Source organism: Denticeps clupeoides, chromosome 5, assembly GCF_900700375.1.
Source record: "Denticeps clupeoides chromosome 5, fDenClu1.1, whole genome shotgun sequence".
Taxonomy (NCBI): Eukaryota; Metazoa; Chordata; class Actinopteri; order Clupeiformes; family Denticipitidae; genus Denticeps; species Denticeps clupeoides.
In genome coordinates this window covers 33230244-33371797 of record NC_041711.1, presented here as the reverse complement: position 1 = coordinate 33371797, position 141554 = coordinate 33230244, and the positions used below count along the sequence as shown (strand labels likewise).

General features: G+C 45.6%; 10 protein-coding genes across 17 annotated transcripts in view; 5 read left to right on the top strand and 5 right to left on the bottom strand.

Moving 5' to 3' along the window:
- The window catches only part of lars2 (leucyl-tRNA synthetase 2, mitochondrial), a 40112-nt gene extending 23698 nt beyond the window's left edge, over window positions 1-16414 (bottom strand). For 2 of the 3 annotated variants that reach the window (XM_028979996.1, XM_028979998.1), the window contains exons 1-7: window positions 16251-16414; window positions 14732-14976; window positions 11377-11508; window positions 4657-4748; window positions 4068-4128; window positions 3528-3617; window positions 2642-2785 (exon numbers count right to left, since the gene is read on the bottom strand). In XM_028979996.1, coding sequence (XP_028835829.1) covers window positions 2642-2785; window positions 3528-3617; window positions 4068-4128; window positions 4657-4748; window positions 11377-11508; window positions 14732-14956 — 744 coding nt within the window. In that variant the 5' untranslated portion in view covers window positions 14957-14976; window positions 16251-16414. Of the gene's footprint in view, window positions 1-2641; window positions 2786-3527; window positions 3618-4067; window positions 4129-4656; window positions 4749-11376; window positions 11509-14731; window positions 14977-15198; window positions 15316-16250 lie in introns of all 3 variants that reach the window. The other variant, XM_028979997.1, reaches the window with a different exon arrangement.
- A 12973-nt stretch (window positions 16415-29387) lies between these two features.
- On the top strand, window positions 29388-30574 carry tmem158 (transmembrane protein 158). The gene has a single exon (XM_028981515.1). It carries the CDS (start codon window positions 29574-29576, stop codon window positions 30264-30266), a length of 693 nt encoding a protein of 230 aa, XP_028837348.1. The 5' UTR covers window positions 29388-29573; the 3' UTR covers window positions 30267-30574.
- A 681-nt stretch (window positions 30575-31255) lies between these two features.
- On the top strand, window positions 31256-37135 carry cdcp1a (CUB domain containing protein 1a). The gene is made up of 9 exons (XM_028981365.1): window positions 31256-31360; window positions 32779-32988; window positions 33056-33412; window positions 33530-33895; window positions 34508-34705; window positions 34809-35168; window positions 35266-35616; window positions 35708-35789; window positions 35874-37135. Exons 1-9 carry the CDS (start codon window positions 31354-31356, stop codon window positions 36199-36201), a joined length of 2259 nt encoding a protein of 752 aa, XP_028837198.1. The 5' UTR covers window positions 31256-31353; the 3' UTR covers window positions 36202-37135.
- A 312-nt stretch (window positions 37136-37447) lies between these two features.
- On the bottom strand, window positions 37448-39010 carry clec3ba (C-type lectin domain family 3, member Ba). Its single transcript, XM_028981453.1, has 3 exons — window positions 38798-39010; window positions 38460-38558; window positions 37448-37980 (listed from the first exon to the last, which is right to left on the bottom strand). The coding sequence occupies exons 1-3, from the start codon at window positions 38892-38894 to the stop codon at window positions 37580-37582; spliced, it is 597 nt and encodes a 198-aa protein (XP_028837286.1). The 5' UTR covers window positions 38895-39010; the 3' UTR covers window positions 37448-37579.
- Window positions 39011-39857: 847 nt separating this feature from the next.
- fez2a (fasciculation and elongation protein zeta 2a) lies at window positions 39858-46982 on the bottom strand. 3 transcript variants are annotated; one of them, XM_028980014.1, is made up of 10 exons: window positions 46661-46982; window positions 45756-45864; window positions 45363-45479; window positions 43828-43960; window positions 42817-43091; window positions 42414-42494; window positions 42225-42300; window positions 42081-42146; window positions 41916-41942; window positions 39858-40837 (listed from the first exon to the last, which is right to left on the bottom strand). In XM_028980014.1, the coding sequence occupies exons 1-9, from the start codon at window positions 46951-46953 to the stop codon at window positions 41932-41934; spliced, it is 1161 nt and encodes a 386-aa protein (XP_028835847.1). In that variant the 5' UTR covers window positions 46954-46982; the 3' UTR covers window positions 39858-40837; window positions 41916-41931. The 3 variants fall into 3 exon arrangements, with proteins under 3 accessions (XP_028835847.1, XP_028835846.1, XP_028835848.1); XM_028980013.1 differs by lacking the exon at window positions 41916-41942; XM_028980015.1 differs by lacking the exons at window positions 41916-41942; window positions 42414-42494.
- Window positions 46983-48572: 1590 nt separating this feature from the next.
- Window positions 48573-50577, top strand: cnih4 (cornichon family member 4). The gene is made up of 5 exons (XM_028981177.1): window positions 48573-48665; window positions 49035-49103; window positions 49186-49298; window positions 49397-49537; window positions 50171-50577. Exons 1-5 carry the CDS (start codon window positions 48597-48599, stop codon window positions 50196-50198), a joined length of 420 nt encoding a protein of 139 aa, XP_028837010.1. The 5' UTR covers window positions 48573-48596; the 3' UTR covers window positions 50199-50577.
- A 6000-nt stretch (window positions 50578-56577) lies between these two features.
- wdr26a (WD repeat domain 26a) lies at window positions 56578-66437 on the top strand. Of its 2 annotated transcripts, XM_028981589.1 has the most exons (14): window positions 56579-57111; window positions 57580-57679; window positions 57796-57852; window positions 57950-58086; window positions 58310-58407; window positions 59062-59224; window positions 59369-59507; window positions 59793-59933; window positions 61397-61516; window positions 62043-62188; window positions 62270-62348; window positions 63570-63699; window positions 64185-64379; window positions 64655-66437. In XM_028981589.1, the coding sequence occupies exons 1-14, from the start codon at window positions 56909-56911 to the stop codon at window positions 64675-64677; spliced, it is 1731 nt and encodes a 576-aa protein (XP_028837422.1). In that variant the 5' UTR covers window positions 56579-56908; the 3' UTR covers window positions 64678-66437. The 2 variants fall into 2 exon arrangements, with proteins under 2 accessions (XP_028837423.1, XP_028837422.1); XM_028981590.1 differs by lacking the exons at window positions 63570-63699; window positions 64655-66437 and having other exon boundaries at window positions 56578-57111; window positions 64185-64373.
- Window positions 66438-68229: 1792 nt separating this feature from the next.
- Window positions 68230-82729, bottom strand: adcy3a (adenylate cyclase 3a). Of its 3 annotated transcripts, none has more exons than XM_028980693.1 (22): window positions 82494-82729; window positions 82204-82280; window positions 81141-82085; window positions 78793-78942; window positions 77322-77452; window positions 75996-76107; window positions 75638-75765; window positions 75391-75549; window positions 74496-74661; window positions 74265-74384; window positions 73883-74025; window positions 72588-72749; window positions 72357-72444; window positions 71772-71888; window positions 71420-71682; window positions 71233-71314; window positions 70898-71056; window positions 70588-70734; window positions 70341-70457; window positions 70130-70256; window positions 69926-70050; window positions 68230-69747 (listed from the first exon to the last, which is right to left on the bottom strand). In XM_028980693.1, exons 3-22 carry the CDS (start codon window positions 81813-81815, stop codon window positions 69565-69567), a joined length of 3354 nt encoding a protein of 1117 aa, XP_028836526.1. In that variant the 5' UTR covers window positions 81816-82085; window positions 82204-82280; window positions 82494-82729; the 3' UTR covers window positions 68230-69564. The 3 variants fall into 3 exon arrangements, with proteins under 3 accessions (XP_028836526.1, XP_028836527.1, XP_028836528.1); XM_028980694.1 differs by having other exon boundaries at window positions 74265-74381; XM_028980695.1 differs by lacking the exon at window positions 74265-74384.
- Window positions 82730-87282: 4553 nt separating this feature from the next.
- Window positions 87283-90977, top strand: preb (prolactin regulatory element binding). Its single transcript, XM_028980800.1, has 10 exons — window positions 87283-87442; window positions 88183-88332; window positions 88423-88609; window positions 88752-88984; window positions 89065-89145; window positions 89278-89405; window positions 89483-89656; window positions 89882-89954; window positions 90042-90201; window positions 90367-90977. Exons 2-10 carry the CDS (start codon window positions 88198-88200, stop codon window positions 90459-90461), a joined length of 1266 nt encoding a protein of 421 aa, XP_028836633.1. The 5' UTR covers window positions 87283-87442; window positions 88183-88197; the 3' UTR covers window positions 90462-90977.
- Window positions 90978-108917: 17940 nt separating this feature from the next.
- On the bottom strand, window positions 108918-112609 carry lyplal1 (lysophospholipase like 1). Its single transcript, XM_028980838.1, has 5 exons — window positions 112514-112609; window positions 111557-111650; window positions 111235-111404; window positions 109459-109574; window positions 108918-109344 (listed from the first exon to the last, which is right to left on the bottom strand). Exons 1-5 carry the CDS (start codon window positions 112596-112598, stop codon window positions 109126-109128), a joined length of 684 nt encoding a protein of 227 aa, XP_028836671.1. The 5' UTR covers window positions 112599-112609; the 3' UTR covers window positions 108918-109125.
- Window positions 112610-141554: the final 28945 nt, after the last annotated feature.

Sequence of the window (141554 nt, the reverse complement as noted above, 5' to 3'; positions counted from 1 at the left end):
TTGAATTTCAACACATTCGTAAATATATGTAAAAATAATACAGCTGGCTGCTTTTATTTATAGCAACACCTCCCACTCAGACAAGGACAAAATGCAGTGATGACATACAGTCACCTCATCAGTCAGACTCTCATTATCCAGAAGAAACATGGGCTCTCCTCTGAGGTGCTGCAGATGCTACAGAGACATTTTCAGAAGGCAACATTTAACTTGGCTGTCTACAGAAATCCATTTCAACAATAAAAAGACACACAAACTTTTGAATTGCCACCTTCCTGTCCAAGAATAGCTCTTCGGATGAATCTTAGTTCTCACGAATCCCTCAGATTAAAATTCTGCGAATCCTAGTCCTCGAGTCTAATCTGAGATGACATAGTGGGTCTGGGATCTGAGTGCCACTCAGCACCCCATTCAAAAGGCAAGGGGCTAAAACGGACAGGCCTCAGTTAGAGGAACCGGCCAAAGAATTAATCTCCATAAGTGCAGATAAGGTAATTTCACATTGGTCCTCGGCGCTAGAGAGAGCAACCCTTTCATCAATCACCCCAGACATCCTCAGACTCCCTGTCTGTTCTGCCAGCGAGGGCAGCCGAATGAAGCCGGCTCAAGGTGTTGATTGCACAGTCTGAGCTGCTGGAGCTTTGCACCAGGACTGATTGATGTCCGCTTGGGTCTCACTGCCGTCATGACTAAACTAAACTGGGGCGAAAACCTCTGGCTCCAGGCTAACTGCTCAAACTTAGACTTTAAAGTAAGGCGTAAGTAAGGTTAAGCTGTAAATGCAGCAATTTTTACATGTTGGCAATAAGTAGTGAATGTCTGGACCTGGTTATCATGTGATCTTGTTAAAGGCCCTTGTTCATCTCAAAACCTTTTAACTGTCATTATTTCTCACTTTAGGAAACTAGGTTGGCACCATCAACTGCAACTCTTTTTAGCAACAAAGCTTTGCATGTTTGTCTTTTTTTTATTGCTTTTCAATGTTTTTTAAATGCATTGTTTTTGTACAGCACATTGTTAAGAAACACTGCATTGTCCTTTAATTGTGCCCTATGAATAAATTAGATTTTGATTTGTCTGGATGAAGAATGGGAAGATACAGACATATGACTAACAGAATGTACTTTATGACAATACAATGTAAAAAATAAGGGCAACCAGACAGAGACATGAATTATGAAACAAGGTGACAAACAAGGATGTGGCATTAATCAGTAGCTTAACATTATATTTACTTTCTAATAAATATTTATCTGGCTTTTGCTATGGCCATATAAAAGCCAGAAGTTTGGGTCCACATTTAGATGATGATACACACACACACACACACACACACACACACACACACACACACACACAGACAGACAAGGTACAACAATTTTTCAAAATGTCTTACAACAAAACAGAAATTTATTGAGGATTTTTAAAGTCTGTAATAACCTTATTTAACCTCAGAATTGTAGCAAGTGTGACTGCATTAACTGCATTACTGCTTGAAGTTCGGGTTTAGGTTCAAGTTCAAGTGAGTGTTATTGTCATTTCAGAAACATTCAGGTTAGACGATATGTAGCGAAACAAAACCATGTTCCTCCGGAACCAGGAGCTACATTTACATTTACAGCATTTATCAGATGCCCTTATTCAGAGCGACTTACAATCAGTAGTTACAGGGACAGTCCCCCCCTGGAGACACTCAGGGTTAAGTGTCCTGCTCAGGGACACAATGGTAGTAAGTGGGATTTGAACCTGGATCTTCTGGTTCATAGGCGAGTGTGTTACCCACTAGGCTACTACCACCCTACATGTAACATCTCAACAAAGTTACATAGTGACAAAGTACAAACAAAACATGTATACAACACAGAAGATAGACAGAACTAAAACCAGTGAAATGAATACTGAATTGCTGTTGCAACAGCTAATAGTGTTTTAGACATAAAAGGTAGGTGGTAGTAGCCTAGTGGGTAACATACTCGCCCATGAACCAGGAGACCCAGGTTCAAATCCCACTTACTACCATTGTGTCCCTGAGCAAGACACTTAACCCTAAGTTGCTCCAGGGGGACTGTCCCTGTAACTACTGATTGTAAGTCGCTCTGGATAAGGGCGTCTGATAAATGCCATAAATGTAAATGTAAAAGGAGTAGTGTGTGTGTGTGTGTGTGTGTGTGTGTGTGTGTGTGTGTGTGTGTGTGTGTGTGTCAGGCCAAAAAGGGCAGACCATGAGTGTTCAGTTGTCTGATGGCCTGTGGAAGAAAGCTATTGCACAGTCTGGCACAGTCTTTAAAGGGTGCTGGGAGGTTTTATAGCCAAGTTCTGTGCTGCTATGATAAAGGCAGGCAGATAAAGAAGTGGCTATTCATCCAGTTACCATCCAATGTTTTTTTGTAATAATATTTATTGCCTGTTGTCTGTGTCACTATTCATGACCCTGCTTTACCATAATGGTGCTGGGGAATTCTGGGACACACAGCTCACCATTGTGAGATGTGGGTCAGACTGGGATTGTGCGATGATTTACCCCTGGTTTACCTGAGAGATACCAAACCATAGAAACCGTCTACAGTGTTGAAATCCTGCAGAGCCAGACTGCATACAAAGAATAGACAGTATTCTTGAAAAAAGGTGATTCAGGCCTCACCTTTGCATAGTTGGTGGTCTTGATGAACCACTGCTTCAGAAGCTTCTGCTCCACTGGAGCTCCGGACCTCCAGGAGCAGCCATTCTCATCTACCTGCTCATCGGCCAGAACAGTTTGGTCCACAGGATCCCAGTTCACCAGGGCCTAGAGCAGGGAAACACAACCCAAATTTAAGCCAATACATCTCTTGAAGATAAACACTGGTGAATGTTAGCATTTAGATATTGGCATTGGCGATGGGGCACAGATTAATTTCTTCTTAGTTCATTCAATCAAGAGGCCATGTTTGAACAGAAGCACATTCAGTATGGCAGCTCGCCCAAGCAAACCCCCTCTGGCATTGGCTAAATATCTCCTAGGAGACTTGAAGTTGGAGGAAGAGGCTGTCAGGTTGACCAGTCCACCCCCACACCAACGCCCAATGGGAGGGCAGAGAGACAGACGTGGAGGGATTTATGAAATCATCTCCAGGCCCTGCTTGTTTTAGATGACGATTAGATGCTTCGCCTCACGCCTCCTCCTCACACACTCAGGGCTTATGTAAATACACAACCAGACACAGAGCAGACTTTCAGCTGAGAACGAGTGCTTAAAAGACCTGGTCACAGCAGCCAATCGGCACTACCCTCCAACTATCCACTCAGTATGAAGGTCATTCTCAGGAGATGGATAATATCCAGATAGTTTCCAATAATATAAATACAAGCAGAGAAACTTGCTCTGAGGCCAAAATAATACTGAAGCAAGTCACTAAGTAAGTAATGTGGAAAAAAAGATCAAATGATAGTCAAAATCTCAACCTCACAGGACATTCATGGAGATCCAAGCAGCTTTTACATACAAGTTTGCTTTATTAGCAGTGAGTGTCTAATAGCTCCTTCCCTACCTCTTTCTGATAGGCCAGACCTGCCTCAAACATCTTGACGAACAGATATTGTGTCCATTTGTAGTAGTCAGGCAGGCAAGTGGTGATTTCCTGTAGGATAACAATCTAGTAAGTAAAACTGACTTAACAAAAAACATTTTAATACATAATACAACAAAACCAAGTATTTAACCAAATATTCAGCAAAAAAAGGTAAGGAACCAGAAGGTTAAAAAAAAAAAACATTGAATGCCAAAGGCAGAATTAAAAATTCCAGATTAATGGAAATGGAAATCTATGTCTGAAGATTTAAAATTATTCTAACCTCTCGCACAGAATGTTAGAGCTGTTAACACGAAAGGGGCTGTCTGTGCATTAGATCCAGCAGCAGTAGCGGCAACACTATCAGCTGTCTGTTCAGATGACAACTACTCTGCTGTTAAAGAAAAAGCCACTGCCAACTTTGGTCAGGGCAAAAAAAGGGCAGACGCAGACACACACACACACACACACACACACACAACGGGTTAAAGGTGCTGAACACTTTCTCTCCTCACTCACCCTGTCCCAATTAAAGCAGAGCCCCAGGCTGTCTAGCTGCTCCCGCATGGACTGGATATTACTGATGAAGAGGGGGGAGAGAAGGAGAGAGAGAGAGAGAAGACAGATAAGTGAACTCTTTGGTCACACATAAATTGTTTTGGCCATCTGTGGACAGGAGGAAAGTCAGAGTGAGAGAGAGAACAGGGAGGGAGGGCAGGCTGCTGATAGATTTATGTCATCCAGTTAGTTGGGCCTGACAGATGGCCTCAGATGTCCATGTCTTTACCAGTGTGCATCATCTCTCTCTCTCTCACACTCACACACACACACACACACACACACACTTGATCAGATATATGAGCAAATGCATTCAATAGCGAGCAAGTCAGCAGCAACGCAGACCTTGGCTAGTAAAGTTTCCTATGATGCTCCCACGAGTCAGTTCAATTATCTATGCAACTCTTCCATTGTTCCAGCAATTAATAAAATGTCCATAATTCTCCAACCGGTCATCTTAAAGTGCATTACGAGAGACAGAGAACGGAAGGTCTAGCTGATGAGCCCAAGGCCAGTGAAAAGGGAGAAACCATTGGGTTGTTATTGGTACCTTTTAGTCCACTCCTCAGGGTCAAGGCCTCGCTCAATGGCAGCATTCTCAGCAGGTAGTCCAAAAGCGTCCCATCCCATTGGGTTGAGCACCTGCACAAACCCGGCAACTCCATCAGCAAACTCAGCACAGAATTCCCACACACAGGTTGCATCTTTCTGAAACATTAAAGACTCAATTTATGCAGAGAAGTGAGGTATTTCAAAGCCACGGCACCACATAATATCACCATCACCGCTCCAGAAACATCGGGCGACACAAGCGACCCCATAACAAAGCAATCACTCCAGTAAAGAGGTATGAATATCCGTCACCGGGGGGTTCACTAATCAAATACATGAGCACTGCTGAAGCACCACAATGCCCAAGAGACGCTCGAGAGACGCCAGAGTCCCAACGCCTATTAGTGCATCTCCAGAGTCGATCAGGCCGGCTCTGGTTGAGCTATGAGTTACAGTGATAGTCCGGTATCTCTGCAAATGGGGTGTGTAGGGTAATGCATACAGAATAGCGTCGCGGGGCGTCATAAAAAGACGGGGCATGATGACAGTTAAAAGGAGGACACTAATGGGGATCAGGGCCTCTTTTAGCACACGTCAACCATATTTCATGCTAATGCCGGCCCACAAAAATGATGCATTTCACAGAGGCGATGCCATGACCCTTTCCTCATCAAAATTCCCTCGTCCCAGCACCGGTGTCTCTGCTTCTCTCCCACCGGAGAGCCGAGCGCAGGCGCGTTCATGTGCGGGTTAATGTTCGCGCGCAGAGGTCCACTTTCTGCCACGCGGGAGTTCAAACCGGAACGTGATGCGAAAGAGAGGAATAAAAGAGCTGGAGAAGAGGGTGGCGAAGTGAGTGCAGAGACGCGAACAGGTTCTGCAGTTTGTGTGGAAGCGGAGGAGAGTTCAGTATCCTTGGTAACAGACTGGAGCTCATTTGTTAAGCCGAGTGCTGGACGTTATTAGGCTACAGGAGGGCTGGAGTAGTGCTGCTGGTCTGTGTGCTACAGTCATCACTGAACTGCCACACCGAGTGCACTTCTGGCACACTATACAGTCTGGAACTATCATATAAGTACATTCTTTAAGAAACAAAAGTCTGGAATCAATGAAAATGCACAAAAATATAATAGCATTTCAGTCCTTGTGCAAAAATGGATTTTGAGTTGACAATTCAGTTAGCCTTGGACCTTTTTTCTTATCGGTCAGTCTGACTTTCTCCAAAGCTCATCACAACAGTAAGCCCTGTTTCAGTCTTTACACATCTATCCAGTTGTAATGTGATAATGTTAACTGACAAACAGGAATTGGTTGATATTTAATGAAGCTGAATTAACAAAGGGGCCTAAATTCAAGGCCCTCCTAAACATTACGGAGGTTAAATGTAAACCTGTTTTTGGCAGTGTGTAAGGCGCTGTATATTACACATACGGCTTCCACAGTGCACCTAAGAAGGTCAAAAGCAAACTGATCAGAGTTGTACAGCGGCCTGTCAAAATGGGCACCCATAGACGGAAACATCTGTTCAATAGTACACAACGAACATACATTGTTCAAATGACTTTACTACTGTTAAATGTGGCAGAAGGCGGCTCTGCAAATATTCAGTTACAGTGAAAAGTGTGTACGAACAGTCGGTATAATTTTCTGTAAATTAAAATTCAGAACTATGCAATAACACATTAGGCTACGAAGCCAACCAAACGTTTCATGTTTTAGGATCATGGCTGCATTTGGTTTTCCAACAGTTCTGAAAAAGTTCCAGCGTTAAACACTGACTGGCTGCTTTTCCTTCACTCATGAAGCTGCTTGTGATGATGCCAATAGTGTGCAAAGTAGTCATGAAGGTAAAGAGAGGCAAATCTGAACAAGCTGATCTGTTTAGTCCTAATTAAAAAATATATTTCACCATAATGTATGTATGTATTTATGATGATCAAATTAATTTCAAAGTCATTGCAGCATAGTTTATGTCACTGTTTTAAATTATCACATGGCTTATTAGCAATTTTTTCTCTGCCTACATTCCCACACTGTTAACTTGGTGTGTACATATAAAGACGTACATAAGACCCACAGCGGGCAATTCGCCATCTGTCAGGCGTCGTGCAGCCCACCATGAAGGAGGAACATGGAAAAAAGATCATTAGAAACAGGAGCTTTCTTGTCTCAACAGGAAATGTCTTTAATTAAATACCACTGGGAAGTGTTGTTCCTTTTCTGCAAGGTTTGTGTATAAGGGACAGAAACAGAGGGACAACGATGCTGAGAAGGGGAGCAATGACGAGCAGATAAATGCAATCGATGGATTCTGAATGACTATTTTTTTTTACATTTGTGAAAATGCAATAAATGGAACATTTCCTGCATGGCAGCTGCAGCCTGGGCTGCTTCAGAGTGATAGAAGCTCTGCAGCCAGTGAGGACCAGTTAGGACCAGAGAGCCACATGACAACATAATATAATCTTCAGCGATGAGATCCCAATTTCTCCACTCCATCTTTTAGCCCTCTGCTCACTTTCCACCTCATATACGCACCATGCCTTCCAGTTAAGGGGTTGCCACGGGGACAAGACTCCACACATTCAATTCCAGTCCAGTCAGATGTGCACCACTGTCCTATCCTTAATCAAGGCCCATTAAATCATCACATACACTCAGAGCTCTGCAAACAACACACAGCAGACTCTGCCGGGCTGTTTGATGAGACAGATTTGTCATGCAACAGGCAGGGATGAACTGAGAGCTGGTCTAAAGGGCATGTGGTGGGTGGGACAGGGGGACAGGCCAGCTGAGACAAACAAAGTACACAAAGCAGGTACTTCTGTTTGAACACATAAGGACGGTTGTGCATCATCCGCTCATCTGAGTGACAATGGTCCAAACTGTGATGCTGGAAAGGATCTCCATCTGGACACTATCTTCACATTGTGATACACAGCACAGCACACGGTGGTCACAACAAAATGTGTCCTCTGCATTTAACCCATCACCCATGCCTTCCTCAAGGACCTGAGTGGCACTTTGTTGGTTCATGATTTGAATCCACAACCCTTCAGTTACTTCTTTACCCCAGACTAATTGTGGCATTACATATGCCCTGTTCATCTTAATGCCATTTTCAGATAAACGAATTCACGATGTTGGCCTCCAAATTCTCCAGATCTTAGAGTCACCAAATCAGAATCAGAAAATCCGAAAATGCTTGTAAGCTTTTGGTGGCATGAAAGCAAGCTTACACATTATTAAGCAGGTGGTTGACGGGAGTAAGTGTGTGCCAAGTTGTATTTCGTTGTCGTCGTCTTCCTCCTCTTACATTTACATTTACAGCATTTATCAGACGACCTTATCCAGAGCGACTTACAATCAATAGTTACAGGGACAGTCCCCCCCTGGAGACACTCAGGGTAAAGTGTCTTGCTCAGGGACACGATGGTAGTAAGTGGGATTTGAACCTGGGTCTTCAGGTTCATAGGCGAGTGTGTTACCCGCTAGGCTACTACCACCTTATCCAGGTCCGGGTTGAGGGGGCAGCATCCCAAGTAGGGATTCCCAGACAGACCTCACCTCCACCAGCTCCTCTGGCAGGACCCCAAGGCATTCCCAGACCAGACTGGAGATAAAATTTCTCCAGTGTGTCCTGGGTCGAGCCGGGGGCCTCCTGCTGGCAGGACATGCCCAAAACACCTCCCCAGGGAGGCATCCATGAGGCATCCTGACCAGATGCTCGAACCACCTCAACTGGCGGAGCAGCGGTTCTACTCTGAGTTCTGCCTGAATGTTCGAGCTCACCTCTAAGGCTGCGCCCAGCACCCTGCCTTTCTTTCTCTCCTCAGGCATCGGATGGTTTGTCAGAACCTCTTTGGAGCCGACCGAACTCCTCCGATGCCCAAGATTTTTTCTCGGCCACTGCCACTGCTGCACCCCGCTTGGCCGTCCGGTACCTGTCTGCTGCTTCTGGAGACCCACAGTCCAGCCATGCCCTGTAGGCCTCCTTATTCCGCTTGATGGCACCTCTAACCTCTGGTGTCCACCAGCAGGTACGGGGGTTACTGCCACGACTGTCACCGGCCACCTTGCAACCACAGCTACCAACAGCCGCTTCAACAATTGCAGAGCGGAACAAGGTCCATTCAGACTCAATGTCCCCCACTGCTCCAGACAAAGCTCTGCCGGAGGTGGAAATTGAAGACCCTCTTGACAGGGTCATCTGCCAGGCATTCCCAGCAGACCCTCATGTAACATTTGGGTCTGCCAGGTCTATGTGGCATCTTCCCCTGCCATCTGATCCAACTCACCACCAGGTGGTGATCAGTTGACAGCTCCGCTCCTCTCTTCACCCGAGTGTCCAAAACATATTGTCACAGGTCAGATGATACGACTACAAAGTCAATCATCCACCTGTGACTCAGGCTGCCCTGGTACCAAGTGTAACGATGGGCAACCTTATGTTCGAACATGGTGTTCGTTATGGCCAAACTGCAGCTTGCACAGAAGTCCAATAACCAAACACCACTCGAGTTCAGATCTTCCAGATCATGCTGTCATTGTTCACGTGAGCGTTGAAGTCCCTCAGCAGGACATTGGAGTCCCCAGTTGGAGGACTATCTAGCACTCGTCCCAGGGACTCCAAAAAGGGTGGGTAGTCTGAGCTGTTATTTGGCGCATAAGTGCAAACAACAGTCAGGACCCGTTCCCCAATCCAAAGGCGCAGGGAAGTTACCCTCTTGTCCCCCGGGGTAAACCCCAACAAACAGGCTGAGAGTCAGCCAACCCCAGCCCTCCGTCTCTCACCTGGAGCAACTCCAGCAAAGGAGAGTGTCCAACCTCTGTCAAGGACTTGGGTTCCAGAGCCAATGCTATGTGTTGAGGTGAGTCCGACTATATCTAGCCAGTACTGCTCAACCTCTTCCACAAGCTCCAGCTGACAGAGCCCTGACAGAGAGGTGACGTTCCATGTCCCAATAGCCAGTTTCCTTGTCCGGGGATCGGACCGCCAAATCTCCCGCCTCAGTCTGCCACCCGATCCACATTGCACCGGACCCTTCATGTTTCCTCCTGTGGGGGGTGGGTCCACAGTTTGATGAGCCCATGTATCCGGTTAGGGCTGGGCCAGCCAGGCCCCATGGGGGAAAGCCTGGGCACCAGGTGCTCGCTCACGGGCCCCAACCCCAGGCCTGGCTCCAGGGTGGGACCCTGGTAACCCTCTGGGCCGGGTATACTGGCTCTTTGTTGTTCCTTCCATGAAAGGTCTTCTGAACCGTTCTTTATCTCACCCTTTACCTAAGACTAATTTGTCATGGGAGACCCTACCAGGGGCAACATAGCTCCTAGGATCATTAGGGCTCTCAAACTCCTCCACCATGATAAGGTGACGGTTCAAGGAGGACAAGTTGTATTTAATTTCTTGTAAATATTTTTAAATTATTAATTGTTCTTTTAATTGTGAACTAGGATCTCTGAATTGTCTGTAGGTGTCAGTGTGTGAAACCTGTGGTGGGCTGGTGCCACGCCCTGGGTGAGTCCCAGCTCTGCGCCCAGTGTATTGGAATGGGCTCTGGTGGATATGGTATGTGAGTAATAGTGTAACAAATAGTGTAAGAGTCAGTCTTTCAGTAAAAATCCTTTACACCCCCAGACTGTAATGGTAAAAAAAAACGATTAAAACTCCCTTTCTCAGAAAAGAGATCCTTCACATTAGATGACCCTTTTCAAAATCTTCCATTTATGCCAGGGAAAAAATAAGATGAAGGGAAGGGTTATGAAACATAAACTTCTATGGATTAGAAAAGAAAAATATAAACGTAAGAAGATATTTTACTTGGCAACATTAAAAGGGAATGTGAATATGCTGGCATTCTTTATACACATTCATATTTTTTTCAGATTATTAATTCACTTACAATTTTTTTTTAGGGGCAGTGGTGGCTAGTGGTTAAGGAAGATACCCCGTAATCAGAAGATTGCTGAACCGCCAAGGTGCCACTGAGCAAAGCACCGTCCCCGGGTGCCTGTCATGGCTGCCCACTGCTCACTCAGGGTGATGGTTAAAAGCAGAGGACACATTTCACTGTGTCACCATGTACTGTGCTGTGCATCACAATGACAATCACTTCACTTTCACTTCACTACATATACTCTTCATAACAGTACATTTTACAGCAAACACATGTAATGGGCAGCGGCCGTGGCCTAGAAGGTAAGGAAACGGCCCAGGAATCAGAAGGTTGGCAGTTCGAATCCTCACCCGCCAAGATGCCACTGAGCAAAGCACCGTCCCCACACACTGCTCCCCGGGCGCCTGTCATGGCTGCCCACTGCTCACTCAGGGTCATGGGTTAATTAAATGCAGAGGACACATTTTGTTGTGTCACCGTGTGCTGTCTATCACAATGACAAAAACAATAACTTTTTTTACTTTCACTTAATGGTACCAGCTAACCTTATGCAACTGAAATTCACAGCTCTTGATAACCATACAAAGCTTTATTGCCGATTAAAAAAGAAACCATGTTTTGCACTCTGTACAGTAAACGTTAAGGTAAAGAAATGTACTTATATTATTGGGTTCTATTAGTTAAGTCAGACTTTGATTGTATTAAGAAAGTGTCTTATATGTCTTTGCATAAAAGTGAAACAGGAATGGATTGTCCTTCAGATGATATCTGAAGACCTGGCAAGACTACAATCAAATTAATTTATTGATTCAATCTCCTACCTGGTGGCCCCTCATCTTCTGAAAGTGTGCGATGGTATCACTAATAGTGTAAACTCGCACATGGCCCATGTGAAGACGACCGGAGGGGTATGGAAACATAGACAGGACATAAAACTTTTTCTGATGGGAACCCTGAGGAGATAAGAAAGAAATATGAAAGATCAGACATGATATCTAGGACATATAGGATGAGCAAAATGTAATCTGCTATTTATTTGGTTCCTTCATCACAGAGTGAATTCTCTGGATCATGGGATATCTCCACAAAAGTGCATCTTAAAATGTGGATGAAAGTCATGAGTGTGCAGGAAACCCAAATAAAATGCACAACCACTTTGATAGTTATTACGTTATATAATCTCATAACATTCAAAAGGGAACTCATTCTGAATTTAATGGAGGCATAAACACTTCAACCCCTCCACCCCATCCCACCTCTGGAGCAGATGGTCAGTGTGAGGCCGTCCTTGGGAAAGGTGTCATTTTCGTACAGGACTTCAGAGATGCACTTGCTCAGTGACGAGCAATTTTAATGATTCATAACCATCTTTATAGAGAGGGCCGGCCGACTAAGGTGCATTAATCAGCTCAGGTGAATAGGTGCGTGAATAATTCAGCAGCAGACACTGATGCAGGACTTTTTCTTTTTTCTTTAAGGGAGAATACGGCGCCTCACCTTCTGCACCAGGAAGGCATCCCACATTGTCTGCTGTGATAATTGACTTTCTGAGTTGGCAGCCGGCTCAGCTGCGGCCTCCCAGTGAACACAAATAAAGTTCATAGTACAGCCGGGGTCAGACTTCCACGGCCTGACACCAGTGACGACGCTCAGTGGCAGTCAGAAAGTAATTAGCCCCAAATGTGCACTTGCACAAAGGGAGAGAGGCTGTTTGGACAGCGTCAGAAACGCATTTACAAACCAAATAGGAGCAGAGAAAATCAAACAAGGCTGGCGTTGGCATATCCCATCACTCTCCTCCTCACACTCCAGCTCAATGGCCCAGAATCCTCATGTGAGGATGTGCAGAGAGCCGCAAGGTGGCCAATGAAGACACACCGTGGTTTATATTCAGGCCACTTTAAGGACAGGGCCGGCGGCTTTTTTAAAACATTAATGACAGGAAAAAACTGCAATAATTCACTTTAGGACAATGACAGACACATGAATGAATCATCAGAATCATCATCTACTCTCCCATGAATGCGAGAGTAGACTAAACTTAGGTGGTGAAGTATTACAGTGTCAACAAATAGAGTATAAAACATATGTTGGAAGTTGGAACATATGCATCCACCACCTGTTGCTGGTTCCCGTCGTCCTGTTTGTAGTGATGTAAAAGACAGACACCAAAATGAGATATTTTATGCTATGCCTCTCATCACACACAAAAGGCAAATGGAGACATGCTGATTCAGAAAATAGAAGTATTCTTTAAATAAAAGTATTCAACGTTGTACTTCGTATTATATAGAGGTCCAAATTAAATAGAGTGCAATGACCCAGGACATCTAAAACCAAAGGCACAGGATAATCAGGTTAATGTGTCACTATTGGCACTAAAGCACTACAAACCACTTATAATGATTGAAAACATTTTAATCGGCTTTAAAACTACACCGATTGATCGGGAAACTCCAGTACCACCGACAGGTAAAGTGAACAACGCTGATATCTTACTACATTGTAAACATTCTGCAAGAACCGGGAGAGTTGAGAGTTCCTGCTTCTGAAGTTTAATTACCTCAGAAGGGGGTGAAGCCGCTTCCATCATGATGTTATGATGTGCTTCAACCAAGTGAAGTGATTGTCATTGCGATACACTGCAGCACAGCACACGGTGACACCACGAAATGTGTCCTCTGCTTTTAACATATCACCCTTGGTGGGCAGTGGGAGGCCATGACAGGCGCCCGGGGGCCAGTATGTGGGGACGGTGCTTTGCTCAGTGGCACCTCGGCGGCTCAGGATTCGAACCGGCAACCTTCTGACTGACCCCTATCGAAACACCTCACAGCTTGAGCGATTTATTGTAGCATTCAACTATCATTTACAAATGTCCTTGTCTGTGATAGAAAACAATTATTTTGCACATTAAAATAATAATGTCCAGATATTGCTGTGCAGACTAATACAAGTCTGTCATTTTAAAGGGGGTGTAAAAAAAAAAAAAACACGTTGGCATCTAAAATGACCAGGGCTCAAATGCTCCAAATGGAAGATGATTGTTTTATACAATACATAAAGAAACAACAACAATAATAATTACTCTCATTATTTCAAATAAAAATCAAAACATGTTGTTATTCGTTTAATGTCAAACTTCTTTCAAACGTATGGAGAACATGGACAGTAATAATTCCACGGAACGGAAGTGTAAAGGCTTGTAAGAGCAGAGCCTGTTTATCTGCTGTCAGGACAACCCTGCGGCTCGCAGGCGTGGGCCACGTCGCACATTTTCACCTGACTGTCTCTCTCTCTCTCACACACATCCACACACCGCCTGAATCATTCCAAATTCTCAAGGGGCAGGAGAAAGAAGTCAGGCTTCCAGAACAATCTAAGTAGCATTAGGAGGAAGACCAGCTGCACATCTCCCACTCTTTTATTTACAGCACGGATTTCAGAAAAGGGAGAATTCTCTCTGATCTCAAGGGATTAACACATAAAGGCAGAACCCTTCCACCTTCTTAAACTCGCCTGTCATCCTGAAGGCCTGTCCATGATTGAAGGCAACGGAGAGTCACATTTTCTGCTTTAATACACAGCAGGTGTACTGGCAAACGGATCTTTGTGGTTATTTTATCTTAAGCAGGGTGGTAATTGAATTTGACTGTAGGCCATGGGTGAAGCAAGAGCTGAACAGAACAAAGCAGCTATTTTTTAAAAACCAAAGCCAGGTTTAGTTAAAAGAAGAACTAAATGCTTTATTAAGCGGTGGCCCTAATCCCGAACCGCCAAGGTGCCACTGAGCAAAGCATCGTCCCCACACACTGCTCCCCGGGCGCCTCTCATGGCTGCCCACTGACACATTTTGTTGTGTGCATCATGTGCTGTTCTTGCTGTGCCTCACAATGACAATCACTTTCACTTTAAAAAAATATTGATCTCCATATTAAAGCTAGGGTGTGTTTTTTTTTATATATAATTCAGTCAGCTTCTACGCATAGCTGTCAGTATGTGGTTCTATACAGCCTCTGCCCCACACACTCTCTCTCAAGGACTCATCCTGCAGCTATAATCAGGTAGCGAATGTCGATTTTTTTTTTAGTTTGTTAGGAAACTTTCGAAATTTGCTGGTTTCTCAAGAAGGGCCTAACTTCATAAAGGTATCATGCACAACAGGCAAGATCTCACCTCTTGGACACCATCTTTCTGCCACTGCTCCCTGATCCGTGGGTGCCACCATTGCTCCACCTTACGCCTGGTCTCTGCCCTGTAGTCTCGTTCCCAGACACCATTTTCACTGTACAGGTTCCGACTGCCAGCCCACCTGAGGGAGGGCACAGCGGGGAGGACAGAGCCCATGCATTTTGTCCAGCTGCCCTGTCGCAGTGGACCAAAAATGTTCTTACACACCATAGTTTGCTTGACTTTTTCACCTGAAACACAAAGTATACAGAATTAGGCAAAATGACCTCTATTTTGGCCAAAAATAGTTGTTGCAGGTGCACAGATGAGGTACATTTACATCATGTGACTTGCATACGTGCTTTAAATATTCATCAGTGAAATCCTCAGAATAACAACTCAGAATTTTCTAAATATAGAATATAGAAAGTGTACTGAAGAGCTCTTTTAGTCCAAATAAGATCTTTACTGACCCAGCTGTTCATACAACTAGTGGAAGTTCATTCCACCACGTAGGAGCCAAGGCAGAGAAGAGTCTAGATGAAAGCTTTCCTAGACCCTTCAGAGAGGGTGGTACCAGTCAAGCCGTGCTGGAGAATCAGAGGAGTGATGAGAGATCTGAGGTAGGAGGGCGCTGACCTCCTCCACCAAGCATCAGTATTTTGAACTGCCCAGTACAAAGCATTTGATCCTGTAGACGCTGTTTGGCACAATATGCATGTGTATGGACTAATATACCACGTTCAATCTGGGTACAATCTTATACTGAGCATGATGTGATAGGATGTTATATAGATTTACAGATTTTGTAAGGTGATCCTATAATAGTCATCCCGGTGCAATGCAAATATACTGAACAGTACATTTTATTTCAAAGATATACTTTACTATATTCTGCTGACTTATAATAATACTTGTAAATAAGTAGTGCTGTAAATAAACCACAATCTAGCACGGATGTTGCTCTGATCATAGAAATCTCCTAAAAAAGATATTGTTGCTTTGTCACTAAAAGTAAACCAAACTGTAACATACCTACAAAGAACAAAATATTCATTTGTATATTTTTCACTTAAACAGAATTGGTGGGCATTATCTATTATTTGAGAAATAATGCACTGTTCCATTTTGCACAGCAGTATTTGCACTATTTGTACTTAGCACATTTATTATTCATTTCAGTAGTTTAGCGCTGTCTGTCTGTTAAAAGTGACACTTTGTGTCAGTATATATCTTTGCTTAATTGTCTAGACGTTACATGCAGTACCTGATTTGTTTCACAATGTATTGTCTAACTTGCATGTAGCTGAAATGACAATAAAGCTCAACTTGAATTTGAACATTGAGGTCTAAGAGCGTCCTTTTATCACAAACAATACCTTTACCACTTTCATCACAAGATAAACACAACAACTTAATACATTTCGAAATGTCTTCTCAAGAGAACATGACAACGACTTTTGCAAATATCTTCAGCATGCCACCGGGCGCAGCACATGCATGATGTTAGCAAGCAGGTACTTACGTTGTTGAAAGGAAGTATATCGCTTCTGACATTGAAGATTCGTTTAATCCATATCGACGCGTAACGTCAGCGTGACAGGCGCCATATCTAGAAGAAAAGACACCTGGGATGTAGGTTAAAAGTCCATTGAACGATTCAGCTGTCAAACTCATACCGCTCCACGGGCGGCGCCATATTGTTTGAATAAAACTTTATTGTTCTTAACGTTCTGAACATAAAAAAGTAGATAGATGATGATAGATGTTTCATGTCAGTTATCTCGTTAGTAATGCATTCAAAACCTTTAATACATGTAACTACCACATTATATTTATATAATTTAAACAGCAAATAATGAAATATACAGGAAAAGTACAGTAATATGTGGCTATGCTATCAAACTGTAGGCCAATTCAATGGATAAATAATTAACATAAACAACATTTACAACCTTTAGCAGACACTCATGACAGTGATGTACACTCAGTCAACTGCTAATTAACAATAATAATCAAAAGATGACACCACTTTTAATACAATTTGTTTTATTTATGTTGTGACCTTTTTTATTTTACTGAATATATCCTTCAGCATTATTTCAAACTATACATCACAAATATAAATTTCATGGTAGTATTTGTTTTCATGAGTTTCTGAATCAGACACAACATGGTTCTAGCTGAAAATACCACATTTACCATCTGTCCAGCTTGCCAAATGTTCTATCTTTAAAATACATTGTTATATTTCACTCTCTCACTCACTTTCCATAACTGCTTATGAAAAATGGAGCCCGTCATAGGACATGGTACTCACTCAGGATGAACACACACACACACACACACACACACACCAATTCAAAGTCACCAGTTCACCCAGTCTCCATGCTGGTGCTTTGCTCAGTGGCACCTCAGTGCCCTCTACCCTCTAGGCCTGGACTGCTCCCTTGTTATGTCCCACCATGCCCTTTCTGTTGGTGTATTTTCTGACACAGACACTATGAACATTTTTTCATAGAGAATTTTTTTTATATAAACAATATATGAGGGTGGCTCATAACGGGAAGAGCCCATGGGGAATATTGGCAGCTGTTATGCACACCGCCTTCTAACTCCAGATGATTTAAACCTGCTTCTATCAACACGTCACAAATGCAAGTGTAGTGCATGCTCTCATCTCCTCCCTTCCACTTCCATTTCTCTGCTATACTCATCCCAACCCCACCAAATATGCAAGTAGCACTTCAATTCAAGCATTCTGATTGGTGCCATTCAGAAACACTCCTAGTGCAATACATGTTCTACAGCACCTTGAGCATATCCCCCATTTTGTGCTTATGTAAGTAGGTTCATTGTGCAAATGGTCTTAAATTTTACTTGGATGCATTCATGTGTCTGTTGTGTTGCAAAGAAATTTTCAAGAAGCTCTTTAAAATATTTCGACCTTCACAGCAAAAAATAAACAGCTCATCTAAGACCTCACATTATGTTGGAGTTGTTTTATGATAAGATGTGGATGTGGCTCATATTACAATCTGGAGCCTAAACTTAAGAGCACATTTTCTTTTTTTATGCAGTGTGATTGCTGGCAGGCATGCTATTCAGTGTTGGACGTTCCTGCCCGTTACCTTAGCAACCCTTTATCTCTCCAACAGCAGATTGTTTTCAGTTGAAGGATTTAGATTCATGGCGCTCGGAGTTGAGGCAAATGCACAACCTTCAGCTCTAAGCACATACAACTGTACAGACCTTCATCATCGATAATACATCTTTGTAACAAAACAGACACAGGAATGCATCCAAGTAAAATTTAAGTCGCTCTGGATAAGGGCATCTGATAAATGCTGTAAATGTAATACGAATGGATCGTTATTAAGTTGGCAATAGGGGTTTAAAAAGCTGTCCTGTTGCAGATGCTCTGACTAAACAAATATAATGGATCTGACATTTGACATTTTATATAACTCTATTGTACATTTACATTTGATATATTTAGATTTCTTATTCTGGATATTTTTTACAGAGCAGGACGAGTTTTGGTACTCTACATCCGTGAAAAGCAGTTCAGACAGTGCAGAGAGAAAGTGTTGATCTGGAAAGATCTGAACAGTGAGGTGAAAAGAGGGATGTAGGGTGAATACTGATGTCACAAATTAAATATTCCCAAATAAATATGTGTGCTCACATTGCCTTTTCCTTTTTAGGATTTCCGTTTAAGTGGTAAAACCACAAACCTTTGTGCAGAAAAAAGGTCACCTCCTGACCAGAAGATGCTCCAGTGAGCAGTAAAGTGAAATTGTGAAGTGAATAGGTTCACGTGGAAAAAGCCAGTAATCCCTGCATCAGTCTCTCATGTTTTCCGTGGCAACCTCAGAGCGGAACGAAGGACATGGTCATGTTCATTGAGGACTGTGCCGACTGTGAAAAGGGATGGAGGTCAGTTCTGAATGTCAGTGATTGAACTGGCATTGCATAATGTTTATTGCTGAGCCATTTTTTCCCCCATAGCTTTAAAAAGTTAAAATCTCCTTATCAAGAGCAACACGACTTCAGGTAAGAACAGGATAACTCAAAGTGGCGTTGAGATTTTGTGATAAAAACACACATAAAACAATACATTAGTTTTATTTGAAAAGAGCTGCTGCTGAGAGGTACTTTGCCATCAGAGGGATTTTAAAGGCTTTGGACAGCTTGGACTAGTCTTGCCGGCTGCACTTGAGTTAGGGTTAGTCTGCATGATCTTGTTAGAAATACAAAAAAAAATACTTTTTTAAGGCAGATGATTGATATTCTCCTACTGGTGTGTCTCTTTCTTTTCTATGTGGGATATGCTTGGTCCATAAACTGCAGAGATTCTGCTTCCTAATTAGCGAGGAGCTGACATTTTTTATCACATATCTCATTGTCAGTTCAAACAGTATATGCCTGATGACAATACAAGATCCTCCTGTCACATGTACACACACACAATTCAACAATCTCCATCTGAGGCTTGATAACCAACAGCAAAAACTCTTCTCCAAACTGTCTCCCTGGGTGATTGATATTCACCGGAACAGACATGATGACAAATGCATCAGAGGATTCATGGGTGTTGCACACTGAGACCAGGAGTTTGGGACCAATGGGTTGTCTCAACCTGCCTAAAGTGACCTTTAACAACAGCTGTGTGATTCACTGTCTCATGGGTTGTAGCTGGAAATTGTACAACAATAGCAATCCATCTCCTGAACACAAGTTTGTGAATCCAGAGCCAAGCTTCTGCATAGGATTACTATCTAACAGTTTGTTGTCTGGAGACCAATTTGACAAATTTTGACAAATCAATTGTGCAGACGACTTTTGGCTTTGTTTATGTCCACAATCTGTATATTGTGTGTGTTCAGAATTATTATATTGGATAGTTGTAATGAGAATACTGAATCAAGGAGCTGGTGACAGATTCTCCGGACATGGGTGAACATGGGCGATGAGACACACAAATAATACTAGCCAGAAATTCCAGATGTTACATGACTGCTGCTGCAGGTCTCTTGGCAGCTTGCCTGATGAGGGATGTCCATTTCATGGCAACATCACTGTTGTCCCAAATTGCCTCCACTTCTTGATTCTTTTTTTTTGTTATCCCTTATTTTATATATCCTTGCATGCATCTCTACGTACTTTATATATCTCTGCCCGGGGAGCAGTGTGTTGGGACGGCGCTTTGCTCAGTGGCCCCTTGGCAGACTGGGATTCGAACCTGCAGCCTTCTGATTACGGGGCCGCTCCCTTAACCACTAACCACTAAACAGACAATCAGGCCAAGATTATGGTCAAGTTCAAGCCCTTAATACATTTGCACTTTTAAATTACATTTTATTTAATTTATCTTAATTTCAGCTCAGTGAAGCACTTTTAAGCACCAGCACATCAGTAAGTTACCTTAATAGTAGAATCAAATTTTATTTAAAGAAATAAAAGAGCTGTAAGATTGTTAGTTAATAATTAACAAGTCAATATTGCCTTTAAGGTGGTAGTAGCCTTGTAATACACTCGCCTATGAACCAGAAGACCCAGTTTCAAATCCCGCTCAGTACCCTGAGCAAGACACTTAACCCTAAGTGTCTCCAGGGGGGGACTGTCCCCTGTAACTACTGATTGTAAGTCGCTCTGGATAAGGGCATCTGATAAAATGCTGTAAATGTAAATTTAGGTTAGTATAAAGCACTGCAGAGTATATCTTCAAAAATGCTGTCTAAACAATTGGTCAAAAATAAAATGCCTTATTTATTAAAAACACATATTCTGCAGAAAGCAACCCTGTGGTTTTTATTAATTTCAGTGTGCTTTAGGACATTTCATGTGCACATGATGATGATGATTTAGGTTTTTTGGAGCCCCAGAAGAACATCTCTTGTCTTTTGTTTATATTCAGTGCTCCTGTGTTTCTTCTCTGACTCACTGAAGTGACAACTAACCCGTCTCCTCTGAGACATTAACACTTTCAAAGAAATGCTACGTTCCGCCATATTCTCACCCTCCCTGCCAGCCTCAATGGAGCCCATTATGCCGCATCGTTAATTAACGCTACTAATTAGCGCTCTGAACTTTTTGATACCTGAGAGCATCCTGCAGCTGTCCACTGTCCGCTATATTTACACCAGCCTCAGCAACAACCACACACGAACTTATAATGAGCATAATGCCTCAGCACTGGAGGCTGTGCTGCTGGCCGATCTGTGTTCAACATTAAACAAAGAGGGACACATTTAGCGGTAAATCTGCATACGCTGCAAACTGAAACATTTTTTCAATTAGAAATATTGAGGATTACAGTCTTATAGTCAAAAGTTTTGAGAATGACCCAAATTGTCACGACTACGGACTTACGGGGGAAGGAAGCGCAGAGGTCTGACATACTGGGAAGGGGTTTTTATTAACAAACAAAGAAATACAAATAAAGACTGGCGCGGTGGCCGAAAACGATTTAAACTTAAATAAAGAACATAAACAAACCCGTAGGCGTGTGGCGATTGCCAGAACTCAAAACACATAACACTAAACAAGGTCAAGTTCGTGCATAGAGTTCACGAAAATGCCAGCGACCCCGAACGGGCGGAAACTTCCGGCATTTATGGGGCGTCAGGATTAAAGTCAGGTGTGGAGGCCAGCTGCAGGCAATCCTGACAGAGCCCCCCCTCCAAGGGCTACGTCCTCGGAGCCCCAACAGTACCATCAGTGGAGGCGGCGGGGTGGACGGCGGCAACCACAGGGCTCCTGCCCTGCTGTATCCTCCCCTTGGAGGACCCGGTCCCTCGGGCTGGCTCCCCGGCGTGGTCAGGCGTGGCGGCCCCGGTCCCTCGGGCTGGCTCCCCGGCGTGGTCAGGCGTGGCGGCCCCGGTCCCTCGGCCTGGCTCCCCGGCGTGGTCAGGCGTGGCGGCCCCGGACCCTCGGCCTGGCTCCCCGGCGTGGTCCCGCTTGGCGGCCCCGGACCCTCGGCCTGGCTCCCCGGCGTGGTCCCGCTTGGCGGCCCCGGACCCTCGGCCTGGCTCCCCGGCGTGGTCCCGCTTGGCGGCCCCGGACCCTCGGCCTGGCTCCCCGGCGTGGTCCCGCTTGGCGGCCCCGGACCCTCGGCCTGGCTCCCCGGCGTGGTCCCGCTTGGCGGCCCCGGACCCTCGGCCTGGCTCCCCGGCGTGGTCCCGCATGGCGGCCCCGGACCCTCGGCCTGGCTCCCCGGCGTGGTCCCGCATGACGGCCCCGGACTCCCGTACCTGCACACAATAATCAGGGCCGATCCATCTGGGTACGTGTGGGCCCTGTCTCCACATGTCCCCTCTGACACATCTTGTGTCACCCCCTGCACCGCGCAGGGAGATTGTCCCAGAGCCTCCGGCGACTGTTCCAGGCACCCCAGGCTGGTGCCTTCTGGGACTATGCAGCCCCTCTCGCTGCCCGGCCCTGGTGCCAAGGGGGGGGCATTGCCAGACCATCCGGCTAGCCCCTTCTGCGTCCGTTGGGACAAGCAGGCCCTCTTCCTGCCTGTCCCAGCTGGGTCCTCATGCCTACCCGGGGGCTCTATGGCGCTCCACCCCTCTGGAGGCAGACGCAGGCCCATGCCTGCCCCGCCCTCCTCACTGGCTACCGGAGGACCCAGCTCCATCGCTTCCCCACCTCCCCTCCCCTCAGGAGGAGTCCCCAACCCGAACTGCACCCCCCCAAAAAATTCTTTGGGGGAGCACCCCCCCCGGCTGGACTTAGGGGTACCTTGGGGCTTGTCCACCTCGCCTTGGACCAGCACATTCGGGTCAGGAACCTCCTCCCTGGGGTTTGGCTCCGCGGCTGGGTCGCCATCTGGTGGACACAAAGAGGGGAAGTGGGGGCGACATACGGACACATATGCCACACAGACACACACAGACAGAGACAGACAGAAGAGAGGGTCGTCTGGCTCCCTCTCTAGGCTCTCCGGGACCTCCTCAGGGGGCACAGCCAGGATCTCGGGAGGAGCGACCTTCTCGTCGCCCACCAGTGCTGGGTCTTCTTGCCCCGGATCCTGACTGGCACTGGATGTGGTGGAGGGGCAGAGTTCGATCCCTGGCTCAGGCCGATCAAACTCCGCCCTCAGTCTCTGTTGGAAGTCCCGAAAACTCCTGTCTGTCTCTCCCTGCTGCCAGAGGGTTGTGCTCCAGCCCCATGCTGATCCAGTCAGACACGTGAGGATGGTAGTGATCTCGTCTGTGTCTGCTGCCCCACTGAAGGGTCCCGGGACAATTGGGCGGTCCCACACGGGGCTGGGCACGTCGCTGGAGATGGTGGTAGGTGTGTGGTGTGGAGGGGGGTGGACGTCTTCTCCAGCAGGTGTGGACGCTGGTGCTGCGCTGCCATTTTGCTGGGGAACGTCCGGGCAGAGGGAAGGCGGGTCGGCGACTGGAGCAGGAATGGAGGATTCCCTGCGAGGCAGTCCCGGCAGCGCAGTTGCTGGCTGGCGACCTCCCGTCGCCCTCTTCCACCAGCTTTCCTCACACTGCTGGGAGGGACGTGGGTCTCCACGGACCTCGTGACGCTCCTGGATGGGCGCGATGGGCGGAGCCATCCCGGCACTGACTGCCCAAATGGAGTCATCCTGGTCGTCGTCCGTGTCAACCTCGTACCCCCGGAAGTCACATGGGTCATCACGGACGCCGCGATGATCTCGGACGCGCACGCTGGGCGGAGCCATCCCGGCACCGACCGCCCACCGAAAATCCACGTCATCATCGCTTTCGTCATCCGTGTCCTCCCACCGGTGACTCCAAGGGTCGTCCACCCTGCGGACATCCTGGACCCATGGCGCGATAAGCTCCCATGGGCAGTACTCTGGCCATTCGGGCTGGAGGCTGCCCACCTCCTCGCTGGAGGAACGCCGCCGTTGTTGTTGCCGCTTCTCACCCCCCTGGAAGTGACGTGGGTCCCCACGGACCTTGCGACGATCGCAGACTGGCGCGATGGGCGGAGCCCAACTCTCGTCTCCCGTGCTCTCGTCGTCGTCCGTGTCGTCCACGGGGAGCCTTGCCAGCAGAGCGCAGAGTTCTTGGCTCGACATGGCGAAGATCGTGGGGGTCGCATCTTCTGCGCTCGCTGCCCACGTCACTTCCTCGCTGCTGCCGACGCCAACGTCCTCGCTCCGCCCACTCACCCGCCGACGTTGTCGCTTCCGGGTTTCGCGGAGTTTCCCGGGGGTGACGTCATCACGCGGCGCCGCGTACCACGGCTTCTCGGGGAGAAAACGCTCCACCAGAACGGGCGGCGCGTCTCTCCCCTGGTGTCCGCGTTCGCCGCGCCGGGCTGCGTCCTTCGCGGCGTTTCTTCTCCTCTGCTTTCCACCTCTGCGCTTTTGGGTGGGTCGCTGGCATTCTGTCACGTCTACGGACTTACGGGGGAAGGAAGCGCAGAGGTCTGACATACTGGGAAGGGGTTTTTATTAACAAACAAAGAAATACAAATAAAGACTGGCGCGGTGGCCGAAAACGATTTAAACTTAAATAAAGAACATAAACAAACCCGTAGGCGTGTGGCGATTGCCAGAACTCAAAACACATAACACTAAACAAGGTCAAGTTTGTGCATAGAGTTCACGAAAATGCCAGCGACCCCGAACGGGCGGAAACTTCCGGCATTTATGGGGCGTCAGGATTAAAGTCAGGTGTGGAGGCCAGCTGCAGGCAATCCTGACACAAATACTGCTTTTCACAATTTTTCTGCTTTCGTTTTTATTATGGCAATGTGCATATACTCCAGAAGGTTATGAAGAGTGATCAGATGAATTGCAAAGTCCCTCTTTGCCATGAAAATGAACTTAATCCCAAAAAATCATTTCCACTGCATTTCATCACTGCCACAAAAGGACCTGCGGAGATCATTTCAGTGATTCTCTTGTTAATACAGGTCAGAGTGTTGATGAGCACAAGAATGAAGATCATTCTGTCATGCTGATTGAGTTCGAACAGTAAAGCATCCTGAGACCATTCATCACAGCCATGAATAAAGAATGGTACCAAAACAACTTCTTCCAACCATCCAAGAACAGTTTGGTGAAGAACGATGCCTTTTCTGTGGATGCAGAATGAAACGTGTCTACATTAAAGAAAGAAAGTCCAGTTGCCCCGACTCAACCTTCAGACAAATTCTCCTGGATGACTGAGAATCTTCACAGACAATGCCTTTTCCAGCATGATGGAGCACCGTGCCATAAACCCAAAGTGAGAACTAAGTGGCTTGTGGAAGAAAACATTGAAATTTTGTGTCCATAGCCAGGAAACTCCACAAACCTTAATCCAACTGAGAAGTTGTGTTCAATCCTCAAAAGACGGGTGGAGAAACAAAAACCCTCAAATTCTGACAAACCCCAAGCACTGATCATGATGGAATGGGTTGCCATGACACTGGGGTACATAAGGTGCAAACAGGGGACACAGGCAGTGCAAGATTAACAATGAACAAAAAACAAGTAGACAACGATGAGGCAGACAGCGCTAAACTAGTGAAATGAAAAATAAAATAGTGCGAATAGTGCAAAAAGAAGCTATTACAGAGTCTGGCAGTGAGGGCTCGAATGCTTTGGTACTTTTTCCGGATGGTAGGAGGGTGAAGAGTGCATGTGAAGGAGGTGTAGACTCCTTCAGAATGCTGGTGGCTTTCTGGGCGCAGTGTGTGTGGTAGATGTACGTTATGGAGGGAAGAGAGACTCTGATGATCTTCTCAGCTGTCCTCACTATCCAATTTGGTGCAGTTCCCAAACCAGACAGTGATGCAGCTGGTCAGAATGCTCTCAGTGGTCCCTCTATAGAAGGTGGTGTGGATTCCAGGACCGGGATACAACCCCCATGTACTGGCAGGGTCTGTGGGTGAGTGGGCGGAGCGAGGACGAGGGCGTCGACAGCAGCGAGGAAGTGACATGGGCAGCGAGGGCAGAGGATGCGACCCCCACGATCATCCCCATGTTGGACCAGGAAATCTTCACTCTGCTGGCCAGCCTCCCCATGGAGTGGGATAGCACGGACGACGACGAGAGCGAGGATGCTGAACCCCAGGGAAGAAGTTACTGACCCGACTGCGCCGATCCAGGATGAGGTGGATGAGCCCAGAAATACCCCTTTGTCCAACCAGGGGGGTGTTCCCCCAAATTGTTATGGGGGGCGTGTGGCATGGGTTAGGGGCTCCTCCTGAGGGGAGGGTGGGTCCTCCGGTAGCTGGTAAGCAGGGTGGGCCAGGCGTGGGAATGGCTCCGCCTCCAGAGGGGCGGAGCACCACAGAGCTGCCTGGGTGGCATGAGGATCCAGCTAAGACAGGCAGGAAGAGGGCCTGCTTGTCGGATGCAGAAGGGGCTGAGCGGATGGTAGTGCAAGGTCGTGCAGTGGGAGGGGCTGCATGTGCCCAGAAAGCACCACCCTGGGGTGCAGTAAACGGTCACCGGAGGGTCCGGCACCACCCCCCTGTGCGGTGCAAGGAGGGGAGCTGGTCACACTGCCAGCAGAAGGCACCACCCAAGGGTGCAGTAAACGGTCACCGGAGGGTACGGTACCGCCTCCCTGTGAGGGGGAGGGAGCAACGCAGGAAGCATCAGAGGGGACGTGCAGCGGCAGGGGTTGCACGTCACCAGAAGGCACCAACCGGGGGTGCGGTAAGGTTCGGCCCTGACTTTTGGCACCAATCTGCAGGGCGGTTATAAGAAAAATCTGTCCATCAGACCCTGGGGACCTCCCGAACACCATCTGAATTCTCTTTATATAGGTGGAGGTGACCAATAGGCAGATGGTAGGTGGAGCTTGTAGGCTTCAACTCCTCCCACAAAGTCAACCTAAAAGAGACAGGGCACAAACAGACACACAGAACACGTGGGCACATAATTATGTGCCTGAAAATATGTCGTAAGTTAAATGATAAGATCTTTGAATATTACCACATTTATTCTGTCATTTACTTTTGTATAATTGAACAGACAAATCACATTATTCAACCGGGCCAGCAACATGTATGGGCACAGGTTCATAGAAAGGTTAAAATTCCACCATATAACCTTATCCTAATAAATGAATTGCAATAAGTGCACGTCTTTAGAATAATTCTCAGCCTTATGGGAGAAGTGAGCTGTTACCGTGGAGACTAGAAAGGAGAACAGACGTCTGAGATGCTAGAGTCAGAATCAATGTATTTACAAAAGTCCATGAAGCAAGTTCAGACTGAAGAATGTGAGAAAAGGAGCAAATGAAGCCAGCCGCCTGATGTGGTCCTGCATGGGAGGACTTGAGAGGGGCTCTCTGCAGAGTCGATGGACGCCGGCTCGAAGACACTCACAGCTGAGTGCCCCATTTTTAAAACCTCAAATAAAAGAACCATATTGGAGAAAATGAATCTTTTATACATGCTCCTTTGGCATAGGAGACTTTTATCTCTGCCCCATTAGCATTTTTGGCGCCGGAGCAATTTACATTTTTATAGCATAATTAATGAACAAGAACAGTCATTTACATTTTCCTTCTGTCCATTGGACCTATTGTCTGGTGTATATCGGATATTAGTAAAGTCTATATTTGAGAAATTGGAAAGTGCACATAAAGGTGAAGGGTCAAACCTCCAGGGAAGGAGTGCGACGTCAAAGGACGGCTCCAGATTCAACAAGTTTTTATCCTGGGCAATGAGCAGCGACACACACCTTCAGGTGCAAATGGGAGCGGAGGGCAGCGCGTGCTTCACTTCAAACGCCCCGAAGCAGCCCAACTGGCAGAATTAAATCATTTACGCAGCTCCAACGATAATAATTCATTCAGGTGTCATGCATATTCGCCAAGAGACATTAAAAAGGCAGTGAGGAAGCATTACTTTTCATTTCAGGAAAAAAAAAACGATAACTACATGCAAGTAAGCATTTAATTACCTGACTATACACACATTCATATATTACAGCATTCAAGAAATTAATCAATAAATAAATCCTCATCATTTACAGCATTTACCAGACGCCCTTATCCAGAGCGACTTACAATCAGTAGTTACAGGGACAGTCCCCCCATGGACACACTCAGGGTTAAGTGTTAAGGGTTAAGTGGTAGTGGTAGTAGCCTAGTGGGTAACACACTCGCCTATGAACTCGCCCAGGTTCAAATCCCGCTTACTACCATCGTGTCCCTGAGCAAGACACTTAACCCTAAAATTGCTCCGGGGGGGACTGTCCCCTGTAACTACTGATTTACATTTACATTTACAGCATTTATCAGACGCCCTTATCCAGAGTGACTTACAATCAGTAGTTACAGGGGACAGTCCCCCTGGAGCAACTTAGGGTTAAGTGTCTTGCTCAGGGACACATTGGTAGTAAGTGGGATTTGAACCCGGGTCTTCTGGTTCACAGGCGAGTGTGTTACCCACTAGGCTACTAGCACCCTAGATAATGACTTTTAGTGAATAAGTGACAGCAGTGTAGTATCAGATCTTGCTGAATGGTTTGTTTGCTTCCACTGAGTTGGCCGTGGACTCATGCGCCATAATTCCAGCGAGTAATGTCTTCCACACAAAAGCTGACATTTCACCTTGTGCTCAAACCAAACATTTTCACTTTAGGAACATGTGTGGTGGTAGTAGCCTAGTGGGTAACACACTCACCTATGAACCAGAAGACCCAGGTTCGAATCCCCCTTACTACCATTGTGTCCCTGAGCAAGACACTTAACCCTAAGTTGCTCCAGGGAGACTGTCCCTGTAACTACTGGTTGTAAGTCGCTCTGGATAAGGGCGTCTGATAAATGCTGTAAATGTAAATGTAAATGATAATGTTCCTCTCCTAATAATGTTCAAATGACATAATCAGCAACTCGCATGTATATCATTAGAATGATCTGACGCAGAAATCTGGCTTGTTTACACCCCTGCAGGGCAGTTCTTCTGCCCTAATAAGATATCAGGCTGTGAGCTTCTTAAGAGGTCATATCATAACCCTCGTGTGGGCGTGCAATTATTGGAAATTGGTCTTCGAACGCACTTAGTGCTAAAAAGCCTTTTAACAAGAGTCAATCGATCTACGCACTCGAGACCGGAGCTCTAATTCGAGCCTCTGGCTGCCCTCGCCTCTGTGTACTGTAATTTGCAGGTCGGAAAGGAGTAATTCTCCTGAAATTGCTGCATTTGATGCTGGGTTCGTTTCGCAGGTAATGTTGAAAATACAGCTTCCGATCAGAGTCCAGAATGGTGTGATTCCTTTACGCTCCATTCAGCACAGGTATTTTGCACCTCTGCAACCCTGTTGGAACGTGTGAAATGGTTGTGATTTTCGGTTCTTTACTTTACTTTACTTTATTTAGCAGACGCTTTTATCCAAAGTGACTTACAATAGGAAGACACCAGCAATTCTCGTTCGATTTCTATAGAATATCGAGTTTACAAACTAAGAGCCCTGATAAGGCTTAGACTTGTCATTGAAGAGCATGCTCAGAGATTGTTGGGTGCTAGACTAAGAAAAATTATAATGTATTTATACATTTTGTATTTGTTTGTTCAATGTGTATGCATGTGTATGTGTAAGTGTTAGATTTGTCTGTAATATTGACTTGCATCAAAGTCAATTAAAAACCCTTTAAATCTGAGTCAATTCAGACCGTGCTCTGATATGATTGCACAATGCAAATGTATTGTGAATGTGAACTGGGCATCACCGGGCGCCCCATGAAAACGAGCGCAAGTGACGTCAGAGGCCGGAGTGCCGGAGGGAGCAGGAGGGAGGAGCGGCCGGCGTGACGTGCCCGTCTTAAGCGCCTCGCCGCGGGTAGGTCCCGGAGCCGCCGGTCGCTCCGCCGCGCAGCACCATGCGAGCAGGAGCACGGCGCCCTGTGCCATGCCGAACGCCCGTCCCGCCGCCCTGCTGCTCCTGGGCTCCGTCGCCGGCCTCCTCCGGCTCTCCCGCGGCTGGAGCGACGAGGACCTCCTGCTGCCGCCCGGCAACTCCAGCGGCCGCTTCCTGGCCAGCCTGGAGGTGGACGTGCGCTACGCCAAGAGGTCGGTGCACAGGAGCGAAGCCCCGTCGGACGCGGCGCCCCAGCCGCCGTGCAACGTCAGCGTGCAGCGGCTCTTCCCCACGTCCCTGGTGGCGCGCTGGGACGCCACCGTCGGCTTCCAGTGCGACGTGCACGTCTACACCACCAACAACCACGGCCGGGCGTTCTTCTCCGCCGCCTTCAACCGCGCCGTCTCGCCCGTGGTCGTGGACCACCTGGGGGTCGCCGGCGGCCAGCAGGAGTTCCGGCTGTGCGTGGGCTGCGGCCTCGCCCGCCACCGGAGGCTCGGAGCCGGCCGCGCCAGGGGCCAGCAGCCGGGGGAGCCGGCCAGCTTCTGCTGCGTGGACTTCGGGCTGGACGAGCTGGCCGGGGACAGGAGCTGGCGGCTGAACCGCAAGCCCATCGAGTCCACGCTGGTCGCCTGCTTCATGACGCTGGTCATCATCGTGTGGAGCGTTGCTGCCCTCATTTGGCCGGTGCCCATCATCGCGGGATTTTTACCCAACGGGATGGAGCAGAGGCGGCCGAGATGAGGTCTTCATGCGAGGAAAACGGGACGCAACGGGCGCCTTTTGGAATCCCGACGTTTTGGTGTCATTCCGTTGCTTTTTGTAGAATCGGTTGTGTTTATATGTGAGCGCAGGTCGGTTTTTTTTTTTTATAAAAGGTGTCGTACTGGGAAATATATCTAACAGATATTTTGTATTCTTTAGATACAACCAAGACAGTCAGCGTAGCGCATTCAATTCTGCTTTGTGTATTGCCTTCGGAGAAGATTTTGTATAAAACTAAAACTGTAGGCTATTTGTACCAATTATCTAATAAACATTTACTATGTATATGCCTTTGTGTAATTGATTGCTCACTAACTCACTAATAGTAATTTATTCACTTTTTTTTTTTGCTTTAAGAGAGCAAATAGATTTTTTTTTTTTCAGGATAAAAAGTATTCCACTCCTGTTTGGATTTTATTTTCTGCTTTTATTGTAGTGTAGGTTGCAGGCGGACTTAAAACTCCTTATCATAAAACGTCTAAAACCTGATTGGCCGAGCCGCCCTCGACGTCACTGTCTCGCACCTGTGACCACATAGTCCCAGTTGTGGATTAATGCGCCAGGAGGGTCTTTCTGGGAACTACTTTACTCGGCGGAACATTTTTTTATATTGATTATTACTAGTGAGAATGAAGGTATATGAAGGTTTTTTTTAAGTGTCGACATTAACCAATAAACCGTTTCACCAAAGAATAATTAAACATTTCAGACAGAAACACACACATTTAAACAACTGAAAGAGTCACAAAATTATTAATTAATTAAACTGAAAAACAGGGCGACAAAAAATCAATCCGGATATAAACTCGTAAATGTCATAAAACCACACGAGGAGCCACAGGCGACACTTTCCACGTCGCGCCACCAAGCTTCATTCGTTCAAGCATGAGGACGCATTGCCGTCCAGGTCGGACTGGGAGGAGTCGCACTGTGGCCACCAGGAAGGAAGTGACACACACGCACCTGTTATAACGCGACATTGGCGTTTCAGGGGTATCATGCCCGAGAGAAGGTACATTCCACACGTCCTCGGACTGTTCGTGCTGTCGCTGCCTTGTTGTGCGCCATGCCAGGTGAGTGACAAGCTTTCAAACGACCCAATACATCGTAGCGTTGTACGTTACAGTTCCTGTAATCCGAATCCTTTTCCAGAGTGATGGTTACAGAGCTTCTCAACAAAGGTGCGGTTTATGGATGAATATATGCCTAATATTAAGATACAAGTTTGGACACCTTCTCATTCAACGTGTCTTCTTTATCTTCATGACCATTTACGTTGGTAGATTCTCACTGAAGGCATCAAAACTATGAATGAACACATGTGGAGTTCTGCACTTAACAAAAAAAGGTGAAATAAGTGAAAACATGTTTTATATTCTAGTTTCTTTGCTCTGGTTACTGCTTTGCACACTCTTGGCATTCTCTCGATGAGCTTCAAGAGGTCGTCACCTGAAATGCTTCTCCAACAGTCTTGAAGGAGTTCCCAGAGGTGTTTAGCTCTTGTTGGTCCAGCTCACCCCAAACCATCTGGATTGGGTTCAGGTCCGGTGACTGTGGAGGTCAGGTCTCCACTTTTTGTTAAGTACAGAACTCCACATGTGTTCATTCATAGTTTTGATGCTTTCAGTGAGAATCTACCAACGTAAATGGCCATGAAACTAAAGAAAACACGTCGAATGAGAAGGTGCGTCCGAACTTTTGCCCTGTACTGTATAAGATACGTGCAGGTTTGCCACCTTTTTTTAACAATACGCTTTATTGTTCTCATCCAAGATGGACCCGTAGCTGTTCAGTGGTCAGTTCAGGTCTGGGACACATGGCAGTTGTATGCGTCCCCTGTTTAGTATCACACAGTGTTTTGTTCACAGTAGACGAGAGTTGCATTCGAGTTTTAGTGACCACTGAATGTGAACCGCCAGTCTGTCCTCAGCCCATCAGTGAAGTTGCTGGAAATATTGTGTAAATGTGTAGACTCGACATGAGCATCAGATGCTGTACCCAGGATTGTCCTGACTTGCCTGCTGCGGGCTGCTGACGGCTCCTTCTGATTTCAGTGTGAGGCATTCGAATGTGAATATTATTACAATCACTCTAGTGTCTTACAAACAGAAGATGGTCCTGAAACGTAGCAGAGTTTCTCATCAGAAGTGCTCTTCAGTTTCTTTAATTCAATTTAATTCAAATCCCACTTACTACCATCGTGTCCCTGAGCAGGACACTTAACCCTAAGTTGCTCCAGGGGGGACTGTCCCTGTAACTACTGACTGTAAGTCGCTCTGGATAAATGCCATAAATGTAAAAAGGTGTGATGTTCACTCTATAGTTTTCCCTATTTTGCAGGGCCAGCGTGAATAAGTCATTCATCAGTCAGCTCTGAATCACTGTAAACGTCATCGCAGGGGTCTGTAGGAGTGTTTGGGTGATAGGGGTCATGCCCATGATTTCTACATGCTACCCTTAAGGCTTAAAATGTGCCCTGGTTTGTGTTCAGACAGCAGGACAGCGGCCCTAACGGTCGACAAGGGCACGGAGGTTCACCTCAACCGGAGCGAGGCCACCGGCTCGAAATGCACCGCGTGCGCGGGTTCCGGCACCAGGACTCGCTGTGCCTCGTCCCTGCTCCTGACCAGTAGTTGTGCCCTGCGGTTCACCTGCTCCAACCCCGAGGAGGTGTTCACTGCAGAGATCATCAGACACATTGGTGAGTTTCAATAATTCAATAATTTCCATCTTTTCTTTTTTTTTACATCTCCTCCTTTTAACCGCAGAGTGTCCAAGTAAGATCTGCAGGCATGCCGTCGTGCCAACAGATTTTCAGCCTCTGTTTGTGTTCAACCGGACCTTCTCCTGGTCTATGAGGGCTCATGTGAGGACACCGTTCCATGTGAACTTTGGCAGGACAGGCCTCAGTCAGATACTGCCCACAAAGAGCTGCCCTAACGCAAACACCTACAGTCTCGTTGCTGCCGAAAGAACATCAACATTTCACTTGGGCTCCTTCTGCCAAAATGGACCCATCAGTGGCATCATAATTCTGAATGGAGGCAGAGTTTCCATCAGGGTTCCTGGTGGGAATAGACTGGAGGGAAAGCCATTTGAGGTTCTTTGGGCCAAGGACATAAAATGTGAGCTCACTACCCTATATGGACTAGCATTATAGCTTCTAAATATGTTGTCGTGCTTGTCTGCTGATTTTCATGTAAAGATTGCTAACAACATTTTGCTCTAATCTTCTTTGGTAGCACCGGCTGTAATCCATGTACAGCTGCCAGAGGAGGTGGCATCATCAGAGTTTTTCTCTCCGAACTATCCAAACAGCTTCTACCACAGCGATCCGATGATGTGGCACTTCCAGGTCCCGCGTCACTACAACGCCACCGTCAAGCTCCTGAGCTACACAGAGCCTCGCTGCCTCACCGGTCAGCCCGAAGTGGCGTACGGACAGAACGGCACTTTGACTGTGAAGAAGCTGGGTGACCGGCAGCCTGATAAGGTGCATGGCGCTTTCAGCCTTGGCCTGAGGAGCTGCCAGGTGGATATGAAGCAGCCCAACACATCAGGCCTCTCCTTGCATTTCAAAGTCTCGACCGTCAAGATGAACCAATCAGGTGGGTTTTACAGTAAGTCACGTGGCCAGTCCTGATATATGGTTGTAGCTGGAAACTTCGGTCTACATTTCAGTTCAGGCTGAATGAAAGCATTTTGCAAAGACGAATTCAAACAAAGCAAATGCAAATAAGACGTGCACAGACATGGCAAGACTAAGCAAAGTCTGAAGCACTCCCATAAAAGGGGAGAAATAAGGAACATGGGAGACAAGTACTCAGTCAATCCTTCAGGATTTTGTGATGTGAGCACAATGATTAACACAATTTCAACTAAACTGGGAGTTCACTCTGAACCTTCCACAACTGTTAAAGATGTGGATTCTGCAACGATGGAGTTCGTTGTTCACTCCAGTTACTCATTTAAAACGCCATGTGATTGCGTATGTATGCGTCCAACTGTTATAACTGTTTACCAAGAGATTTGCTGCAAAATTGTGACTGAAACAGGCAGCAAAATCCTGGAGATTTTACAGAGATATATCATTTCAGCACCCAATAATGTATTATGTATTTACAAATCTGTTGAAGAACTGAAGCTGTCCATGTCACAGGTCTTTCAATGTCTAATCTAAAAACAAAGCATTTTCATATTTGTTGGTATGTTCTTTCTAGTGTTATGCAATGTAGACCTCAGAGATGAAGACAGAGTGACTCTTCTGATTGAAAAAAAGGACCCCAGATCATCTTGTGTCCTAAAATTAGATGACAAAACACAGAATGCAATCATCGCCCACCCACAAAAGATGTCCTACCTGTTTTTTGGTGATTGTCTGGATGGAGACCTGCTGATGACTGTCAACAAGACCATAGGCAATACAATTTTATGCAGCGTTCCCAATGATTTCAGTTAGCCATTTTCGGTAGCTTTGGGTAGAACACATTTTAATATATAAATGTTTCTTTCCATTGAAAGGGTGTCAGCAGTGGAAAGACTGTCCAAAATCACTCCAGCTGTCTGTCCCCACCTTGGAGAGGTGTCTTCCTAAAGCCCTGCACAGGGTGTTTTGGAACGTTTACGGCCCTGTTCACTCCACAGTAGCACTGAGTGGCGGATTCAGGCAGTCACTGCCAAATAAGCCGTGCAACGGCAGCGTGCTCTTCGAACTTACCGACCGCAGTGGAATGGCTCTCGGACATTTCTGTCGGTATGGGGTCATTAACAACGTCCAGTTTGGTGGAAATGCCATCATCACGGCTTCTGAGACAACTGGCAAATTTCTCAGTCAGACCTTTCAGACGTTCTTCAAGGTCTCTTTTGTTAAGGAAGTACGAGGTATGAATACTAATATCCTAAAACACCAAATTCATCGTTTCTTAAACAGACGTACGTATTACAGTGTGCTGTCTCTGTCCTCTTTGTACCTGTGCAGAGGACTATGTATTTACAGCCAAACTGAAAAATATGACCACAGTCTTCCTCGCAAGCCCCGGCTGGCCAGAGGGCATGAAGGCCTTGTCCAATGTGTCCTGGGTCGTCACGATTCCACCAAAAATGGATGCACACCTGACCTTCCGCAACATCAGCCAGCCCAAGTGCCGCAGCGGCCAGACAAGCGTCACAGTCGGAATGCTGGACGCCAAGAATCTGAGGTACACGGAGGGGAAGGAGGCCACCAACAGCCTCGTTCTCTCAGAGAGCTTCTACATCAACATGTCCAACTGCTTGCCTGAGAAAGGGGTCTTCAGTGTGATGAGTGAGGTGACACTGCAGAAGACCCAAAGTGAGTAAACGCACCCTTTCGTCTGGTTTTGGAATTCATCCGCCACTCGTTTTGTGTGAAGTGAAATTCGAAATACTGGGTCTTTTTGCAGATAAACTCCTCATCATCATCTTAGCTGTGGTGGGTGTGCTACTTGCCGTGGCTGTGTTAGCTGTGGTCTGTGTTGTCATGAAGTGAGCATCTCTCTCGCTCTCAAATACTCTTCTATTGAGTTGAATTGACCGATTCTAATTACGTTCACAATTCTTTTTGAGCAGAAAGAGGAAGAAGGCGGCCACCTGCAATCCCAAAGGGCGAGCCTTTCTTCCTGGCATCGAGAAGTACCCCAAATCATCAGATCAGCAAGAGGAAGATCTACACATATACACAGACATTGATGAAACACTGGTGTACGGGCACCTTCTGAAGACCCTGGAAGTGCAGGAAAAACATGGGACCACAGCTGTGGATGTGTATCGACCGTTTGTCGGGCCCACGGAACCTCTCAGAGACCCTCCTGAAATGGAGGGCCTGCAGGTGGGGGTGTACCGGCCTTTCACAGGGTCAGCTGAAAGTTCACTACCTACTCCTCAAACGTCTACTTAACCTGTGTACTTGATTCAATTCAAATGTCCTGCATGTGGGTACTTCCAGTTTTAAAGGCAAACCACCACCCAAAATCATCAGAAACTCTATCACTAAAGTTTTGTTCATTTATGGACAATTTTGCAGACATGCATGTAATTTGCGTGTAATTAAGAAATCCTCATGAACGACGTTAGGTAATTCCTGAAACTGCAGTGTAATGTCATTTCAGCACATGAAAATGAGCTTTTGGGGTCCACCATGTGTCATTTGGTTATTTATTTGTTTTGTGAGACGTTGGCCATATACCCGACTCTTTAAAGTTTACTTTGTAATTGCTTTGTTCTGGAAAAGAGAGAAATTTCATTGGAAGCGCGACATAATACTACGTTTCTCAATTCTGCAGAGAGCAGTAGTTCATTGAACATTGAGGTTCATCTTATGATGAACCAGTGATTTGTTCTTGCCCCCTTTGCAGCACCTGATTGCAAAACTACCCAGGTGTCAGTTTAGGTAGGAGGCTTACGAAACCAGAGCAAGACACGTACCTCATGGGTGGGGCGTTTTCAAAGGATCCTGTCAGATTCTGGTCTTCTGACTCAGACTTCGGTTACGATTTCTTGCAACTCCATCTGCCTCTTCACTAAATATGAGTTCCTGGAAAGTCCCCCCCAAAGATCTGGGTCTTTGCCAAATGTAGCAAATGTACAGTAGTCAGACAATTCAAAGCATTGTGCTCATATGGGAATGTGCCGTATGGAGCAATCACTCCATGCTCTTGGAGAGCATAATAAGTGTGAGAGCACGTATTAAAAAAGGCAGCTGGGAACTGTGTAGCTTTAATGTTCCAAGATGAAACTGAATCGACGTGTCCGTGCCAGAAATAATAATATTCTTCCATTGGTTGGAAAGTGAAATTGTTAAATATAATTCATGTGAGTTTAGATCTATAAAGCAGGTTGAAGAAATTGTTGTTTACAAATGTCGTAATTTTAATAATTTTTTTTAATCTTGAAATTGAATTGACAGTGCCTTCGTATTAATGCAAACAAATTTATTATTTTTATACAATAAATGAGAGCTGAGGATACAAGAAACTGCAGCACCTTTTATTCTTTGGACATAAATCTCTTTGGATTAGGTGTTATTCTCTCAGAAACAGGGTTAACATGCACTCATGCAGCCAGAATCCTGAAAGATGAAATCATGTGCCAATCATCTTTCAGTTCACCATCAGCTTAGTCACATAATTCCATCAGTCCTGTCCAAGATCTTTCTATCTGAGGAATGACTTGACCGTCAGATAAAGGTGAATTTAACATGTGAGCTTGATTACACGTTTCCCATGCACATACCATGTCTACATCACTGGCCGACAGCGATGCTGTGGTCCTTCTCTTTAGACGATAACAAACTCACAGACAGAGAACTTTTCAGCCCGGCAGCTCTCATCGAACCACTTCCCATTGGCTGTCGTGGAGAGGATGGCACAGTTTTTCCTGTGGCCACCGTCCGGTTGCTGGGTCACCTCTGTTTCCCAGTTTTTGAAGCGAACTTTGGAGCCGGTGTGGTCCAGCCAGTCCCCCTCCATCACCATGTCGTTGATGCCCAGCCAGATCTGGTCCTCGGACCCAATGCTCTGGCGGACGTAATCGTAGAGTTTGTCATTTTCATCTCCTGTTATCGGGGTGCTGAGGGTTCCGCCCATAGCAATGCAGTCATCACTGGCCGCATGGAAACTCTTCCTCTCTGCATTTGCTAAGAAGCACTTGCCAATGACCTTGACACCCCTCAGACAAACTAATGAAGATGGAGAAGTGTCAGTTTAGCACAGTTCAAGCACATTTCAGGTCACATGACCCACAAAGGTGCTCACATGTGAACTGAACCAGCTGCAATCCAACCCCCATGAATAACCAACTCTGTACATTTACCATGTCAGTTCAGTGTGCCTTGATTTGCTCACCAGGTGTCTGAATCTTGAGTCACAGGTTCCCTTTAAGCAAAGTACCCCCCCCCCGCCCAAAATGGGTGGTGGGTTAAACGCAGAGGAGACATTTTATTGTGCTGTGTAGTGCTGTTTATATCGCACATGCCAAATAGTTACTTTCAGTTTCAATTTCTCAATAATTATTCATATTAAATATTAGTAGTGAGTGTATAACGGCAGTAAAAAAAGTCATTTAGATTTATGATAAACATGTTGTTGCTCTGCTTCATTAAAAATATGTTGTTAATAAAACTCTAGATGCGACAGAGATGCTGCAGAGATACAGTACCTGACTGTAAAGCTTGCTGCTCCTTCAGCAGGTTCACATCATGTGCAATTGTCTCAATCTGCTTCTTCAGGTCCTCTATTATAGCCGTGTTGGAGGCATCTGGGGAAATTGTGGTGAATCTGTGATCACGCCGGCTCTGATCGTTTCCATTTCAACATTGGACAATCGAACGTTTCAATCTCAGGAGGCTGAACGTATCTAAATATATTCTTCATGATGCTAGATCCATTTAACACAAAATCCTTCCAAGAGTAGGAATCTCAGTTAAATTCTGTTATTTTAAGCGTTTAAAATGCATGAGTGCATGATGATCAAATATTATGTTATCTGTGCCCTACCTTTCTTCCCATTCTTCTTCTTGGGTGCAGTCTGCTGGACAGAGGCGTGCAAAATGCACAGAAGGCAGAAAAGCAATGCCACACTCCTGAGAGACATGATTGCAAAGAAGGACGTTGTCCCTCTGTCTTTTTAGACCTCGTCTGCTGGTGGCCAGTGCGTTGCACCGTGCGTCTCTGAAGACGTGCAACGCCTGAAAGCACAGCCCCGGTGGAGAAGTGAAGGTGCTTGAAGTGACCAGACCAATGGCAGACGCTCTCTGGCCAGAGAGCCATGGGAAAACAGCAAGCTCACAGAGCAAGAGGCTCTTTCTGTTTTAGCCATTTTGGCTTGTACTGTTGGATGACTTTTATTTCCATTAGTAATAGCTGTATTATTGCATGGGTGAAATTATGTATTTGTCATAGACAAACGCCACAAACTAGTTTTAGTTCATATAACTTTATCCGAGTGCACAAAATCTCACAATGAAAATATATGGATTTAGGATGGATTTATGGACTATAATGCATTTTAAGAAATCTTCACAAATCAGTGACAGCATAAACCGGTCTTTCCTTGTGCTTCTGCCATGGACAGTTTTGATCATTTTCTCCAGGGCAGAGGCTCTGGGACTCCATACAGAACATCTGTTTCTCCTCAGCAGCTTGACGGCCCTCCACTGCCACGTGGCAAGTCTTGCTGAATACACCCCACAGAGGTGGAGCACATCAAGGTAGAGCACAGATGATGTGGGGTGGTAGTAGCCTAGTGGGTAACACACTCGCCTATGAACCAGAAGACCCGGGTTCAAATCCCACTTACTAACATTGTGTCCCTGAGCAAGACACTTAACCCTAAGTTGCTCCAGGGAGACTGTCCCTGTAACTACTGATTGTAAGTCGCTCTGGATAAGGGCGTCTGATAAATGCTGTAAATGTAAATGTAAATGTAAATGTGTCGGTCCCTTTGGGTCAGCTGCCTTGCTGCCCGTATGTGCTGCACAGCGGCATGATCACTATACTAAACCGCTTATTACAAAGAACGGTCCAAGTCTGGTTAATACCCACACAACAAACAGGATGGTAAGACCAAAGCGTTTTAATATTACAGGATGTACAGTTTGTGTCATACACAGCAAAATACAAAAACAAGAGTACAGCTCAATTGCTTATAAGACCAACAGACCTTATGGGATATCAAGTAATACTGCAAGTTAGCTGTGACAACGTTTTAAAAAGACAGGCACATTAGCTGCATATCACATTATGTGTATTATGTATGCCTGAGATACTCATTAAGGGGGATCCCCATGCTGCTTCTCCATTAATGGAATTACAGTAAATGTAATCCACACGCCTAGGCGTGTTAATTAATGGACTTTAATGCTTTTATCCCATTTACTGAGTTATATAAACATATTACATTTGCTACAATTATTTCTGTTAAACTATAGTGTAAAATGACCATGTAGAGCAAATCAAGACATTTTGAAAAAACATTTAGGGATTTGCATATAATTCTGCAACATTTCAGCTGCCTTTTGTGGAGACACGTGCACTATACATTGCATCTTATTGTTCCTATAATAAGAACTGCATTCAATCCTTAGGATTGGAACCGCAAAAAATATCTCTTTCCCCGTAAACAGGTTTTCTCTTATAAGGCCAAATAGAACAACAGTCTCAGACTGACCGATTCTACTGTACATATAGAGCAATACTTGAAAATCCCTCATTTTGATGAAGGTAAAGTAAATAACCCCTCCCTATGCAGGTGCAAAAGTACTAAATTAGTTCTGGTGCCCAGTACTATCAAATGACTGCTAAAAGGTCGGCAAAAAAACATTTAAAAACTCTTTGAAAGTCCTATATATAATAAAATACATTAATGGCAAACACAGATAAATTGTAAAAGTACACTTTTGTGTTCCACAAACAGAAAGAGCAGGAGGTAAGTCATGCATTTTAAAGAGGAAACTGCACGTTTCAATATTCACAGTGAAATGAGTCCTTGGTCAACATTGTCCAATCTTCCTCATGCTGCCTACGTAGGGCAAAGCACTGCAAAAAAAAAGCAAAAAAAAATGCTTAGAAGCTCCTGAGTCTAATGCCATGACCACATCAACATTTTACTTCAGAATTAGTTCTGAATTAAACTTTTTGACATTATGTGTCAGTTAAATTTCTGGCTGTGATGTCATGACTCTAAAACCAACATCTTCTCTGTGAAGCATCCAAAAATACTCAAACTTGTCTCTGTTTCATGAAAGTTCATGCAAGGGGACTGCTGGGCTTACTGGTCAGTCAATCCCTAACAGAATATTGATCCAAAGGGACATGGCCTATATAAGGCATATTATTTGTTAGTAGCCTTGTGGGTAAAACACTCGCCGATGAACCAGAAGACCACAAAGTCACATGTTCACCTACTACTACCACTGTGTCCCTGAGCAAGACACTTAATCCTGAGTGTCTCTGGGGGGATTGTCCCTGTAACCACTGATCGTAAATCGCTTTGGACAAGGCCGTCTGATGAATGCCATAAATATAAATGTATTTTGAGAAGTTAATCTGTACAAACCTCACAGTTTTACACTAATTAAATTGGTTGACGTGCACCCTCCAAACTGAGGCTTGCACAGCAGGAGATACCTGCTTGGCGTTGAAACAAAACCAGGATGTGGACTGCTTGCTGATCTAGTTTTCTTTGTCCTTGTGAATATATTTAATTGCATAATTGCCTGAATGCTTTTTTGTGCACAGCTGACCCTGTAGAGCGAATGCTTTCTATGCATTTCTGTGGGCCCGACAACAGTTAAAAAAAAAAAAAAAAAATGAAGCAAATACATTTTCAGAATCTAAAAGCCCAAACGGTGACAACAGGTCAGGAATATGATGTCTTTGACATATTTGGTCACAAAAGCAAGGGGGCGCACTGAAAACAACACCACTTTGCCTATAGAGGGTGTTGCCAGGTATGGTCAAGGTGAAAGTCCTAGTTAAGACATTTAGTGGACAAGCGTGGTGACGGTGGCAGCACACAACGGAGCACACTGGGTGCACTACAGCAACGTGGCAACAGGGGGTGCTCTACTGCGGTGAACTCATCTCACGCACAACACAAATACGTCCCACAAACCTCTCTGGGCGTGAGCTCACACCAGAGCTATCAAGGCAACAGGAAAACAAAGAGAATGGAGAGAGAAGTAAAAGCGTGAAATGTCGACAGCTAGTTACAGTTTACGGTGTTCGTGCCTCATACTGTTTCAGTATTATTTGTAAGAACAGAGTTAGAGGAAATTACCCTTAAGGATGTAGTCGGTCAAGAGGCTGGGGACTTTGTCGCTGTCATCCCTCATGGCTTGTAAAACTAAAAAACAATGTGCACAGGAGACGAATTTACATGCTATCTTTGCAACTGGCCAACGTCCTTCAAACCTCTGCTCACTTTTTGTGAGGATCTGAAGATCTTCGTTAGATGGAGGACCTCCTTTCTTCTCGTAGGGAATGACCGTCGTCAGATACTAGGTGAAAGGGAGGCGGAGGTGAGCGTTACGAGCGGGTAAACTGGGTGGATCTATCTAACAGTAGCGCCGGTGAAGGGCAGAGTTGAAGCATGAGAAAGGGACACAGCCACCTGCTTTTCCCCAAGCCCACTGCCAAAGGTGTGCCGGAAGCCATTCTGAATGGCGGCAGAGATGCCCTCCATGCTGAAGCGCTGAAAGTCGGGAGCGTGGAGGGACGGAGGACAGAGAGAGAGAGAGAGAGAGAGAGAGCGAGGTCACGGACATGCGAGAGAGTGAGAGCCACTGTAACTTTGGGGACCGGATGGCCCCGTTTTCAGAAGGTAGCACAAGAACGAACGCCAGTACAACACATCAAATAAATAAAAATAAGACGTACGTTCCTACAGACGTATGCTCTGTTACTGGACGGTTACGTGATAGCATCAGCATGAGGATAACGTGGCAGAAAGGAGAAGAGAGAGCGGGGGCATGTTGCGTGAGTATTTTTGCATGGTCACGCCCGGCGCAACTCACGGTTCCTGGTACTACCGGCCTCTCCGATCGGTCGTGCGGTTCGGCCACGCCGCCTTTCAGCTTCTTCTTCTTCTTCTTCAGCAACTCCCGATGCTCCTTCTGTCTGTTCTGCACGTCGATCAGGACCGAAATGAAGCTGTTCTTCACCTCCTTTTCGAACTCCAGCTCGTCCCTCAGAGCCAGGTGCTGGATCAGCTCCTCCGAGTGGCGCCCGATGGCGATCTCCACCTCCTCCAGCAGCTCATTCAGCTCCGCCATGCAGAGCGCCTTCAACCCTGCAGGTGTTTAGTAATAAACTGGTGGTTAACAAGCTCAATCAGTATTGTGGACCCTACTTTTACAAATCCTCCATTTGTCCCATTTTATTCATTTTTTTGCCCCATTTTAGTGGGGCAGTGGTGGCCTAGCAGGTAAGGAATCAAATCCCGAATAGTCAAGGTGCCACTAAGGTCCCTTTGAGCAACATACCGTCCCCACACGCTGCTGCCCGGGCGCCTTTCATGGCGGCCCACTGCTCGCCAAGGGTGACGGGTTAAAAGCAGAGGACACGTCTCACTGTGTCACCGTGTGCTGTGCTGTGCTCTGGGTCACAATGATAAAAAAGGAGCTCTGCTCAGATGCTCAGGTAAATAAATCTAAAGCAAGTGAGGTCCATGAGAGTGTTCTGTCACCTTTTTTTATTATTAGGGGCAAAACCTATTATTTCAGTCCTCAGGTATCCCCAGTCTGGTGATGCTGCCCCCCACAATGCTACAGAGTCACCATAGAAAGCCACGCGATTACATCACTAGACACAACAGTGTCACAATAATCACACATTAGACATGTTTGTGACCACTTATTGATCATTTTCCGGTCTAACTGACTGATATATTGACAGACAGTAATAATCCAGTTTACTTAAAATACATTAACATTTGCAATTCTGTTCATTAAGTGAATATTGATTATTGGAATTTTTCTACTTATTACTTTGGCTGATTAATAGTAATGCATCCATCTGTAACGTACGTTCCTCGCAGCTGTGTCTGGTGCTAGACCCCTTCAAACCGACAGACAGAAGAGACAGATCTGACTGACGTGCTTTCTGGTCTGCCTCCATGTCTGGGCACTCCTGCATCATTTCCTCGATCTCCTCAATCACCTGAGACACAAATATTTCACACATTTGAGAATCCTTCCAATGCACCGTAGCAAAGTCCAAATGTTCAAATGCATCGCCGAGCAACCAAAATGCAACCTCTCTATACTAGCTGTTTACTGGCCCAGGTGTGTGAGTGTCATGTACAGGGTGGGCCATTTATATAGAGACACCTTAATAAAATGGGAATGGTTGGTGATATTAACGTCCTGTTTGTGGCACATTAGTATATGTGGGGGGGGGGGGACTTTTCAAGATGGGGGGTGACCATAGTGGCCATTTTGAAGTCGGTCATCTTGGATCCAACTTTTGTTTTTTCAATAGTAAAAGTAAGTAAAGTAAAGTGAAATGATTGTCACATATGATACACAGCAGCACAGCACACGGTGCACACAGTGATATTTGTCCTCTGCATTTAACCCATCACCCTTGGTGAGCAGTGGACACTATGACAGGCGCCCGGGGAGCAGTGTGTGGGGACGGTGCTTTGCTCAGTGGCACCTCAGTGGTACCTTGGCAGATCGGGATTCGAACCGGCAACCTTCTGATTACGGGACCGCTTCCTTAACCGCTAGGCCACCACCGCCCCAATAGGAAGAGGGTCATGTGATACATCAAATTTATTGGTAATTTCACAAGAAAAACAATGGTGTGCTTGGTTTTAACGTAACTTTATTCTTTCATGAGTTATTTACAAGTTTCTGACCACTGTGTTCAACGTCACCAACCCTTCCAATTTTATTAAGGTGTCTCCATATAAACGGCCCACCCTGTAGTGTTCACCATCAGTGTACCACCTACTCTGTGATGGTTATGTAGACTGATATTGAGCCATTTTGAAGAATCCAACCAAAGAGTCGCCTCTTTTTACCCTCATGGCTGCTTTGTTCACTATTGTCATCATCAAAAGGCGCTTCATTCAATGCTCATTAACATGAGTGAATGATAAGAAAGTGTTGAGCGTAAACCTTCAGGACTGTTGGAAACCGTCCCTGTTGTCCAACTTAAGGTGGTGGAGAGAAATCAAAAGTGTGAAAAGCTGCCACCTAAAGCTCCCTGGTTTGGACAGACTCAAATGTTCAACTTTTTTTATAGCTTTGTTTATTACATCCTCTCACATGTACTACTTCATAGTCCTGGGTCTTCCGTTTGTTCTATAATGCAGTGTACAGGCTGTCTACTTTTCACCTGTATTTTATATTTTACATCCACACATTGAGGCTGGAGCGAGACCGTTTCATTCAGGCATGCGTCCCCGTGGTCTCCCACAGCAGGTCAATATGCAGAAATTGCCCCAGCCCTCCCCATCCACCCCGGATTGGGTCCACAGTTACGTGCATCTCCAGTGGTATGGCCTGAAAAACAATAAAGTTGACTTTGACTTTGAAGGAGAAGGACTTGTTACCTGCTCCGCAGTGAGGAGCGGTTCTTCATTGATGCAGGACACAATGATGGAATGCATGTCCATCTGCTCCCTCAGCTCCTCGTCATCGGAGAGGTCAAGGTTCACGCCGTCTTGCCTCTGATGAAGAAAAGGCGTTTGGATCAACGAAGCGCTCAGCTCTCAGCCGTAAACCTAGTCATTTACATTTACAGCATTTACCAGACGCCCTTATCTAGAGCGACTTACAGGGACAGTCCCCCCCTGGAGCAATTTTGGGTTAAGTGTCCTGCTCAGGGACATGATGGTAGTAAGTGGGATTTGAACCTGGGTCTTCTGGTTCACAGGCGAGTGTGTTACACACTAGGCTACTACCACCCACAGTGGGCGAGGGCCGAGCGGTTACCCATGACGTACGGGCCTGTCCTCGATGTTCAGAGTGGGGAGGTGGAGGGAGCGGGTTCGAGACCGCTTCCAGTCCACTGGCATGATGTTCCCATACTTATCCGCGAGAGCGTTCCAAATCCTGTTAGAGAGACGACAAAAAAAAGACAGAATTTGTTTTTTTGCTTCTTCCCGCAGGCTATTCCAGCTCTCAACAATCACAACACTTCATAGAACTCCAATACCTCCCATAACGTTTGTGTGCAGAAACATGGATTTCTGTGGAACTAGTAGATTGAGATTTTAACATGATGTTTTCAAGCTTAATGCTTGAAAATGGTTGTGTGTTCACACCATCTTGAAACAAATATCAATATTTTCCCGTGTCCGTATAGTCAGGGTATCGCGTTTCTAGCTATTCTTGCATTTTTTAAATGATTTTGTAGTTCTATTTATCACTTTCACTTTCAATCACTCTGGACTCAAATCCCTCCCAGAATATTTGCACAAACCCTATACTCTCTTTTTTTGACCCTTGCAGAATTTTTTTTTCACTTTTTCATTTTATACCTTGCTGTTACACATGTTAAAGACATAACAGTGTAACATTTTGTTTATGTTTGTAATATTTGCATATTGGTTCATTGTATACTTGCAATATTTGCAATATTGAGGTCTGTAGCAGTCGCATATCATACCGCGTATGGGACAAATAGAATCAGAATTTGATTCATTTTGACACGGGGCGCTAGAAAATCTCCATGACAACGGAGCACGGAGCCACGTGACCCGGATGTCGCTCCAGAGAGCCGATGGCCACATTCCGTCCTTCCAACAGCGCTCAACGCGGTGCAACAGCGTAAAATGAAATAAAAAAACACACACACACAACCCCCATCGCCGTACCTGGCCCGGTTTAAACAGGACGTTCTACTCACTCGTCGTTCTTCAGGACCGAGTCCTCCGTGATGGCCTTGACCGGGGCTACGTGCTCGGCCGCGGTGTTGACGCTTCGGAAGCACGCCGTCAACTTGTCGTCGAAGCCGCTCACCAAGTGTTCCATAGACCGGGCGCTAATGTCGCCGCCGCCGCCGCCGCCGATCCGGCCCGACAAGCCGTGGCCCAGCTCCGGGAAGTCCTGGAGAAACCCCGACACGTCCGCGCAGGACGGCGACTTGAATTCGCTGAAATCGTGCCACCCGTCGTCGAGCTGCGCGACAGGCGCCGCCATGGCTGCGCCGCGACGCGACCGCGGCTCCGACTGCGCAGGCGCAGGGGGGGCAACACACACACACACACACACACACACACACACACACACACACACACACACACACACACACGCAAGCCAAACAGTCAAGATTATTTCTACATGATTTTCTTTTATTGCACGTCCTTTGTGACGTCATTTGTTGGTGAGAAACGTGTCGCCATGTGATGACTAGCTGCTCACACCTGCTTCCAGAACACAAACCTCTCTCCACTCCGGAGCTTCATTTGTAGCAGTCGCCATAGTTTTGTGAAATACTTTTGTTTTTTGGCCCCTGACAGCGCTGTTATTGCACGTCATGCATACGAAGTATCCCTTTTGCTGGAATCATATTTGGCAAAGTCAGTCGGGCACCAAGTCGGGCAGTGGTGGCCTAGCGGATAAGGAAGCGGCCCCGTAATCAGAAGGTTGCGGGTCCGAATCCTGATCTGCCAAGGTGCCACTGAGCAAAGCACCGTCCCCACACACTGCTCCCCGGGCACCTGTCATGGCTGCCCACTGCTCACCAAGGGTGATGGTTAAATGCAGAGGACAAATGTCACTGTGTGCACCGTGTGCTGTGTATCACGTGTGACAATCACTTCACTTTATTTATTTTCAATGAAAATAAATAAATCAATGTTAAAATCAATGAAGTGATCAGTTCTGGTTCTAGGACTCAAAACCTTGAATGCAATCATTTTATTCACTCTGCTGTAGTTTTTCCCTGCATAAATCAGACTTTTTGAAAGATTCCCTGAAGATGAAGGTGTTAAGATGCCGTTTGAAGGTGCTCAGTGACTGTGCTGTTCTGACCTTGAGGGGAAGTTCATTCCACCACCGAGGGGCCAAGACGGAGAAGATAGAGAGGAGTCTCGATGGGGGTCGTCCTCGTACCTTCAGCGGTGGAGGGACCAGGCGAGCAGTTCCGGAGGTGCAGTGCGAGGTATAATAACCCCCAAAGTGGTGGGGGGTGTCAACTGTAGGGCCTGTCAAAGCCCATTGAGACATATTGTATGTGATTTTGGGCTATATAAGAAATAAAAGTTGTTGTTGATGTTGTAATAAGGGCTCTGATGTAGGAGGGGAAAGCCCCATGTTGATGTGAGGGGAGGGTTGCTACTGGGGGCCAGTGGAGGGAGCGTAGCAGCTCACAAACACGGACTGAAACAGATACGGCAATTTTGCATAGTAGTACAATTTGCTGGTAGTTTAATACGACTACATTATTACAAATGGTCCAAAAAAAGGCAAACGTTAACAGTATGGCGCTCGAACCTCTGGCTGTTGGGTCAGCCTGGATTTGGAGAAGCTGGTGGGGAAATGGTGGTAGTAGCCTAGTGGGTAACACACTCGCCTATGAACCAGAAGACCCAGGTTCAAACCCCACTTACTACCATCGTGTCCCTGAGCAAGACACTTAGCAAAACCCTGAGTGTCTCCAGGGGGGGACTGTCCCTGTCACTACTGACTATAAGGCGCTCTGGATAAGGGCGTCTGGTAAATGCCGTAAATGGAAATGTCGTGAGATGCCGTGCGGCGCCTGGCCGGTAGGTGGCGCCCGCGTTACGCGGCGCCGCGGGCTTTAAGCGGCCGGAAGCTGTCACGAACGCGGAAGTTTAAAGATGGAGGCGGCGGTGTTCATCCTGTCGCTCGTCGACTGTTGCGCTTTGATTTTCCTCTCCGTGTACTTCGTATCCTTTCCCGGCGTGTTCGGGCGGGCCTGGTCGGTGCTGTAGGTGCATTCGTGGTTCACCGTCGTAGTTGGTTCTTTATTTATTTTATTTTTGACTGTAGACGCCGAGCTCGACGTGTCTATTGGTCTCGGAATATATTCGCTTTTGCGGCTTGTTCGAGGGAAGCACCGCGAGTTCGTTTAAGTGCTGGGTTGCATGCTGAGCAGAAGTGCGTCTCCGCTACTTGTTGAATTAATATATAGTATAAAACAAGATGATCCTTTATTAGTCACAGAAGTGGGAAATTTACACTGTCACAGCAGAAAGTGGACTGTGCGAGAGAAGAGCAATATGCAAGTAAACAAAAGTTCTTAACTCGCTGTGTAGATTATCACTCTTTCCGACTTGGAGTGTGACTACATAAATGCTCGGGCCTGCTGCTCCAAGTTGAACAAAGTGAGTGTTGCCCCGCGGTTGCACGGCCATCGCGGTGCGCCGTCAAGTCGATGCTGAGTCTGATGTTTCTGTGTCGCCGCAGTGGATCGTGCCGGAGCTGATCGGTCAGGCTTTAGCCACTGTGCTCATGCTGGTGTCCATGCACTGGTTCGTCTTCCTCCTCAACCTGCCCGTTGCTTCCTGGAACGTCTACAGGTGCGCACGCACTTACCTGGCACCAGACCGGAGTCGTTCTGCAGCAGAATCAATGTTGTCCTGCCACCGATGTCCCTCTGCGTTTATTTACCTTGTAGGTTTCTGAAGGTGCCCATGGGTAACATGGGTGTATTTGATCCCACTGAGATTCATAACCGGGGCCAGTTGAAGACCCACATGAAGGAGGCCATGATTAAACTGGGCTTTCACCTCCTCTGCTTCTTCATTTATCTCTACAGGTGAGTTCTGTTCATAACTCTCAAAACAATGGCCGCTTTCAGTATAACCATTTCAAATACAGTGACCTGAATAAAAACACTAGTATTGGTTACCACCTACCAACTAAAAATATTGTTAAAGGAGTGTGACTATCATGAAAATTTCACTTTGAGAGATTATCTAACATTAATATGATTTCCCCTTGCCTGTCTGTGGCGCTGCAGTGGCTAGAAATGGTGATAGGTAGAAAGTACCTGCCAACTACCTCACTTGTCACTTCGTCACTTTAAACTTACCTCTGTTGCACTATTGGTTTTGCATTCTCCTGGTTTTGCACTCTCCACCATGTGCCCTTATTTGTATATGGTGTTTTTAAAATTGTATATTGTGTTTTGTTTTTTTTTTTTTTAAATTGAATACAAAGTATAAATACAATGTTACTGTTTTTGTATTTAATGTTACTTGTATGGGTCAGAGAGTAACGTAATTTCAATTCTCGGCATGTCCTGTACATGTGGCAGAATTGACAATAAAGCTGACTTGACTTGAAGTGAGCTTTGACCATTTTGCCTTACTGTTCAGAGAGCAGCAGCTCAGACACTCTGATCTAGAATTTGTACCCTTATGTCATCCTTTTTTTCCCCCTATTGCAGCATGATCCTGGCGCTGATTAACGACTGACTTTCCTGATGGGACCCTAACTGCCAATTCACAAACTGTCTTTGCGCTGTGATAAATATGAATGCATAACTTCTCACCTACCTACCCACCCACCTCCATCAGCATTCCTTCTGCACTCCACCATCAGGATTCATGTTAATGACACGCCTTGGTCTCCATGGATTCGCTTGAGGGTCTGTTCTTTGATGTGTGTAAGACTGTCATATTTTAAGTTTGTTTTATCATAATTTTATTCAACATCTGCCACAAGACTCCAATGCGGTGCTTCTCGGGGCTGAAGCAGAGCGCCAATCACGCCACTCCATATCAGATTTTCATTGGCTGACCCTTCACTGTACAGCCAATCGCAACATGCCAATACATCTAACTGTTGCAGGGATTGTTTACTCGTGTGCACTGTTCATGTTCCTCCTCTCTCAGCAAATTCCCTCCACGGTTAGTAAAGCGTCTGGAATCCGTCGCCTTTTACAAAAGATCATATAAATCAATAAAAACGATATGTGGTGACAGTCGCGAGTCAACAGAACCATAAATAGGAAAACAGCATACACACCAGGCAGTGACATGTCGAATAAGGCTGGCAAACATTCACATTCATGTCACATTTACATTCAAATGCACGTACTAGTACCATGACCTCATTTCCTTGGCTGTGTATGTTGAGTTTGTCTTACTGCCGACATTTCAGACATACTTTACTGTTTACTGTTTGATGTAACGGTGTAAATTAATAGTGTTCAGAGAGCCTGTGCTTCTCTTTAAACACACTAGGCTATATAAGAACAGAAAGCACTATGCTCAGGGGTGAATCAGGACGTGGTAAACAATGTTCTCCCATGATGACCGCTTTTTTTTTTTTTTGAACATCAGTATTAAGCTGTTTTGGTTTTAGGGGTTCAAGCTACATTTGTAGCACCACAGCAGTATGTTAACTGGGGAGAGGTTTGTGATCTTGTCATCAGTTCAAGTGTGTTTTTTTTTTTCTCTTTCAATATGTGGAGTTTCTTAAATAAATGTGACATTGAGGGTAAAACGATCTGTTTCCTCATATTTTCAGAATTCATGTCACATACATAGTCACATACATACATAGTCATACACGCTATGATATGCAGTGAAATGCTTTAGCGACTGCTACAGACCACAGTATTGCAAATATTGCAAGTTTACAATGAAGACCAATATGCAAATATTGCAAACATAACCAAATATTACACTTTTACATCTTAAACATAAAATATGTGTAACAGGTAGGGTGAAGGTGTGCAAATGAGTGAAAGACAATGTATAAAAAAAAGAGTAAAGTGATTTTGTGCAGAGCCCAGAGTGAATGAAAGTGAAAGTGCTGGAGTGTATTAGAGTTCTGTCTTATGAAGTGTCGATGTGGTTGAGAGCTTGTATAGCCTGCAGGATGAAGCTCCTCCTCATTCTCTCTGTGTTGGACTTCAGGGGGGACTGAGGTCCTTCACTATCTTCCTGGCCCTGGAACAGCACCGTTTGCTGTAGATGGATTGAAGGTCAGGGAGGGAGATGATGCGTTCAGCTGATTGAACCACCCTCTGTAGGGCTCGCCTGTCCTTCATGGTGCTGTTCCCGAACCAGGTTGAGATATTTCCCGTCAGGATGCTCTCTATGGTGCAGGAGTAGAAGTTCCTGAGCACCTTGGAGGGCAGTCTGAAGTCTCTCAGGCGTCTGAGGTGGTAGAGACGCTGCCGGGCCTTTTTCACCACGGTGTTGATGTGACAGGACCATGACAGGTCCTGCGTGATGTTAACACCGAGGTAACGGAAGCTGTCCACTCTCTCCACTGGGCTCCTGTTGATGACAGGGGTCTGGTAGGTCCTCTCCTGCTTTGTACTGAAGTCCACTATTAACTCCTTTGTCTTGCTGACGTTCAGGTGGAGATTGTTCCTCTGGCACCAGTTCCTCCTCCAGGTAGGCCGTCTCATCGTTGTCAGAGATCAGGCCCACCACGACAGTGTCATCAGCAAACTTGATGATGGTGGTGGAGTTAGTAGTGGCTGCACAGTCGTATGTGTACAGGGAGTACAGCAGGGGGCTCAAAACACAGCCCTGGGGGGTTCCAGTGCTGAGGGTGATGGAGGCTGAGACATGTCCACTCATCCTTACTGCCTGTGGTCTCCTGGTTAGGAAGCTGGAGATCCACTGACAGAGAGAGATGAGCTGAACACTTCTTATAGAAATTATGGGTAAAACATACAACCAACCTGACAAGAAAATAAGTCAAAGAAGGAAGCAGCTGGTTGAACTTTAAGACAGGAGCTAGTTACTCATTACAATCCGTGTAAATAAAAAATATGCGAAATATGCGTACATAAGACTTCTTCTACTCAGTGTGTGAACTGCAGTGAGTTGTGAGTTGGACCCGCCTCTTGTGAACAGAACAGGTTTGGCTGGTGGAAGGAAGGGAGGAGCTCACCTGATGCAGGTGTTCTTGTCGCTGAAGCTGCTTCTCTGTCTGGATGATGTTGTGCAGGGGATGCAGTGGATTGTCCACGCTTGACAGGAGCTTGCTCAGCATACATCGAATTTTCCAGTTCTGTGTCGACAACCGAGCCCACCGAGCCCACCTTCCTCACCATTACGTCCAGAAGCCCACTGCATCTAATAGGGTGCTCGCCACTGTGGTAAAACATCTCCAGGTGGGTTTTTTTGCAGATGTTGAAGGAAGTCAGCCTAACAACAAATGGATCACTAAAAAACTCAAGGGTGTCCTAAACAAAAAGAAACGGGATCTTCTTTACTGGCTCGGAATCTGCATGTTGTGAGAGCCCTCAGGGGCACTAGAGAGAGAAGCTCACCCAGCCCAGACCACATCTGCTCAGCTCAGCAACTAGGCGGCGTCTTTCAGACCTTGTTCCAGAGCTCCATGGACTGGACAGAGTTCCCCAACTCTGGAAGCAGTCCACAATCATCCCCATTCCCACAAAAAAGCTAAATCAAAGCCCTGAATTACCTTCGGCCTGTGGCTCTTACCTCTATTCTGATGAAAGCCACGGAGAAGGTCATAAAAAAACCCATAATCAGAACCACCAACTCACAGATGGACCCATTTCAATTTGTATATCGCTCAGACAGAGGTTCTGATGATGCAAAATCTTTCATCATAGACACCAGGAGCAGCCCAACTCCTCCTCAGCTATCAACACTCTGCAACCCCACATCCTGGCTAACAAACGTTCCTCCAACTTCCATCTGGACATGCAGACAATCCTGTGGATGTTGGACTAGCTGCATTTTTTCTGCAGCAGTTACCCCCTCCATCCACAGGAAACCAACAGAGCTGGTCAAGGAGTATAAATACCTGGGCACCTACGTCATCAGCGGCAATACCTCCTCACGAAGCTCAGAGAAGACATTTTCTACTCCTTCATAGAGAGCGTCATATCATTCTCCATCATCTGCTGGTTCCATTCCACCAGTATGCAGAACAGAAATCGGTTACAGAGCACCGTCAGCGTTGCTGCAGGATTATTGGACTGCCTGCGAGATGCTTATCACACATCTGTGACCAGCAGACCTGCAGGCTGCCACTCGAGGTCATCCGAGACCCCTCACACCCCCTGAACTCAGCCACAGAGGACACAGAGGAGGAACGTCAAGCTGTCCTTCTATTAAACTCTGGACGTCCCCCCAAAACAACCATTATCACCTCACACACTTTTTTAAATGATGCACCTCACTGCTCCTGTTATGTACAGTTATTTATCGTTGGTCATAGTGCAATACGAAGACATTTTTACTGTGTGGCGTGTGGCGTGTGTTGTGTCTATTGTAACAAGACGCAACGTATCTGCACAATCTCTACACTTCAATCTCTACACGTGCCCCTTTTATTATTACTGGCCTCATGGTGAGGCCTGGACCGCCTGAAATCCACCATCACCTCCTTTTTTTAATTCATATGAAGGCGCAGTGACACCATGACACAAAATCCTGGATTAGCGTCCTGTATTCCCCGTCCTGTCCAATTCTTCATACGCTTGACAATAACAGTGTCGTCCCTGCGTTCCAGCGTTCCTGTAACGTCATCACCCCGGGCGCACTAAGCGCAGGCCGCGCCCCGCCTAGTTCCCCGCGCCCGTCTCCCTCCCTGTAAAGGAACGTTCCGGATCTGGTCTTGTTCTACGGTCTCTGTCACTGGTCTCTGGTCTGGGTGTTTTTGGGTTTGACCATGGCTGAGGCTGGGCCTGCTGTGGGCTTCCCCGTGTGCACCACCATGTGGTGGGTAGTGGTTTGAGTCCGCGTGACTGTCCTGCCGTGGACCGGTGCGGTGGACGCCAGTGGGTTCGGCGAGTCTGTGGGACTCAGGGTCACAGCTACGTGTTAACAGTCGTGTTTTGCATTTACAGTTGTGGTCGTGTGGGGAGTGTTTCACGAGTGTGTGAATCTTTCCCGTCTCCACGTCCCCTTCCCCAAAGTTGATTCCTAATTGTTGGTTTGTCCTGTAATAGCATTAAACCTGCGCCTGGGTCCTCCACTTTCCTTGGATTTGTGACAGTTCCGAGTTTCATCGTGTGTAGTCGTTCGAGTCTCCGGGATGAGTTCTGGGATAATGCGGGATGTTTTACGAAACTGAGGGACCTACCCGCACTCCAAGCTCTGGTTGAAGATGTGCTGCAGAGGATTTTGCAGCTCTGCAAAGCGGGCCTTCAGCGGCCGTGGGGACACTCCGTCTGTGGAAGAGCCTAAACGTTCCACTTAAAAGAATAATATTGATTACAGAACACACCGGTACGACAACCCAAACCTGATTCCCCGACTGGTCGACATCAATAAATAACAGCAGTAATAAATAATGAACTCGGGCGGCCTGGTTCAAGCGGCCTGGGGTAGGGAAAAGGTGCAAGGGTCACGATCCCGAAAAGGGACCTTGTGTCTTCACACAGGGCACGGGGCCAGATGGAGACATCAGACATTTGCAGTATTCTTTAGCATGTATAAGTCTCCATGGATCTGCATGAAGGTCTTTGATCTCTTTTTGTGTGTTTGACAGACACTGACTCATTATGGTACGGATATAAATCTGTACAGCTTAACATAATTTCATTCAACATCTGTAAAAAAAAGACTCCCGTGCGGTGCTTCTCAGCGCTGAAGCTTAGCGACAATCATGCCACTCCATCACAGATTTTCATTATCTGACATAATTCAGAGCTAAACCAATCGCAAGATGCAGATACATCTTGTTCATGCTTTTCACATTCAGAAAGTCTTGCTTGAGTGCTTCTCTCCAGATAGTGAAGCTTGAGGAACTTTCAAATTAGCCTGGCAGCCTGTTGGACTGTCAGAGTAAACAACCTCACATTTGTGTCACATTTACGTTCGAACGGCCATATTTGTACCATAACGTCCCCTCCTAGGGTGAATGTAGTCACATCAAGTGTAAACAATTTCCCCGGGCGCCTGTCGTGGCTGCCCACTGCTCACCAAGGGCGACGGGTTAAAAGCAGAGGACACATTTCGTTGTGTCACCGCGTGCTGTGCTGCAGTGTTTCACAATGACCATCACTTCACTTTCACTTGTTCCTTTATCTTTGCCCTGCAAGTAAGGCTGAAAGTGGGGCACAGGCTCTCGGCAACATGTTGCCAACAATGCTGGCTTTGAGGCAGAACCACAAACTACTGAGACCCTTATTCCACAGGCCACGTCGTGAGAATGTACTAGACAACAGATTCAATTGAAATGATGAGATGAATTACATTTTGGACAAGATGCCAAAAAAGGAGAAATCAGATCAGGTTTTAGCTGATTTTAGTTGATGTACTTGACAAAAAGTGGAGACCTGGCCTCCACAGTCATCGGACCTGAACCCAATCCAGATGGTTTGGGGCGAGCTGGACCAACAAGTGCTAAACACCTCTGGGAACTCCTTCAAGACTGTTGGAGAAGCATTTCAGGTGACGACCTCTTGAAGCTCATCGAGAGAATGCCAAGAGTGTGTAAAGCAGTAACCAGAGCAAAGAAACTAGAATATAAAACATGTTTTCACTTATTTCACCTTTTTTTTGTTAAGTACATAACTCCACATGTGTTCATTCATAGTTCTGATGCCTTCAGTGAGAATCTACCAACGTAAATAGTCATGAAAATAAAGAAAACACGTTGAATGAGAAGGTGTCTCCAGACTTTTGGCCTGGACTGTATATATATTTATTTTATTATGGGGGGAGGGGTCTGTGTGAAACATCATTTCAATACACGGTGTACTGTGTATACTGTTGTCCTGACAACAAACCAGTCTTGAATCTGGAATCTTCCGACCAATCAAGAAGGAGTGGGCGGGGCTAGTCGTGGACGGGGCTGGTCGTGGGCGGGGCTTTCCGACCTGCAACGAGGCAGAGTTGGACGTGTCGGGCTGTTCGTGACCCGGACGCCAGGTGGTGCAGGAATTTCCGGTGACGTCACTGCGCCGTCTCCTATAATGGGGCTGCAGCTGTTCTGGGAGCAACAATAACAAGAGCGGACAGCGAGCAGCGAGCTGTCTGGCTCCCGTGTCCCCCGTCCCGTCCTCAGACGTCCCGGCGAGACAACTCTGGCCGCCGCGTCCTCCTCTTCCGACTCGGAGACCGGCGGAGCTTCGCCGCCCCCGCGGAAGAAGCCCCGAGCGTCGGCGGCGGAGGGAGCGGGAGGGAGCGGGTACTCGGCCAGGACTCCTGCGCTCGCCTGTCGCCCACACGGGCGCGACATGCAGGCCAACGGGGCAGGACAGGGGTCCGACGCGGAGGCGCGGAACGGGGACGCGTCCTGCGCGGAAGGGACGCACTCGAACGGGCTGACGGCCGCGTCCGGCGACGGCGGCTCCGCGCTGAAGAAGCAGAAGCGGCTCTCGCTGCCGGAGGAGGACGTCGTCCGGCTGATCGGGCAGCATCTCCACGATCTGGGGCTGGGGTGAGTCCGGCTGCCATGTTGGTGTTCGTAAGACGCGACATTTAAAACCCACCCGAGCCATCGGGTCACATCCAGGGATCACTTAAGCCTCCGTCGTGATAGTTGACCCAGTCAAGTGAAATCGATCTGCTGTGTCTCCTGAACATCTAATTTGCATGTTTTTCCTCCCCTCCCCCTTCTCAAAAAGTGAATCTGTATGTAAAGTGAAGTGATTGCAGCACAGCACACGGTGCACACGGTGAAATTTGGCCTCTGCATTTAACCCATCAGCCTGAGTGAGCAATGGGCACCGTGACAGGCGCCCGGCGAGCAGTGTGTGGGGCAGATCGGGATTCGAACCGGCAACCTTCTGATTACGGGGCCGCTTCCTTAACCGCTACGCCAGCACTGCCCCTTAAAAAGTGGTCCGCGTGTAGCGCGATCCCGGTTCTGTAGCTAAACCTGAGCGTCTCTGTCCGTTCTCTGCAGCCAGACGGTGGACCTCTTGATGCAGGAGTCGGGTTGCAGGCTGGAGCACCCCGCTGCCACCAAGTTCCGTAGCCACGTCATGGAAGGGGAGTGGGAGAAGGTGAAGATCTGCGATATCCTGTGACACCCCCTCGGTGATCGTTCGACTTGTCGTGAACTCTGCTTTACTCGCCGTTTCTGTATAGATAATGCATTTTTTCACCCCACCCAAAACAGGCTGAGAGTGACCTCAATGAACTCAAAGCACTGATGCATTCTCCTGGTGCTGTCGTGGTAAGTCCATGCGAGTTTAACCTGTTTCGGATGGGGGTTGTTTCCAGTTGTCCTCTGTGTGCAGACCTCATGATTTCACCCCATCTTCTCGTCGCAGTGCATGAAGTTTCTTCTCCTGCAGCAGAAGTACCTCGAGTACTTGGAGGACGGGAGGGCGCTGGAGGCTCTGCAGGTTCTGCGGGCTGAACTCACACCGCTCAAGTACAACACGGAGCGGATCCACCTTCTCAGCGGGTACCATTGCTGTGTGCATTCAATGCTCCTGAAACATTTTTTCTTCAGCACTGAAACGCAAGTGAAGAGTAATGTATTGGGTAGCTGACTGTGTAACCGCTGCTTTATTGGAACCATGTAAGTGACCAGGATGTACAGCGCGGACCTGTCTATGGTTGTGCTTGGATGTAGCATGGTTGGAAAGGGCTTCTGGTCGACTGCTTGCCACTTCCTGTGTTTTCAGGTATCTGATGTGTAGCCACCCAGAGGACCTGCGAGCTAAGGCCGAGTGGGAGGGCAAAGGCACGGCTTCTCGCTCTGAACTGCTCGACAAGCTGCAGAGTGAGTGCCTTCAACACGAGCGCACTCTCACTGGCCCTCGTTTATCATTTCAAGAGTAGATTTGGGTGTTGATAATGCATGGCGGCTGAGGAATGGGAAAGGAATTACTCAACCTCATTATAAGCGAGGTTCATTTCCATTTACAGCATTCACCAGACGCCCTTATCCAGCGCGACTTACAATCAGTAGTGACAGGGACAGTCCCCCCCGGAGACACTCATGGGTTAAGTGTCTTGCTCAGGGACACGATGGTAGTAAGTGGGGTTTGAACCTGGGACTTCTGGTTCATAGGCGAGTGTGCTACCAGCTAGGCTACTGCCACCCTGTACTTGTTAGTGAAATACAATGACATGAATTATGGATAATTGTTCACCAATCATTTATAGCCCATAACAAACATCACCTGGCGTTAACCTTAACATAATTTAAGATTAACATTGCAACTTGTAGATTTTTACTACAATTTGTGTGTCTGGAATGTTACATGGGCTTAAGAACATCTTGTAGTCTCTGTTTTGCATGGAATGGATATTTTGAAATGTGCCTATTTTCACTTGTCATGTTTATCTCTTTAGGTTAATATGATTAGAAAATCCAGTTATTTAAATATGCCCACTGCTTGACTACTTGCCTTTGTGTCTCTCTCTGCTGTAGCATACCTGCCCCCGACTGTGATGCTCCCCCCACATAGGCTACAGACCCTGCTTCGGCAGGCGGTGGAGCTGCAGAGGGACCGCTGCCTCTACCACAACACCAAGCTGGACAGCAGCCTGGACGCTGCTCCTGTGTCGCTGCTCCTGGACCACGTCTGCAGTCGGTAGGGTGGCTCCATCTGTTTGCACACAGAAATTCACAGGTCACCCACTTCCAGTTGTATGTTTGGGAGCGCCTGGCTTGTTATGGCTGCAGAACCTCTCCAGATGGCCATCCTAATGTGCCTATTTGCCCTGGTTATCTCCAGGAATCAGTTCCCATGCTACACCCAGCAGGTCTTGACGGAGCATTGCAACGAGGTCTGGTTCTGCAAATTCTCCAATGATGGCACCAAACTGGCGACCGGATCCAAAGACACAACTGTTATTGTTTGGCATGTTGACAAAGTGAGTAAATAAAAAATAGCTTTGCATTTGTTTTGTGTATATTGATATTTTTTGTATATTTTTCTCTATATTGTTTCTTTATTTTATGTCCTGAATTATTATGCTACCAAACAGTTTTCATTGTTCCTGTAAAAGTAACAGTAAAGACTTCTAGTCAGCCTATTACCTGACTGGATGTGTATTTGCAGTGTGATGGTGTTTACATTTTTAATGAATAATTAAAAATGGAGCCGCCTGTAAGAATTTTGCATTGACCTTAGGCTTGACGAGACCTGTCTTTTACAGGAGACCCATCAGCTGAAGCAGCTAAAGACACTGGAGGGGCATGCCTATGGCGTATCGTACTTGGCCTGGAGCCCTGAGGACACCTACCTGATTGCCTGTGGCCCAGACGACTGCTCAGAGCTCTGGCTCTGGAATGTGCAGGTACGAGTTGAAGTGCAGCGATGGTCATTGACACTGCAGCACAGCACACGGTGCACACAATGAAATGCATCTTCTGCTTTTAACCCATCACCCGTAGTGAGCAGTGGGCAGCCATGACAGGCGTCCAGGGAATACGCACACATATAAATCTTGTGTGGCAGGAGGGGTGGTATGTTGAACAGTACTGGCTTGGCATGGACGCTATTACGTGTCTCACATGATCCAGAACAGAAGACAAATGGCAAACAGAAAACTCCGGCGCTGTGCACGGATACAGCGGCTTGGAGCTCTTCGTTTCGATGTTTAGTTGAAATCCTCTATTTGCAGGGAAAATTTGCAGGGAACTAGAAGGTTTTTTTTTCAGCTGCTTAAACATGTCATGGGCATCCATGACTTGGGTGGGAACTTCTTGTTTTTTCTATTTTTCTATCTTGTCATATAGGGCTGACCGATTTATCAAAGTTTAACCGAAACCACGATTTGAAAAAATGTGACTATAAAGTCACAACGGCTGCAATTATTTTTGCAACCGCTGACTCTGCTCCATTGGTTAATGTCGGGGTTGCTGCTGGAAGATGCACGCTGGGTTGGCTGGAGACAGTGAGCGAGAGACTGGAGCGTTGGTGACCCGTTGGGGAGGCAGCTGCAGCGACGCTGGCGTGAAGAGAACGGGGTGAAGAGACGTTCACAGTGTGCAAAAAGACATGATGTGCAAATGGAGCAACACACAACACAAAACATGACAAAGGACATTGTGCACCGACCCATAATATAGTGCAGGTCGGGACAAACTAGCCAAACCAGGCAGACAAGTACTTTACTTTATTTTGCAGACGCTTTTATCCAAAGCGACTTACAGGAGGAAGACACCAGCAATTCTCGTTCGATTTTTATAGATTTTGAGTTTTTGAGCTCGGAGATTAAGTGCTAAACGAAGGAAAAATTATTTTATATATAAAATAATGTATTATTTTGTGCAGTGTGTACGCACTGTGTACGCAAGTAGCAGCAATATGACTATAGCAGTGTGTATATATCTTTAGTATATGGTGTATATGACATACTATCATAATAATGGTAGTAGTAGTGGTAATAGTCCTGGTTCCAAAAGCGGTGCAGATTTTTTTGACCAAATATAAATCTCTGTGAGGACACTCATCTATAAGTATACTACACATAGCGCAGTTCATATTTCAATGTACGGTTATGCTATTGTTTTTAACAATAGCATAGTTTTAACAACTATGTGACTAATTGCACATACGCATATGATTAATCATGATTGAAATATATTTAATCATTGGCTAGCACTAACTAGAATGCAAAAGTATTGTTTTATAGTTTTAGGACAACAAATTGGTTTAATAATTTTGTGCTCTCTGATTACTCAAACCCCACAATTTTGATGCTGAGCATTGTTTGCTGGCAGACTTTCCACTACATGATTGAAATTGTGTTTTCAGACGGGAGAACTGAGGACAAAAATGAGTCAGTCACATGAGGACAGCTTGACAAGTGTTGCCTGGAACCCAGATGGCAAGCGATTTGTCACCGGAGGCCAGAGAGGCCAGTTCTATCAGTGTGTGAGTCAATTATTTCCAACCATCATTCATGTTACTTGGTATGTAGCTTTTATGGTACACTACCAGTGAAATGTTTATTTTATTTTCGTTGGTCTTGCATTTTTTTTTATTATAGAACAAAGCTGAAAACACAGGACTATGAAATAATACACGTAAGGTCATGTAGTATAGCAAACAAGACAAAAGGTTTCTCCAAAGTTGGGAGCTTTGCTGTGATTGCTGCACTTCACACTCAGTGATGGTTTTCCAACAATCTGAAGGTTCATGCCGAACACCTTCTTATCATTCACTGATGTAATTGAGCATCTCATGAAGCAACTTTTGATGATGACATAGTGAACAAAGCAGTCATGAACGTAAAAATAGATTCATTAAACATACTTCACTTTCTCCTGATGCAACAAATACTAAATTCTTCAAAAAGCCCAACCACCACAGCGTAGGTGTGTCCAAACCTTTGACTGTTGTATAATTTGTGTATAATTTTTAAAGCTTTTTACTAGTTTGTTGATCAATTGCTTACCAGGACTTGGATGGAAACCTTCTTGATTCTTGGGAGGGTGTGCGGGTGCAGTGTCTGTGGTGCTCCAACGATGGTAGAACTGTGTTGGCATCGGACACTCACCAGCGTGTCCGTGGCTACAACTTTGAAGATCTCACCGACAGAAACATGTAGGTGTGTCGTACGGCTATTGTGTCTCGGCTCACTTCGGGTGACCCGGAAAGTAACTCGAAGTTTGTTTGACCTTTCAGAGTTCAGGAGGATCATCCTATAATGTCCTTCACCGTATCAAAGAGTGGCCGATTAGCTTTGTTAAATGTAGCAACTCAGGTAGGTACCTGCATTTCAAGGCTGCTATCAGAAGAGATAGACAGTAAGCATGCAAGCCCATGCAACCTCCTTTCCAAAGAACGCTATTATTCATTAGCTCTAGAAACACGATTTCCACTTAAATATTACTCATATTTTCAGGCATACAGTACAGTACATCCAGTAGACAGTGATATAGTGGTGACCATTTAAATTGCTTTGTGTTTCCATAGTTTTTTTTCCACTAACTTGGCCTGGCACTAAATACTCTTCGTTATGAAGAGAAAGCATCAGGGTCCCATCTGGTTTATTTAATGTAGTTTTGTTTCCCACATTAACTGAACAAAATGTAGTGGAAAGTAAAATAAAATGAACATTAAAAAAAATAGCATCATCTCATGTTAATGCATCCTCTACTGTTTCAAAACACATACAGTGCTTTGCAAAAGACTTGGGCATGTGTGGAAAATTTAGTCTGAGGACTCTAGAACACCTTGTAGTACCCAACAAAAAGTCAATGCTATAGATATGGTAGAAAATTGTAGATGCATGGGCCAGCGTGAATGAAAGCACTAAAACCCAGAGTAGATATTTGGCCTGGAGGTGCCTGAAATTATAGGATGAGTATGAACTAAATGTATGAAGCAGGAGATTAAAACAGACACCTGAAGAAACTTTGCTAATAACAGGGCAAAGAATTTTAATAATTCATTTTAAAACAATGCAATATGATTAAAACCAGGTATTGAGGGAGTTGGTGATGCCATTTGATATATTTGAAAGGTTTTAGTTATAATAACACAAACTATAATTATTTGGTAAAATTTTAGTTCTTGTTTTCTAAAATTGTCAATCTGTAGTGATTCTAGATGCTATGAACAGAAGTTTTGTTCAGATTATTGGATGAACTGAGAAAAAATATTTTCTCTTTACATAAAATGTTATGTTAAAAAGTGAGAGAAAACGTTTGGACTCATTTCATTTACAAAATGTCACTGTCAGCGGTTTCTGAGACCTTAGTCCAGTACTTTTCAGTTGTCACAGAACAAATGATTATATGGTTTATTCTCTTCACAACTTCGCTGGAACGAATGTATTTTGTAGGGTCTGAAGTGTGGATGATTGTTATATAAGCCTATATATTTTCCAAAATAAAGGTGAAGAGGTAAGTAGAAAGATGGCACAGAATTCCTATTTTCCAGTGTTCTGTCTGATGGTCTCACCTCATCCTGACCTGTGTAGGGAGTACATCTATGGGACCTGCAGGACCGTGTGCTGGTCAGGAAGTATCAGGGTGTGACCCAGGGCTTCTACACCATCCACTCCTGTTTCGGAGGCCATAATGAAGATTTCATTGCCAGTGGCAGTGAAGGCAAGGCTGCTCCTTCTTAGACTGTTCAGTAGGGTCCTCAGTTACTCGACTGTGTTCTCTGCTTGGTTGTGATCTAGTGAAGGTAATTAACAAAGCATTCATGGTGTCGAGGTGTAAAAACTGTACACTGTGCAGTGTGGTGGCTTTCAAGGCACTACAAGAATCCTGGTTCCCAGCCACCTGGTCCAGGGCCTCCGTTTGGTTCTAACGCCTAACGTTTGGGCCAGGCGTTGAAAGGCTGCGCAGCACTGATCTGTGGAGATCAGGAACAGATGGCCCTGTGTGGCCTTACTATAGATAATGATTCTCCATATCTGACACGGTTTGATTTCCCTGCCAATGATTGCCTTGTTAACTAGCCAAATGCTTTGAGACACAGTGACCAGGGGGAGCAGTGAACTATGAAGGGTTAGAGGTCATGAGCTGCAGTCGTCCACACAGCGCTGCAGTCTAGCCCGGTGTCTCATCCTAATTTCTGCTTCCAGACCACAAAGTGTACATCTGGCACAAGCGCAGCGAGCTGCCCATCGCAGAGCTGACAGGCCACACGCGCACGGTCAACTGTGTGAGCTGGAACCCAGCGTGGCCCGGCCTCATGGCCAGCGCGTCAGATGACGGTACTGTGAGGATCTGGGGTCCCGCCCCTGTCCTGGATGCACATGACCCCGAGGGCCTCAGTGGTATGAGTCTTTCTTTAATTATCGCTTATTATTATTAACTATTGTGCTATACTTGGCCTAAAGAGTCAACAGTGTCTTCAGAATTATGTTTATAGTCATCAAGTTTGGAACAAATAAAACACTGTTTAGTAGCAATACCCAAGTTGTCATTTAGAGAACAATACTAGTAATCATTAGGTAGTGATTAATTCATTTATGATTATTTGAGAAATGTTGAATGATTAAGTAAAAGAATGATGAACATTTGATGAATTTCTATCTCTCCCTCTCTCCAGAATGCAGTAGCATGGACAGTTGATGGTAACTTGGGGGCAAGGACTGAAATAATCAAAGTGATGCACACCACCAACAAAGGAGGAGACCGTGACCGCCATGTTTTGAGACATCTCTGTGGAGGTTCGCCATGTGGCTGCTTGGGATTAAAAAAATAAATAATAATAAATCACTTTGGGGGGAGGGACCCGTATGGCTCATGCAATGTCTGATGTCTCCATCTGGCTCCGTGCCCTGTGTGAAGACACAAGGTCCCTTTTCGGGATCGTGACCCTTGCACCTTTTCCCTACCCCAGGCCGCTTGAACCAGGCCGCCCGAGTTTATTATTTATTACCGCTGTTATTTATTGATGTCGACCAGTCGGGGAATCAGGTTTGGGTTGTCGTACCGGTGTGTTCTGTAATCAATATTATTCTTTTAAGTGGAACGTTTAGGCTCTTCTTCGCGCTTGCTGGCTTCTTTCTCTGCAGGAGAACAGGGTCGTTGAGTAAGAGATGATGCATCATGGGTAGGTTGAGAGGATGAGTGGAGACTTTCTGGAGTGCGTGTGAGTGTATGCGAGGGAGAGCATATTTTCAGGGGTGGGACTGTATTCACCAGCAGAAAATGATGCCTGTTTTTGTCCAGATTTTAACCCCCCACGGGCATTTTAACAGCGATCAGGACCCCTCCAGTCACCACGAGGGAGCCAGTTACTAATTGTTCTTTTGCATTTCCTGAAAAAATGAGATGTTATCTTTAGTCATGTTTGGTTGTGCTCTTAATGAATGTACCAGATGAAGGTGGAGCTCCTGTTTGCTAAGATGAGGCACAGTGGTTAGACAAGGGATTGAATTTGGGATTTTAACCCTTTGAACTTCCTGGCTGTTTGTAAATCGGAAGCTGCAGTGAATTCAGCCATTCACATAGAAGACCCCACCCTGATCGACTCCCTTTTCCTGTCCTCAATCCTGTCTCCCACACTCACACCTGTCAGTAAGTGTCTTCAGTCTGTCTGTGTTTCCTCATCTTGGGTGAGTCTTCTGAATCTCTTATCATTTTTATCAGCTTTGTAATGGCTCTTCTCTACAGATCAATTACATACATTTTTTTTATTTTTACTAATTTAATTGTTTTATATTCTTATTTCTGTTCTGTGTTATGCTTCTTCTGTTTTTTTTATCCTGTTCCCTGTATTGCATTAAAAATGAAACTTGGCAACTTGCTACTGTAATTTTCTGTCTGCATTTTATTTCCTTCTAAGTTTTCTGTCTAAGCTGTTTGGATACACAGTTGTGATTTTACTTATTTCAGCAGTGAAAACTCTTTGCCTGATATGGTGGTGTGATTTTTTTTGTTAGTATGTGCTATATATCCATGTCATAGCATGTATTATCAGACTGGCTGAAATGAGCAAATAGGAATTTTCTTTTGGGGCTCCCCTGCATCAGGCGAGCTCCTCCCACCCCCCTTCCACCAGCCAAACCTGTTGTGTTTACAGAGGTGGATCAAACTCTCAATGCACTGCAGTTCAAACACTGATTTCAATGACCACAATGTAATAATCTGACCGTGGCTTATGCAACTTTTTTAATTGCTAATTTATTGGTTTTGTTTCTTTTGTGAATTTCTTGCTTTTGTTTGCTGGATTAAAGGCCAGCTGTTCAAAGCGCAGGAGCACGTTTCCAGATAGTGAGTGAACTTCTGATGGATGTGTTCTTAAGTGATTGTACTGTTACGTAACATCGTGTAGGAGAAGTCTTATGTACGCATATTTTCAATAAAGCATTCAGGGTTTTATCGAATCAAAGTGAATGTTGTCTGTTCCGTATTTGCACAGATTGTAATGAGTAACTAGCTCCTGTCGTAAAGTTCAACCAGCTGATTACCTCTTTTTAAAACGAAGCACGGGTTGTATGTTTACCCTAAAATTTTATTTAAAGTATTTGTTTCAAAAACACAATACATTTTAATCAAATACATTAATTGGTAATACTTGGTCTATTCATAATTATTGCAGCCAAATACATTTCTGTAAAGATGAGGAATAAATTGTCCCTCAGTGCCTTATTGTGCCACAATGGGCCACTACGCACCGGGTGATGTTTGGGACCTGTTGGCATATTAGCATGCTAATATTAGTATACCATCATGCTATCGCTAACATAAACAACCGTCATGGGGCGGGGCCATGATGTGTCAGCTGAAATGTTGGAATGATGCTGCTAATGTCAACAGTGGTCGTGGGCGGGGCCACAACGTGTTTACATTTACAGCATTTAGCAGACGCCCTTTTCCAAAGCGACTTACAGTCAGTAGTTACAGGGACAGTCCCCCCCTGGAGACACTCAGGGTTAAGTGTCTTGCTCAGGGACACAATGGTAGTAAGTGGGATTTGGACCTGGGTCTTCTGGTTCATAGGCGAGTGTTTTACCCACTAGGCTACTACCACCCTGTTAGGATATATATAAAACTTCATTAGACTGTCAGTAGTATTTGTCGTGTCCGGAAAATATAACCTCAGTCGCTCTGTAAAATGAATGGGAGGATGGATGGATGGATGGATGAAAAAGGAGTGGGAGATGAGATAATTGGTGAACCACTGTTGCTCTGAAAAAATAATGGGCATGAATTGGAAGATGGAAGGCTGCGAAAAGAGTGATAAGAGGTGAAAGTGTTAAAGAGAAAATTATGTAGACCTAAGATGAAGAGTTGTACCAAGTTTCATGTCAATATGTGGAATTTATGTATTATGTATGTATTTGTGGTGTATTTATAAAATTGTAAGGAAAATACAAAAAAAGCACCTGGACAAATGAAACCACATCCTCTCACCTTAAATAAAATTGAGTAAAGTATTCATCCAACACCTAATGTCAAATCAGTTGACACTCCCACAACCAAACTTTGATATTAGAGATTAAAAGTCCCCCTATAAAGCATAGTGCCCCACAGATTATGTTACTATTGTGAATTGTATATTTCATACATGAAAACTTTGTAAATAGCTAGATATGTACAGATATAATTGTTTTATGCTCTTCATAATGGACTACCATTACCATTACTATTTGCTTTTTTTTTTTTTGTAGTTTTAAAGAATGCTGATTAAACTCATCACTGTAATGCGCTTTCCACAAAGTTTCTACACACTACTAGAATACAGTATTTCAATCTTGTCAATATGTCAATGATTATTTATTACCTTTCAGTATTTTTTTGTTCTCATTGAAAAACAGGAACATTTCTGAATAAACAATATGTATACATAATTTATTTTATGTGTATGTATATAAATGCATGTGAATCTATTTATATACCCTTTAAAATAAAGCCTTCACACAGTTAGATATTTACAAGGTGAACACAATGTTGTTATATGTATCCTTCCATGACAAAAGGGAAATTAATCAACTGTTTAATAAATTAATAATTTTTTTTTTTTTTTTACTCCACTTGTTAATTTTTCATATAAGATGGCCAATATTTATATGTCCCTTCTATACACTTTATACATATTTTAGAATTATTTGGTATAACCAGTGTCCCTGCTACGTCACATTTAAAGAATGGCCAATTAGACTAAAAAAGGAATCATTTTCAAATGAAAACACATTTATTGAACAGATCAATCAAAGTGCCGTTTTATTCCCATGTCAAATGATCTTTAAAAATACAAAATAAAGCAATGTTCTGCACTGGTCAGTACAAATCTAAGCCAGTACCATTCCTTCTTTTGTCATTTTAACATATGGAAACTCAACATCTGCTATAACAATACTATCCAAGTGTTAACAGACTTTATATCCCTGACATTTGCAATAAATTAACTGGACCCTTAAACTGTATTCTCAGCTTTGTAGACATACTGTACCATTTTCAGCTTGAATGAAACTTACACACTTATATAAAAATATGACTTACAGGGAAGGGAATGTACTTTGCAAGGGAATTAAGAGATGGGAACATCTTGTAAAAGAATAAACTATTGCACATTCATCCAATATATTTGGGAAGGAAAACAAGCGGTTTTAGACTTTTAGTTGAGTGCCACCCTCACTTGTACAACTGCACAAATGTACAAGGTATACACACCTGGCATATGTGTACTTTTAACATTCTGCCCACAGTGATGCTTTCACACTCACACACATACCTGCTACAGTCTGACCAGCATCAAGGAGAGGCACACATTCTGTACATGTAAACACATGCAATGTTGCTCCCATTTGGCACTCATGAACACCACCATTTACGCCCAAATGCATGGGCCAGAAGAGATCGCTGGGTGCAAGGTGCCAGAGAGGGGACACACCATCAACCCTGCACATTTTTCAAGTCATGAGAAGAGGAGGGATTGAGGTCAGAAAGCATGCAAGCACGCACACCCACATGTAAGAACGTGACCCCCCCCTCACACACACGCACAGGCGAGTATCAGGAACGACATAGGACCCAAGCAGTCAGTGGAAAATTCTCTCCTTTTCCCCCCAAAAAACACAATCTTAAATATGTTAATGGTGGAGAAACAAAAAGAAATAAGGACATAAAAATTCCCAAAAACCATCAAATAGTTCATTGATTTGTAGCAATTTATGAAGTTTTAAGTGTAAACTATTAAAATGTAGTGTGGACTCTACTTGTAAGAAGGGAGGAAACAGAAGGTGCACGTAAAATACTGAAAAGTATTTGCGGAGCTGAAAGACAGAATCACACGGCTGACTGCTATAGTTCCTGGTCTCTGGCAGTGCAAAAAAAAAAAAAAAAAAATCCTCATTCATTTCAAAATGAATTCCTGCACTTGAAGGGACAACTCATGAGGCGAACAGATTCAGATGAACGTATACAGTACGCACGTGTGTGTCTGTGTTTCTATGTGACAAAATGACAGTGTGCATTGTACAGGACTGCGAGCATCCAAAGGCGGATTGGTCAGGAGCTCTCCACTACTTGATGGGGCAGAGTGACAGAGGAACTGTTGATGAAAGAACCTTGCTTTTCTCGTCCTTTAAGGAAATAAGTGAGAAGTTCTCCTTTCCCCTTCACGAAGATGGGGCCCCTTCTTACGAAGCGGAAGCCGTACTCCTTCAGGATCAAGTAGCAATCTTCCACCACCTGGGGGCAGCAGATGCACATTATTAGGTGCAATAGACTTGCACAAGCAAGGCTCTATTTTTGCTCATCCAATTTATTAACTTTGCAAATGAGAAACGACCTTATCCAGATTCAGCAGATGGGACCACAAGGTTGACTCTTCATTACAGTTTCCTGAGTCTTACTTTATACAAATTACCTGGATGTTGCCCATGACGCCTGTAGACTCCATGCGACTGGCGACATTCACAGTGTTTCCCCAAATATCAAAGTGAGGCTTCCTGGCCCCAATTACTCCGGCCAGCACACCCCCCTTATTCAGACCTGTAATAGAGAAATTAAAATAAACCGCTAATACATTTCACTTTGTGTACATTCTGAACGGAGGAAGCGTAATACTAACCAATTCGGAGCATGAAGTTGTTGAAGGACTGGTAGTTGATGTTCATGAGTGTCACTTTCATGGCCAAGGCAAAGTCAGCCAGGTCCGCCAAATGCTGCCAGCGCTCTCTGTCTGAAAGCTCCTCCTTCTACAACACAAAGACCACAGTTACCTTCATCATTTCCATTATCATCATCATCATGGTCAGAATGTCGTTTAGAAACTGGCTCACCTTCATGCAGGCATATCCATTTGTACTGATGTCTGGCGTGACCCCTGATGCGGCCATGTAGGTGCTGCCTATCGTTTTAATCTTGGTAATGCAGCGGAACTGGGCCTCATCTAGAAGCTGCCAACGCCAACATGCATGGACCAAGAAAAATATTACTTATTGATCACAGCGTGCATAAAGTGGGGTAAAGGTTCGTTTCAACAATGATTTTCTCAGTTTTGTATTTTCTGTTTAGTTATTTGCTTACACTGTCAAAGTCTGAGATTATTTCGTTGAGGAACCTCAGGCACTCAATACCCCCATTATTAATGCTTTCTTCTGTGTAAAAGTCCGAAAAGTTGGGGATGGATGCAAACATGACGCCAATTTCATCATATGACTGACTGTACAGCTCCTGGAAGACAGAAAACAAAATTTTCTTACATTTCCACACATTGGGACTGTATCTGGGTTCAAAATATCTTCCAAGCACCTCTCTTGCCTGAACTTGTTTGACGCAAAGTCACAGTCCCAAATTGGAAAAATGCCATAAGCATTATGGCTAAAGCAGCACACACCTCATCCCTTTTCTTGGAGCCCAAGAAGTGGCGAGCCACATGTTCTGGCAGCATGTTCGTGACGAGGGCTTCATTCCAGCGCCTCATCTCATACACCTTCTCCTTCTGCTCGTGAACCTCAATCTTCCACAGGAACAGTGTGCGGGCCAGCTTTTCCACCTGGTAGAGACAGAGGAACAGTGAGATCCATCAGAGATGCCACAATGGAGGACAACAGGATTTTTCCATGTAAAATCATCACATTTTCACAAAGTGTGATGATTCGACATGGAATGACCCAGCCGACAATGATTGGTGCAAGACGAGTTGTGAGGACTAATGGAGAAGTAACGTACGTGTCGAGCGAAGTAATAAAAGCTAATCATCATGATGAAGATCATCAAAGTCATCATGTATTTGGATGGCACCAACTCAGACCTGAGCAGAGAGAAGAGTCATGGTCTCAGGTAATAAAACCAAACTAATTCATCTTTATCAGCAGTGTTGCCAAACATGGTCTCAGCCACGACAGCAGGGACCCACCTGTACTCCTGAAAGTGTGTCTCATCGTACTTGTCGAAGATCTCACTCCAACTGTAGGTATTGACAATACCCGTTGCCACGCCGATGAGGAGCATGAGCGTCAGCTTGACCATGTGGCTGACCTGCACCAGCATGGTCGTTGCTATGAGGGCCAACACAGCGATGAAGCTGTAGTATTTAGGGTTCTCCAAACAACCCCCATCACCAAGAGCCGCTTGGGAGCTGGCTGAAGTGCCATTGAGGGACAATGGCACACAACTCAGCTACACACAAGGAAGCATTAACACCATAGATTAGCATACAGATACATGCACTACACTGGTAAGGTGGGTGGATAATTAGTGCTACTCACCATGTCAACAATGTCTGCCATTGTTAGAATAATGATGGCTGCCATTGCCCATGTATTTCGGGCCCAGCGTGTGTGATCGATCCACGTAGAGAAAGACACCAGCCTTTTGGGAAATACCTGTGACAGAGAATTATTTCTACACAGTACCACTAACATATACTTAATAAGCCCTAAATAGGTCATTACTTCCTAGGCAAAAATTTCACCCTGAATTCAAATCTGCTTTTGAGTGTGTATGACTGTGTGATATATGCATTAGGGTATGATCTACCCTGAGGGCAACTGGTGACAGCACCAGTCAATAGTGGTGTATTACTGTATCAGTCAATTGAAAATGCACTGACCCCAAATTAATATGGCTTTATGATGTGTTTTGTAAAAAACATTTTTTGAGCTCTGCACTGTGACTTTACCATCTGTTTTCAGGCTAATAGCTATTGACAAGGATTGATCACAATGCCCAGCCTGTGCATGCTGTTTATTCAGCATATCATGAAATAGCCACCCATTGCAATGTCATGCATGAATTCAAACAGATATCCATTAATTAAAAAGTCTTTATGCCTGCCTTATACTGTCACATACCCGTGGGAAAATGGCTGCCAGCGAACAGACGGTGAGAACGAGCAGCAGAACCTCGCCTACTGCCAGTGTCACATAGTTCACTATCAATCTGAAACCAAACGTAAAACAACAACAGAATTGAATAGACAAGTTCATTTTCAGCAATTCAGCCTTTATTCATACAGTTGAGTGTTTTCCCAATCCCAAGCCCAGTTGGTAAGATGGGAATATCGTGGATGCTAGTGAACTCACAGAGGATCGATGAGGGCCTCCATGACAGCAGTGAACAGCAGGACCACACATGAGCAGCTGAAGGCAGCCCCACTCTGCTTCTCCTTCTCCACCGAGAACCGGGTCTCCAGCTCAGGGTCCACAAAGCGCAGGGACAGTCGATTAGTGTGCTTCCCTTTCAGCCTGACCAGAACAAACAAGTACGAAAAACAAAAAGCATGTGATTAGAACAAAGCCCCATGTGTGTACAGAGGATTCCCTTCATTATGTATATTATAGTCGGCCTGTTATGAGCTTTTGATTGCTGGCATGTTGTTATCAATTACTTGACTTGAGTCGCTTTGGATCATACCTGATAGTCTTCATCGATGCAACTTCGGCGTTACACAAAGCCATAACGTACCCAGCAACTGCTACCTAACTGTTTGAGACTATTTAGCAATAATGTCAACATTATTTAACATAGATGGTGCTATTTCCTCACAAATATAAAGTGAAGTGATTGTCACATGTGATACACAGCAGCACAGCACACGGTGCACACAGTGAAATTTGTCCTCTGCATTTAACCCATCACCCTTGGTGAGCAGTGGGCAGGATTCGAACCGGCAACCTTGTGATTATGGGGCCACTTCCTTAACCGCTAGGCCACCACTGCCCCGAAAGTTCCTCAGTAATGATTTAGTGTTTACTTTACTTTACTTGGCAGAAGCTTTTATCCAAAGCGACTTACATGAGGACGACACCAGCGATTCTCGTTCGGCTTCCATAGATTGTGAGTTAAAAACTAAGAGCCCTGATAAGGCCGAACTTGTCAAGAATAGAACATGCTCGGAAGTTGTTAAGTGCTAGTCAATTTTTTTTGTGAGTGTGTGTGTGTGTGTGTTAGTGTTGGACTCGTATGAAATACTTTTTGAACAAGTGGGTTTTCAACTGCTTCTTAAAGGTGGTGGTAGTTTCCCATTAAAACTCAGAACATGCAATTAAGTTGTGCCCTCCCCATGCACTACTGTCACTGTCAGCAGTGGTACTGTAATTTTTATATTTTTTATATTCATTTTTTTTTAAGATTACACAAGCATTCCTGAAACCTGTCATGAACCTAGAACAAATCCATCATTACAGGAGGATCTGTTCTCTTCTTATTCTCTTTACCACACTATATAACTGAAGACAGCAACTCACAATGCAACTTTCTGATGAACCTTCCTGTTTTCATGTGAAGTGCGGTGTGTTTAAACAGTTAAGAGATAAGAATTCATTTCAGAGAAGCATGTCACACAGTTTCATTTATGCACAGCGTGGCCTCTGCTTACGCTTGAACGGTCTCTCGCTCCAGCAGAGCCTCGTTGAGAAGCTTATTCAGTTCCTGCTCATTCTCCTGAGCATCTATCACTCTCTCCGCCAGGTCGCGCAGCCGTAGCCGACGCCGTGGGTTTGGGAAGGAGGGGTTTACTACCTGCAAACAGAGATAAGCTACCCTAAATAATCCATCTTTCTACTATTACAAAATGAATAGTGAATTAGACACATTCAGTAAAGATATAGGTTACTAGATGTTTCTTATTGTACATCAGTACATTGTCTGCTGAAGATGTTAGAGAAGTTTTATTTTGGCGTTTGCGGAAGGATTAGTTTTGTAAAAGTGGTAAGTGAAACGTTTAGGTGAGGTGTTAAGTATGACAGAAGGTTAAGGACCCGCATGTCCAGGTCCTCCGGTTCCTCAGGCGTAGTGCAGGCCGTGTGAACACTCCCATTGCATTCAGTGGTGTTAATCAGCAGTGGAGAGTTCCCATTGGAGGATGTGACTGACAGCTTCTAAAAAGAAACAAGAGAGGGTGATAGAGGGAGTGCAGCTAGAAGGAAGCGGAACAGGCTTGTGTGAGGTGATAGGTGAGGTGATATTGCGGCGAGTGTGAAGACACTCACCACACCATTGATGCCATTTTTCCCCACAGGTCCTTTAGAGACCACCACCAGGTATGTCTCAATGCCCCTCTCCTTCAGGTATTCACAGCGATCTCCCCCATTACCCGGCTCCACGTCAAATTCTCCATGCAGGCACTCCATGGTACTCTGGGAGATATGCACACGCCTGAAATAAATATAACAATATAATACAACCACAATTATTGTAAAATATAAACACATTTAAATTCTAAATAATATTCTAAATTATATTCAAATGTATTAATTCATTAAAAAAATGCACAAAACCTTAATTAACCGCCTTAATATAACGGCTTTTAAGATCAGTATATTTGTCATGCTCCTGATCGGATCATGGATCTGTTTAAATTTAAAATTATAATCCACAATACTTACTAGTGATGCACTGATCCAGCTTTCTCAGTTCTGATACGATACCAAAGCCTGATACTGAGTACTGAATAGTGAACTCTTACCTTAAAGGAAACATCAGACTTCACTGTCTTTACTTGAAAGACAATATAACTATTACACAAATATATGCAAATGTTGGTTTGATCCGATGCTTTATAAAAACACTGGTGCTGCAGATATTAGTTGTGGAACATGTTGGTGTAGCAATCACAAAATACCTCCAGACTGATGCCATTTTATTGTTAGTGCCCCCATTTTATGCTCACGCTGTGTTAGCTAGAGCTTGGCAAAGCATGCCATTACACCTGCACACCGTGTACATATAATGAAGAGCACACTTGCAGGATGTAGTGCATGTGTGTATAAAAACGTCGAAACATCGGTTAAATAGATCGGCACACTGTCGCCCCCAGAACCCAATCAGGCAATATTTGACAGGTTCCCGATACAAGCACTGGAGTGGTGCATCCCCATTTCTTACCCTGGAATTCCCCCTGCCTCCATCTTGTTGGCCACTGTTACATCTGTAGACCAAACGTCATACTGCCAACGCTTCTGTCCCAGCACGCCACCCAACACAGTGCCTGAATGCACCCCAACGCGCATGTCTACATCCGTCTGCGTCTTCTCTCGCACATACCTGGAGCGAATGAAAGTAAAGAAGTGAGGAAGCCTGTGGTAGTTCGAACCAGAGTGATGAGAGTGCTTTCTTCTCCAGTGAAACTCACGAGATGGCCTCCACCATGGCCAGGCCCATCATTATGGAGCAAGCAGCATGGTCGTCACGGTAATCTGGGAGCCCACAGATACAGTAATAACAGTCGCCAAGAATCTTGATCCTCAGCTGATGGTATTTCTGCAGAGATCAGAAGTAAATGTATTAATACACATTCCCCTCTCTGTTTTTCATTTTTTATATTGTTTAAATATTACGTTGTCTTGAAAAGCATTTATTATTACATACATTCTTAAAAAGCTATTAATATATGTATATATACAATTAGTGAATGAATTGTGCAAACAGAAAGGAATTGACTGGCATATTTGACAGCTAAAGCTGTGTATAAAAAAATGGTGTCGACTCACAGCAGCCAACTTGTCGAAGCGGGCAAACAGCTCATTAAGAAGTTTGACCAGCTCTTGTGCACTGCAGGATGATGAGAGCTGTGTGAAGCCCACAATGTCTGCAAACAGAATACTGTAGAGAACAAGGCATTTTTAATGCCAGTATTTCATTCATAACTAATACTGTGCTGATGTTTTGCAGGTTGTCTCTAGACTAATGCTGGGTGATTATATGGCACAATTAGTAATGAAGGTCGCTAACGGTGGTGGCCTGGCGGTTCAGAAGGTTGCTGGTTCGACTCCTGATCCGCCAAGGTGCCACTGAGGTGCCACTGAGCAAAGCTCCATCCCCACACACTGCTCCCACGTTTGATAAAACGTTAGTTGGTTGATGGCTAATGGATTGGTTATGGCCACTATGGAATTATGCTGAATAATGTAAAGTCATTGTCACAGGGGGAATTCGATGACGTACTTGCAGACATACTTTGGGCGTGGGGATAAGCCGCCGTACCGGTAGAGGACACTGGGCGAGCGGGGCAGGAGGACCGGAGGCGCCTGGCCGGCGAGGAATGAGGAAGCAATGGACGCGCTGCAATGCAGCGGGGAGTCGGTTCGGGATCTTTGGGAAGGACCGGGCCAGAGGAGAACCGGAAGACGGCGGGTTTCAGGATGGTCCGGGTTCTTGGACGGGCGTGTCTCCTTGGGGTTACCTCACTTTTATACTTGCCACGCCCGCTTCCATTTCCTCTTCCGGGTCGTCGTCTCCCAGGCTGGTGAGGCGCACTCTAGCGGGCTGGAGGCGTGTTGGCCATGACAGTCATGTTATTTTGTTTTCTTCTTATATTTTTATAAATGTGTTCTTTAATGTTTCTGTATTTATCTTCTTAATGCATGTTAAGAACGTAGAGCTGAAATGTTCTCTAGGTTCTTCAGGTTTCAGTGTGGATGCTCTCAAACTGACAGTATCAGGAAATGAAATGCTATCTGTCAATATGGGAAAATACATTGGAAATTATTTTTGCCACATCACCCAGCCCTACTCTAGAGTAACCCAGAGTTTCTTTCTTTGTTTGGCTGCTATGTTTTGGGAACGTTCTTGTTTCCATTTTGAGCAGTAATGCATCATGTGAAAAAACCACCAAACCAACTTTCGTTGGTCTTCAATAAGAACCATTTAAAAGCTAGACCATGTTCCCATGCCCACAGCAGGCCTATTTAAGACCACATGCTCAACTCTATTACTGCCTTCATCCCATGATATTACCACAATATCAATACAGCTGTGTAGACATGCCTGTTATTGCACCCATAATGATTTGATAAATTATTGATGAGATACTACACCTGACATTTTCATGGCGATACATGTACATGGTGTTGAACTGCTGCATTTCTTTCTGGCTGGCTTCCTTCTTCATGTCCTGCAGCATTTCGTCTGCAATGTGTTTGGGGAGAATGGACAGCAGCAGTCTCTCCTGGACATGGAACACACGCACATCACGGGCTGATCAGAAATTAATCACTTTAATACGGATTTACATCTCCACCGTGAACAGGTATAATCCTCTGTGATTATCTCCGTGTAGACAGCACTATATGGGCACTGAGTAAAGTGGAAACATCCAACATGTCCTTTGCCAAACACATTAAGAACACATATGAAACCAGAGGGCTGACCTGGTTTCTCTGATTTCTCTATTTACAAAGGCCACAATCATCCAATAGGAGATGACAGCAGAGAACATTATTGCTGCACTCTTCTGATATCACTGATTCAGAGTCATCATTAAACACAAATCCGATTGGCCAACAGCATAAGGTCATCACCCACTCGTCTGAGCTGGTTGCACTTGGCATGCTCACGAGATATGACTCCCGTCAGTCGGGCAAGCCGCGGGGCTGCAGCACGGACCCCCTGACATGTGGATGGATGGAGGCGACAGAGTAGAAGAGCTGATCTGAATTCTGTCATCTGATGAAAATGAACAGCCATGAAAAAAAAAAAAAAAAAGAAAGGACGCGGCTTGGTGGCGGGGTCTGGAGCAAGGGGAGCGAGTCGGTAGTGTGATTACAGCCGACACCGTCTCAGGAGGCCGGTCGCCATGGTAACCTGCAGCGGCCGGATGCTGCTTGATTGGCTGGCGGCTCTCGTCTCCCAGCAGCCCGTGCTTCGCCATTAGTATTCAGGGAGTTTCTCCTCTTATGGTCTTATCAGTCCGCTCTGCTCTTTCTCTCTACTTGCCTTCCCAAACACACACACACACACACACACACACAGACATCTCTGCGCCTCCCCTCCCAGCCTCCCCCGCCACATACTTCCCTCTGTGCTCGCTCGCCCGCTCGCTCTCTTTACAGCAGTAACCGTTTGTTCCATAAATAGTAGCAATCCAGAATGCCCGATGGCCACAGCTGTGAGACGGCATAAGGGAAGCCAAACAGTACATAACACACACACACACACACACACACACACACACCCGTATCAGTCAGAACACGACCGCATCGGCACAAAACTATGGACCTGAATTACGGAGCCGAGCATCGTCCGCGGCGGCGAGACGGAGCGCCACGCGATGTACAGTAGGCCTCAGCCATCGGCGGCCACTCATCTGGCCGGGCCGCGCGGTAACGCCCAGCCGGGAGCACTCAGCCCACACCAACGGCCCAGCCGGCGACTGAGTAGCTCGTTCCTTCCCGTTCCACCACACGAACCCCGGATCCCCCGCATATGGTTTCTTCCCCTCCGGCCACAGGATTGTGCCACAAAATGGCTGCAAACAAGAATGGCGTCATTCTTATTTCTCTGTCTCACCTGCTGCTGACTCTGCTCCTCCAGGTTCAGCTTGACCTCCAGGGACTGCCGAGCCTCCAGGAAGGCCTTGCGGTGTTTGCGGTCAGCCATGTAATACGACATGACACCCACCGTGATGGCACACAGGTATATCACAACGTTGGCCAGGAGCTAGAGAGCACACAGACACACACTCATTTGCTTAAACATGTCATATATTATTGTACAGGGTGGGCCATTTATATGATTACACCTTAATAAAATGGGAATGGTTGGTGATATTAACGTCTTGTTTGTGGCACATTAGTATATGTGAGGGGGGCAAACTTTTCAAGATGGGTGGTGACCATAGTGGCCATTTTGAAGTCAGCCATCTTGGATCCAACTTTTGTTTTTCAATAGGAAGAGGGTCATGTGACACATCAAATTTATTGTAAATTTCAAAAGAAAAACGTAACTTTATTCTTTCATGAGTTATTTACAAGTTTCTGACCACTTATAAAATGTGTTCAATGTCACCAACCATTCCCATTTTATTAAGGTGTATCCATATAAATGGCCCACCCTGTACATGAAGTGATACACAGCAGCACAGCACATGGTGCACACAGTGAAATGTGTCCTCTGTATTTAACCCATCACCCTGAGTGAGCAGTGGGCAGCCATGACAGGTGCCCGGGGAGCAGTGTGTGGGGACGGTGCTTTGCTCAGTGGCACCTCAGTGACACCTTGGCGGATCGGGATTTGAACCGGCAACCTTCTGATTAAAGTGAAGTGATTGTCACATGTGACACACAGCACACGGTGCACACAGTGAAATTTGTCTTCTGCATTTAACCCATCACCCTGAGTGAGCAGTGGGCAGCCATGACAGGCGCCCGGGGAGCAGTGTGTGGGGACGGTGCTTTTGCTCAGTGGTACCTTGGCGGATCGGGATTCGAACCGGCAACCTTCTGATTACGGGGTCGCTTCCTTAACCGCTAGGCCACCACTGCCCCATGATCATACACGTTTAACCATCAGTTCATGAAGTCGGTGTTCTAGATGCAGGCAAAATTGTCACGAACCCGGGATAATTTGACAGGGAACTAAAGTCTGTAGTGATTGTCACATGTGATACACAGCAGCACAGCACACGGTGCACACAGTGAAATTTGTCCTCTGCATTTAACCCATCACCCTGAGTGAGCAGTGGGCAGCCATGACCAGCGCCCGGGGAGCAGTGTGTGGGGACCTCAGTGGTACCTTGGCGGATCGGGATTCGAACCAGCAACCTTCTGATTACGGGGGCGCTTCCTTAACCGCTAGGCCACCACTGCCTCAGACCCAAACCATTTCCCGGCGTGAAATGGTTTGTACAGCAACCAGGTCGACCTGCGCTGGTACACGCGGCGAGAAAATGCTAGATACGGACGGAATACCCGCTCTACAGCGAACCACCAAATTCCGTAATGCATCTACACGTGCTGTTCGTGGTGGCAGAGACCATAAACATGAGCGTCAGAAGAAGCTGGGCAGCATAGTGGCGTCTCTCAACGGGACCACGTGCCCTGCAAAATGCACGTTCAGGAACGTGAGCAAGATTTGAGGAACCTGGTCAGGAACGTCGCAAGTTCTAAGACCGGTGCTAGCAGGAAATCTTCAGAGGGGCCAGAGTGGCTCTGCCGCTGCACATGGTCTTAATGGTTCAGGGCCCCGCTCTGGTTAATCAATAGGAGCCGGAGCCTCGCTGGGCCCGGAGCACTTTCAGTTAAGACACCTGGACGCACCTGAGAGACGCACGCTCATTCCTTTTTCACATCACGGTGAGGGTCTTGGCTAATGAATATGTAATTATGAATATTGTGAATATGTGAATTATAAACGTGTTACTACCCCCGTGTAACAAAACAATGCTAATCTGAAAATCTATTACATTTGTAAATATGGATGGACATTTACAATATATTAATATCAGTATTGTCATTGATATTTGCTCATATTGTACTATTTTTTGTAAATATAGTTTATTCCTCTTGTTCCTCCTACCGCATTGAGCCTGTTGTCGACAAAAGAATTTCCCTCGAGATAAATAAAGTTCTTCTCATCTCGTCTTAGATCTAAATCGCTGCAGATGAAAGGACAGCATTTTATTTCTAGTTACGTTTGAGCCGTTCATAATACTAAAATAAAAAATGCATTTCTTGTAGCGAACAATGGAGCGGCGTGGGAGTTCTGAAATACGTAGGACTCCTGAATTCATCCACATGGCACTTTTCAATCGTGTCACCACATCCACCCCTGACCCACGTGCACAGCTTCTCACTTCTCACTTCAGCCCCGACCTCATCTCTCGCCTCCGGTCCCTTACTGACACCAATTTGTCTCACCTGTCTCCCCAGGGCGGCCCCCTGGATGTCCTCCTGCTGCTGCTGGGCGATGGTGACCCCCAGCACCAGGGTGTGCACCCCGCAGGACACGGCGGTGATGAGCACGATGGGCGAGAGGCGCATGGGCAGGGTGAGGAAGTTGGAGAAGCTGAAGAAGGCCTGCCAGCCCACGGTGTCGCTGGCCTGGTGGTACCGGGCAAAGTTCAGGCCAAGGTAGCAGAAGATCTGGGCGGCGATGAGCACCCACAGGGCGTAGGGCACCACCCTCCGGGAGATGCGGTCGGGCAGCAGGCCGAAGCGGCAGAACAGGTAGAGCAGGACGTCGGCCGCCAGTCCCACCGACGCCACCACCACGGAGGCCATTTTGTCACTCGTGTAGACCACCGCGCACATGACGATGACGTAGCAGTCAAACAGCGCCGCGAACACCACCAGCACCAGCAGGGTCTCGTTCCGCTGCCGCCTGAAGTAGGTCTGGTAGAGGTTCTCCAGCGACTCGGGCGCAAAGGTGAGGCGCATGAAGCGCGGCAGGCACAGGCAGCAGCCCGAGCTGCGCACCGTCACCTCGTGCGTGCGCCCCACCGCCTGGCCCGGGTCCGACGGGAGGGTCACCGAGCAGTCGGCGGAGTACTCCGCCGAGTACTCCGGCTCCGAGAAGGCCCGGTTCCGGGGCATGGCTACGGCTCCTCGGGGCTCACGCAGCGGAAATGGCAACTTGACCCCCCCCCCCACGACCTCTGACCCGAGAGGCCGCTGTTAGATTCCGAGGAACCTCTTGATTGTCGCGCCTTGCATGCCGAAAGGGGGCTTGCGGTCACATACTGGCTCCTCGAGTCAGGACGTGGGACTGTGACGCCGATCAAGCCCTGTTTACGCAGCCGCCTCCGGTCCGCCGATGTCGCCGGGTTTCCATGGTGAGGATGCGACGGTCGCTTCAAAACGCTCCTGCGACACAAACAACCACGACAACAACAACACAACGTGTTCAAGGACGTAGAACAAACCGACAATAAAAGAGATTTTTTAAAAATATATATATTATTATTATAATTATTATCCGTACCGCTCCGGTATCTCCGTCGGGTTCTAACGCGGGCGCTGTGACTGCAGCCGAGGCAGGAAATACATGTTGCTCTCCCCCTAGAATAAAAAAAGAGAGAGATAGAGGGATATAAACCGTCGCTTTTTATCGTTTCGCTCTCTCTCTCTCTCTCTTTTTCTGTATTTATCCGCGGTTAAGCGCCGTCGGCTCCGGCCACTTTTAAAGAGAAGCCCTACGTCATTTCGGCAGGGCGCATGACACACGGGGAGGGACAAGCAGCCCCCCGGAGCGGTTCGTTCCACGTTCCTCACCGCGCAGGGTTCGTCCGAGGCTCCCCGGTCCCTCCGGCAGATCCATCCGCGCGTACGACGGCCACACGGCGTCCGCCGGCGGGGCCTGGAGGGTCCCCCCTGCCGCCGAGCGGATGCGAGAAGTCGGCGGCGCCGCCAGACGTCTGCGGGTCGTCCGGGGAGAGAGAGAGAGAGAGAGAGAGAGCGTGGCCGTCGATGTCTCTCTCCCCTTTTCTCCCTCTCACACACTCACCGACTCCCCCCTTCCGCAGGAGCGCACAAGCCCCGCCCCCTCGACCCACCCGCGGCCAGGGAGGCGTGTCAAGGGAAGTCTTTCCATTCTTCTTTTTTACTTTATTTAAGACAGAATGTTACTGTGGGGGGAAAATGCAATAGGCAACAGGTTTTGAACGAATGTGTCTCCAGGAAGAGACATTTATCCTTCTGAACAGCGACCAACAGCTGGAAATGGAACTGTTACCGTCCTCAAGCTGTGATTTATATCCACCGGCTTCCAGTAGCTGCACGCATCAGGTTCAAAATACTGATGCTGGCCTACAAAGCCAAACATGGAGTAGCACCATCCTACCTCACAGCCCTTATTACACCTCGCACTGCACCTCGTTTACTCCGAGCCTCCAGTACTGCTCGCCTGGTCCCCCCATCTCTGAAGGTAAAAGGAAGACGCTCATCTAGACTCTTCTCCATCTTGGCCCCTCGGTGGTGGAATGAACTTCCAGCTCAGTCACTGAGCACCTTCACACGGCACCTTCCTCTTTAGAGAATATTTAGATGAACTTGTAACCTTCTGACTTGTGTACAGAATCTACAACAGAGTGAATAAAAGATTGTGTTCATAGTTGAGGGTCCTAGTGAACCAGAATTGATCACTTCATCCATGGTAACATGGAAGCACGTTGTAAGTCACTCTGGATAAGGGTGTCTGCCAAATAGCTTAAATGCAAATGCAATATCTCAGAAAAGTGAGTACAGATTGCATAAAAGCGTAAATTGGCATAAACACACATCCATTAATGTCTAAATGGCTGGCAACAAAAGTGACTACACCCCCAAATAAAGATGTCCACATTGTGCCAATATTTTGTGTGGCCACTGCCTTAATTCTCTTGTGCATGGTGTTCACTAGAGCCACTGGAGTCCTCTTCCTGGTGGAGCTGGTGGATGTTAGCGACCTTCCATTTGGGGATGACCCACAGATGCTCGATAGGGTTTAGGTCTGGACAAATGCTTGTCCAGCCCAGCAACTTCACCCTCAGCTTCTTCAGCAAGGCAGTGGTCGTCTTGGAGGTGTGTTTGGGGCCGTTGTCATGCTGGCCTGGTTTCTGAAGGGAGGGGATCGTGCTCTGGGCGCGGCAGTCGTCTTATTACCTCGGCCATCTTTATGTAGAGCATCGGTTCTTTTTTTCAGATACTGAGAGTGTCCAGTATGATGGAGTGTGAGAGCAACAACCCCCTGCTTAACACACCACTGAGGGCCAGTGGTGTCCTAGCGGTTAAGGAAGCGGCCCCGTAATCTGAAGGTTCGAATCCCGATCCAAGGTGCCACTGAGCAAAGCACCGTCCCCACACACTGCTCCCCGGGCGCCTGTCATGGTGCCCACTGCTCACCAAGGGTGATGGTTAAATGCAGAGGACAAATTTCACTGTGTGCACCATGTGCTGTGCTGCTGTGTATCACAAGTGACAATCACTTCACTTTATCACTTTACATTTACATTTACAGCATTTATCAGACACCCTTATCCAGAGCGACTTACAGTCAGTACTTACAGGGACAGTCCCCCCCTGGAGACACTCAGGGTTAAGTGTCCTGCTCAGGGACACGATGGTAGTAAGTGGGATTTGAACCTGGGTCTTCTGGTTCACAGGTGAGTGTGTTACCCACTAGGCCACTACCACCTTTATCATGTAACAATGATGAGTCACATGACACCGGGAGGGGAAGGGGTTCATTCTCACTCAGGGCGTACTAACTTTTGTTGTCAGCAGTGTAGACGTTGACATTGATGGCCGAGTCATAATAAGAATATTATTTACAAAAATATGAGGGGTGTACTCACTTTTTTGAGAGACTGTAAATGTGTTTCACTGGGATACTGTGGGCGTATCTTGTTTGGTTGCTGCAGAAACAGCGGGACTCTCGCAGACCGGCCGCCTCCATTGACACCGCCAACGGGTTGTATTGATTATTCCACTGAAACCCAGTATTGAACGAGAAAACAATGATCAGGCAGATGACCTTCATAAAGTAAAGAACACATGAACGTCGCATCACATGTTCATCTATGACTGACTAATGATATCGGTCATCTCTGCTGAAGCGGAGGCGTGGCGCCACGACGAAACCAAACAACGCGGCCTGGAGCCGCGGCAGAGCACGCTGGGTATGGATTTCTTGCTTTCGATGTGTGGTGGAAACAAGAGTTCGCACAGGAGACCACAGGACGAGGTGCGTTCTGAGTCAATTAACGGGGCATTTCATAAGCAGACCAGGGCCCACGGTGCGATGCTCCTGGGATTTCTTCATGCACCATCTTGCTCACATTCTGAGGGCCTAATTAATAACTATTCCCAACCTGGAGCTGCCGAGGACTCAGAGATTACCCCAGAGAGCACAGCCAATTGAGTAATTAATAAATGGCTCCCCTGCGCACTGCTGTTGTGGTGACGAGCATTTCTGTACTCATTTTCAGACTTTTTTCATAAGCGTATTTATATAATAGACTTTATGTCGGATTTCAAAGACACACGACAACAAAGAATGAAAAGAACCTTTCCATTCCACAGTCCATTCTAGAACAGGTCTGCTAGAATGATGTTGCATAAAATGAAGTTTTTTAAATAATATTTTGGTCAGAAATGTATACTTTAAAAGTTCCCAAGTTTTTGAGATGTCGTACGGTTCATGAAGCCACCGTTCGTCCTTTTTTCAAAACAAGCATGTAAGTGTTTGCGCTGCTTTATCCACAAGGTAGGAATTGATGCTGTGCATTCTAATATTCTAAAAACTTGAAATGCTACTGTTGTAAAAAGTGGCTGAATATATGATTGTGGTCATGATCGCAAGGCATGGCGGGGGGAAATGGACGCAAGCGCGTAACTAACAGAGCAGGGACTTAATACTAAACCAAGGCTCGTACAGATACAGGGGAAGACGACCAATGTTCGGACAAAGACGTGAAACGATAGGCTGCACATAATCAGGAAATTCCGGGAGACAACGTAAAACTCCGTACCGGAACACGGAGCCGGAGAGTCGGGACCTTACAGACTGTGTATTTTGTGTGAGTTTTTGATGTCTCTTGTTTCCATCATGAGGTATATCACATAGCACTGTATTATTTCAGAAGCTTTACGATGTAAATTCTGTTTTACTGATTTATTACAGTAGAGTATCAGTAAAATCTGCCCAAGGGCCAATGAAACACTACAGGGTGGGTCATTTTATAAGTGGTCAGAAACTTGTAAATAACTCATGAAAGAATAAAGTTATGTTTTTCTTTTGAAATTTACAATAAATTTGATGTGTCACATGACCCTCTTCCTATTGAAAAAACAAAAGTTGGATCCAAGATGACCGACTTCAAAATGGCCACTATGGTCACCACCCATCTTGAAAAGTTCCCCCCCTCACATATACTAATGTGCCACAAACAGGACGTTAATATCACCAACCATTCCCATTTTATTAAGGTGTATCCATATAAATGGCCCACCCTGTATATTCTCTGTATGACAGATATTTTATGGACGTAATTACACCCGAAGAGAATGTAATATAACCGCTAATACTGTAGTATGATGCTTAGTATCCTGTCTAAGGAAGTTTCACCTCTCCATTCTCTTTGTCAGATGCTCCCGTTAGGAGACCCCACAGCGGATCAATCTTGTTTCTCCCTATTCTTCATCCTCCTCTTCTCCTCCTGCATCTTCTCTCTCACCACATTCATTTACATTCTTCCTCTTTCCCCCTCACAAAGTGAAAGTGATTGTCATTGTGAAGCACAGCACACGGTGACACAACGAAATGTGTCCTCTGCATTTAACCCATCACCCTTGGTGAGCAGTGGGCAGCCATGACAGGCGCCCGGGGAGTGTGGGGACGGTGCTTTTCTTTTGATTTTCTTATCCGCTAGGCCACCACAGCTCCACTTGCCTGGCAGCTCCATCCTCAACATCCTTCTCCCAACATAATCAGCATACTCTCCTCTCTGACTTCGTCTCTGTAATGTCCAACCGCAACTGTTCCTTTAACATAACCATTTCTAATCCTTTCCATCCCTATTGTAAATCTCAGCATCTGTAACTCTGCCAGCTCTGCCTCTGGCCACCAACCCATTTCACATCGCTGGCCTCTCTACTGTCACGTAACCGTTCCCTTTCATTCTTGCTGGTAAACCTCTTTATGCATAATTGATAGGGCAAGAAGTTGTACACCGGCATCCCTTCCAGACCTAGTCCTCCCCATCGGCAATGTGCATCCCGAGCGACTCTGTTTTTGCCCTTTAATATGTGGTGGCCTAGCGGTTAAGGAAGCGGCCCCGCAATCAGAAGGTTGCCGGTTCGAATCCCGATCCCCACACACTGCTCCCTGGGTGCCTGTCATGGCTGCCCACTGCTCACTCAGGAGACAAATGCAGGGGACAAATTTCACTGGGTGCGCCGTGTGCTGCTGTGTATCACATGTGACAATCACTGTGTGTGACAATCACTTTCAACCTTCCAGGCCTGAACAGGGCCACTGGAGCGCCGAGCGACCGAGCACGTACGGCGCATGCGTACGTCCCGGTGACGTAAACGCGCACAGCTTACGCCGCCGACGTGTGCGTCCGGAAGTGACTGGCTGCATTTTCACTCCACGTCGGTAACCGGTGACAGGTTACCGTGGCGCGATTTGACGCTGAAGGATGATTCGCGCGTAAAGTTCGCGGCGGCCGAGCGCGTTGCAGGTGAGGAGTTGGTCTGGTGAAGATTTGCTCTCCTGGGTGGCGGAAGCTCTCCGGCAGCTAACGTTAGCCAGCTAGCCTCCTCCTCGATGACGATGAATCGCATACAAACAACAGCGCCGGACTGTACACATGTACGCGGTGTTTTATTTCCTCAAGGAATCGAGGACAAAGGCCTCCTTACACCTCGCTCGTTACTTTTCTCTTTAGCCTGTTAACTGTTATTATTATTAATATAGTATATCGCATACCATATGCGCTATATACGAAATTAGGGCTGTTGGAAAATGTCAATACAGCAATATATCGTGATATATATTACGTGGTGATGTTGTATCGATACAGGGACATCATATAACGATATTTTTGTATACACGTTTAGTCCAACCTTCAGTTCCGAGTTATGTTGTTTTGGCTGAAATATGTACGTGTATGAGATGACAGTAGACTTGGACTCCAGCAACGACAACGAAGCTGAGCAGCTATTTGCATTTGTTAGTTTGCCTGAAATGCGAACTGGTTATTTTGAACCATTAACGGAGCGCAGTGGTTTAGTTGTTTTTTCACTGTCACATTCAGCCACTGTTGTTAATATACGATGATGGACAGAGGTTCCATCTAATAAGCCAGTTTCTAGCATTCTATTTCATACTGCTGTCAACGCAATCTTTCAATTCCAGTTCTTTTGTTGATATCGTTTTTTGTTACCACCCGTAAATAAATCACCCCTTTTCTGGTTCTAGAACACCGTGGTAGCCATGGGCAAACGAAAAGTGCCAGACTTGTACCGTGCTCCCTTTCCCCTTTATACAATTAAAGTGGACCCCAAAACTGGACTGGTCATCACGGCGGGAGGTGGCGGCGCCTCGAAAACTGGAATAAAAAATGGGGTGGTGAGTCATTAATGCGGCAAACTTCACCTTTTGCTGAGATGCGTGTCTCTCATTCACATCTGAGGTGCAACTTCCTGTGCTTCCCTTCAGCACTTCCTGAGCCTGGAGCTGGTGGGTGGCAGGCACAGTGCCACCCTGCTTCACTCCCATGACACAGAGACACGTGCCACCATGAACATGGCTCTGGGAGGCGATGTCATTGCTGCTGGCCAGGATGACACCTGTGCCCTGATGCGCTTTCGTCAGCATGACGGGCGTAAGGCTGCTGCCAAAGATGGTGAGAACAGATCAAAAGTCTTCTGCATTTTGAATGTTCTATGAATTGTTCATTTTTAAGGTTGCTTTAGGTCAACCTGGTTAATTTTTCTTAAAACACTGAACCAAAATGGCTTTTTTCCCCCTCTTATGTTGTGGGACAGGGACTGCTGCAGAGCAGGGAACCGCTAGGAAGCGTGGTGGCCGTGGGGACAAGAGTGGGTCTGGTAATTCTCCGGAAATGAAGGACGAGACGGCGCAGATCACCGTAGAAGATGTGAGTTCGGTCAAGTCAGACCTGAGCCCCCTGGACCCGCTGCAGAAATGTGTGCGCTTCAGTTCAGACCTGAAGTTACTGCTGGCTGGTGGCACTGATGGCCATATCAGAGTGTGGGAGGTTGGTATACTCAGCTCACCTTGGATGATCATCCTCCCCGTTTCCTGTGTTCACCACTAAAGGCCTTTTGCTCTCCTCAGTATCCGTCCATGAAGGCAAAGTTTGACTTCAAAGCTCATGAAAGTGAACTTGAGGATGTGGATATTAGTCCAGATAATAAGGTATAATCGTTGTGGACAGGCCATGCTTGAATGCACATCATGGATTTTTGCCAATTCTGAGAAATGTGGCAGTACATGGCTTCATTTAAATGTGTGTGTGTGTGTGTGTGTGTGTGTGTTTTTGTTGTTCAGCACATTGTGACGGTGGGACGGGACTTTGCATGTAGTGTATGGAGTGGGGATCAACTGGCTATGGGCCTCTGTTGGCATGACAACATGCCCCAAATCACTGAAAAGATGTACCGCTATCAGTCCTGCAGGTGATAAATCACATTTTAAACATAAAACCTTCATTTAGTGGTATGAAGAAATATTTTGTACCACCTGTCTCACCCAGATTTGGTAAAGTTGAGGACCAGAAGGATGTCGTGAGGCTTTATACCGTCCAGATACCACATAAACGGGAGCGAAAGCCACCACCGTGCTACCTCACCAAGTGGGATGGACATACGTTCCTGCCATTGCTCACCAAGACCTGTGGCAATGAAGTCATTTCTTGTTTGGCTGTCAGGTGAGGAAGAGGCATATCCTTTCTGAAAAGATATATTTGGCTTCTTTGTGAAATGTTAGTGACGTGGTTTCTATTAAGGATTTAATGATCAGCTAAAAAAATCTATGAGGATTAAAACCAGTTGAGATGAAAGTTAATTGAGGTAGAAACAAGAAGTTGTGTACTTACTTTCTCTCGTAGTTTTACGTGCGTTGTGCTCCTTATGCTTTTGCTTTTCCATCTCAGTGACTCGGGGACTTTTCTGGGACTTGGAACAGTCACTGGATCGCTAGCTATCCACATCACCTTCTCCCTACAGGTGGCCAGTTACACAAAATACACAAGCATTTTTTCCCGTTTCTATGTCTCCTCTCCTCTATTCAATTTCCTTTCATGTCTCCTGCAGAGGCTGTATTACATGCAAGAGTCGCATGGAATTGTGGTGACTGATCTGGCTTTCTTACCAAACTCCACCAAGGGCCTGGCAGTAAAGGGGGACAATGAGGTGGCCATGCTCAGTGTGGCTGTGGACAGCCGGTGCCAGATGCATGCCGTGCCCAACCGAAGTAAGTGTTTATTCCTGTGAGCCGTGAACATTATTGCCTTTTTGCTTTTTTTAAACTTACTGTTAGACCTTCTTTTGCTGTTATACATGTCTCACTCACCAGAGTGCATGCAGAAAGATGTACTGCTGTAGTTTGGCACCTAACTCTCCCTCTTTGCACCGACAGGGACCTTCCCCCTATGGCTGGTTTTGATCTTGTGTGCGTTCATGGTGGTCGGAATCATCCTCCTGCTTCAGAACCTATTCCCAGGATTCCTTTAGAAATTTTGACTTCTATCAACTGACAGCGAAGACTCAACTTTTAAACGTCCACTCACAAAACATCCCCTCTGGGGTGGATGCGCTTCACTTTGGTGCTTTTGAGGTCTTGCCTACATGGAGCTAGTAATTTTTTACCAAAATTAGCCTAAATAATACTTTGGAAATTATTATTATGACTTATTGAAATTCATAATTGTACAGCACGGTTAAATGCACCAAACTCTTGACCTTCTAAGAAAATGGAGTTTACAGTGGACCTGTGGAGATGTGGACGTTCCAGGCTGGCTTCCCTCTATTCTAGACCAGCAGCTCCTTGACTGCAAAGAAATCAGAAGATTTGGTTTTATGATTGAAATTAATTCAGTAAAACACGTGACCTGATCTTGCCCATTCAGCTGATAACGCCTACAATGTAGTGCTTGCAAAATGCAAGCGCAGACAACATGCATAAGGGTGAGCCCTTACTGCCTGTTCAGTATTTAAGACAAATATAACATTATAATTATACTTTTGAAATCAGTTTTTCTCCTTTTTTTGGATTTTACATTGTATAATCATATAAAGACTTAACTCAGAGTGCTGAGGTCTGATCACTAGGCTTTTAAAGTCTTCAATGTTATATGTCAGTAAATGACGAATGAATGTCACATGTAGAACAACTCATTATGTAGAGGTCTTCAATTATCAATAATAATTTCATACATATTTTTAAAAATCTAAAAAATATTAAATACATACTATATAGCTATACTATACACTAATAACATTGGTCTGCAGAGGACTTGCGGTTGGAACTGGCCAGAGGTGGTCACTGTTCCTATTGCTGTATGCTGTAGATATGACTTGGTGGAGTGTGTTTCTCCAGTAGGAGGCAGCAGAGACCAAACTTCCAAAAAAACGATGTGAGATAAAGAGAACTGAATTTTACAGTTCCTCCTTGAACAAAAGATATGAAATATTCTAATCAGTAAATATGAGTAATGTTTGCCAGATACACTGCAGTAAAACAGATGCAATATCTGTTCAAGTTGACTGTGTCTTCAAGAGAAGGCAAAATATTGTAGAAAATGACCAAAACGGCTAAAGATTTTTGGGCCAACTTGATAAAACAGGTTGTTTGACACCAAGGCCACAGACCTGAATGCCTGAAAAAGCAAAAACTCCGCTGATCCTAAACACCCAACAGGAAGGATGAAATCAATTTGATGGCCATCTGAATATTTTCACCAAATCTAAACAGGCTAACCTGGCAACATGTCGTGCCATGTGTGTGACTGCAACTGTTTTCACCCCTCTCTGAAGGAGAATAGCCATTAGAGGATGTGTGGCTCCACCTACCCCAAATGAAATTGTCCCATTGAGTTGTCCCATTGAGCTGAATGGGAACATCCATGGGAATGGGGTCTGGCAGTGATGAAGGCAATGGCTGTGGGGTAAATCAGTGTTTGTTTCACTTAATTGGGCATCTTTTATTGGGGCTCAGGGGTCTTTAAAGTAAGACGTTCCAATCACGTTTCCCTTCATGTTCACGTGCTTAATGGAAATATACGACCAGTTCTGCTGACTGGCGTTGCTCTGGTCACCTGCGTAACCATCTTCACACAGGCTCCAGACTCTGCTGTTGCTCTCGCTGGTTGCTGTGACACGACAGCGGAAGGTCAGATCTCTGGATTTGGTGGTAGTATTCGCTGTGCGTGGCACAGGAAACACTGGCATCGGATATTAAGTGTCAGCTATGAATGCTGAGGATCACTGGTGTTCTTAATTCATCTTTCACCTATTGATGGACGGTGGAGGCTGTGGAACACTGGCCACGTTTGAAGGTCAGGTTTATGGGACTGGATGAGGAACATGCGTGGGACGGCAGAGGCTGGGAGAAACTCGCCGCTGGATTTTCATAATAACATGCTGGCCAAATATTTCCCCTGTAAACCCCCACTGAGGCCTTTGATCTTGCGAGGGAGAGTAGTCACTCCTTCATTTGAGAGATACAAAAAAAAAAAGCAGGTTTAATGGAAACAGCTTGAGGAGGGGGAGGGTTCTGCTGCAGATCAAAACAAAAGGCCGCTGGAGACAACCAGGAGACAACCAGGAGACGTGCGTGCTCATAAAATGGGTCCCGCGCCCGGTCGGCAGGTGGCGGTGTGGGCCTGGCGTAGGACCGTGTTTCGGGGAAAGAGGCCGTGCTGTTGATCTAACCAGCACTGACTCGGTGAAGTGCACGCTTCCCACACGCTGGGGGGAAAGAACCATTCCGACATCACGGTCTACGCTTTCTGGAATGACCTTCACAAAAGCCACGTTTCGCGATGGGGCCTGGGCATTGTTGCCCATCCAGACCCGAGTCTGACTGCCAGCGTGCATGAGAAGGGGGGAGTATGTGGACAGAACGTGCTGAGGTCCATCAGGAAGACAGAATGAGACGTTGTAAAAGGGCAGCAGCGTATGTTTGCTCGGAGCCCCCATTTAAAAAAATGTTTTTTTGAAACGTCAGGGCTTCTCACCAAAGTGCGAAGCCGATTCAGACGTTTTCCAAACGCGCCCCCGCCTCAACAGAGGGCAGGAAACGCAACCCCACCTCTCACCTACATCCCAGCCTGACAGGAAATGAACACACCAGACGGGCCAGTGTCTCAGACTCCGTGAGGGACAAATACCATTTCTCTTCAAATAACGCTTTCTCCGCCGTTTGTCTCTCTTGGCCCTCCTCCGGTGCCCGTAGGCTCTCAGGCTAAACCCGCCCGTTTCAGAATATGACTATTCCAGCCACGATTTTTCTTCTGTTGGGACATGGTAGACTCTGTATGGACAAACTATGCAACTATGTCCAGCCACGTTGCTATAGTTATTTGTGCAGCACCATAAAAACCTCACAAACAGACGTCCTGGTAACAACCTGGAAGGAGATGCACAAATGCCTTGATATTCAAGATGTTATTATCTCTTGTGCATCTGGTGAGTGAGTGCCACACGTCGGATTGTACCGTACTTCCCGTCTGTGGTATGTAAAAGATCCAAATGATTCGCTGACCATGAGTTAAATACATGCCTGCGGTATTTATTACGTATTTTTGGTTTTCATGTTTCAGAGATGCTCTTTACAGGTAAGACTGAAGCAGCCACAAACCACAAATCCATCCTGCCTGGTTGAAACAGGCTAGAGAGGGAGCGGGAATTCTGTCATTCGGTTCTGGTGGCCTCTTGAGGTGCCTCGCTGCGTCATGCAGCTGTCACTGACCGTCAGTGTGATTTATCCCTCATTAACCTGCATATGACGATTTCCTGAATGCAGTTAAAGAAAGCAGTTTAAGGGCTTGACAGATAAGAAAATAAGACTGAGATGTGGCCAGAAAGTACAATTGAGGGTCGATGTGATTTAATTGGGAAAAAGGGAAAGCTGATTCAGCGTCTCTTTTTTTCAACGTTAAGAGCATTCACAATGTTGGATTTTTTATCTACTGGCCTAGAAGGTAAGGCAGCGGTTCAAGTCCTGAACCTCCAAGGTGCCACTGCTCACCAAGGGTGATGGGTTAAAAACAGAGGACACATTTTTTTTGTGTGCTCCATGTGCTATGCCATGCACCAGAATGACAAAAACTTTATATAGCACCTTTTTAACCATAATAATGAATCGCCCACTTTTGCTTTCCGGCTTTGACTCTGTTTCCCTCTAAATCTACTTTTAATTTAGATTTACAGAACTGCACCAGTAGGTTGAGATTAGGCTTCCAAGTGGAGTTTTCCATCTTGAACGGTGAAATGCTTTCCACAGCTCCTTTTATGGCTCAGGTTTTGCCAAGGTTGAATGAACAAGATTATTTGACGTCGCGAAGGTGTGAGGGAAGAATGAATGCAACATGGGCGTTTACACCATAAACCTGAGCCTCTCATGGCAGCTTCACGTGAGCCGAAGATCAGGCCTTTCAAATTAGGGAGAGAATGCATTCTGCCAGATGAAAAGGTTTCCTGGGGTCAATTTCACATAAAACATCCTGTTAAATGCACAACCGCTAAGCAGCCGTAAAAACGGTAATGCAGAACAGACAAGCAGGACAAACACGAGCTGCTTCTGCTTCTGTCAGCACTCGCGGCACGAACAACCGAGATGTCCCCGAAAACGTCCGGAATATTCACCGTTCCGGACCCTTTCACAACACTGGCCTGTGGGCTGTAACTGATGATGGGAGGACCATTTTGCCATGAAAACCGAATTAAAGAAGTAATACGACCGGCCAATGACTTCGTCAATGACAGTAATTATGTCATATTTCACTGCGGAAGAGAGAAGCTCTTCGCTCCACAGTCGGAGTAAAAGCCCCGGAAGGATCTGAAGGATGCGCAGCTGCTCTGGACGCCGAGTGAAAAAACGGGAAAAATCTCTTTTGTTCAGTGGCGATCCATCAGGCCGATGTTCTGGCGTGTCGTGTACGTTTTCGTAGGCTCTCCCCCGCGGGTGATGTAGTGAGTGTGTCTACATGCGTGTTTGTCGAGAATGAAAGTGTTAATGTGTGTGTGTGTGTGTGTGTGTGTGTGTGGGGGGGGGTTCCATGTAAACTCTACATAGTTTGGGTTCAGACTTATCTGGGTGCCCCGCCCACGTTCGGCACGTTTGAGCTGGGCTGTCACGGTGTGTATGCTGGTGTGTGAGTTGTGGGGTGTGTGTTTGAGTGGGTGGGCTCGGGGGAGTTTAGGTGGAGCGGTGGTGTGGGTGGCGCCAGGTACAGCGCATTATGAGAGACAGGGTCCATTAGAGTGTTATAGGTTCAGCATGTTTTAGGACACACATCATTTTTACTCCCACCAAATCCTATCCGCACCCGCTTAAATTAGACGGGTTGGGGGTTAGCTTTAAATTCCACAGATAAAACGTTCATTTGTGCTCAAACCCATCGTAGCTTTGTGTGTGTGTGTGTGTGTGTGTGTGTGTGTGTGAGCCCGTCCATGTGTGTGGCTCTGCTGTGCACATGGAAACACAAGCTAAACAGAAAAATACTGCTAACGAGATTGTTGGTGGTCGTATATACAGTAAAACGTGATCCGTGTGGTTTAATTTTGCGGTGGGCAAACCCTGCAGAGGTCCCGAAAAAAAAAAAAGTTTGTTTTTGACAAGAAGCTGCAGGCACAGCGAGGAAAAAAACCCAAAATGTGTGTCAGGGACTTTAATTTCCAGGCCCCTCATCAGCAGTGATTCAAGCCCGTGTCTGGCTGCTAGACGGTGACTCAGTTCTCAAATCTGGACTAGAACCTCATCTCTACCTGCTGCCTTGTTACACGATCTGGTTATTCTCATCAATGTGTTTTTAACTGCGACCGGCAAAACCTGGTCATTTGGTGATTGTTCTGCTGGCATGGGTTACACACACACACACACACACACACACACACACACACACACACACACACACACCTGCCCGTTTTTATAAAGAAGCAAAAGTCTTATAGGGGTTCAGGGGTTATTTTTTTTAATCGCAGCATCCAAATGTTAACAAGCAGGGGTGCACGAATCAGACAATTTCATAATATACTATTTGAGGGGGTGCTAGTAGTCTAGCGGGTAACACACTCGCCTATGAACCAGAAGGCCCAGGTTCAAACCCCACTTACTACCATTGTGTCCCTGAGCAAGACACTAAACCCTGAGTGTCTCCAGGGGGGGACTGTCCCTGTAACTACTGATTGTAAGTTGCTCTGGATAAGGGCGTCTGATAAATGCTGTAAATGTACATTTTGATTTGATCACACATTAAGACTATGTCGTTTGTAGAGAATAGGTTTAGAGGAACCAGTGTTTCATTTTATTTTGCTACAGCAACTAGTGGGGACAGTTCAAATCCAAGGTGGTTTCAACAGTTTTTGTGTAGTTTTTCAGTTGTGTCTGGCAACCACTATCATCTATACGCTTCACAAGATGAATTCTAAATGAGTGCAATCATAAAAGTTCAGAGTTGATTTTTTTTTTGAATGCATGAATCTGTTCTTGTATTCTCATGGGAATATTTTTTTTTGCACACACCTACTATTTATAGAAATAAACAGCTTATGGGTCTCCAAGTTTAAGTGTTGTTCTGGTTCTCTTGTATTTGGGTGACTTTGCACCCCTTCTTGTTAACACGGCCAGTTGTCTGTAGCCAGTAGTGCATACAGCCCGTCCCGTATGAGTCTCTGTCTGTGCTGGGTGTGGGTTGTGCCCTTCTGTGGCTGGTTACCCAGCAGCAGTGGTGGTGGCAGCGGTAGCTGGCAGTTAGGGCTGAGTGCCTGGTGAATGTGCTGTGAACCCTGCGGTGATTCAGCCTCAGTCGCCCAGGCACAGTGAGTAAGGTGGCTGTTCCAGGGAGAAAACCCCCTCGTCCCACTCACACCACAAGCGTCTGTCGGGCTCCTCGAGTGCTGACGTCAGTGCCTGTTAGGCTGCTTCGCCGCGGCCACAGTGAAAATCTGTCGCACGCTGCAAACACCAGCTATGCTACGGCTTGGAAAAATAACAAACAGCCCATCATCCATTTACACACAAGAGTGTAACTCTAATAAAATTTTTCATTTGAATTTTTTAATAAAAATACGTGAAATTTAACTTGAAATCAGTCCTCACTCTAGGGAGTTTTGGGATATGAACTTCAATCACAGCACACTTTTTGAAGAAGTTGGGCAAATCCGCATTTAAAAACCATAGATTAATTTTCAGATGATTACAATAATATATGGTAAAGGACTGGAAAGTTTCAGGAAATATCTGGTTGAATGGGACATCAGAATATCTGCATACTTGTAGAGAGGCCATTTTATCAGCAACAATTACTTTTTAGTTCAATGTGAAATGCTGTGTTCAATAATGTGTGTGTTTCACTTTAAAATCTTCATCAAACCCTTTTAAAAAAAAATTGTCTTAGGTGTAAATATTTGCACTGATTACAGATGCAATAAAACTTTGCCAAATTCAGGTTAGAATAGAATCGGTTGATTCAGCAGATGTTGACTACTCATTATTTCTCAATTCAAGTCAAATGTGTAAAAGCAGCCACAATTAAAAAAAATTAATTTTCCACTTTGGTTTAAAAATGTCCAAAGATGTCAAAGTGCTGCAACTGCAAACACCTGAACACCAGCGCATTTTAAACTGACTTAATAACAGTGAGTAGCCATTGTTCTTAGGCAGATCTTAGTGATCTAGAGAGGGCATGATGGATCACTCAGGTATTGAGGGGATAATCCATTTTCATATTTAAACACAAACAGTAAAATCAGTACAGGGAGACAGAGCAAAGAAGCAAGTATGAGTGATATGTGGTCCGGTTTACAGGTGGCAGTTAAAAGTTGGTCTGTTGCATGGCTGTGGAAACTGAGGTCTGTCAATCAAAGATTCACCCACTCCTATGTATAGACTCTCGAGAAGAGATGGCATGAATGAAGCTGAAGTTAGTGTCAAATTTCTCACCTAGATTCCTTGCAAAGGGCCGCATCTGTTCCCTTAAGGTGACCAGATTTAGCATAAAAAGTGAAAAGAGCACAGGGCTGAGGATAGACCCCTGAGGGACCCCACATGAAAGTGGTACATTTAAAGAGAACATATTAACCTCAACTTAACTATAAATCCGCTTTCTCTCAAATATTTTTTGAACCAATGTAATGCAGATCCTCTAATTCCAATTGTGTGTTCTAAACAAGATTGTCGTATCAAAAGCTTCACTAAGGTCTAGGAGAAATGAAATAGCAGAATATCCGGAGTCAGTGACTCTCCTGGATACACCCTCCATTTTTATAGCTGTTATCTATATTTAATTAATAATGTCACCTTCATGATGTGCAAACTACAGAATATCTAGTGATTTGCTGAATGTAATTCGGATCTTTTAATGTTCTGTAAACCCCAGGTTATAGAGTACAGATTTGCGAGTGCCATTCCAGCTCTTACTACATTTTTCTGTTGATGACCATGAATGTATGAAGAAATGTATGTTTAGTGTCAACTTTTTCTCATTCATTTTGCCATTCGCAGCCATCACCCTCTTTGAGAAGAAGCAATTAAGGATATTAAATGAGTGAATGAGTGAGTGAGTAATTTTGAAAATAATTTGAAAATAATTTTTAAAGCTGCCTGAATAAGGCCTTGACAGAGAAACTCCTTCTTAAGCATTACATAAAACCGACAGGATTCAATGATCTTAATTTCTGTTTCTTGGAAAAAAAATCTAAAACTGTTGATAGCTGGAAAGTTCATTGTGGCTCAAAACAAGAGATGACTAATTTGTTTTTTAGGGACAGGACCCATGGTCGCTGACAGATGTGGTGCCATTTAATGGCCGTGACTGCAAATTGCACACATGTAATTTTCTTTGTTTGACATGATCTTGTTTCCGATCTTGTCCATTGCAGTATGAGTGGTCAGGCCACAAGAAAGCCTGGGAGCACAGCTCGGCTGCCCTGAATCGAGGCTTCCGTCTGCTTCCGCGCTCCCTTCTGTCTGGCCCCTGAACCACGGCCGCCCCTGTGTCTCCCAATGGGCGCTGGCTGCAGGCAGTGGGGTGGGCGCTCTGCGGACTCGAGCCCCTCAAAGCAACTATTTCTGGTCGCCAGGCCGAATTATCCCTCCTCCTCCTTTCTTTTCTTTGTTTTGAGACGTCACCGTGGTAAGTCTGGTGCGTGAGTGCCGGGGGACTAAATTACACAGATGATGAGTTTCAGGGCGCACACACACACACACACACACCCAGATGGCCTGCGGGCTAATAAAAGTAACTATGAGTGTAAACATGGAAAAGAAAACACGCTCGTATTGAGCGAGGGCTCCGGTTTCTGACAAAAGGGTAATGAGACAAAGAAAATGACAGGGTGGGTGGAACAACTCTGTCCCTCTGTCTGACTTTCCTTCCCTCCGCCTCCCTTCTCCTGAGGTCTCTGGGCCGGTGCAGTTGGGCGCGTGTCTGTGGAGGCCAGACAGTCGGAAAACTGATTTTGTGGAGTAAAAAGATCTCCATGCCTGTCTCATAGACTCATATGAGTCAAAGGATGAACGTTCTCGGTGCTGTTTTTCAGGAGATCCCAGGATGTCCTTCTGATAAACTTGATCATAATAATGAGTGATGATTTTTACATGATTTATCCAGTGATAACTAACTAGATTTGCAGTGACCCTGGAAACAGTCACTGTGGAGGAACTCATGATTAAATCTCAGGATTAGACCTGTCGCTTTGTGGATCATCATGTTACTGCCATCTATGTTACTGTCCATCATGTTACTGCCATCTATGTAATAAGTTATGGTATGTGAAGGAAAGGTCGTTTGGTGAATTGACCTATTACATTAGACTTAAACAAGTTTCCCAACCAATCAAAGAACAGATAACTCTCACTGTCACCCACTCTCTATTAATAACCACTTCATCCACATCGGGGACTCCGGGGCCAGAGCCCATTTTGAGACATTGGACGCCGAGCAGGGACTCACCCAGGGTGGGAGGTTAGCACTAGACCCCGCCAAAGGTCGCATGATTACATTTCGACTTTCTTCCTGAGCCGAGTATATGTATTTACAAAAGAAATAAACCAGTTGCTAACAAATTATCGGTCAGCAGTTTTTATTCTCCAATTGTTTCGCTTTATGTTATTTATTTTAAGTGCAGATTCTTCTCTACACAACTGGAAGGGGAGTTTGGATAGGTAAACTATCCAAACTCTTCATTGATGGTAACTTGAAAGCACGTTGTAAGTCACTCTGGATAAGGGCGTCTGCCAAATGCTGTAAATGTAAATGTAAATGTAAATGTAAAGGTAAGCACAGTAAATTACTGCGATAAAAAGCCTGGCTCCTTTCCTCATTCTCTTAATGGGATTTGTAGTCTGTACTCATCATCTCGATGTTTTTGGGGTGACGTGGCTGACATCAGATGCCGAAGCCAAGCGTGGCATCTCATGCCTCCTGTGGGTCACTGTGGGGGCTCCAGGCTACTGCTGACGACATTGCTCTCCCCCAAAGTCTGGTGTTGAGAACAGAAATATCACAATAAAATTATACGTCTGGTCTTCCGAGCGCACACTGCGTGATTCAAAGTTGTGCACTTTTAGCCAAACCAGAGCTGGATGATGTGTATATGCCATGTTTATGTATTTGTGAACGATGGGGGCAAAGTGTGCGTTCGGGGGGGTGGAGACCGAGCCAGAGAGACTAGGCGTGCCTTCATGTGGGGGTGGTTGAGAAAATACAGTCGAGGCGGGACGAAGCAGGGCCCCCGTCCAGCTGTTCCCTGGCCGCGGCCTGCATCTCAGGGCCAGCTGGTGGCTGCTCGTCCCTCACATGTGGGCAGCCTCATTATCATGAGGTGAGTTACAGTAAAACATTAGCAGTCCCTCAGCCCGTGATGAGGTCTGCAGATGTGGCTTCCTCTCAAGCATAGGAGAGCTACCTGGACACCACAGAGCACCACAAGCTGCCAACCAGGGTCACATTACGAAGAATCGAGGTCAACCGTTGCTATTGACCAAATAATTATTTTATTATTACAAATAAATTCTTTCAAAAAAATAATACAATAATGTGTGATTTTCTACATTCCGTCCCTCTCTCAGTTGAAGTGTACCCATGATGACAAATACAGGCCTCTTTCTAACAGTTGATGGCTGCCAAATAGTTTTGCCCCACTGTGTGTGTGCTCAAATGATTGTATTTGCAAATGACAACTGTGATTATGAATTCAAAAATGAATGAGCAGTGTTAATTTTAAGATTTTTTCCCCCAATGTGAACTGATAAGACACATTTGGTTAAATTCGACAGGTGTTCTATGCTCCTCTGCGCCCTTTTCCAGATTACAAGTTTCCATTTACTTTGGAACATTTGTTTAACCTTTCCCTTCTCACCTGTATGTATTAACCTCTGTCAGATTTATGTTGGAGAGAGCTCTCCATGTTCATGCATACTTTAACCCCGTTAAACCTCCACATGTGCTGCCAGTGAGTCTTTAGTACTGCATTTAATTTTACATGCTTTCAAGCTGTAAAGTGCTTTTAAATGCATTTTACACCAGGAAAAAAAAGCCCTCCTCCAGAATCTGGAAAAATGACACAGAGGATCTCACTAAGAACAAACACATGAACCCACAAGGAATGGCAGTCATTAAACTGAAAAAAGAGAAGCAATCTTGAATAAAAAAGCACCATAAGAGTATGCATTGTCCTGGTCACTTTTTAAGCTGAAGGACGGTGCTGGACATTCATCAATTGTCGTGACAGCACCCATGGATCAAAGCTATAGGAATGCACTTTTGGTTGCCACCATTCATAGTCATGCCAGGAGCGAGCGCAGTCACACCCATTCTATATTACATTAGAAAAATGTTCAGTAATCATCTTTTAACATATGAAGTGCATTAAAGGGCTTTTCACTTCTTTTGAATGAAATGGCTAAAACAACTGCTCCCTGTTAAGAATGTATTACATAAGAGGTCAGGTTTTACAGCACTTCTATAAATAAAGTCAAATAGAAAAAGGGGTTTCTGGTAAAACACTCAGTGGCCTTATAAACAACACACCCCTGAACACCCCACAAATCTGGCAGCCGGTGACACAGACCTGAGAGAAATGATGGCTATCACAAATCCATGACAAATACATGAACAGTCTGTCTGCAGCGCAGCACAGCACAGCACAGCACAGCCACTGGACTGATTGTGACTGCTGGAGCAGGATCTAGAATGTCTACTACTATTGGCCAGGGTCCCCTGCACTGTTAGTCAGATCTTATGCGATTGGCTTGAGACGGAGTACTAACGTCACTCCAGATGGACCATGACTTCCTTTTAACTGAATCCCACAGAATGCATCATGGTGTTTATGAATGTGTTCATAAAAGGGGGTCTGCACTTTCAAATGCAATTTTTATTGCTGCATAACTACAGCATAACTACTTGGTGATGTGAGTGTTCTGACTGGTTTACGGCATGAGCAAGGGAATGTATGAATGTATGAAACGTAAAACAACTCTTTCTAAACCGCCATGATACATATTTTTCCAATGTAGTTTTATTAGTGTAATAGTTTAATAACCAGTAGTTATGGAGTCAAGAGGAACTGTCTATGGTACTGATTCCATAGGGTAGAATCAATTGGATGAATGAACAGGGGATCTGAAAAGTTTGAAAAGGAGAATTCTCTGGCCTGCGTGGCTGAACATTTAAACCACATCAAAGTGCCGCAGGACTGGACTGCAGCTGCAAAACCAGCGCTGGATCCTCTGCTGTAATGCAACTGCAAAAGCTTGGTAGCTCAACACAGGCCTTAAATGGGGAGGCCCATCTACGGCATCTCAACACAAAGCAGGCACTGTCTCTGGGCAGCACCAATGCAAGAATAATATATGTGTTGGACAACGTCCCACTATGGAAGATGGAACCTACCAGGGATCACTGTGTAAACTATTGGGGACTTTTGTGACTTACACTGATGCAGAAGAGGTTCTAAAGTTTTAATAGAATCAAAGAAGCATACGAATCCGAGTTTATTCATGAACATTCTGGATTTTCTTCTCCCATCAGGTTCATGGACAGAAGGGAACTTCTCCAGTAGTGGTAGAAAAAGACACATTAGTGTATTTTATGATTTGATCATGCTTTGAAATGCTAATAGGGTGAAATTCTGAACGTGATCCCGCTTGAATTGTGTATTGTGATTGGAGGGGGGAGCGTTCACCCTTCGCCGGACCTTGCTCTCTGCTGTGAGCAGTTTGCTCTGGCAGGGATGGCCCAAGGAAAGAGGAGGACAGTGAAGAAGAAGGGAAAAAAAAAGGCTGAGTGAGGTTCTGCCCGGACCCCAAACACGGGAGAGAAAACATGAGCGCCCCCACGGGGCCCTGAGTCAACACCGCCCCCTTCCGCTGGCCGCCACTCGCAGCTGCTTTTCTAATCACAGGAAAACCTATCAGCCGCGACACACAGTGTGGAAGACGGCCCGGCGCACTACACACTCACACCGCAGTGGTCATACATCAACACACAACCGTACCCACAAATGCACATTCATACTCACACACACACACACACACATCATATATTAATATTGATACACTATTCAGACCATGTGAAAATGTCTACGCTATCTGGACTCGACTGAATAAATGCAGCGAGGACCATAATCAACAACAACAGCATTTATTTCTTATACAGTACGTCTCAATGGGCTTTGACAGGCCCTACAGTTGACAACAGTTAGTCTTGAGCTCCAATGAAATGCCGTCTTCACTAAAGCAGGTCAGTAGCTTTAAACGCTTCATTGATTATTAGAAAAGCCTGAAAGCTGACCTCCTTCAGACTAGTTGACAATATGATACATCTATCTCTGTCAGTTAATATTTCTTACTCATTTTGCGATATTTTCTATTCAAATTCATTCCATGAATTTGAATATGGGCCTCCATAGTCAAGTGGCAGCTCATATAGAACAAGGACACACAAACACACATTCAACTAGTTATGGATCTGATTCTATTATCCATTCAAATACACACACAGTCCTTCTCACAAGCAGCACACTGATACACCAGAGAGTTCCACTCCGTAGTGATGATATCACGAGGTCTAAAAACGTCCCGGGTGACTCACGCTAGAAGAGACGGGTGCCACTGAGCGTGACATCATCACCGTAGACCAGAGAGCGGTCCACAGCGAGGTACTCACATCTCAGTTCTCAAATTATATACCATGTGCTCGCCGTCTCAAATACAGATGAGTGTTTTCTTGGCTACATGCTTTTTAATGCGTTCCAGATTAAACTCACATAAACACACACACACACACACACACACAATCAGACAGACACACAGAAAATGAGTCAGAGACAAGTGACATTACCACATCTGAAATATTTGTAGTATGACTGGAGAAGAATGAATTGTCTAGAAGCAGACGTGAGTACATTTGAAAGTGACATCACCCTTTTTAAGAGGAGCGTCTGCTGTAGGATCAGAACGATGTTGCTGCCGTGAGCTCTGCTATTCCACTCGACCAGGATGGGCGCGCATTACAACACCATGTGTCTTGTGCAACTTACTGTTATGACTTTATGATTCTCAGCAGCATTTTAAGCGTGTTCCACTCAAACCAACGGGAACTGGCCAAGCACGTCACAGACACTCCATTTAGATAACTCTAATAAGTCCGGAGTATTTCACCGTTGCAGCCCCGAAACTCCGTTCCTGCCAAATGCAGCAACTTTAGCTTGTTTATGTGGTTGCTGCTAAATGCCTAATGAATGAAGTCTGGCTTTTAAGGGCTTCTTAATGTTGTGTTAATAGCCACAAGCTCCCTCGGTGAGGAAAAAACTAATCAAATTAAGACAAATCTGAACGGCCCTGCACAAGAAAATAGGCTTTGAAAACAGGGCAGTTTATGTTGTCAACAGGGGCACGCTGTCAAAACCCAAACCATATATTTTTTATCATACGTATTACCCAAGTTCTTGGCACAGAAACACCTTGAACAGTGTTGCAAAATGATACAGTGGTTGCTAGGTAATAATTCCAAAATGGTCCTGTATTAGTTTTGGTGTCATATTTAACGTGCATTTCTGAAGTGATATTGCCGATTTGGAAGAAAAAATGAAAAATATGTATATATTCCTCTGAGAAAAGAGGAATAGAGGACAACCAAGCATTTCTTTCTTGTATTATGTCTTCATTTAAGTGCCTTTGACCTTACACTAACCAACAAGCCCTATGCTTGGCACATAGACCTGCTCTTAGTGCCAGTTTTGACAATAGTGCCCTCAGTGGTTTGAAAAATACTTTATTTGGGAGGTTTAAATAAATTTTGACAAAGAACACCGAAGACTATATTACAATGGGCTGTTCAATGCGTTTCAAAATGTTTCTTCATCAGGACAGCACAATAAGTTCATTAACATGTTCTTAATGATTGACAGATAGCAGTACAGTGTTGACAGCACTTTAGTCTAATGTTGAGGTTCTCATATCTCACTTGTAATCGGGCACCATGGGACTTCCTTTAGACAACAGGCTCTGGGCTTCAGTTCCTCTAAGCCCCCCGCATTAACGCTGGCTGCCATGCTGGAAGGGGATGTCTCCAGCCTGCCCGGAGGTCCTTGCTGCATTTACCCTCATCAGGGAGTAATACGTTCTCATCTTGTACACACGCGCTGAGCGGCTACAGAAGGTCTGTGTACATACTTTTGGAGAATCCCTCGCAGTGCGCTCGCTGGCGTAAATGAAAATGAGAAAGTGCTTTGAACTTCAGGGTGGCCTGCCAGCAGCAGTTACTGCTGATTACTTGCATTGTGTTACTGGTTGTGTATGAGTATTCCCGGGGACGCCCAACAGCTTTGCTCTGTCAGCGTTCAGTCTACAACACGGGGCGAGGAACTGAGGGGAATAAGGGAAGAACAAAAGGAGCGAGAGAAGAATGGGATAAAGTGCCTACGTGGTTCACAACCATCATCCACAGCCAGCACGCTTGGATGTGGAACACCGTGGCTCTTGTCCGGTAGACTCCGCGGTTTGGTATGAGAATAAAAGAGAAATGTAACATTCGTGAACTTCTGTATGTGCTGCTTTCTCTCTTTGGTTATGCCCGTCTGTCAGTGTCGGGTTTTGGTTATTTCACGGTCAGCAGTAGAGATGCTAAAAAAGTAAAGTGTGTTCAGGGCTATTGAGCTGCATATTTGCAACACATCAAAGATCCACTGAACTGAAGCTCTCAAAATTGTGCACTTCTGCTAAAGTTTCCACATCGGTGGTGGTGGAACATTCGCCGTGTGGCAATGTTCTAAAGATTTTAGCTGTCTGTGAAGTTTTCTTGGATACGAGCCTCTGCCAAATGAATAAATGGGAATCGAGGGCAATCACCATGTCTCATTGTATCATTCATTCCTTGAACTTCTGGACAGATCGTATGTGAAACTCAGACAGTAGGCCAGCCAGGACAATATTTCCAGAAACATGTTCCGTGAACCTCATGGTTTCCCCAAGCTTTGTCATCACAGGGTCAGTCACCCGGCAGTCACGACCCCATGATGGGGAGGGGGCGTGGCCACACAAACAATCTGGAATCCGTCAGCACCTCTGCTCCCGCAGCCGGCTTCTCCTGCCCAGAGACTCTGGAGTCGCACCACATGGAAAGTAATGCGCAGTGGAAACTGCCTGCCAAAAAGTCCAAGCTCCGTACCTCTTCCAGAATAGCATTCTTTCCATCTGACACATGCGCTGTGAAGCAGATTATCATCTAAAGTGGTCAAAATGCAAGCTGGAGGAAGGTGGGTACCCAAATAAGAGAGGTTCAGAGAGTAACAAATGGGCCAGCAATGGGTGATTTTGATGGGGGCAGCCATTGGAAGAGGCTTTTATGATTGAGCAGTTAGAGCAGTTTATATGATGGGCAAAGCATTGTGGGAAATGAAGTTTTTACATGTTTCCCAGCACAATGGAACAAATACAGAAAAGAGCCGGTTATACTGTAGTTCACTCAGCCTCTTGGGAATTCCTCAAAAAACAATAGGCATATTTCACACAGTTTTCATCTACCAACCTGATTTCACCTTATGCAGGAGCAGACGGTGAGGAGCCTCCTTCATCAACGACATCTATAACTGTCAGTAAATCATAAAGAGCCTGACCACTTCCTTTTTGCACTGTGAAAGGAAGGAGGCCTGGGAGAAGGTCACTGGAAAGGATGCAGTGGACTGAGAGGTGCAGAAAGAGGGTGCTGGGTGCCAGGTAGGCCTGGGCACACACAGCTGGCATATAGAGTGCCAGAGTGAAAGCTGATGTCAAAGACGTATTAAAAAGTAATTCCTTACTTAGTTCTCAGTGGTGTGGCACAATACCTAATATGGGTTTGTACTAATTGAAGTGAAAGTGAAGGGATTGTCATTGTGATACACAGCACACGGTGCACACAGTGAAATGTGTCCTCTGCATTAAACCCATCACCCTGAGTGAGCAGTGGGCAGCCATGACAGGCACCCGGGTTCATGTCAGCAGATGAAACAGTGAATGGTCTTTGTGATTTTGCAAGCCTTCATATGCATTTATATGAACGTGATACTGTAAAGCATTTTTGCTATTGAAATGCAATTATTTCAGAAACGGGAAAGACGTTCACTGTGAACTCTTGCTGTATTACTGACATGAAACCGTCCTTAAGTTATACTTGTAAAACCCATCCAGCGATCCTCTATACCTTCCTTTTCAATTAATGACGTGGGGGAAGGACAGGGACAAGCCCCTTAACAAGATGCTGGTCCTCTTGGGCCAATCTGGAGTCAGAAATTCTGACAGAAAACATACATACGTTGCCCCGCCCACTCCTGGTTTGACCCTGGGTGTGTTTGTCAATAAAGAACAAATCCCACAAAATCCGAACAGGAACCCCCCTGGAACGGAGACCACACTTTGTTAAATCACCTCACTGTTTTGTCACTTTTAAAGTGATTCTACTGAGCTAGAAGAAAGCAAATGCGTTGGTTTAGCTCTGTGGATCATTGTTGAGTGTGAGACTAAGAAGTTAAAAAAGACATCACTTCAGCCTCAGGAATTCACAAGATCTGCATTCCACCTCTTTTTGATCTCTGCCATCTGTGCACCTTCACGCCTGCAGTGGTCTACAACACCAGCTTGAGTCCAGACAGGGAGCCTAGGTTAACACCAGATGGGCTCCTTTCCACCTCTCCTTGTTCAACTGAAGTGGAAGGTGGCCAGGTACATACCTCCTTCTATATTCCTGTTACCTCCATCATTATCCATGGACATCTGACGTAGCCTCTTGACCCTCTTGCGTGCTGATAGAGCACCAAAAAAATTGAACTCTTCGTCACAAACCTACAGTTTAAATGGAGCTCTTTGTCAAACGTCTCAGTATTTTTGCACTGTAGGCCATTCATGGACCCAGCGCATGTTGGCCTTGGCCTGAAGCCCCGGTGCACAACCGGAGCAGAACATCCGGACGACCTTAAGCACAACAGAAAAATTGCTAACCGCTTCCTTCCAATAACCATTAATGAAGCGATGTGAGTTGCAGCGAAGGACTACCAGGCAAATAGCACAAGCCTCCGTGCAACACGTGTTCAACAGATTTCCAGCAAAAACAATTGTGATGAAAAGAGGGAATCGAAAGCGGCTGACGGGGCTACTTCAGGAAGTGGGATAAAGCCCAGCAGGCTGGAAGCTGAGACCTGACCACAGCCCAGAGACCAGGGTGCTCTCTGTTATGACGACTCTACCTGCCCTCTTGAACCAATGGCAAGCTAGACCTGGTTTCCACCTCAACACTTAACTGTGAGAATAGGCTTGACCAACTTTGCAGATGAGGACTAGCACAATAGGTGGGAGTGAAATGAGAAGAAAAATTATGAACAAATCTTACGTTTGCACAGTGGATCCTATAATAAAAGGTTGTTTTATTATAAAGGTTATCAAAGCAGTGTGAAACAACAATTTCTCCAATTAAGATGAAACTCCCAGACAATAGAACATTTTTATTAAACATACATATATAAGAACTACCATATATATATATATATATATACACACACACACACAATAAATACATACATATAAGGTTGTACTTCATATGTATATATTCTTCACGCATTCTTCACAATTATTTATATATAATTATACATTTTAGAGCAACAACCATGCTTGTCTAGGCTTGGTCATTGCACCATGTCAGATGGGCAGTTTACTGAGAATCCAGGAGCGCAGCAGCTCTATCTCTGTTGTGGAGAGCTCATGGTTGAGGCCTGGGATGGACTGGAAGGTGACCTTCATCCCAGCTTTCCTCAGCAGCATGCTGGTCTGCTCACCCCACTCGTGAAACACAAGTTGGTCTGCAGTTCCGTGACACTGGAACAGCTCAGGCAGATGAACTCCTTTATTTTCCACTGCCTGTAGACAACATGTCCATCAGCTCAGAGAGGGCCTCCCTGATGTACTTTTCAGTCTATTAGAAGCTTACTCTGAAGCACTGTTTAATATTATAAAAGGTCATCTAGCTGGTACCTGATACACAATAGAGTCCTTGTTGAGGAAGCTGGACAGAGCAAAGACCCCTGCAACTTCAGGGTGACACCTGTAGGCGAGGTGAAGTGCCATGGCTCCACCCATAGAAAACCCTCCTAAAAACATTTGGAACAAATGTGCCTTTTTCAATGTCCTAATTACCACATACTGGTACAATATGTGTGCCTGTCTGAGGAAAAATAACTATAACTAAACTATATTGGATCTATTTAAGTTATTAACTGAACAACCATGTGCGAAACATCCAGAGAATCTAATCTTCACTGAGCGAGTGTGAGAGAAAAAGCGGGAGAGGAGGGAGGAGGAGGAATGAAAGGCAGTGCTTATTTCCACATCATCAAGCTTATATTTCTCTGGAAAAGGCACTCACACTCAAGCCTGTCCTTAATCTTACACATCTGGGCACAGTTGGGCACTCTGTGCACATCTGGGAAAGTGCACAAGTACCATCAATCTGTCAGGGGAGGCTGGGAGAGTGTTGCAGGGAGGGAGGAGAGGGAGTCAGTTCACATGTTCTTCAGCCATCAGGCGACATGTGTCACTGGAGGGATTCTCTCTTAAGCTGGGCCCTAATCAATGGCTTTATGGCTGTAACAGTTTGTCCAATTATTCCTCCCCCAATAAGACATTTTTTTCACCCTCGCCCCCCTGCTCTAGCCCTTGGGTGGCCTGTTTTGTTCTTGGTGGTTTATACACCAGTTTGGCTTCAAATGTTATCACGTTCATTTTTAAGATATAAAATGTACAGGACAGATTTAACAATGGAATTAGTTAATTAATGGAACTATCTGATAAATTACATAATAATTACACAATACTTTTTATGAAAACTTTGAGCTTATATCACATTATAACTAATATAGCTAAGGATATGAATATTCATATTGCATCACAATGTGATATACAGTATCGTCCAGCTCGAGCTTGGCACAGAGATGCATAGCTGTGGCATGTGCACATTTCTGAAGCGTTTCCCATGGATGGGTATATGGCTGAAAAACATGCACTATAGCATGTAGCTGCCCCCTTGAAAAACTTTTTCCATGGAAAGTTCTGGTGCATGTCAGTCCATCAGCCCTGGAAGTGGACTCTGGGTACAGACCACTTCATTTCTCCAGCATGCCGAGTGACTCCAATGAGTATTTATAGTTAATGACAAAATGTTATGATTTAGGAAGATAATATTTCAGCAGTTTCACAGGAACATGTGGTTTTTGAATCAGTTTCTCTGGAAATGGGTCCAGGGGCTTTTTTGTCCTTCCACACTGTGCTTCTCTTTAAAGGAAAATAAAAAAAATTTACTCACAAACTATTTTGGAATATGTATCTATTGTGTGAGGAGTGGCTGGTTAGTTCACTCCTTCATCATTCTTCACATTTGGGCTCACTTTTGCTGGAAGACCATAGTGGTGACCCCCCCCTCACCCCCCAACCCCCTATGGGAACCTACCTGGATTTTCCTGCTGTGAGTCCCACAGCTCTAGTGCCTGGTGTGTGCACTGCAAAGTGATTTATGTGTGAATTTGATAACACATATATTTCAACATGAAGCTTTACAGAAACCTGAGAATCAATATTTTTCCAGGCCGTTATTGGTAACATATGAAAGGACTAAGAAACTTGATAGGCTGCATTCTTCAGATAAATTGGGGAGATGCTGCCTATTTGGACCGTGGCGGCCCAGGGAGTGAGTGTATGTTCGACCAAAAAACACAAACAGGCTTTAGAAAGTCTTTAGTTATAGGGGATTCATACCTACGATAATCCGGCTTTTGGGGATGCCAGCATGAACCTCATCTTGCACAACAGACCCCAAAGTGGTGCACATAGCCTCGATCGATTCCAGGTGCTCTGGAGAGTCTTGTGAGATCTTATAGCGATCGAACCACACATGTGACAGGGCCCCCTTCATAGGTGTGTAAGGCCTGAGAGGACAACAGAAAGCATTATGTACCGTAGAGTAGTAGCATTAACGTTGCTCTATCACACGCAAATCAGCAAACGTTCATCAGTCATTAAGCATGTCATCGGAGAGCAGGTGGCTTGTTTTGCCGAACGGCCAGTGAGGGAAGGTTACCTTGCCGGCGCTGTAGGGTAAACGACTCTGATATGGGGGAACGCCAAGTGAAGTGTGGCCTGGATCCATGCACGAAGTCCCTGTCCCGTATCTCCTGAGTATCAAGAGATGGCATCATCAGCATCAAGCGATAAGCTTTTTCGACTTCAGCGGAGATGTCAGTGCAATGCGTAGCTTTAAAAATAAGCAGAGCCATCAGAAGAGCACACGCTGCCTCTTACTAATGATGAAAGATGCTCTGGGCTTCAATTGTTCCTGGAAACAAAGTGCCTTTTGTCCACTTGTTTGTTTTCGCTGTAATCAAGCATGACATGCTTCTCCTTTTTATTGTCTCGGTTTTTCTAGTCAGTCTATACAGGAAACTACACCTTCCACTGATTCATGCAAAAAGCCTGCGAGATGTGGGCCTCATGTCCCTAACCTTATTGAAGCACGAACAACAATGAAAACTCAGCTAAATGTATTTTAATATCTACATGGCACCAAAAGCAATGTTAACAGAGACAGGCCAGGCTGGTGTCTGTTGCATCAGGAACAATTCCAGGATACCCCATTCAGAGAATGACTCAAAGCCTACAAATAGCCCACAGTTTTGATAAAGATCCTTTCCAAGGCTGGCTGAATCAATGAAATGTTGTACAATACACACAAACAGTAAGATCTTCTGTTTTACCACCATTGTTTCAATCCATTTGCACTTTTCTCACATTCCCTTATGTGAGATAAAGAAAAGAAGCGAACATATGTTTAAATGGTAAAACAATAGATGACACAAATATATGAAAACATAAATGCACACAAATGTTCCATTATTTATCTGCTGCCAAGTCAAGCATCATGAACAGAACATAAACTCATGCAAAATGTCAGCGGTTATAATTTGATAAACGAGACGCACGGAGACCTGTACTTTAACACGACGGCAAGCCGACGCCGTGACAAGAGAGAGCGGGACACCTGAGCCGTGCAGAAACACGAGCGAAGCCGTGTGCTTCCCGGTTTGGGACACAACGCATCTCTGCAGCTTCTCCACGGCGGCCATGCTGTCGCCGAGTCTCGCGATAACTCGGGAGGTCACGTCTCGCGCTGCGACGTCGACGCGACGCGACGCGACGCGACACACGTCAATATCACGAGATAGTTCTTTTGGCTCGGATAGCCAAAATCTTCTTCTTATTATTATTATTATTCTTTTGCAGCTCTCACAGCACAATTTTTATCGTAGGCACCAGGCACAAAACATAGCACATCTCCATGACCCCCTCTTTCCGTTCATTCACTTTTTTTTTTGCCAGTGCCTGCCTGCACTTTTATCTTTTTCATCTCCTCTTTTTTTCCCCCATTCACTCATAATGGGAAATGTAACCCATCCGCAGTTCCGCACATTTCAACATTTTGACATGAAACACACCTTAACCCGAGTCCTTTTTTTCTATCACTCCATCCTACCATTGACTTCCACGCATTTTACGTAGCAACAGTGGCCACAATTTCAGCCTACCAATCACCAAATATTTCACGTATTCACCAAATTGAGCCAATTCAACCACATTTGACGTCTTTCCCCTCATAGTCCACTCCTCCTTTTCATCCCTTAATCCTTCCTTTAACCCACATGCATTTTACAGAGCAACAACCTCCACATATATTACATATTACGCCACTGTAAAACTTTCAAACACTTTCATAACCTACTTTTACTCATCCATTTTTCCACCACTCCTCCTTTTTATGTTTCCGTCTTCCCGTTGAAGCCCTTTCATTTTACAGTGCAACAATGATAACATTTTCAGTCTTCCAAATAAGATAAATGACATGTCCCAAATGTCACCAAATTTCAAATGACGCATTATGCCCATGTCCCATTAGCATTGTAGCATTAGCATGTTAAAAATCCAATGTTTCATCATGCTCCAAACATGACAAAATTTTACGTTACATTTACATGCTAACATGCAATTAATAATAACATGCTAACATGTTCATTTTTAACGTGTTCCAAATGTCACCAAATTTTATTTTTGATGGTAGCCTTAACTAATTTAATGATTCCTTTAATCTTTCTTTTTCTCGTCTGTCAAAATTTCACCCATTTTACAAAATTAACTAATTCAACAATAATCCCACTTTTTTTATTCTTTTTTTCATCTCTTAACTCCTTTTACTGCTTTCCAAGCCAAGATCGAAGTTTGTTTTACAGATTTAAAGTCTCACTGTACACACACAAAATCATCTCAACACAAAAATATTTGGATGGGAAAATCCCCTGGAAAGACTTATCTAGTTTTTTTTTTATTTGTGGGGCTATTTGTGCTGTTGTGGAGCCGAGTGTGTCAGCGAGGTCTGTCGCACAGTGATTTAGGGGAATGTCTGGTTCTGCAAATAAGTTTAAACACATTCTGGGGTCTTATCTTTTATAAACACTGTGCTTTTTTACTCTGATTCTGGTAAGTTTCAGGACTATGGGACTTTTGGGACCACACAAACTGTGCCCTAAATGTGACCTCTAATGTATTTATGGGAGTCAGAAAGGGTCAGAAAGGGTGAGCAAATGGCAGCGCATCCTTCTGTCAGCCATGTAATACTGTTTGGATCACCTCCCTGACTTCAAGGGAAAAACAGTCGAGATTATACATGCTTTTTCACTCATCAGGGGTCTATTCTATTTGGACGCAATTCACCCTACTGTCTGACTGTCTGTCTGTCAATCTATCTATCTATTATTTAATTTGTGCCATAATTATTTAAAGTGTGCTTTTATCATTATTTCACTTTCATGTATATATTGTGGTGTAGGCATTATGGTTGCAGTACATCCTGGTGATGTTCTAACCCTGGATTGTGAGGACATACAGTCCAGGCAAAAAGTTTGGACACACCTTCTCATTCAACGTGTGTTCTTTATTTTCAGGACCATTTACGATGGTAGATTCTCACTGAAGGCATCAGAACTATGAATGAGCACATGTGGAGTTCTGTACTTAACAGAAAGTGGAGACCTGGCCTCCACAGTCACCGGACCTGAACCCAGTCGAGATGGTTTGGGGTGAGCTGGACCAACAAGTGCTAAACACCTCTGGGAACTCCTTCAAGTTGGAGAAGCTTGAAGCTCCAAGAAGAGCATCCAGAGAATGCCAAGAGGACCAGCCTAAACCAAAAGGAAGAAAAGGTAAAATGGACAACAATTCAAAAATATCTTGCCAATGATAGTCAGGCAGAGTAATATTTTGAATACTCCAATGGGAACTTGTGGCTAGAGATCACCAAGTTGCACTCTTACATGCACACATTCACACACATGTGTTGACTTTAATATACTGCTTGATGCATTGATGCAGTAAAGTGCATCATTCTTTAAAACTTTTTTTAAAAAAGAAAGTGTGAGGGGGGACTTGGGTGAGGCCATTTCTGAGGAGGAATGGTATGCCATTTTGTGTCAAGTTCATTCTTCATCTGTCTGTGCTTGATTCAGTGTAAAACTCTGCACCGTACACGTTTTACACAATATTTATTTACATTTACGGCATTTCTGAGACGCCCTTATCCAGAGTGACTTACAATCAGTAGTTACAGGAGCAATGGAGCAATTTAGGGTTAAAATCTTGCTCAGGGACACAATGGTAGTAAGTGGGATTTGAACCTGGGTCTTCTGGTTCATAGGCGAGTGTGTTACCCACTAGGCTACTACCACCCCAATATAATATAAGGTCAGGCCTTCCAGTATCTATCAGGATGTTGATCCCATCTGTGAGAGATGTTGTCAGGCTCCGGCTACTCATAGTACTTCTTTACATGACCATTGGCTGCAGGTATTTTGTTAAATTTCCATTTGTGTTGTGAGTCAAGTTGAACCAGTAGCTCTGACAGCTCTATTGCTTCCAAAATGCAAAGTAGATTTTGTGGAATTTGTTAATTTAATAGCTAGATGGCTGGTTATGTTGAGGTAAACGTCTTCTTAAGTATACTCTGTTTTTGGCTAATGTTCTTTCAATGTTTCACTAAATAAATTCAATATTCTATGGGGTTCAAAATTGTAAAAGTTGGGGTTTGTAACCTTTACTGATTGGCTATGTGTGTGTGTGTGTGTGTGTGTGTGTGTGTGTGTGTGTATATATATATTCCTGTATTTTTGATAGCCTTGGTGGGGATGACGCGTCTGCATTAACGCACACTAGAGTAACTTACCCCGCGTTTAGTTCCTCAGGTCTGGCAATCGACACACGCCTACGGGCTAGTTTACATTGGTTCTTGTTTAAATGCATGATGTCCTGCCTCAGGACTTCTTTTCCCCCTCAGCCTTCAGTCGTGCATAAACTGCCAAAACCAGGAGCACAGATGCTGAGCTAAGCAGAGGAAAAGAAGAAGACATTTACATTACATTTACATTTACAGCATTTATCAGACGCCCTTATCCAGAGCGACTTACAACCAGTAATTACAGGGACAGTCACCCTGGAGCAATTTAGGGTTAAGTGTCTTGCTCAGGGACACAATGGTAGTAAGGGGGATTCGAACCCGGGTCTTCTGGTTCATAGGCGAGTGTGTTACCCACTAGGCTACTACCACCCTGGGGACGACGTGTTCCTCCAGTAGTGATGTGGGTGGGCTCCAACTGGAATGACCGGAGTACTTGCCCCTGGGAGTGGATTACACCCTGGCTTGATGGGGAAAGTTGGGTGGAGGACCCAAGTGCTCCCAATGTGGACCAGTGGGCCAGCGCGTTGGAGGACGAGCAAGAGGAAGACGCGTGGGAGGATGACACGGAGTTGGAATCCTATATCGTGGACACCCTGAACAACAACAACTCTGAGCCATCTTCTCCAATGCTCAAGTTGACTAAGAGAATGCAGACCCAGAAGATGGCAGGTAAGACAAGGCCGACTGGTGGGCGGATAGTGCAGGGTATGCGCCGCCCATCACGCACTTCCTGAGGGGGTGGGAGTCCCGTGCCATCACTTCCGGGTCTGTGAGGAGGAAGAGGCGGATGACAAGGAGGAGCAAGATGGCGGTGCGGGGGCAAGTTGGTGGAAGAGGGCAACGGGAAGTCGCCAGTCAGCAACTGTCAGTCCTGCCTTGTGGGGTACCTGCCTCTCCAGCTCCAGTCATGGTGGCGAGAGAGTCCTGTCCCTCCCTTTCCAGAAGCAGAGCCAGACAACCCACTCTTCTGCCTGTGTGTGTCATGTGTCCGTATGACGCTCCAACATCTCCTCTACTTGTCTACAGCAGACAAGTAGACCGTCAGATTGGAGGTCCCTGACCCAACTGCGCTAGTCCTGGGCTCGGTGTCTTGGGCCAGAGATGCTCCTGTTCCCAGCCAGGGGGGACCTGTGTGGGTTAGGGGTTCCTGAGGGAAGGTGAGCAAGGAAGCGTTGGAGCTGGATCCTCAGGTAGCTGGCAAGGAGAATGGGCCAGGTGCAAGACTGGGGGGCTGAGTGCCACAAAGTCCCCAAGGTGGCAAGAGGTTACCGCTGGGATGGGCAGGAAGATGACCTGCTTGTCCCAACGGACGCAAAAGGGGCACTGCTTTGCTGGCCCGTAAGGTTTAGTCCTGCAGTACCTGATGCAAGGAGGGACCCTGGAGACACCAGCAGGGACATGCAGGGGCAGGGCCCCAATAGCACCACCCTGCAGTATGGTACGCGGTCACTGGAGGGTCCGGGGACGCCTCCCTGGGGGCGGATCTGTGTTTGCACATGCCTTCGGGTTTGTTTTTGGTTTCTTCGGGTTTTTTTTGTTTGGCCGGCTTCTGTGCCTTCGTCCCCTACGCACCCCAAGATGTGACATCAACGGTGAAAATTTCCTGTCATTTAAAATAAAATAAAAAAAACAAAACTTTAATTATTTGGTGGAATGTAAAGCCGTGTTTCAGATCACATTAAGAAGAGGTCCTCATTAACTACGGACATTCAATGGGGCGATGATGTATTTATAGGCTGGTGAATTATACATGCTGCAGTCCTGTTCTAAATGTGTGGCTTTGCCTGCCAGTAATTTCTCTGAACTGTACGCTACTGTAATCTAACACTCATCATGCCGTAAAAGAATATGCTGTTTGTGTATGTCTGTGCAGCATGTGTGTGTTGTGGGGTTGATTTATGGCTGCCAGAGCTACTGTCTGTGGGCCGGGTCGGCTGTCAGAGACCCTACTGTTTACTGTTTATGACAACTGATCTCTGAGTGCGTGTCGGAACGCCAGACCGACTGCCGGGTCCTGCTCGCACAGACCACTGCCTTCACACCACACCACACGCACACACACCTCTTAAACAAACTCCAGTCCCCCCAGGATTAGGTGTCCCCTAGTCCCATTCCGCCAAACACACACAACAAAGGGCCTATCTGTCTTCATTTAAGGACCAGAATCCCCCAGTTCTGCATGCCAGAAAAGGTCCCTCTCCTGAATTCCATGCTTTTCATGGTGAAAGAAAAAGAGGCACCGAGGAGGACAATCCACACTTCTGTTAATACTTGCTTCTGGTTTTATCAAATTGGAAAGTTTGACTTCGGAGGAAGATTTGCATCACTACAGTTATTTTTCATTTCCCCGTCTCTGTTCATGTTTCCCTTTTTTTGAAAAAAATGATCTCACTGTTGAGCCCCCATGGGACTGTCACCACATGTCATTTAGTGCTCATCAGTCACTGCCGATGATGGGCTGACCACATTCAAATGGAAGACAGTGATAATTCTAGCAACTTGCCACCCTCAAAGGTTGGTCATTGACGTGTGACTCAGCTTTAAATGCCACTTAAATGCTGTGGGGGTAACCGAATGTAAATTTCTCTTGTGAGGGGTTCATGGGTTGCGGTTGGCTTAGCTACTGTACAGTAGCCACCAACAGCTCACATGCATATGTACTCAGTGAGCTTCTCTGAACATATGGGCCTCCGACTGTGCACAGCTTTGCTGCAAACGGAGCTCAGACCCCCACAGAACGCTAGTGTCCCCTAACATGCACCATCCTCCGCCCCACTTGAAAGGATCCCCATCTGATATCTTCACTAGCTCCGTGAGTTCTTTCCTGCGGCTCAGATTGATATATCCTCTGACCTGCATTCGGCACATCTGTTTCGGGCTCAGAGGCCTGCCTCTCGCCCACTCAGCAGACCTCGGTCCTGCCTCCACCTCCGCTGCAGCGTGCCGCCTTGGCCGCTTGCACACGGCCTTTATGGCTTCACATCAAAGTCCCCTGCTGCAGGACTGCCAGAGAGCACCACATAACTCAGCCAACATGAAAGTATGGCCCATTGTAAATTTATAGACAACAAGAAAAACACACCAAGGTGTAATTAGCTTAATAAGTGGAGAACAATGCATGATTTTGCTGTACTACACACTGTATTAACAGTATTTTCATTACATCTAGTCCATGATTCCATATACCTACAGCGTTGCAGAGGGCTTGCAGGAATGCATTCAGGAGGCCAAGGAATTTTTTGGCACCGTGATTTTATTTTCCGGGTTCACTTTGATGTGGATCAACATGCTCTCCATTCTTTCCTGTTGCTGGGAAAATTAGAAGCATACATGTCAGCACAGGGGTCAAGGGCAAAAATGGACTGTCACTGCAGAGTTTCAGTGCAATGGGAAGACATTATCTTCCGTGATTTTTACACTAAGCAGATATTTCAGACACTAATTTGTAGACAGTTCACACATCCCTCGGTTTGACCTTGGAGGGAGACAGACTGCCTTAGAAGACCTTAAGATGTGTTCGTCACAGATCCAAGACACTTGGAGAAAGCTGTGAAGCATATTGTGGTGAAAATACATATGCCAGACTGCATATTGCATAGTATGCTCAGTTTATTGTCTAGTTTGCAGACTTTCTTTGTAAAATGCTATGTCACAACCATACATGTATAATCATGCACGTTAGTAAAATTGACGTTAGTTAGATATTATCAGTCGGACTTGAGTGTACAGAGCTTGCCTTCTCTCCCTGGGTTGGTGCAATGTTCTTAATTGGACATATGGTTGAGTGTGTGAGTGGACGGTATGTTCCTGCGATGGGCTGGTGTCCTGCCCAAGGTTGACCTGGAATAGGGTTCTGGTGGTTACTGAACATGAGTGAGATTGAGTTGGAGAGAAATTATCTGTCTGGAACAGTTATGATGTGCAGAGATACTCATTTATGAGCAAAATTGCATGCTTATTGGGATGCACTAGATGATGTGGACTGGTCTGGACTATACTTGTCTGGCAAGAGTAGTCCAGACATACTGACATTTCGTTTTTTTGTTTGTGGTTTGCATGTGTACGTGTAATACTTCCAGATCCAGTATCTTCGATTTTCTGTGGCAAAGTTGAATTGTTAAGACGATGAGATTTGTCCTTGATGAACAGACATGGCTATTTGATGGTAAAAACAAACAAAACAAAAAAAACTGTGAAGTGAAAGTGAAGTGGTTGTCATTGTGAAACACTGCAGCGCAGCACAGCACATGGTGACACAACGAAATGTAAAGTGAAGTGATTGTCACATGTGATACACAGCATCACATGATACACAGTGTCCTCTGCTTTTAACCCATCACCCTTGGTGAGCAGTTGGCAGCCATGACAGGCGGCCAGGGAGCATTGTGTGGCTTCTGATTACGGGTCCACTCCCTTACCTGCTAGGCCAGCACTGACCCAGTATTGTACAAAATCAGATGGAAGAAGACCACAAACTATATTTAAAATATGCAGGTGACCTTAAATGCAGTTCACATTATAGACATTAACATAAAATGAAAGAGACACATATTATTTTGCTATGACACAAGCATGTGAAATATCAGGTTTCCGTAATTTCCGATTAGACATGGACTTGCTCAGTATAGTCAGGCCCTCTAATATCAGAGGGAAAGATTGGCTCAATTTGATTCACTTGTCTGATCTGAAAGAGGCATGACAAAAACTGTCCTTTCAAATTAAACTACGGTGACAGACCTCTTCATGTGCAGTAGCAGTTGGTGCGTGTGGGAATGCAATACTCCTCAATGGGAAATGAAATCCACAATACCACTGAATTGAATGTTAAGCATTCACATAAATGCCATCATGACTGTGCAAAGCCTCTGGAGGCTCTCTCCGGGCCACTCTAGAAGTAGTGCAGTTCTTTGCGTTTAACTGGTACACAGAGAACCACTTGCCGCATTAAATTCTATAAATGGATAGAATTAAAAAAGGCCCGTGTGGTCTCCCTGAGTACCCTGATCATAACTGCTGGGAATGAGACATCTGTGCATGAATGATGGTGAAGTTAGGGCTGACAGTGTTGTCTGTGTATGTCAGTCTTCTATGACTCTACACTGATCCTGTTCAGCCTCCACATGTACCAGACACCTGTGGTTTTTCAGTTGTCAGATTTTACCGTTAATAAAATAATTATCAGACATGAAGGATAATTAAATTCAATTATACACAATACAAAACCTCGTGCCAGAGCAAAGCATGATTCAGATCTACATGTCTGGACATCTACCCCCTTGTGTCTTATTTTCCAGTATTTTCATCAGAACTGTAATTATGCCGATCTTTATAAGTTATTACATTTGTGGTTATCATTACATCAGCTTATTGTCTTCTCTGCAATTTTTTTTGACTCAAGATAGTAATAGATTCAAGTTCAGTAGTCAGAGGTCTGTGATGTCTGGTAAACGTTGTGCTGGCACATCTCTGCCTGTAGAGAGCACTTTGTTCAAATGGATTTACAGAATGCTTTTACGAATGTCTGATGGACATGTTTGGTTTAGCCGTCTCTTGCCATTTTTTTCCTCGGGAAAGTGACGTGCATTGAATTAGTAGGAAATGTTTCATGCATGTGACATGTTACCAATATAAACCCTGCTCCTGCATGGATGTAATTAATGCCACCATCTTCATCAGCAGCAGCCGTTCACTCCCCTCGCTCGCTCCTCCGACCCACGACCCCATCATCCCTTTCTTCTGGGGTATTCCCTGAGGTCCTTCAGCCGAGGGAAGCACCTGCTCTCCATGGCCCCCGTTAAAACAACACTGCTCTCTGAGCCTTCAGACAGGTTTCCATTACCCCAGAAGGGCAAACCAGTTTTCTGTGCACCTCTCCCATTGCCAACCTTCCGTATTTTTGGAAAATGGAGGAAAAAAACATGTTGCCATAGCATGGCTTTTTCAAAGCCAGAAGTTGACTTTGGACCAAAAGACCTCTCTGGAAATGATCTTAACACTTGATGGACCTGCCATGGGGAGAGTGTGCAGGCGTGAGAGAGAAATGAAAAGAGGAAAACGGCATGAACACAGGAATAAGAAAGTGGCCGTGCCGCTTGGCATCATTGTCAACCAAAAGTCCTGACTCGGTGAAAATGTAATATTTTAATCACTGCCACCTCTACATATTACCTAGTAGGTTTATGTTCCTTGCAAGCCCATATCTACGTCTGACAGGCTAATACTTCGAAAGTACCACACAATGAATAATACAGGGAATAAATACAAGCCACCACAGTATCACTTTCTCATATGAACGGGCCTCCATGTGTTTTAAATAGGCCCGTCTGCAGTGCCATATCCTCCCCTGTTCACCGGAGTCTGTGCATGAGTCCACATGGGGAGAGATGCAAAGGGATTTCAGATCAGGGAAACCCGATAGTCTCCAGGAGGGAAGTGGCTGGGTGGTTCCTGATCTAATTTGCAAACCTTCCTCCAACCCCACCCTAACATTCTGTTCCCAGATCGTTCGGACTCGGATGGCCTGTCCCAGCGGTCTGGAGATCTCTCCATCGTCACCATCTCGACCCCTTTCCTCCACTTCGCTTTGAAATCAGATCCCGGAATGATGAAGTTATTTATTATTCTGAACCCTCCCCGCTCGTTCTATTCTGGAGGAAGAGAGAGAGAGAACGTGTGTGAGAGGGAGCGGGGGGGCTGGAGGAATAAAAAGGAGGTTTTGTTGAAGGGAGATATTGTCCCCCCCCCACCCACCCACCTCTGCCTCCTGTCTTCCCCAGCATGATATTCTTACCCTCTGTGATTTTCATTCCAGCTCTGCTACCGAACCTGCAGTGGCCAAATGTTTATTTGGCGGTTATGCAAATTCACCGACTCACAGCTATTCCCACAGAAGTGAACCCGGGCGTCGAGGCCATGTTGTTCCATGAAAGCCCCCCGTGCACAACAGTCACGTCACAGTGACGGACCCAGGGCCCGGTGAATTTGGGTGATTTCCGGGCCCCAGGACAGGAGTAAGCATGTGAGACATCCAAGCAACCACGCTTGGATAAGAGCTGACGTCAGAACTTTGACCAATGTCCCCTGTGCAGGCCAGGTACAATACGCCCAGATGGGTGACTTTGACTATCACTTTCGCCAGACTCAGCACAGCTGCTGCTGGAGATTTCCAGAATAGCCTGGCCACGCACCGGGATCCACTGGCAGCTTAGTGCTTCTATTCCCGTCGCCACCGAGCGGCGGATGCTGCTAAGTGAGTCTGGGAATGTGCCAAGATATAAAAAGGTTTGGGCGCGCTCCGTGCCTCAAAGTGCGAGGAGGTACAGAGGGGTCTGTGGGAAAGATGGGTGATGCCTTGCAGTTTTTACGGTAAATAAACTACACCCATTCCGTCGAAATAGACCCGACTAAATCCGCACTCGCCGCACAAGAGTATGCAATGTCGGTGGCCTCAGCGCAAGGCCTGAATTACAGAAGCGTTTGCTAATTGCTTGGGTGTTTTGAGGGGTGTACTGGGTCGGCGTCAGGGTTTTGGATTACCGGCTCACGTGCGACTCCGACAGGACTCTCCCCGGCAGCAGCAGAGCCCCGATCTGACTCAGGATGCACACGGAACAGAGAGGTGACTGTGTCCACGTGGCCGAGGTGTGCGTTTAAGGGGGGGGCTGCCTCATAAATCAGCTCCCTGATGGCTGCAGAGTGATGGGAAGTGGAGGGGCGCAGGAGGACCGTGTGAGTGACTGTGAGGGGAGCGCTGTTAGGCCAGGATGGGAAGGTGAAGGGGTCGTAAATCTCAGTTATCGATGTGGCAATGACATATGAGGGCCCCAGGGGAAGCCCTCAGCTCAGCTGAGTTGACTCAAGTTCTGCACATTTCTCCACCACCTGAGGCTCAGGGGTCAAAGGTCAAGGGCCGACTCGTTAGTGAGAGGGCCCTAAACAGAGCAGACGGGGTTATTCAGGCCACATGTGCTGCAGGAAGGACATGCTCGTGCTTCGAAACAAGATCCAGCTCAAAACTAAAAGGATATTTTAGTGATAAACAAAGAAACTATGTTATGTGCTCTGAAATAAGGGTTTTCATTACAGTTTAACCATGTACACCTTTTTGAAATCACCTGAAATACCACCTCATATGAACATCAATGCATTTTTTTTACAAATTCAATAAGGCCTTTTTTATATTTGTATTTCCTGCGTTAATGGAAATGCCACTTCAGTTTTGTTTTGTCCTTCTGAGCAAAACATACGTTTCCTTTCGTGCAAACCCCCAGGTTACACCGTGGTAATGGTTTAAAGTACAAAATAATGATTTGCAACACTTTCATCTTCAGCAGCTACTAGAATTATAATAAAATAATATAATATTTGCTGCTATGGCAACTCTCTATACCATGGCAACCTGGAAGCACTGCTCAGGTTCCACTTGGGGCCACTGCCTGTATGGAAGATCACCAAGGAGACTGTGAAGATTAGAAGAAGTGAGACCCCTCAATTTTCTAATGTTAACATTAGAAACCCATAATGACCCTATTAGGAATCAACAACACAGCATCACAGCGTCTTTATTTTACAAAATTCTTACTTCCAGCAGCAGCAAGCTCACCTCTCTCCCTGTTCCCACCACCGTCACTCTGCTGATTTATCGCCAGATCAAATGCATGCACGGTGCAAATCCTGTCCAAATTATTTCAAGGCTGCGTTTGGATTGGAGGATGGTGGGGGCATGCGGGGGTGATAGATATAAAGGCATGATTAATGGAGATACTTTCTGGCTAACAAACAACACATGCTTCTACTTCACGTATGAGGGAAACATGCTTTGGCACAGAAAGAAAAACATTTTGGTAGTAATGAATATTCCTGTGTGAACAAGGTACTGACTTGAATTTCAGGTCTGTTATTTTCCATCTTTTGAGGATTCCGAAAACGTGTAAAAGACATTCCAGCCATGTGGAAAAAAGTGTCCGCTAAGTGAAGGAACAGGCACTGGTGGTGTTCCAGAGGCATATAGAACATGATCTTGGTGGAGGGGTGTGAGGCGGTGTCCAAGTAGCTTAGTCAATGTGGTATCTACACTGCTGGTCAAAAGTTTTATAATCCCAATTATTGAAATAAAACTTGAAAAATCCTGTCAATAGATTGAAATGGTGCAAAGGCAGGTTTAAAACAGGTCATACACAAAAAGGCATTTTTCATGGAACAAGAAATGGGTTAAAAACCCACAGGCATCCCATCATTGCGTACCGCTCCCTTTGTCTACCATACCCTCATGAGCATTATTTGAACAGTTTTGTACAGCTATTCTGTTGTGTGTTGCTAAAACATGGTAGGAAAAAGGCAATGACCACATAGAAGAAGCTCTCAACAACAACAACACTACATAGAACTCCAATACACTCCTTCACTTTTACTCTCAATCACTTCTGGACTTGCACATTTACCTTGTTATACTTTGTCACTTTATACTTGACTCCACCTATTTGCACACCTTCACCCTACCTGTTACACATATTTTATGTTAAAGACGTAAAAGTGTAATATTTGGTTATGTTTGCAATATTTGCATATCGGTTCACTTTTTACTTGCAATATTTGCAATACTGTGGTCTGTAGCAGTCGCTAAAAGCATTTCACTGCATATCATACCGTATTTGACTGTGTATGTGACAAATAAAATTTGAGAAAGACAGATTATCAGTCTCCTTCACCATCAAAGTTGACTCAGAAACTCGTGACAGGAAGAGGTCCTGGCAGAACCAAAGCCACAACAGCATCAGAAGACATGTTTCTGAGAGTCTACAGCTTGCATGTGGATCACAGGGCCAAAGCTTCAAACACAGGAATGATGGTTATGTGGAGCAAGACTTTGTTTCAACTGTAAAGGGAAGACTAGAAGACTAGAAGTTTGCAGCAAGAGAGAAGAAAGGTAGAGGAGCAGACCCGTAATCGAATCCTGAGTCACCAGTGCCACTGAGGTGCCACTGAGCAAAGTACTGTCCCCACACACTGTCCCCAGGTGCCCTTCATGGCTGCCCACCGCTCCCTCTGGGGATGGGTTAAATGCAGAGACCACATTTGTGATAGTGAAGTGATTGTCATTGTGAAACACTGCAGCACAGCACACGGTGACACAACGAAATGTGTCCTGTGCCCTTGGTGAGCAGTGGGCACCCATGACAGGCGCCCGGGGAGCAGTGTGTGGGGACGGTGCTTTGCTCAGTGGCACCTCAGTGCCACCACTGACCCCAGCACTGTGTGCACTGGGTGCTGAGCTGTGGTGTGTCACATGTAACAATTAATCACTTTCACTTCACACCAGAATAAGAAAAAGAGCCTTGCCTGGCCTATGAAACACTAAACTCGATGTGTAATATTTATTTGCATGCATAATTTTATCAAATGCCCGTATCCAGGAAGACTTACAATCAGTAGTCATAGGTTCATATGCAAGTGTGTTACCCACTAGGCAACTACCACCCAAGAGTAATCAAAATTAAACTAAATTGGTGCAGAGGGAGTGGCAGCTTGAACCAAAACATCTATAACCCAGCATTCTACATCACCTCGCAGTACCATCTGATAGACACCTAGTTGGTCAGGGGTTCATCCTACAGCAATATAATGACCCAAAGCAATGACAGATCTATACTAAGAAAAAAGGTGGTACAAGAGTGGCCAACACAACACTTAAAGAGCTTGTTTGGGATGAACTGGACAGAGGTGTGAATGAAAAGCTGTTATATCTGCCAAAGGTGGCTTATCTGATAAGTCAACAGTTTAGAATACATTTTGGTTTATAAATGGATTCCACTGTTTCTTTATTAATTTTTCAGAGTAAATTGATGTGAGAGTGAATTTCCTGCGAGATCAACCCACACCACCACATACTAACTTATACCGCAGCCTCGACATTGTGGTTGTGTGACTATGTTAATCTGGCAGATGAATTTCACCAGGTACCTGGACTTGTGTGGAATCGCTACAGGTGGAGGCATTGCAAACTACAGCTTAGTGTCTCCATCTGTGGGAACCAGAGGACCTGTTGGTCTCCCCGGATAAGCTCCATATCACAGGCTCTCACCTGTGCAGGCCAGCTGCTCTGAGACTTTAGAAGTTTCAAAGGCAAGGTCCTAATGCGGATGTGGGCTGCGAAATTCCCACAAGTAGTGTCTGCATTTCCGAACGGGCACCTGAAGGCTGGGAACTGAGTGGGGTGCAGGGTTAGCAGGGTCACGGAGGACTGTCAGCGGGGGGTCCCTGTAGAAAATGTGCTGGGAAATCGGCCATGTTAAAATAGCTTCATAGACCTGATGAAATAAAGCACGCTCACAAATCTTTTTTTCTGGACATCAATGTCTTTTCCAGGGTAGCACATGAAACAGATTTATTGGTTAAATTAAGCTTTTGGCCGTGCCGCCATGTTGAAAACAGACTACAATGACAAGGTTGGACTTTTTCTGCATGTTCATTGTTTTGAACAGAATTAATCATGAAATTGTCAGATTTCAGAATTTGTCCATCCTCGGTCTTGTTTACCTGTGGTAATATGAGACAGTTTTTAGAAAGTTCTTTTTTTTTGTTAACAAAAACAAGTGTCACTATATTATTTTGTACAAATTTGGGTGGTAGTGGCCTAGTGGGTAACACACTCGCCTATGAACCAGAAGAACCAGGTTCAAATCCCACTTACTACCATCGTGTCCCTGAGCAAGACACTTAACCCTGAGTGTCTCCAGGGGGGGACTGTCCCTCTAACTACTGATTGTAAGTCGCTCTGGATAAGGGCGTCCTGTAAATGCTGTAAATGTAAATGTATAGGAAATTTGATAACATGCACGAAACCTTGCTGTATATTTTTAGCTTTTACTTGAATACATTCCCAGGTGCTCTTTTAACATTTCAGTCAACAAAACCACCTTGTCTGACAAACCAGTGGCTCTGAATCGGCTTTTTGCAGGACCTTCTGTCATGATGTTTTCATTATAGCCCACATCAACCGGCCACTATCAGACTCCCATCTGAGTCTGATTTAGGTGGGTTCGACATGAAAACATTCTAAAAAAGCAAATGCAAAAAATAAAGATGTCTTCATTAAAATGACCCAAGAGAGAATGTAATGAAGTAAAAGTATCTGGCATCATTCATGCTCAAGCTGCTTTTTGTGATGTACTTCAAACACACGAGATAGCTATGCTTGATTGTGCAGGTTTGTGAAACAGTCATCTCTAATTTAATATTTCTGATACTATCTGGCTTCATGACTGGGCGTACGTAATTATGTTTAATGTATTGAGGTACTGTTTCTTTTAGAAATAAGTCTCCTGCCAGTTGGACAGCAACATACCTACATTTATGATAAAGTTATGACTGAAAAATGTTCTGATCCAGCCATTTCATAACACCACTGTGTGGGTGAGGTTCTGCCTGTCAGTCATGTTGAAGAGAACAATTAATGAATCTCCCCATATCCCTCGTGTTCTTGGTTGATACTCAGTTATGTTAGACATATGCTACCATCTTAACACGTCATGGATTCTAAATGAGATCTTCTGACAACCTGCATGCCCTTGGCAGCAGTGTGGCAGGACAGTGTACCCCACCATGCTACGCAAAGGAACTGTAGTCTACAACTGACTCCCAGCGACTACGTTTTCAAACTAAAACAAATTTTATCTGCTTATTAATGACCATACAAGGGTTGCTAAGGAAGCGTTGGAATGAGAACATTCTGGCAAGGATTCTCCAGGAGCAGGAGTGAGAGCTGAATTGGGGGTGCATGGAGTAAGGTGCGTGATTTCAGTTGCTGTCTTCAGGAGCTCAGCAGCTGAGCTGACTTGCATTACCGGCATCCGCTTTCTCCTCTTAGGCATTTTCTTCAGAGGTCCTGAAAGCCAGGGAGCACTTTCTCAACGCCTGTCGACAGGGGCGACCTTAAGTCTCTTATTAGGGTTAGACATAAGTGCAGATAGCAAGGCGGGCCTGTGCCTAAAGTGAGACGGGGGCTGCTGATCAGAGGCGGCTGTCAAATACGGGTACAGAAGTCAGGGCAGTTCCTCCTCCATCCCTGGCCATCTGTCTCCATCTCACTCCATCACCATGAGCTCACTCCGCAGCCCAGTGACATCACTCCCTGACCCCAGTGCGTACGCCCCGACTTCAAACGTTCCCCGGCTGCTCCCCGCTTCATCCCTCCACGCTCTACTACCACTCCCCTGACCCCCTAGGCAGTGGAGGACAGCGAGAACTTCTTACTGTGGACATAAAATTTGGACTTGAAAATTTTCCCAGTGCTGTTATATCGTAGGCCGGGCTCGTCATCTCTGAAGCTGCCAAACGGGAGGTATATTGCTGTCAGATTCCTTGCAGGAATCTGGAGTTTTTGCTTTGAACCGGGGTGGGGTGATCAACCTATTCTTTGGAGGATTGCTTTGTAGATCTTTTGGCATGGTGAGTATGGATAAATGTATTGCAGACTTACAGCATGTGTTTACTTAAACTCCATGTAGCAGTGAGAACGCAGAAACCCTTTGCTTTATCTGGACATCAAACAAAAGGTTCCGAGAACAGTTTTTCACCATAATTAAGCGATTTGCTAAAGATCACGGCCATTTGGCACCAGTTTGTGCCCATAAATCAGCGTCATCTGAACCACCTCTCAGCCCAAACTGTACGTTCACATTGACCACCCTGGTTCATATTAGCGGGGGCAGCTGAGCCGGGAGAGGCAGAGCTATGAACACAGGAACAGACAATGAATTATATGGCAACCAGGCCAAATCACCACTGGCGACGCAATGTGACCAAGCAGACTGGTTTCAGCTTGAGGCGAGGCGACCGAGGCAACTACCAATGGGAACGTAGAACGTGTTGAATGACAAATTAGCTCCCCAAACATTTACATTGGCAACCAGAACCCGAAACGTCCATTAGCAGCCGAGCTATAAAGCAGCGAGCAATGGCTTTATATGTGGACAACAATTTTCTGTCAAAAAACATTAAGTGAACTGAGACGTTGGACAAAATAATGGTGCTGTCTGTTGTAACAGTGAGGGATAAAGAAACAAGAGCCTCATTTTCGTAACCCTTCGCAATCCTGACCCAGGAGTCCCCTCTCCCCTCCCTTGGCCCTCATTGCCCACTCAGCGTGAATCTGCAACCAGGACCTCCCTGAGTGAGCCCATTGTGCAAGCGCTGGCACCCCTCCACCAAGACAGCCATCCACTCGCATGTACCTCCCAATGCGCTGAGCTCCATCCATCCCATCCGCTGCAGCAGAGCCCCGTGACAAATACCCACCATAGAGCGCTGAGCCAATACCAAACACATGGGGATGATGTGTGTGTTATGTGCTTTTGCCCAGAAGAAACTATCTGCTTCAGGAGGAAGGGCAATGGTACAACTCTGAAATATTTATATGGAGAGCCTCCATATAAATATAACGATTTTATGTGACATTCTTCTGTGAGATTACAGATAACCTCGTATTAAGATTCTGGTATTGTTGATGATGTCCACTGCTGTATTCGCTTGCTAGTAAACTGACATCTACAATAAAGAAAAGTTTCATTGTGAATTCAGAAATTTGAAGCTTGAAATGAAATGAGTAATGAACACGAGTATAATCAGTGTCTTGTTAGCAGTTTGGAAACTGAACGTAAAGCCACTTTTCATTTCTGTAATTTAAGGGTACGTGGTTCTACTGACGTCACTCTTTCTGAGCGCTCGAATTTCCGAAGCTTCGCTCAGAACAGAAAACGGCCCTTAAATCACGAAGCCCTACAAGGCTGACGAAACTGCCTCATATCTATCAACAATAATAAACATGTTATTTTCAAATCAACTTAATTAGCAGTTATTAAAAAGTTCCTTTCACACTAATGATTGGTTTGCTGATATATGGCTAACAGGAGTAGGCTCTGCCAAGTAAGCTGTCAAGACTCGGTAATGATTTCTTTTTTTTTTCACCCTCCCGGCCTCTCTCTCTCTCTCTCTCTCTCTCTCTCTCAATGACTCTCTCTCTCACTCTCTCTCTCTCTCACTCTCTTTCACTTTTTTCTGCCTTCCTGCACGATTGCCTCAGCCCCATCTGATCTGATCTACTCCGTGTGGAACGAAGGACACGGAGACCTCGCTGATATCTTTACATCATCGCCTGATGTTTTCCTTCCCTCCTGCACTCGCTGGATGGCTGGGACCTGGCGGAAGGGAGAATCTTTACGACGCCGTGTGCTCAGGGTTCGCGGTCAGCCAGAGTGGCTTGATGCGGCCGGACCAAAGCACTGAATAAAGAAACGAGCCATCGATTAATTATGGGCCTACTGCCTCTGGGATGTAATTATCAGGAAAATAAAATGAGAAAAAGGCTTCGGTGAATGTGTTTTCTAATCCCATGTGGGATGAGCCTGTATCATGAACTGCGAAAAGAAATGTACTGTAAAAGTTTGGTATGTATTAAAAAAGAAAGAAGATCAACATTTGGGTTTATTGCTCCCAGCAGACCTCCCATTACCAAACGGAAATTCTACCGCGCGCTGAGCTCAATCACTTGCTCACCCTGTGTTGGCTGGAAAACTGTTAGGTAGTTTCATTTTATGTTATACTTTATTCATTTACATCCACTTACCCAGATTATTCATTTACTGTTGTACTTTATTCATTTTACTTCCAACATATAATCATATTTAACCATCTTTTCATATTAATTGTATCTGGGTCAGTCTGAATATTTAAGGACAGGCTACGCAGAAGGTCTCTTGTAGATACGACTGAGCTTGTTGACACCTTGAAGAAATGCTGATGCATTCCACTCTCTCTCTGTACTAAAAATGCCTTCTAATATCTACTGTATGAAAGGAACAGTGCGCGTGTTCCTCTTCAGACGATTCACATGTTCATTGATCATATTTATTATAGCAAAACCTTTCACTGATTCCATTCACTGCTTCAGAGGATGTTTATGTATGATCTGGCAAGATTCTTCTGAGCAGCCACTAGAATCAAATGTACATTAACATTTACGGCATTTACCAGACGCACTTATCCAGAGCGACTTACAGCCAGTAGTTACAGGGACAGTCCCCCCCTGGAGACACTCAGGGTTAAGTGTCTTGCTCAGGGACACGATGGTAGTAAGTGGGATTTGAACCTGGGCCTTCTGGTTCATAGGCGAGTGTGTTACCCACTAGGCTACTACCACTGTGTAAAATACATACCAATACAAACCATTGTTATCTTTGTTGGAATAACGTTGCAACGTATAGACTGACAACAGTATTTGAGATCGGTCCCACCTTTACTCCTTGTGTAATCTGGTTTGCCGGTATTATGCTTGCTCTGTGCTATAAGCATGTGTGTGTGCTATAAGCATGTGTGTGTGTGTGTGTGTGTGTGTGTGTGTGTGAGAGCATGATTACTTTTATTTATGTACTCAATGTATGAGTGCGTTGTTTGTCGAGCAGGAGGGGGACCTCATGTGTGAACAGACCCGCACTGTAAGAACTGCGCCAAACACAGCTGCCCTCACAGAGGGGGACATTAGGGGCTGCATGGACCTGATGACTGAAGGCTGGGTTATAAGGCCCCTCCGCGCCTTATAAAAACATACTGAATGCAGTAGGCTATGGTGATCATGGTCATTTAATCTATATAGTGAAGCGACTGTCAACAGTCACTTCACAGTCACATATGAAACACAGCACAGCACAAGGTGACACAACACATTTTTTAAAAGGATGTTCATTTTACAAATGAATCCAGCCACTGGGGATGCGCGTGTTTGGGTAAATATGGGCATCCAGCATAAAACCTTTGCCAAATTGTGAATCACATCACGAATTTTGGCGACCCCTAATAGGAGAAGCTGAAGCCAAGTGGACAACATACTGCCCAAAGCATCTATTCTATCAGCACAATCGGATCGGGCAGCCATATACAGGTCATGTACCCACAGCCACCCAAACAAGTGTAGACTCAGACAACTCAAATAGCAGACTATTAATTAAATATAGAAATGAACAGCAACTACAGGGTGGGCCATTTATATGGATCCACCTTAATAAAATGGGAATGGTTGGTGATATTAACGTCCTGTTTGTGGCACATTAGTATATGTGAGGGGGCAAACTTTTCAAGATGGGCGGTGACCATAGTGGCCATTTTGAAGTCAGCCATTGAATCCAACTTTTGTTTTTTCAATAGGAAGAGGGTCATGTGACACATCAAATTTATTGGTAATTTCACAAGAAAAACAATGGTGTTCTTGGTTTAAACGTAACTTTATTCTTTCATGAGTTATTTACACGATTCTGACCACTTATAAAATGTGTTCAATGTCACCAACCATTCCCATTTTACTAAGGTGTATCCATATAAATGGCCCGCCCTGTAGTTTATGGTGGTAGGATGGTAGTAGCCTAGTGGGTAACACACTCGCCTATGAACCAGAAGACCCAGGATCAAACCCCACTTACTACCATTGTGTCCCTGAGCAAGACACTTAACCCTAAGTTGCTCCAGGGGGGGACTGTCCCTGTAACTACTGATTGTAAGTCGCTCTGGATAAGGGCGTCTGATAATTGTAAATGTATTTAAAAATCCAACAATTAATATGTTAATTTATAGTGAATTTTAGTTCTTTTTTTGGTGTGATCTGCCACAACACTGTTAGCTGGTTCAGAAGTAAATAAGACGTCTTGGGCGATGTAACGTGTTGTTTAGCTGCGTCTGACTTCCTGCGTGCTGATGATAGCGACTGCAGCCGATGATTTGAAAAGGAACTAAACTCACCTCCTCAGAAGTCTCATGCACTGCAGATGTAAATCAGCTCATACGATCCATCGCCATTATCTGATAAGTGGAGATTCGCGTTTCAGTCTGGTATTTAAATGATGTTGCTTCTTCACCACCCCAGGGAAGTGCCTTAGAAGTCTTTTTATTCTGTCCAAGGGTCTTGTCACAAAACCAGCAGATCATCGTTTCAGGATGTCAGTGCACCAGGCTCACAAAATACTGCCACCTAGATACCCTCCTCACCTTGTCATCTCTTAGCACTCTCGCAACCGTCTCATCACGCCATGCCTCTGGTCACAAATCAGAAGGAGCACCTAACCACGGCGCTCCCTTCTGCGCGGGAACTTGATCCTTCCTTGCTGTGTAATGATGGGCTTTGCACTAATCGGTGGTGAATGCCTGAATAGAGGAGCGGAATGCCTGCGGTTCTGCTCAAGTTGCTCGGTAGTCTACCTAGGAAATGTGGTTCTTGCTTATTGAACATGATGCTCAGGTGCTCTGCACATTCAGGAGACATGCAGGGAAACGAGGACACACCTCGTCCATAGAAGCACCCTGCGTGCATGCCGAATTGGAGATGAAGAACGATGAGGAACCATCACTTCGTTTGTCGGATCTTCATTTCTGCTTTAATGTGTATTTAATGCTCTGACGTGCATCAGACCACATGACATTCAAGACATCATTCTTTCCCAAACACGTCAGAAAAAAACAAAATGTGTCAAGAAATGGGCTACTACCAGCCCAATAGATCTTCACTTCTCAGCTAGAGGAAACAACAGTCCTATGCTGTTTAGAGTACATACTGAGGCACCCTGTATGTACATAATTTAATACAGGATTATATTAATATGGATTTTTTTTTGCTCAAAGTGCAAAAAGCAGTGTCACAACAACACCTGTTTCATAAAATGAATCATAACCGCACGGTCCTAATAGCACATGCCACAAAGAAAAAGTTCAAGAAAGTCCAATGTGACCATATTGACGTGTCGGGATGTGATCTGATGCATCGTGTTTTACATCAGCCCGACTGGATGTATTTAATTTTTAACGGGAAATGTCAGTGCCTTTAAAGGGTTTTTTTCATCCTGGAAATGACTGGTTGGAAAAATAAGAGAAGTATGCAGTGAAATGGAAACGTCAGACGTTTGTAACCCTGGATTGCAGAGGAAGTGCAGTGTGGCGTGTTTATCGAGAACGGATGGATTTCAAAGTTACTCGACTGAGTTAACAAACTTGGAAACTATGGCCGTCGTAGCCAGACTTTTCATGTTGACCTCCGACATGTTAAATTCATAATGGTGGAAATGACCGAGAGTGAGAGCGAAAGAAAGGAGGAGTCATACTTTCCATTTTCTCATTTAGGCTGACCTCAGTTCTAGTGAACTAGGGACATGGTGCAACGAGAGAACAAAAAGTACAGTCTGGCCGTATCAGCGTACTGTAAAAAAGTCTGGTGGGATCAGCATGACAATGATGATGCCACTACCTCAGGAGCACCATGGGAATCCGCTTGTTTTCCACATCGTCACGAAGTCGCTGCTTCAGGCCATGAAGTAATTTGATTTGTTTTATGGTCATTGGGTCTTTCAAATTGAAAACACACCTTAACAAAATAAAACCTTCTCATTGTATTGTGGGCCGATTCATTAATTCATTAAAAAGTCTCAGAGTGTTGACACCCAGGCTGCTGTCAGAATTATGCCCGTTGTCCATATAGTGTAATGAAAGTCTCCTTTTCTTCCGAGAACAGAGAGAGCAAACTTCTCAACCCCCAATGACGCTCCTCCACCGGTTTTCTCATGCCTCGGAGAGCCGGATGCTCGCTCTCCTCCTCCCCCTGACCTCCGTTTCCCCTTTTTCTCCATCTCAGCTCCACACTCTCTGGGCGAATTCCGCGCTGCATGCCTCTAATGTTTGCGCCATGTGGTTTATATGGCCTTATAAGAATTTATATCTAACAAGTGTTTCCCTGTGATGTGATTCATCTCCTGCCTCGCGCTGGACCTGTGTCTTAATGGCGCTGGAATGGCCACGAGTTCGCTTGTCCGAGGGGGGGGTTGTTGCTGGATATTCTCAGTGGGGGGGGGGGGGGACCTCAGGTACAGCCAGGGGGAAAAATGGCAGTCGCACAACATTACACGGCAATTGTAAAAGTCTGTGGGGTCCCAGAGCCACTTACTCATATTTTCCGCACCAAGTGGTCCGCCTGGGTGTGTACTTTTTGTGTGTGTGTGTGTGTGTGTGTGTGTGCCGGGGGTAAAGGATTCCTGTTTCTGTCACAGAGATGGATCCTTCAGTCTCAGACAGGGTGACTGAGACACTCGGAGGCCGACGGGTATGACGGGATCAGATATCTCAAAGAGTGAAGTGGGCAGCGGTGCCTGCTGTCTATAATCTCTGCTGCCTTCGCGGGGCGGCTAATGTTACCCAGCTGTCAGAAGGACGCAGACTTTCTCCATTACACACAAGCAACATTATACACCAGACACCCTCGCATTTATACATATCGATAATAGAAACAAAAAAAAATCGTCACAAATTCGTAAAACAATTGAGACCGACTGGTTTTCAATACTTTATAGTCTGTAGTAAAACCTCATTTTGCCACAAAGGTTGGTTGTAGAAGAGAACAGTGAATGCTGTTACTTTACAGTTCAATCCCAGTTACTTACATTTGTTTTCACTTGATTTTGACGCAGTGTCAATTATAAAGTCCAGTTTATCACAGAGTCCCCCTGTTAGACACAGACAGTGTTAAATTCACCAGTTAGGCTGTCCTAGTTAGGGTACCGGGCCACTGTAGCCCCAATATACCACTATTACCACATATCTCAGTATCGGTCGTACAGTGCAACCTTTTTTCTCCGAGACACGGAATCAAGCACCCAGACTACTGGCAGACCCCAGTGAAGAGACCAGCAAATAAATCCTGGTTCCTGACAACTGCTAAACGAGGACAAAACATGAAACAAACCAGAGGGTCACCACAGCCACCACCACCATTACAACTACAGCTTCAGGGATCTTCAAATGGACCATTATGGACACGTAATCTAGACCATGACACTGAATACATCCTGGACTTCTCCAAACCTACAACTGTAGGACTTATCATTATATCATATCCAACCCTGCACTGACACCATTTGCAGGCTCACTCTACCCTGGAAGGGGGTCCCTCTCTGCATCACTCCTTCCCAATGTCTCTTCCCACCTTTTTCTTCTCTCTCCTAGAGTTTTTTCTGTGGAGTTTTTCCTTGTGTGCAGAAGGGTCAAGTGTGGGGGGTGTCAACTGTAGGGCCTGTCAAAGCCCATTGAGACATACTGTATGTGATTTTGGGCTATATAAGAAATAAATGTTGTTGATGTTGTAAATGTGGTTTTACGTCTCTGTCTTGTAGAAAAAATTTTTTTTTTATCATATTGTTTTTCTTTATTCATTTTACCTTATAGTGTAAATTTGTAATAATAATGAACAGAGCGCGCACACGGTAAGGTCAACAGGTACACGCTTCAGAGTGCATTTTAAAGACTCTGTTGGCATTCGCACGTGTAGTGGAACAATAGAAAAGACCCCCGCTCGCTTCCCGCTCCAACATTCTGTCGTGAGGGGGGATCGAGTGGCGCCTGTGGCCTGTGGGGAGCTTCGGGGCTGAGGTGCTGCTGGCTTTAGTGGTGTTGGGTTCGTGTCGTAGCAGGTGCCTGCATGTTGGACAGCGCGCTGGAGGGGGGCGACACCCTCAGATCAGGCGCAGAGATACCGGCTTCACACGCTACGCCGCCCGGATCGTCTTTCGCTGCGCGGAGACGCCCCTGTCACGCGTGCCCCCCCCTTGTCCCTGCCAAAGCCCCGGCTGCTCCGAGAGCCTGTCTGTCTGACAGGATAATGGTGCCGGGGGGGCGCCAGGGGCTTGTGAACTAACATGCCCCTTTGTGCTGGTTGCACCCACCTGATAGAGTGCAGGCCGATAGTAAAAAGTCGGCCGTGTCCCAGTCCAGGAAACTGTTGTGGTTAAACTGGGGGAAAGTCATTCCCCCCAGACAGGAAGCTGCTGTTAATAAAATGGCTTTTATTGTACTTGAGAGGAGCTCTGTGTGTGGAGTGTTGTGCTATGATCCGGGGCCGAGTCCCCTTGGGCCGCTAGGTAAACGTCTGCAGGAGATAGGGAGTGCTGAAATGGCCTATTGGATTATTGGACTAATGGCTGGCCTCAGGGAGGGGGGGTGTAGAAAGTCTGATTTTTGACAGAACGTGTGATGTTCAGGGTGGTGTAACGTAACCAGGGTCACGGGGGCACAGGAAAGAGCCTGTCTGGTGAGGTCTGTTGCACCCAAGTGACTCTGGCTGGCTTTGTGGCCACAGTCTAACAGCTCAGACACCGCCTTAAAACACCGCCATGACTTCAGCAGCATGTCTGATCTGGGGGTCCTGCTTAGTCCCACGTGCCCCCGCAGGGGATCGCAGCGAAACCAGCGCCTGCTTGGGAGAAGACATTCTGCAGATTCTTCCGGGTCTCCTCCCCCACCCTCCTCATACCTGGGAGATAATTTTCTTCCTCATGAACGCGGCGGATGGCTGGAATTCCTTCCCTGCAGAGCAGCAGAGAGGGGTCCGACTCAGGCGGGTCACCCATCATCCCGTCTGTTTGTGTGTCTTAGAGAGATGTACAACACGCCGGCCAGGAAGGAATCTGTCCGTTTCGGAGAATCTGAGAGGGATGTGTAGGTGTCCTGACTCCCAAGTCATCATCATCACTGGGTTGCCACTGCACTTAAAACCTTAAAATCTATCCAGCTAGGCATCTAAATCATTTCCCATATCTATAGATCTTGTTCCTGCACTCTTTCCATCTCTCTTGCTCTAGTTGTCTCTTTTTTTGGTCTATTTGAGCGGTTGCTGCTCCGACGCCATCAGGAATCTGGTCCTTTGAGCGCCCCTGTTGATCGGTGTGAGGTGATAGGACCGTGTTCGGCGTGTGTGTGTGTGTGAACTGTTTATAGGATGTGGGCCTTTATCTGCGACCGTATTTCACAGCTCCTGGAGGACACGACGAGATGGTGCTCTGAGATTAAAGCGCAACTATTCACCGATTTCCAAGCTGTGGGAGTCACACACAAAGCAGCAACAAACCAAGACGTTCCCCACCTTCCTCTCTGTAAACACGGCATTTATCATCTACTTCACTAAAAGATCTTTTAATCTTGGTGGGTTTTGCTGCATTGTTTTATTGTTTTCATTCAGAAAAGCTTCATTTTAAGTAAGTTTCTTTGTCTTTCATGTTAAGGTTATTACGCATTTGTTATAAGTGAAGTGAAGTGATTGTCACATGTGCTACACAGCAGCACAGCACACGGTGCACACAGTGAAATTTGTCCTCTGCATTTAACCCATCACCCTGGGTGAGCAGTTGGCACCATGACAGGCGCCTGGGGAACAGTGTGTGGGGACGGTGCTTTGCTCAGTGGGACCTTGGCGGATCAGGATTCGGCAACCTTCTGATTACGGGGCCGCTTTCTTAACCGCTAGGCCGCCACTGCAATGTGTGTGTGTGCGACCTGGTCTGGGTTTGGAACACTGAGCTTCCTTTAACCCTGTGTTGATCATCGCCTGTTCAATCATTGTCTACGAGCGTGTTCATTATGAAAAGTCAGTCATTCTGGAATATTGGGGTTTTTTTTTTTTCGTTTTAGCAACAATATCTTGCCCAATATCCCTGGTTAAAAAATACACCGTCTGTATGAATTGACATTCACAGTAATCATGGGAAAAACAAATTCTTTTGTATTATGATTGAAAAACTGCCCAGACCCCAGAAATCTGCAGCTATTTAGTGAACAATGGTGTAAAAATCTTTCTGGCAGCTCGGTGCATTTGAAGGGATTCCTTTCCCCGGCAGTGGCGGGGTCAGTGGCGGTGCAGAGCAGGAAAATCAGATTACACTGGGAAGGAGGGGATCTCAGGACGTGGAATACCAGACCGGAGAGGGACGCCGAGATTCCGAGTGCGGGGCTTGTGTATCCACTCATACTGAGCAGCGGGTTAACCTCTGACCTCTGGGGAGGAAGGAGAAAGCAACCGTTGACAGCGTCACAGACACACACCAGTGGGTCTGCTCCAACACACACTCACACATGGCGTGTATCGCACGCAATCGCTCCCTCTCTCTTTCTTCATCCCACACTCCCACACACTCCCTCTGCCTAACACCCACCAGCACAGGCCCAGATCTGTGGTATTTGTTTAAGATCGGTGGCGGCGAGGCTTTATCTGGCCCAATCATGAGCATTTCATGGGAGTTCACAAGGAGGCTCTGATTCATCAGACGTGGAGGAGCTCTTTGTTTCACGGGGATGGGGGCGAGACTCGCAAGGCGGTCCCTTGGCTCTTTAATCCAGATTTAGGATGAGAGAGTTCTGTCACTTTGTCAGTAATCGTCTTCATCACTGTGACTTACAGAGTGTTGGTATGTAATGGTGTGACGCTCGAAGGGCTGCCGGCAGATGACGACCAATTCTAAAATTCTATTTTAAATTTGAGTAAATCTGACTGTGTGTCTATCAACACAGTTGTCTTCTGATTGGTTGCACATTTCATAACATTTACATTTACATTTCCAGCATTTGCCAGACGCCCTTATCCAGAGCGACTTACAGTCAGTAGTTACAGGGACAGTCCCCCCCCTGGAGACACTCAAGGTTAAGTGTCCTGCTCAGGGACACGATGGTAGTAAGTGGGATTTGAACCTGGGTCTTCTGGTTCACAGGCGAGTGTGTTACCCACTAGGCTGTGTTACCACCCTAACATTTGTAGTACTGCTGTAAAAAATTTCCCTTTTCACAAAAATGCATTAGAGAGCAGAAGTTCAGATTTACACGGCCACATGGTGGCGTAGAACTTAGCGGCCTGACTCTGGGTTCTCCGCTTCCTCCCGGCGGCCCAAAGGCATGCTCACTTGGTTGAAATGGCGGCCCTCAGTTGGGCGTAGGCGTGAGTGTGTGAGTGAATGGTCTGTGTCCAGCAGCACCGCCCTTGATAGTGGATTGTGAGCGAGGCACTTCAGGTATCTGCATCATAAAAAGTTTGAATGTTAATCTCCGATTCGACAGAAGAAAATACCAAGCATGACCAGAACTGGAGACTGGGGGAACTAGGCTACAGGTGGAATTATTAGTGGTGGCAGTGGTGGCCTAGCGGGTAAGGAAGCTGACCTGTAAATTCAAACCCTGAACCGCCAAGGTGCCACTGAGGTGCCACAATGACAATAACTTTGCTTTCATTATCATTCTTGCTTCAAGTTTAATTTTTTTTCTACAGCAGACACTTCCTGTTTTGTTTTGTTCCTGTGAGAAAATGTATGTACATTTACATTTACAGCACTTACCAGACGCCATTATCCAGAGCGACTTACAATCAATAGTTACAGGGACAGAGACATTTTATGGTTAAGTGTCTTGCTCGGGGACACAATGGTAGTAAGTGGGGTTTGAACCTGGGTCTTCTGGTTCATAGGCGAGTGTGTTACCCACTAGGCTACTACCACCCTATGTTTCCTATTTTTGAACATAGATCAGACGGAATCCACTTCACTGGGACCATCACGCTAGGCTTGACCCCGTAAAAGCCCGTGTAGAAATACACTCCTGTCACTCAGCACCGTGCTGCACTGCAGCACAGCAATTTTCCTTCCAGCTGCCAATCAGCACGGCCCCGAAGCAAGGTCACGGGTTCACAAACAGAAACCACCCAGCGAGATACACGGGTACATCACTCAGAGCGAAAAACACACGTCAGGCAGGCCAGAGCACTCAGGGAACGGGGCCAGCAGGTACAAAACCGAGAGAGAACCACCCAGGAAGCCCGGCAGGGCCTGTCAGCCTCGGAGCCGCCGCCGAGCCGCCACGTCTCCCTGCTGGAGATACAAGGCAGGGACAGTCGTCTAATTCATACAAACTGCTGAATAATAATAATAATAACTTCTTGTCTCAGATATATAAATATGGGAAATTA

Bases quoted from the DNA above. Each gene is read 5' to 3' on its own strand.
- tmem158 (XM_028981515.1), top strand. From the start codon at position 29,574: ATGCCGAACGCCCGTCCCGCCGCCCTGCTGCTCCTGGGCTCCGTCGCC.
- cdcp1a (XM_028981365.1), top strand. The intron at 33,896-34,507 runs GTGGGTTTTACA...TGTTCTTTCTAG, and splicing joins CGTCAAGATGAACCAATCAG to TGTTATGCAATGTAGACCTC. The intron at 35,790-35,873 runs GTGAGCATCTCT...CTTTTTGAGCAG, and splicing joins GTGGTCTGTGTTGTCATGAA to AAAGAGGAAGAAGGCGGCCA.
- clec3ba (XM_028981453.1), bottom strand. From the start codon at position 38,894: ATGTCTCTCAGGAGTGTGGCATTGCTTTTCTGCCTTCTGTGCATTTTG. The intron at 38,559-38,797 runs GTAGGGCACAGA...CAATTTCCCCAG, and splicing joins GAAGAAGAATGGGAAGAAAG to ATGCCTCCAACACGGCTATA. The intron at 37,981-38,459 runs GTACTGTATCTC...CATCTTCATTAG, and splicing joins GCAGCAAGCTTTACAGTCAG to TTTGTCTGAGGGGTGTCAAG.
- fez2a (XM_028980013.1), bottom strand. From the start codon at position 46,953: ATGGCGGCGCCTGTCGCGCAGCTCGACGACGGGTGGCACGATTTCAGC. The intron at 42,301-42,413 runs GTGGCTGTGTCC...CCTTTCACCTAG, and splicing joins GTGGGCTTGGGGAAAAGCAG to TATCTGACGACGGTCATTCC. The intron at 42,147-42,224 runs GTGAGCAGAGGT...ATTGTTTTTTAG, and splicing joins TCTTCAGATCCTCACAAAAA to TTTTACAAGCCATGAGGGAT.
- cnih4 (XM_028981177.1), top strand. From the start codon at position 48,597: ATGGAGGCGGCGGTGTTCATCCTGTCGCTCGTCGACTGTTGCGCTTTG. The intron at 48,666-49,034 runs GTATCCTTTCCC...CTCGCTGTGTAG, and splicing joins TTTTCCTCTCCGTGTACTTC to ATTATCACTCTTTCCGACTT. The intron at 49,538-50,170 runs GTGAGTTCTGTT...CCCCTATTGCAG, and splicing joins TTCTTCATTTATCTCTACAG to CATGATCCTGGCGCTGATTA.
- wdr26a (XM_028981589.1), top strand. From the start codon at position 56,909: ATGCAGGCCAACGGGGCAGGACAGGGGTCCGACGCGGAGGCGCGGAAC. The intron at 58,408-59,061 runs GTGAGTGCCTTC...TCTCTGCTGTAG, and splicing joins ACTGCTCGACAAGCTGCAGA to CATACCTGCCCCCGACTGTG. The intron at 62,349-63,569 runs GTAGGTACCTGC...TGACCTGTGTAG, and splicing joins TGTTAAATGTAGCAACTCAG to GGAGTACATCTATGGGACCT.
- adcy3a (XM_028980693.1), bottom strand. From the start codon at position 81,815: ATGCCCCGGAACCGGGCCTTCTCGGAGCCGGAGTACTCGGCGGAGTAC. The intron at 74,385-74,495 runs GTGAGTGTCTTC...GTTTCTTTTTAG, and splicing joins AAAATGGCATCAATGGTGTG to AAGCTGTCAGTCACATCCTC. The intron at 74,026-74,264 runs GTCCTTAACCTT...CTCTGTTTGCAG, and splicing joins CGGAGGACCTGGACATGCGG to GTAGTAAACCCCTCCTTCCC.
- preb (XM_028980800.1), top strand. From the start codon at position 88,198: ATGGGCAAACGAAAAGTGCCAGACTTGTACCGTGCTCCCTTTCCCCTT. The intron at 88,610-88,751 runs GTGAGAACAGAT...GTTGTGGGACAG, and splicing joins TAAGGCTGCTGCCAAAGATG to GGACTGCTGCAGAGCAGGGA. The intron at 90,202-90,366 runs GTAAGTGTTTAT...TTGCACCGACAG, and splicing joins GCATGCCGTGCCCAACCGAA to GGACCTTCCCCCTATGGCTG.
- lyplal1 (XM_028980838.1), bottom strand. From the start codon at position 112,598: ATGGCCGCCGTGGAGAAGCTGCAGAGATGCGTTGTGTCCCAAACCGGG. The intron at 109,575-111,234 runs GTATGAATCCCC...AAATGTTTTTAG, and splicing joins CAAAAGCCGGATTATCGTAG to GAGGGTTTTCTATGGGTGGA. The intron at 109,345-109,458 runs GTACCAGCTAGA...TGTTGTCTACAG, and splicing joins AGGACTCTATTGTGTATCAG to GCAGTGGAAAATAAAGGAGT.